Source organism: Ornithorhynchus anatinus, chromosome 1 (genome assembly GCF_004115215.2).
Source record: "Ornithorhynchus anatinus isolate Pmale09 chromosome 1, mOrnAna1.pri.v4, whole genome shotgun sequence".
In the NCBI taxonomy this organism is placed as follows: domain Eukaryota; kingdom Metazoa; phylum Chordata; class Mammalia; order Monotremata; family Ornithorhynchidae; genus Ornithorhynchus; species Ornithorhynchus anatinus.
The window spans coordinates 95,832,104-95,976,282 of record NC_041728.1 but is presented as its reverse complement, the minus strand read 5'-3'; the positions used below and the strand labels follow the sequence as shown (position 1 = coordinate 95,976,282).

Here is a 144,179-nt window from a genome sequence, read left to right as displayed (position 1 = left end):
AATGAAGAACACTGAAATAGGTAGCTCTGTCCCATCGCATTGGCCACCATTCATCCTCAGCCCACAAAATGAATGACTTCTATAAGGTCTCTTAAAAATGACGCCTCCCACTCTTAGAATTCCTAAAAGAGCTTTTTGAGTATTTCTTGTTATTGATGGTATTTGCAGAAGCAATTCTCTGCTGCCTGTGCTGGCTCATCAATTTAGTCTGTGCTTCCAGTCCCTGAGGGATCTAAACTCTGCATCATTTTTCTAGGTTTATAGAGAGGCCACCCCAGATGTCCCAGAATGGCACCAGCGTGGGATGGGGGATGCTTCTCCCCAAACCCCTCTGCCTGTTGCCAGAAATGTCCCTGGAAGATATAACTGCATCACCAAAAGGAGTCATTTTAATGCTCAGGGTCATCGATTTCCCTTTGCGAGACACTTTCTGCTGCCTTTTAAGATGCTATTTCCTTTTATGAATGAGGCACCTACACGGCCTGCTGGAGCTTGATTGATTAAGAAGGCATAGCAGCTGGGAGGCTGTTCGTAAAATTTCCTGAGGCGATTTCTCAATGACTGATACATTCTTTCCCCAGAGTGGCATGGAATCAAACATTTCCTTGGTAGAGGTCCCCTCCAAGGACTTAGGGGGCCTGTTGAGCTCTGCTGATGAAGTGGCATTTATGGCATTTATTAAGCACTTACTATATGCCAAGTACTGTTCTTAGCCCTGGGGTAGATACTAGTTAATCAGGTTGGACACAGTCTCTGTCCCACATGGGGCTCACAGTCTAAGTAAGAGGGAGAACTGATTTTACAGATGAGGAAACTGAGGCACAGGGAAGTGAAGTGAAGGACAGCAGGCAAGTGGCAGAGTTGGAATTAGAACCCAGGTCCTCTGACCCCTAGATCCAAGTTCTTTTTGCTAGGCCACTCTGCTATTGCTGTAAAGGGAAGAGGGGGGAAGGAAAAGAGGAGGTAAGGAGGAGGTTGTGCTACAAGTGTCACTGTTGGCTGGGAGGCCAGAATGCCCTGAGAAGAGATTAGACAGATGGCCTTTCCTTGGAGACAGAGGCCCAGGTGCCTCTCAACATGAAAATGCCTCTCAACATGAAGACTCCCTGCAGAAACAGTTACTTCCTTGTCCATGCTGGATAGCCCCTCATCCACACGTCTCCTTGAAGGAGAAAGATCTGGTCCACTGAGTTCCCATTTCGAAGGTAGACTGTCCACTCACTCTTTCACAAAGCCCTGACCTTCATCCACTTGCCGCACACATGTTGACAAGAGATGATGACCTTCACTAGATCAAGTGGCTTTAGAAACTGGTTCACTGCCGAAGTTGGTCTGGCTTCTCACTCATCTTTACCAAACTATGTCCCTGATGGGGTTGGGCTCATCAGTGACCTCTGGGAGGCTGCAGCAGGAGGCTACATGCTTCCTGATCCTCACAAGATGGTTAGCCCTTGGAACATTCAACATCCCCTCCTGTATGGCCTGAGAAGAAGCCTGGCCTAATGGAAAGAGCATGGATCTCAGTCAGAGGACCTAGATCTAATCCTGGCTCCACCAGTTACCTTTCCATGTGACCTTGGGCAAATCACTAAACTTCTCTATGCCTCAGTTTTCTCATGTATATAATGTGGATTCAATATCTGTTGTCCCTCCAACGTAGACTGTGAGTCCCCCATGGGAAAGGGACTTTGTCTGATCTTATTGCCTTTATATCTACCCAATGCCTAGCATGGTGCTTAGCACATCAAAAGCAATTACTACATATTATTACTATGTCACAATTGAAAGTGCCCAATCAGATAGGCAAAGGAGTTCAGGTTTCACTTAAAAAGTTCCCAAATTAATATTTCAGTAATATATCCCCTACAGAAATGGATACATGAAAAAATACTACCACGTAAGAGAGCGATGCATAATCGAAAATCCCTTCTACATTATGCGTGTGGAATGACAGATCCCTGCTTTGCCAATGATTTTGTTTCTTTCAGCAGCCTTCTAGGTTTTGGACTCTGCCCTTGATCTTATCTTCAGAGAGCCTTTGATGAAGAAGAGCAAATCCTGTCCCAGCAGCAGCCTGCTGGGCTCTTCTGCTGCTTCAGTGGCCCTCCAACCGTCCATTATATGAAACCCAACTTCACTGCATCAATAATTGTGGTATTTGTTACATGCTTACTATGTGCCAGACACTGTACTAAGCCCTGGGGTGGATACAAGCAAAATGGGTTGGACACAGTCCCTGTCCCAAGTTGGGCTCCTAGTCTTAATACACATTTTACCTATGAGGGAACTGAGGCACAGAGAAGTAAAGTGACTTGCCCAGGGTCACACAGTAAACAAGTGGTGGAGGCAGAATTAGAATCTATGACCTTCTGACTCCCAGGCCCGAGCTCTATCCACTATGCCATGCTGCAACCTTAAACTGTATATTGCTTTGCCCTGGCTTGTGGGCGAGTGAGGAGGTGTCCTCTTTCAGATCTCCATATTTTAGTTTCTTGGGTACTTCAGTGGTATTTATTGAGCACTTATTGTGTGCAGAGCACTTTACTAAGTACTCGGAAGAGCACAATATAAAAGAGTATTGTATCTCACTCCCATGCCCTCCCATCTGTCCTGCCAATTAAAGCTGCATTATATAGGTACTGCTGGGGAGCTTACCACATTCTAGACCCTGGTTGTTGATCATCTCATCTTTCATTTATTCATTTGTATTTATTGAGTAATCACTGTGCACAGAGCAGTATACTAACGGCTTGGGAAGTACAATTCAGCAACAAATAGAGACAATCCCTGCCCACAGTGGGCTCACAGTTAAGAATGGGGGAGACAGGCATCAGAACAAGAAATCTTGCCATTTGCTGTTGAATAGGATTTGTAGATGACACTTGTGCAACTGCTCTAGAAGCCATATGAAGAGAAGCAGCATGGCCTAGTGGATAGAGCATGGGCCTGGGAGTCAGAAGGTCCTTGGTTCTAATCCTGGCTCTGTCACATGTCTGCTTTGTGACCTTAGGCAAGTCACTTGACTTCTCTGTGCCTCAGTTACCTCATCTGTAAAATGGGGATTAATCCTGTGAGCCCTAGGAGGGACAGGGATTGTGTCCAACCTGATTACCTTGTATCTACCCTAGCACTTAGTACAGTGCCTGGTACATAGTAAGCATTTAAATACCACACTTATTATCATTATTATTATGTACTGAGTTCCCCAGCTCCCATGCCATATGGGAGATAAAACATCACCGCAACCTTTCTCATAAGCACAACAATCAAACCTTACTTGTAACGATGCTCTAAAATGGCTAGGAGCATGAATGCAGCACTGATTTTCACAGCTACAATTTGCCTGGATAGGACTCAGATGCAGGGTAGTCATATATGAATTAATCTTGGAATGAGAGGACTGCCAAAATCTGAGTCAGTCTCTCCAAAGTTATGCCTGCCTCTTTTTCTTCCATCTTCTATGTAAACTGCAAGCTCTAGACTGTAAGATCTAGACTGGCAGCTCACTGTGGGCAGGGAAAGTGTCTGTTTATTGTTATACTGTACTCTTCCAAGCATTTAATACAGTGTTCTGCACAGAGAAAGTAATCAACAAATATGACTTGACTGACTGTCTCTTAGCTGAGAAGTAGCATGGGCTTGAGAGCACGGGTGTGGGAGTCAGAAGGACCTGGGTTTTAATCCCAGCTCTGCCACTTGTCTGCCATGTTACTTTGGCAAAGTAACTTAACTTTGTGAACCCTTATCTGCAAAATGGGGATTCAACACTTGTTCTCCCTCCTACTTACACTGTGAGCCCCACGTGGGACATGATTATCTTGTATCTGTCCCCAGAACTTAGTATAATGCTTGGCACATAGTAAGTGCCTAACAAATACCACAACTATTATCTGTGCATTGTTGGTTAGTGCAGAATTTGGTGCTGGCATGTGGTTCCATGTTACTGATGAAATTATAAAAATCTTATGGGACACACGAAAGGTTTTCTGAATGCAGGCTTTTTTATATTCATTCATTTGTTCCTTCAATGGTATTTACTGAGTGCTTCCTAGGTGCAAAGCAGTATACTAAGTGCTTGGGAGAATGCAGTACAACAGATATAGCAGACACCCTCCCAGCCCACAACTAGCTTACAGTCTGGGTGGATGGGGGAAAAGAAGGTTAGCTGATGCCTAACCTCAGTTTTCTTCAGACTCGCTCAAGTACAAAGTACAGTTCTCTGCACATAGTAAGTGCTCAATAAATACCACTGACTGACTGTGGTCAGTGCACAGCACTGTAATGATTCTGAGGCAGTTCGTAATCATTACAAGTCTTCACTGTGGAGCTGCCAACAACGTGTTCCAAATGATTATCAAATGTCTTTACCACTCTTACCCAGAAGAAGCTGAATACTGATGATAAATAGTCTCTTTGGTGTCTATTAAAAGACCTCTAGCTTCTTTTTAAATGGTATTTGTTAAGTGCTTACTATGTGCCAGGCATTGTACTAAGCACTGGGGTAGACATGCAAGGTATCTGGGTTGGACACAGTGTCCCTGTCCCACATGAGGCTCACAGTCTTAATCCCCATTTTACAGATGAGGTAACTGAGGTACAGAGAAGTTAAGTGACTTGCCCCAGTTCACACAGAGGCAAGTGGGGAAGCCAGGATTAGAACCCATGTCCTTCTGACTCTCAGGCCTGTGCTCTATCCACTCTGCTTCTCTGTAGTATAAGATTTGAAAGAAATGGCATGTGGAAGCAGTGAATGGGACCACATTGTGGCTCTAAAATAGCCTGGCACGACTGGTTGCCTGTTTGTCTTTGTGGCTGGTGGACCCTTTCCCATGTTTAGGTCTCGGAACCACTAACCAGCACTCTGCTTTAATTTCCCTGGGATGGTGTGAGCCGTTCAAAAAAAGAGTTTCGAGTTGTGTGCATCTTCTCATCCTGCTGGTGCAGAATTAGACAGCAGGAAAACAGCATGTGTTCTGTTCCAGGCACTTCCAAGCCCTGATTTTAATCCCTTTTTCGGATTACGTTACATGTTTTCTCCCTCCTCTCTGTTCTCTGGAGCTCCTGTCTGTTGCTGAAATGGCAGATTGAAACCACTCAAAAGAAATTAACACATTTAACCAAATGCAAAAATAAGGGGTGATGATGCCCAAGGTTTTCTAAAAATGTTCTCTCTAAAAGTTTGGAGATGTGCTAAATGACATTTATTTTAAAGAAGTGCTTTGAGTGCTCGAAAATGCTCCTTGTCTGAGCATCAAGCCACATGGCTTTGAAAGGTATCCAATCAAGAGCTTTGAGAGAGCTTAATTACAGACAATGAAGAAGACTACAAGAAAAAATGATGAAGCTCTTCAATAGCTATTTTTGTTTTGATCTCTCTCTTTTTTTCTCCCCTGTGTTTTCTCTCTTCCATTCATTTTTCCCAGCTCCAAAAGTCACATCTGAATTTCAGTGGGAGCCACCTTGACTTCCCTGGCAAGCTGAACACAACTGTATTTGTGATCTTAAGTGCCTTTAATTCCGTCTCTCCACTAGCTTCCGCAGAGACTGCCCACAGTCTGATGTTGGATACAGAATCCACCCAAAATGTAGAAACATATGGCCAGTTGATACAACTGAAAGCCAGCCCAGAAGTTGGCTTGGTTTTCCATATCTGTGTGGGAAGTTAGTGGGTCTTTTGTCATCTGTTCTGATCTAAAGAAACCCCTCGAGCAGAGCGGACTCAAATTATGTCGTGTCAGTCCTCCTAGGCTGGTGAGAAATCAGCACCAGAGGAGAAGTGGCCAGGCTTTCCCAGAACAGGGAGGATCATAGGAGCCTGACAAGGGCAGCTTGGAGGGACCTGGGATGGTGCAGGGAGCTCCCCGCTTTCTGATCCTCCCTGGTTCATGCCTGGGACTGGGAATCCCAAAGTCTGGGTTGAAGAGGCTGCTCTGCTCCTGGGCTACTGTGACCCTGAGAAAGTTGCTTAACTTCTCTGGGCCTCAGCTTTCTCATCTGTAAAATGGGGATGAGCTAGATTGTGAGCCCCATGGGGAATAAGGACTCTATCCAAACACATAACTTTGTATTTACCTCAGCACCAGCAAAGAGTAGAGCAGTGTGACCTAGTGGAAAGAGCTCGGGCCTGGAGTCAGAAGATGGGGGTTCTAATCCTAGCTCTTCCATATGTCTATTCTGTGACCTTGGGCAAGTCACTTAATTTCTCTGTGCATCAATCCCCTCATCTGCAAAATGGGGATTCACTGCCTGTTCTCCCTCCTAGACTGTTAATCCCATGTAGAACCTGATTATTTTGTATCTACTTGAGCACATAGTACAGTTCTTGGCACATGGTAAGAGCTTAACAAGTACCACAATTATTATTATCATTATTATGATAATGCTTTAGGCATAAGGCAACCCACCCTGCTGGCTCTGTCTCCTCCACTTCAGTAGGCCCAGCCTTACCCTGCCCATCTGCAGGGGAAACTCCAACTGCATTCCAAGGCGGGGTGAGGCCATGCTGCCACCTAGAAGTCCAGTTGGGAATTCCGTGACAAGTAGCTTTTCCCAGCCACTACCTGCTATCGAATGTGATCATTGACTTGGGTTACTGTGTGAGCTCAGGAGCACTAATCAGAGCACACACTAATGCTCTGCAGAACGAGCTGGTCCTGATTCAGCATGCTTGCCACTGCTGCAAAATGAACCAAGATGCCATGGGATTTGGGAAGGAATTATGAAAATAATAATGTTAATAATAATAATAGCAGCATTTGTTAAGGGTTTGCTTTATTCATTCATTCATTTATTCAATAGTATTTATTGAGCGCTTACTATGTGCAGAGCACTGTACTAAGTGCTTAGAATGTACAAATTGGCTTTATGCCAAACATTATATTCAATGCAGGGATTTAGACAAGTTAATGAGGTCAGATACTGTCTCTGTCCCACATGGGTCTCACACTCTGAGTAGGTGGGAGAATAGATGTTGAATTCCCATTTTTCAAATAACAAAACTGAGGCACAGAGAAGTGAAGTGGCTTGCCCAAGATCATATAGCAGGCAAGCAGCGTGGCCTAATGGATAGAGCACAGCCCTTGAAATCAGAGTATCTGGGTTCTAATCCCAGCTCTGCCTCTTGTCTGCCATGTGACGTTAGGCAAGTCACTTCACTTCTCCATGCCTCAGTTACCTCATCTGGAAAATGGGCATTAAGATTGGGAGCCCCATGTGGGACATGGATTCTATCCAACCTGATTACTTTGTATTTACCCCAGCACTTAGTACAGTACATCATAAGCACTTAACAAATACCAGAAAAAAAACAACAGAGTTGGGATTAAGCTCCTAGGTTGTCTGATTCTCAGGTCTAGGCTCTTTTCACTGGGCAGCACTACTTCTTTCTTGAAGAGGCTGGCCTTAAATTGGGACTCTGAGTCTTTGGCTCTCTAGATCCTTTATTTGAATCCAGCCCCGGGTCAATGGGGTCTGGGGATTGTTGTCACTAAATCAGCCAGGAGGATGCCTGAGACTGTTGGACTGTTGGTGAGCATTCAGGCCCTCCCTCTGACTCTCTGACATTTGGTATTATTGCTCTCATAATTGCTCTCGTATTATTTGCTCTCATAATATCTTGACTGGATTATTGTGTCAGCCTCCTCTCGGATCTCCCTTCCTCTTGTCTCTCCCAACTCCAGTCTATTTTTCATTCCGCTGCCTGGATCATCTTCCTACAGAAATGCTCTGGGCATATCACTCCCCTCCTCAAAAACCTCCAGTGATTGCCTATCCCCCTTTGCATGAAACAAAAACTCCTCCTCTTGGCTTCAAAGCTCTCCATCACCTTGCCCCCTCCTACCTCACCTCCCTTCTCTCTTTCTACTGCCCACCCCATACACTCCGCTCCTCTGCCGCTCATCTCCTCACTCTCCCCTGTTCACACCTATCCCACTGTTGATCCCAGGTCCACGTCCTACTGCTGTCCTGGAATGCCGTCCCTCCTCACATCCGCCAAACTAACTCTCTTCCCCTCTTCAAAGCCCTACTGAGAGCTCACCTCCTCCAAGAGACCTTCCCAGACTGAGCCCTCCCTCTGCTCAGTCTGGTTTCCCTCTGCTCCCCTCCTTTTTGCCCTTCCCCCACCCTTGGCTCTTCCCCATTCCCCTCCCCTCAGAACTTTGTTCATTTGTATATATTATTTATTACCCTATTCATTTTATTAATAAGGTGCATATCTCCTTGATTCTATTTATCTTGATAATGTTGTCTTGTTTTTGTTTTGTTCTGTTTTGCTTTGCTGTCTGTCTCCCCTGTTTAGACTGTAAGACAATCATTGGCCAGGGATTGTCTCTATCTGTTGCTGAATTTTACATTCCAAGCACTTAGTACAGTGCTCTGCACATAGTAAGTGCTCAATAAATACTATTGAATGAAAAAAAATACTATTGAATTTGGTTCCTGGGTGCCCTAGAGGAAAGACCACAGGACTGGAAGTCCAAATATCTGGGTTCTAATCCCAGCTCCTTGATGTAGCTCCTGTGTGACCTCAGGCACATTGTTTAATCTTTCTCAATTTCCTCCTCTGTAAAATGGGGATTTAATAACTGTCTTCCCTTCCCATTAAGCTGTGAGCCCCATATGGGAAAGGAGTGGTAGTGTCTGATCTGATTGTATTAGATCTACCCCAGCACTTATTACAGTGGCACATATTCATTCAATCAATAGTATTTATGGAGCATTTACTGTATGCAGAGCATTGTACTAAGCACTTGGAAAGTATAATTCATATAGTAAGTGCTTCACAAATACTATAGTTCTTTTTATTACTGATAAGGAAATGATATGACATAATGATATAATTTCTGTTATACGGAACTCTCCCTAGTGCTTATTACAGTGCTCTACACATAGTAAATGCTCAATATATACCACTGATTGATAGCACAAAATGATGGAACATTGGCTGTATTGTTCTCTCTGGGCACATGAGTCCCACCAAGTCTAGGGAGTGTGGGCAACAGTTGTTAAATACCCTAGAGCAAGAACAGGCCATCAGTAAGTAGTTAGGAGACACTGCAGTGAAAGGGGCTCACGCAGGAAAGATAGAGCACAGTCCTAGGTGTCAGAAGGACTTGGGTTCTAATTCCAGCTTCACCACTTCTTTGCTGTGTGACCTGGGGCAAGTCACTTAACTTCTCTGAGCCTCAGTTACCTCATCTGTAAAATGGGGATTAAGACTGTGAGCCCCATGTGGACAAGGGACTATGTCCAACCTGATTAAGCTTGTGTCTATACCAGTGCTTAGAACAGTGTTTGACACATAGAAGACCTTAGCAAATACCATTATTATTATAATTAGAAGGTGGCGAGAAGTGGACCTCTATGTATCCAAGCATGAGAGAGTAGCCCCCATTGCTGGGAACAGGAGGGGTGGATAGAAGAGCAATAATGATCTTTAGCCTCGTGTCCACAGGTCAATCATCCATCAATTCCAAAGTTCTACATGGTATATTTGAGACAAGAGGAATGTTTCTACAAGATGGAGTGTTCACGTTTGGTCCTTTTCCCTGCTGAGTGTAGTTGTCCTCTGTTTTTGACTCAGTTTTTATGTGTGTGTTTTCTTGAGAATCTTTTCATGTGTGAATTAAGGAATTTTTTCCAAGTGTGCCTGTCTATATTTTCAATGGAATGGTTCTGAATATTTTTTTTCATTGAGTGTCTATACTTGTTTACATGAGCCTGTTCCTCTGGCGATGTCACATGAGTGCATTTTTGTGACATTCTCTGGAATGTTTTCATGTATGATTTCTGTCTATCACTTTTGTGGCCTAGTGGGAAAAGCCTGGGCCTAGGACATCCAGAGACTTGGATTCTAATCCTAGTTCTGCCAATTGCCTGATCTGTGACTTGGGCAAATTGCTTACCTTCTCTGCATCTCAGTTTCCTCATTTGTAAAAATGGAGTTAAGATAACTGTTCTCTTCCTCCCTTAGACCGTGACCCCCAGGTGGGATAGGGACCTTGTCCTGTCTGCTTCTAGTCTCTCTATCCCAACACTAAGTGCAGTGGTTGACACAAAATGAGCATTTAACAAAGACCACAACAGTAAAAAATGGACAGACATATGGGGGTGAACATTTGGTGATTCATGCATTCAGTTGTATTTATTGAGTGCTTACTGTGTGCAGAGCACTGTGCTAAGTGCTCAATGAACCAAGCAGACAGGATGGGCCTGGCCTTAGGCCATCTGTCACCACAGGTGTTTCCCATGGACAGGCTTCATAGGATATGGCTTCAGTGGCTCATTATTGCTGGTCTCCTTCCCTACAAACTAGAAGAATTGAGTCTCCCTCCCCTGTATTCCTTCCACTCTGAACCACAGGCCCTATGGATCATAAATCCACTGCACTCTTTGATAATCCTGCAGAGATTGGGGGTTGGGGGCTATTAATCTTGAAATCAAATCAAACTGCTTTAAGATGCTATGTATATTCCACCCACCCCCTGCTGTGGATTGGAATAATACTGGGAGTGTGTGTAAACCAATCCAATCTGTGGATTCCTTTTTATCTAGGCTCCAGGAGAGTTCGAATACATTGCCTATGCAAGGTCATTCTCTGAGGCTCAGAGAAGAAGCTTTTTGAGATGAGATTTAATCAGCTTGTACAAATGTGAATGATAAAATCAAAGCCCATGAACAATACCTTTGACTTTGTGAGGGTGTAAAGATTGCCTGGTAGTTACCCTCGGCTCCTTGTGGGCAGGGATGTGTCTACCAACCCTGTTTACTGTATTTTCCCAAGCTCTTAGTACAGTGCTCTGCACATATTAAGAGCTGGAAAAATCCTAATGATTGATTGCCTGTTGCTGTTTCCATTTCAGCCTTTTATTGTTGTGATTTTCTGGAAACCTAGTTCTCTGAGTATATTCCTATTTCTGACTACATTAGATGAAACTACTGTGGCTGGTTTCCAACTGGCTACAGTGCAACGTTTGATATTTGCTTGGTTGTGCCTTTCAGTCAGTCAATCAGTCAATAGTATTTATTGAGTGTTTACTGTGGGCAGAACACTGTAGTAAGCACTTGCAAGCTTTTCTTCTATCCACCCTGTTGGTGGTCAGCCCAGTTAGCTCACCGTAGACTAGGTGCTTGAGTATCCTAGTTATGCAACCCCCAGACTGCATCAAACAAAACCTCCTTACCACTGCTTCAAGGAACTCAGTAATAATAATAATAAGTAAGGTCTTTGTCTGGGAGGATCATGAGACGCTCTGAAGCACATTATGGAAAATGGGCATTTCATATCGTTTAATTTCATTAATATAGAACCTTTATGCCGAACAGGAGGATACAATGAGAACAAATTTGGAGAAACAGAATGGTTTCCCATTAGTAAGGGTGCAAGTCAAGGATGCATCTTATCACCTTATCTGTTCATCCTTTATACCAAATACATAATGAGAGAAACCAGACTGGATGAATAATATGTTGGTATTTGTTAAGCTCTTACTATGTGCAGAGAGCACTGTTCTAAGCGCTGGGGGAGATACAGGGTAATCAGGCTGTCCCTCGTGAGGCTCACAGTTTTCATCCCCATTTTACAGATGAGGTAATTGAGGCACAGAGAAGTTAAGTGACTTGCCCATGGTCACACAGCTGACAAGTGGCAGAGCCAGGATTGGAACCCATGACCTCTGACTCCCAAGCCTGTGCTCTTTCCAACGAGCCACGCTGCTTCTCTAAGAAGACAAGATGAAGACAATTGGCGAGTAAAGATTGGAGAAAGGAATATAACCAACCTTCGTTATGCTGATGATTACTACCCTACTGACAGAAAGTGAAGAAGATTTGAAGGGCTTATTATTAAAAGTTAAGGAACAGAGTAAAAAGATAGACCTACATTTAAATGTAATGACAACAAAGATTATCACAACTGGAAGCTTTAACACATTTGTAGTGGATGGAGAGAAGATTAAAATAGTTGACAATTTTTCACTCTTGGGATCGATAATAGTAAAGGAAGTAGTAGTCAAGAAATATGCCAAAAACTAATGTTAGGAAGACTTGCTATGAAGAGTCTGGAAAAAGTCATGAAATGTGCTGATGTAACAATTGCCACAAAAGTACAAATTGTCAATTCTATGGTGTTTCCAGTGTGACAATGTATGGATCCGAGAGTTGGACAGTGAAAAAACAGGATAGAAAGAGCATTCATTCTTTTGAAATGTGGTGTTGGAAAAGGCTTTTGCGAATATCATGGACTGCCCAAAAAGCAAACAAATGGATTTTGGAGCAAACTAAGACAAAGTGGTCTTCGGAAGGCCAAATGACTCGAAAATTAATATATTTTGGACATAGAATCAGGAGGACTAATTCTCTGGAGAAGACACTAATGTTAGGAAAAGTTAGGAAAAGTGTAGAGAAAACATTTAAGATGCTAACCAGCAGATAGAAGGATAGAAACCATAAGAACTATAATGGAAGAACCATTAGCCAGGTTACGGATTATGGCAGAAGACAGGACATTCTGGAGAAAATATATCCATAGAGTTGCTATGAATCGGAAATGACTCGATGGCACTAGATAATAGTAATGTGCCAGACACCACTCTAAGTGCTGTGGTAGATGCAAGGTAATCAGGTTGGACATAGTCCCTGTCCCACATAGGGCTCACTGTCTTAATCCCATTTTAAAGATGAGGGAACTAAAACCTGGAGAAGTTAAGTGACTTACCCAAGGTCACACAGCAGAAAAGGGGTGGAGCTGGGATTAGAACACATGACCTTCTGACTTCCAGGCCTGTGCTCTATCCACTAGACCACACTGCTTCTCAGTCAGCTCTCCCCCTCCTACCTTACTTTGATGATCTACTGCAACCCAGCCCACATACTTCACTCCTCTAATGCCATCCTAGTCATTGTACTTCAATCTTGTCTTTCTCACCATTGACCCTTTGCTCAGATCCTCCCTGTGTCCTGGAACTCCTTCCCTCTACATAACTGGCAGAACACCACAGATTGAAGTGCAAAATTGAAACAGAAGGGAGTGCAAGCTGGAGAAAAGAGTGCTTAATTAAAGATTCTACACATCTTGAAAGTCCTACTAAAGTACACCTCCAAGAGGCCTTCCTTGACTTAACCCTCAATTCCCCCATTTACGCACCCTTCTACAACACCTAAGTACTTGTTGCTGTACCGCTTAATCCCTTTGATTTTCACCTCACCCCCACAGCACTTGTACCCATATCATGGATGCTCTTCTGGAGGCCGAGGAAAGCATCCATGGTACCTGCCAATTTCCCTCCGGCTAACGAGGATAGCCACTCCAGATATATTCTGTGTCTGCTGGACCAGGGATAAAAAATGCTCCTGTGTGCCCTCAGACCCCACCATTGCTTCCGAGAAAAGCACCGTGCTAACTGCCAACCTTCTTCCTGCCACCTAGAAGCAGTATGGTTTAATGGTTAGAACATGGGCCTGGGAGTCAGAAGATAATGTGTTTTAATCCCGACTCCACCACTTGTTGAGTACTGAGCCCTGAATCCTGAGGAGCATGTCATTCTATTCCCCTAGCTACAGAACTCTACTGTTTTGGGTTTTATTTTGTTCATTTGTCTGTGTTATATTGTAAGGTTTCATCATTCCTGTTGGGTCTGTCTCCAGTCTCTTCTCTCCACTTATACTCTTAGATTGTGAGGTGCTATGAAGGACAGTGATCATGTCCAAGTCTCACCTTTATATTCTCTTCCAGTGTCTAGTACAGTGCTCTGCACACAGTAAGCATTTAATACTATTACTACTATTCAAGACTGTAAGCTTGTTTTGGGCAGGAAATGTGTCCATTTATTGTTACATTGTACACTACCAAGAGCTTAGTTCAGTGCTCTGCCCACAGTAAGCACTCAATAAATACAATTGACTGACTGACTGCTATTTCAATGTCTGTTTCCCTTCAAATCTGTAAGCTCCCTGTGGGCAGGGATGGTGTCAATCTACTCCATTGTATGGTATTCATTCATTCATTCAATCATATTTATTGAGCTCTTACTGTGTACAAAGCACTGTACTCTCTTAAGAACTTAGTATTGTGCTCTGCACACACTAAGTACTCAATAAATGCCATCGATTGATTGATTGATCTTCATACCATCCCGTCACTGTGATTTCACAGTTCAGTCATCAGGAAAGAAGAGCTCCGGGATGAGTAATTCCATGATTTTCCATGATGCTTAAGCAGATTGAGTTAATAGTCTCTCAGAGGATCGGAATGATATCATGACACCAGGTTCCCAGTAGCTTGTTGCTCAATCAATCAATCATATTTATTGAGCACTTACTCTGTGTATAGCACTGTACTAAGCATTTGGAGGAATTCAGTGCAACAGAATTAGCAGGCATGTTACCTGTCCATAATGATTTTACAGTCCAGAAGAAGAGATGAACATTAGTATGAATGAGAACTTACAATATATAATTTAAAGATATGCACATAACTGCTGTGGGTTTGGGGATGGGGAGAATATCAAGTGTCCATAGGTCACAGATTGAAGTGCAAAAATGATACAGAAGAGAGTGCAAGCCTGGGAAAAGAGTGCTTAACTGGGGAAGGCCTCTTGGGGAAGGCCTCTTGGGGAAGACGTGACCTTGTTGTTCCCTTGAGCGTGGCTGTGTAGGATAGGTTAAGTGAGAGACCACCTAACACACAACCTCCCTTTACTCCATTGGAGATGAGGACAAATCCTCCAATCCTGATGCAGCCTGAAATACTGATGTGTTCTAATCTTAGGTTCCAGTGATACTTCAGGGCAGCCAAACTTACTTAGCAACTCCGCGTTCCATTGATGCCAAGTGTTTCTGATGAGTCTGCAGACTTGGAGAAGCACCAAAGAATTGTCATCATTAACACTTTTCAGCTTCCTCAGCACTCGGGTTTTTATTTACTTATTTTGACAGTTTTAATATTTGTACGTCTGTCTCTCACATTAAAGTATAAGCTCCTTGTGGACAGGGAATGTGTCACTTAACTATTCTGTACTTCCCAAGTGCCTAGTCAGTCAGATTATCAGACCTTTTGAGCACTTACTATATGCAGAACATTGTACTAAGCATCTGGGAGAGTACAATACGACAGTATAACAGATGCATTCCCTGCCTACAATGAGCTTACAGTCTAGAAGACTGCTTAGTGCAGTGCCCTGCACCAAATGGGTGATCAGTAAATGCTACTACTATCAAATAGCCACACATGGGGATTTCCTGCAGTTACCCTGGTGTACTCTTCCAGGGAAATGAACCATTTGGGCTAGTTGAAAACTGGCTAGGCCACCTCAGGCCCCACGGATGGGACTCCCTCCTGAAATCAAAGTGGTTTCCACAGCCACCCCCGGTAATGTATCCCAGCATCACGTGTCAGAAAAACTCTTCAGATGACATATAAATGACCCCACTTCTTCTTTTGGCTTTGGCTTTGCTGGGCATGGCCTAGTGGAAAGAGCACAGGTCTAGGAGTCAGAGATCCTGGGTTCTATTCCTGGCTTAACTACATGCTTGCTATGTGATCTTGGACAAGTCACTTAACTTCTCAATGCCTCAATTATCTCATCTGTAAAATGGGAATTAAGACTGTGAGCCCTCTGGGGATTAAGGACTGTGTCTAACCCAATCATCTTGTACCTTCCCCAGCACTTAGAATAGTGCTTGGCAAATAATAAGCACTTAAGAATCACCATTATTATTATCAATAACAGTATCTAATGGCATTAAATGCTTACTATGTATCAAGCACTTTACTAAGCTCTGGGGTAGAAAAACCTTAATGAGGTTGGACAAAGCCCATGTCCCATACAGAGCTCACAGTTGAAGTAGAAGGAAGGTCAGGTATTGAATCTCCATTTTACAGATGAGGAAAATGAGGAACAGAGATATTAAGTGACTTGCGCAAGGTTGCACAGAGACACGAGCTGTCAGAGCTGGGATTTGAACCCAGGTTCATTCATTCATTCAGTTGCATTTATTGAGCACTTACTGTGTGCAGAGCACTATACTAAGTGCTTGGGAGAGTACAGTGCAACAATAAATAGATACATTCCCTGCCCACAGTGAGCTTATAGTGTACAGTGAGGAGACAGGCATTAATACAAATACATAAATTATAGTATGTACTTAAGGCTGTGGGGAAGGGAGGACCTCTTGGATGAAATGTGTCTTTAATAAGGCTTTGAAATGGGGGAGAGTGTGAGATTTGAGGAGGGAGAGCATTCCAGGAGAGAGGTAACATGCAGGCGAGGGGTCTGTGGCAAGATAGATAAGTTCGAGGCACAGTAAGAAGGTTAGTATTAGAGGACTGAAGTGTGTGGGCTGGGTTGTAGTAAGAGAGTAGCAAGGTGCAGTAGGAGGGGGCAAGATGATTGAGTGCTTTAAAGCCAATGATGAGGAGTTTATTTTTTGATGCGGAGATGGATGGACAACTACTGAAGTGTTTTTGAGAAGTGAGGGAAACTTATCCTGAATATTTCTCCAGGAAAATGATCCAGGCAGCAGAGTGAAGAATGGGCTGGAGTGGAGAGAGACAGGAGGCTGGGAAATCAGCAAGGAAGCTGATGCAGTAATCCAGACGAGATAGGATGAGTGATTGTATTAATGTGGTAGCAGTCTGGATGGAGAGGAAAGGGCAGATTTTAGCAATGTTAAGAAGGTGGGACTGACAGGATTTAGTGATGGATTGACTATGTAGGTTGAATGAGAGAGAGGAGTCAAGGATAGAACCAAATTTACAGGTTCGTTAGACAGGAAGGATGCTGGGGATGTCTACAGTGATGGGAAAGTCAGAGAGGGGACTGGTTTTTGGTGGGAAGATAAGGAGTTCTGTTTTGGGCATGTTAAGTTCCACCATTACCATCACCATTAAAGAATAGGTGAAAGAAATGACTGTGGAATCGATAATGGCTGGTTCTTCACTGCCAGCAAGATCCTAAACAGAATCCTAAGAATCTCATTGCCACCTTAGGCCATAGAGGACAGTAACATAAATAATTTAGGATTTGGAGGTTTCTCCAGGTAAGAGCCAAAGAGACTGAGTGAGAACTTATAACACCCCTTGTTTTCCACTTTCCACGATGGTGGAAAATTCTATTTCCTCAATTGATGGTTCTGGAAAGACTTGCAGGCACACACAAAAGCCTTAGGCGTGCTTAAGGTGTCCTGAAGGAAATTACAGTGAAACAACCAATTAAAATAGATTAGGTGAGAGGTTCATTACCTAAGGCTACAGAGACATTTAGTGCCTTCTCCCTCATAAAATCTGTCAGATGTCCTGGAATAGATCACCCGGATGGGTTCAAAGAACCTTTTAATCAGTTGTCAATAATCACCAGAACTTCCAATAATCTTCTTCAGGCAGTTGACATTTCTCTGTGCTCTGGGAAAAGACAAAGGCAGGTGAAGAAGAAATGTGTGTTGTGTGTGTGTGTGTGGCGTGTGTGTGTGTGTGAGGGTGTGTGCGTTTGCCCAAAAGATGACCATAAATCTCCTCAGTCTCAAGGAAGTCACTAAGTATGATGAATAAAAAAGGTCAGCTCCATTTTTATTGATGTCTATGGATTGCCCGTCTTTGTGATTTGGAGCATTGCTGGTTTTCTGATAGATTATTTACTTTAAAATTTGGGTTGGAAAATATATGGCGACCATCAGGAATGGACAATTTATGCTTCCCAATTGAATGGCAATAAATAAGAATCCATAGCCTTGATACAGATTCAGAGTTGGTGACATTGAAACGTCCCTGATTTAATCAAGCTTTCCCATGTATGGTGGAGGGGAAGTAATCCAGGACTCTGTGGTCACAGCAAAATGCTGGGGAAACCCTCTGTTCAGGCTTGTAGGGGAGGAGGAGGCCGAGATTGGAAGGGAGGACAAATGAGGGCTGCTGGGTTTTGGGTTTGGTCAGAGTCACAGCCCTAACCTCCTGAAAGACTCCCAAAGAACTCTAACCCTTTGCATTTCCTTTCTGACACAAACCTAAAGGCAAAGTCAGCATACCTTGGACATAACAGAGGTCATAGCTTAAAAAAACCTCTCAGAGACTGACTACCCTTACCTTCCCTTGTCCCTGGCTCCTCGAGAGCAAGACACTGGATTTGTCACCAGAGAAGCACTGAAACTACCTTTCTGTAGTCCAGATCAGGGGTGACCAGCCTTTTCTGGGTGAAGACCCAAAGGCTCAGAACAGTGAATGCAATGGGCACTCGGTCCATTGGCAGGAGGGTGTGGGTTCAGTGTTCTGGGTGCCCAAGGCATTTAGCAAGCAAAGTTAATCCAGACACCCACTACTGGTGGGTTCTAGTGGGTTCTACTGAAGTGGGAATAAAGGGAATTTTCATTTCTTTACCCCAGCACTCCCCTTAACCCATCCCTGGGAAACTCGCTCTTAGTTCTCAATGGAATTACTCAATTGCAAGATGGAGAAGTTGGCAGAATGTGAAATTGTCCAAAGTCATGGCAGGCGATGCTTCCCAATTCTGTTCAAGGATGTTAAAATGTGGGAGAAATTTCCAAGTTTTACTTTGGAAACCAGTTAAAGACATTATTCTTTTTCTTTCTCCAGCTTTTGTTTTTCCTATAAACTCGAAATGGGCAGCGTGGGCTATTGCCTTTCCAAATCCAGGGGATGGATTCCTGGAATAGGTAGGTACACACAGTAGAAGCCAAGTTCCAGTCTATAAGGACTTCCTTTATCAGACAAAATGAAACATGAGTTCCTGCTCATGGAGTAGGGGGTAGGGAGTGGGTGGGGTGTGGGAGGCAAGGGAGAGGATATGATTGAAAAATGAAAGGAAAAAGGCTAGTGGAGAGTATTGAATCCAGTAGCCTGGAGTTTCTGTTTTAGTTGGACAGAGAAGGGAAGCCTTTTGAGCTTGGGGAGGAAGGGAGATGACATATTATGAATGGCATTTTGGAAAAATGATCTGGACAGCCTAGTGTAGGATAGATTGAAAAGGGGAGAGGCTGGAGGCATGGAGACCAAGAGGAAGGCTGTTCTAGCAATCCAGCTGGAAGATGCCAAGGGCTTGGACCAGTTGAGAATAGTAAGAATGGAGAGAAAGGGGTAAATTTGTGAAATACTGTGGAGGAAAAAGCAAAAGGAATTTAAAGACAGAATGAATGGGAGAGGTAAAAGACATAGAGGAGTCAAAGATGACATTTTGTGAGCTATAAGGCAGGGAGGATGGGGAAGTTAAGATGTGGAATGTGGTTAGGAGGGAAGATGAGGAGTCCAGTTTTTGCTATATTGAGACTAATGGGCTGGCAGGTTATCTGGGGGAGATACCTTGGAGACAGGAGGAAATGCAAGATTATAAAGCAGGTGATAAGGCAGAGATGGGGAAAGAGATTTGGTGGTAACTGAGGTCATGTGAATGTAGAGTAGAGAAGTTGGAACAGAGCCTTGTAGGACATTCAGAGTGGAAAGGTGAGGGAGGAAGGAGAGCCAGGAGACAAGACTGAGAAGGAAAGGTGAGGGTGGGAGGAAGAGAACCAGGAGAGACTTGTGTCAGTTTTGCAAAAGTCTGAGAAAGTTTCTAAGAGGAGAGGGTGGCTGTGATAGGCTTATGAGAGGTTGAGAATGAAGACAAAGAATGTTTTAGATTTAGCCAAAAGGCAGACATTACTGTAAACGAATTAATTTGTGGAGGCAGGAGTCAGTTTACTGTGGGAAATGACTTCAACTCCTATTCTAACATGGGCTCTATTTGGGGAGTTGAATTTAGTAAAATAAACAAAATATGATAGTTTTTCTTTCAGAAAAGTAACATGCAAAACAACATGCATCCTAAATCAATCAGTTGCATTTATTGAGCACTGTACTAAGAATTTAGGAGAATAAAATAGAAATAGACATGATTCCTGCCCTCAAGGAGCTGGCTGCCTAGTTGGAGAGACAGACACTAAAGTTACAGATAGGAGAAAGCAACAGAGATTAAAGATATGGTGCTAATTGCTATTGACCTTCTCAGGGTCACACCTGGAGAGTTTCCAGTATTCTACCAGTCTTGACTACGGGAGGGAGAGTCAAGCAGAGGCAGACCCATTCCATTCCTAGCTTGGTCAGTGGTTAGAAAATGGGAGGCAATCTTCTACAAGTCAAGACTCGCCTGTGCTGGGCAGCAGTAGCATGGGAGAGAGTTAAGGGTGGAGATACTAGTTTACTGCATGGAAGGAGGCAATGGTAAACCACTTCCAAATTTTTCCAAGAAAACTCTAAGGATACACTACCAGAACGATTGCAGTTGGAAGTGGGGCTTTCTTGTAGAGATGTGTCCATGCTGTCACTATGGGTCGAAGATGTCTTAATAATGTTGGTATTTGTTAAGCGCTTACTATGTGCCGAGCACTGTTCTAAGCGCTGGGGTAGACATAGGGGAATCAGGTTGTCCCACGTGGGGCTCACAGTCTTCATCCCCATTTTACAGATGAGGGAACTGAGGCACAGAGAAGTTAAGTGACTTGCCCACAGTCACACAGCCGACAAGTGGCAGAGCTGGGATTCGAACTCATGAGCCCTGACTCCAAAGCCCACGCTCTTTCCACTGAGCCACGCTGCTTCTCCAGCGTCTTCTTCTGCTTCTTCTTTGTCTTGACAGCAAAAGACATGGCAAGCTAATTGCTGTTACAGAAGGCTGGGGTGAAAACCCAAATCCTCTAGACTGTAAGCTTGTTGTGGACAGAGAATATGTCTACCAACTCTGTTGCATTATACTTTCCCAAGAGTTTAGTACAATTCTCTGCACACAGTGCTCAATAAATACCATTGATTGATTGCTTATGTGACAGGAGGTGCTCAAGTGGCCATAGGGGAGGAAATAGGGTGGGGAAATGAGAAATTAGTCAATGAAGGCTTCCTGGAGAAGCAGTGATTTCAGAAGGGCTTTGAGGATGGGGATAACAGAGGTCTGCAGGATGTAAAGGGGGAGAGAATTCCATACAGAAAAGGGGTCGGTGGCAAGAGAGATGGGAATGAGGCACAGTGAGTAGGTTGACTTGAGAGGAGTGCAGCAGGCAATCTGGGGGGTAGTGGGAGAGGAGTGAGGGAATGCAGGGAGGTAAATGGAAATATAAACAGCATAAACTCATGGAACCAGAACAAGACAAGCACTTAGTGCAGATGAAATTCCTTCCTGTCTCTCTTCTCCCTCCCCCTCCTCTTCCCCAGCAGGCACTACCAATCAAGAAGGAGGCAAGACTTCAAACAAAAGTCTGGAGGATCTGGGAGGAGCATTCTGGACACACAAGTCATGACACCCTTCTGGAAAAGAGGTGCCACCTCCCCGTTTCCCTACCCACTGCCAGCTGGAGCTTGTGAGTGAATCTGCAGATAAAAATACAAGTAATAACTTGATAAGCCAGCATGCCTGGGCCTGAGGCCAGCATAGATTCTTGGTCCTTCTAGCTAACTTGGTTTTACTGTTTTTATTGCATTGATAGTATCGCCTGTAAATAAGAAGTTGAAGTTCTGAATTAAAGGCTTGGAACGAATTGCAGGTGACTCGCAATGTGCTGTGTCTGCAGGTGGATAGAGATGTGAAACCAGTCACCATCAGTTAAGATAGGATAGGTGCAGTTCAGATAGGATAATAATAAATGTTTTTGTAAAGTGCTTACTATGTGCCAAGTACTGAGGGAGATGATCAGTTATTAGGTATAGCCCTAATTCCACACGGGGCTCACAGTCTCAATAGGAGGAAGGAGAGGTATTGAATCACCATGCCAGAGATGAAGAAACTGAGGCCTAGAGAAGTTAAGTAACTTGTGCAAGGTCATACAGCAGGAGGTGGCAGAGCTAAAATTAGAATCCAGGTCTTTTGACTTCCAGGTCTATCCTCTTAAAACTAGACCATAATGCTTCTCTGACAGCTGCTCCCTCCACCAACACCCCCACCTCTAACCCCCATATAACAGCCTTTCCAAAGGCTTAACTTGGCTCCTCCCACTGACACCCCTAATTTCCACCCTTGTTCTGAACCCAACTTCAGCTAACTAGCAGTGGGCCCTAGAGGATAGAACACGGGCCTGGGAGTCAGAAGGACCTGGGTTCTAATTCCAGTTCTACCACTTGTGTGTTGTGTGATCGTAGACAAATCACTTAACTTCTCTATGCCTCAGTTACCTCATCTGTAAAATAGGAATTAAGACTGTGAGCCCCATGTGAGATATGGACTGTGTCCAAGCTGATTAGCTTGTTTCTACCCCAGAGCTTAGTACAGTGCCTACCACATGTTAAGTGATTAAGCTTACTGTGGGTAGGGAATGTGTCTACCAACTCTGTTATATTCTGCTCTCCCAAACTTAGTACAGTGCTCTGCACAGTATGTGCTCAGTAAATACAATTGATTGATGAACAAATGCCATAAAAAACACACAAAAAGCTCCCAGTGCTGCACTGGATCTGCCCCACTGCCTGCTCATTCCTTCTTGCTCCACCCTCTACCTCCTTCAGGACTATAAATAGCTACTGTATCCTGAGCTGTCCTCTGAGGTGGAGGCGTTTGAAAATGCCGATGATGTGAGATTGCCTCTATGAGTGCTAGTACTGTTGAGAGACAATCTTCATTGTCTCCCTAAGAGGTAAGAAGAGAGGAGAATTATTATTTCCACTTCAGAGCAGGGAGACCACAGTCTATGGAGGTTCAATAACTTTGCCCCAGTCACACAGCTAGGGCAGAACTTAAGTCTCTGACACTCTGCCCTTTCTTTCTCACAAATAGGGCAAAAGCAAAATCACTCACCTTGGAGTTTCCCCTCATATGCTACGATCCCGTGAAATTACAGTGGAAGTGGTTATTTCTGGAAAAAAAAATCCTTATTTTTCTAGTTTTCAGAAAACAGCAAGGGCAGCAAAATCACCCTCTTGTGCAAAATACTAGTTCTCTCTCTGAGAAAATGCCAGAAATCATGCAAATAATTAATGACATGCTTAGATACCAAGTTCTGCACCAGCAACATTTTCTAGATGGGAAAAGCTGTTTAGTTGTTCATTATGTTATAGCTGCACAAGTACATCAAGTGCTTTTGTTCAGCAGGGAAAACAAAACCTTGTTTCATTTCAGGCAGGAAGAAGATCAGCAAGGATGTCTCAGAGAGGGTTAGAGGTAATCAGCACTGTCTTCTGGGATACCTGCCTTGCTTTCAGGGTTCTCCCAGAGTGAAGCCCACTCACATTTTCTTCTTTCTACAGCTTTTGGGAAGGAATCATGTTCACCAACTCTATTATACAAGAATTGTACCTATGACATTGTTTGTCTCTTTCTCTCACTCTCTCTCTCTGTATTTTTTAATGACATTTGTTAAGCACTTACTATGTGCCAGACACTATACTAAGTGCTGGGGTAGATGCAGCTTGCTCAGGTTGGACATAGTCCATGTCCCACGTGGGGCTCACAGCCTTAATCACCATTTTACAGATGAGGTAACTGAGGCACAGAGAAGTTAAATGACTTGTCCAAGGTCACACAACAGGAAAGTGGCAGAGCTGGGTTTAGAATCCAGGGAAGCAGCATGACCCAGTGGTTACATCACGGGCCTGGGAGTGAGAAGGACCTGGGTTTTAATTCACACCCCACCACTTGTCTGCTCTGCTCATAGTAAATGCTTAACAAATACCATAAATGCCCTCTGCAAAAAACCTAGGTCCTCTGATCTTAAGACATATGCTCTTTCCACTAGGCCACACTTCTTTCATGTGTGTGATCTAACTGTCTATCTAACTGTACATAGCGGGAGATTTATCTGTGTGGTGTGTTATATATATGCACACAAATAAGAAATATTATATACATCTCTATGTAGATCTAATTATCTCTAACAATGCCTCATCTCTAACCTCACCATCCCTGACTTACTCTGACTACATCTTTCTTACCTGCCATCTCCTCCACACTTTCTGATCCTCAAATTTGTCTTTAGCTTAGACAAGCCCAGACTATTTCCTTCTTTTTGATGGACTCTCTCTCATCCCTTCTATCCATAGTTGAGAAATTACACAGCCTCAACTCCACCCTCTCCGCTAACCTTAACTCTCTCACCCCCTGTCCCTTCGATGCTCTCGCACCCTCAGCTCTGGATCACTGCCACAATCCAATTATTCGGCTCTTATGACCATAGACCTGAATGTAGCATGTGGAAATTTAGGCTCTGCCACTATAAATTCAGACTGTCAGGCTATAACTCAGCTCTCTGCTCAACCATTCTTCTATTCCTCCCTCATTTCTTCATATACCCATAACCTCCAACAAATTTTACAGACCTACAACTTTCTCCTGAAGCCCCCAACCACCCCCCAACCTTCCTCCTTCCTGATGATGATGAACATCTGCTTAGTTGATAAATCTGTATCCATCAAACTTGAACTTCTCAAAATTTCCCCATCACTCCAACACCTTACTGCTTCTTCTTCCTCCTCTTTATTCCCAGCTGTTTCTTAAGAGTAGGTCTCCCTTCCCTCTTCCCTCCCCTCCTCTCACCTCTCCTCCACCTCTCTTTTCAACCCTCTGAAATTTGGCTTTCAACTTCTTCACTAAGCCAAGACATCACTCTATAAAGTGACCAATGATCTCCTTATAGCCAAGTCCAATAAGGCTTATGTTACATCCTGATCCTCCATGACTTCTCCGCTGCTTTTAATCCCACTGACCACTTCCTCTTTCTGGAAATACTATCAAACCTCAACCGTTTATTCATTGATTCAATTCATTCATTCAATTGTATTTATTGAGCGCTTACTGGGTGCAGAGCACTGTACTAAGTGCTTGGAAAGTAAAATTCAGCAGCAAATAGAGACAATCCCTGCCCAACAATGGGCTCACAGCCTAAAAGGGGCAGACAGACATCAAAACAAGTAAACAGACCTCAATAGCATCAATATAAATAAATAGAATTATAGATATATACTCATCATTAATAAAATAAATAAGATAATAAATATGTACATATATACACAAGTGTGTGGGGGGGGAGGGAGGGTAGAGCAGAGGGAGTGAGTTATGGCAATGGGGAGGAGAGGAGGAGCAGAGGAAAAGGGGGACTTAAACTAGGAAGGCCTCCTGGAAGAGGTGAGCTTTCAGTAGGGCTTCGAAAGAGAAGAAGTGTGCTAGTTTGGTGGATTGGAGGAGGGAGGGCATTCCAGGCCAGAGTTAGGACGTGGGGGTCGACAGAAGGACAGGTGAGAATGAGGCAAAATGAGGAGTTTAACAGCAGAGGAGCAGAGTGTGCGGGCTGGGCTGTAGAAGGAGTGAAGGAAGGTAAGGTAAGAAGGGGCAAGATGATGGAGAGCTTTTGAAGCTAATAGTGAGGAGCTTTTGCTTGATACAGAGGTTCATAGGCAGCCAGATTTTTGAGTGGAGGGGTGACATATTCACAGCGTTTCTGTAGAAAGATGATCCGGGAAGCAGAGTAAAGAACAGACTGAAGTGGGGAGAGGCAGGAAGTTGGGAGATCAGAAAGGATGCTGATGCAGTAATCCAGCTGGAATAGGATGAGTGATTATACTAACAAGGTAGCAATTTACTTGGAGAGGAAAGGGCAGATCTTGTCGATGTTGTGAAGGTGAGACCGGCAGGCTTTGGTGATGGATTGGATATGTGGGTTGAATGAGAGAGCAGAGTCAAGGATAACACCAAGGTTGCAGGCTTGTGAGACAACTCCATTCTTCTTTCTCAATGACCCCTCCCTCTCAGTTTCATTTTCTGGCTCTTTTGCCTCTCCTCCTCTAACTGTGGTGACACCCCAAGGCTCTATTTGATTTTCCTACTCCTCTCATTCTACAGTTTTTAGGGGAGCTCACCCACTCACAAAGCCCCACAGCACTTATGTATGTATTTGTGATTTATTTATTTATTTGTTCAGATTAATGTCTGTCTCCCCCTCATTGTGGGCAGAGAATGTGTCTGTTTATTGTTATATTGTATTCTCCTAAGCGCTTAGTACAGTGCTTTGCACATGATAAGCACTCAGTAAATGCAACTGAATGAATGAAAGACCTATGGTTCATCTCCTTTCTTCCAGGGTGTCTCCACTTGGATGTCCCATTAGCACCTCAACCTTATTATGAGTAGAATGGAACTCCTCACCTTTCCTCCTAAACACATATCCCCTCCTAATTTTCCCATCTCTCTCAGTCTATAACACTAGCATGGCCTAGTGGAAAGACCATGGGCCTTGAAGTCAGAGAACCTGGATTCTAATCCAGGTCCCACCACTTGTCTGCTGTGTCACCTTGGGCGAGTCCCGTATCTTCCCTGTGCCTCAGCTACCTCATCACTAAAATGGGGACTAAGATTGTGAGTCCTATGTGGGACAAGGGACTGTGTCCAACCTGATTACTTCATATCTACCCCAGCACTTAGAATAAGCTCTTAAGCGTTTAACAAATACCTTAAAAAAATGTTAAAAACCTGAACATCCAGGTATCCTAAACTGAAACTGGAATCCTCTTCGATCGCTTCCTGTGCCTTGTGTATGTCTAGGGTCATAGCAAGAGTTCTCCCTGTGTTTTACTCTTCCAGGTACACGGCTCACCACCTCTCACCTCAAGATAGGGGAGAGTCTTGCTCTCCGACCTCCTGGTCTTACTACTTTCCTCCCCAATCCTTCTCTCTGATTCAGCTATGCAATTACACTTCTTTCAGGGAGGGGAACCATGGAGTGGCTCTCCTGGCTTCCTCCTTCCTCTTTTTTAAGGTGTCATAGCAAGTCAATTTATCTGTTCCTCAGTTTACTCATCTGTGAAATGAGACTACAATATTTGTTCTCCCTCCCCCTTTGAGTCCCATACTGGACAGGAACCATGTAGAAACCGTGTAGATTCTGATTACCTTGTATCTACCCCAGTACCTAACATAGAGTTTGGCACATAGTAAGTGCAAACAGACATTATCATAATTATTGTTGTTGTTATTATCATTTTTATTACTATTATGTGGCTGACCAGGCTCCATCCCAAAGCATGCCAGTTTTTGTGCTCACCAACTTGGCCTTGACCCCAGCTGGACTGAGGGAATCACTTCTCTTCAGATAATGCTATTGACATTTGCAGTGTGAAGAAGGAAGGAATCCATAGGTCTCAGTTTCAGGCAGGCAGAAAGGAAACTGGGCTTGAATAATTACGCTCCATTAAATTGGTCTTCTTAAGCCCATTCAGAGAGATAAGGGCCAGGCTAGGTAGAAAATTGGGGTATTCACTTGTTTCAGGGGTCCCTCGCCCTCTGGGGGCTTCCCAGAAAGACATACCTGCTTCCCTCTGCCTGAGTACCAGAGATGCCATTGAAACCACTTGAATGGACCTCACGGAGCAAAGAAAGCCATTTAAATCTGCCGTGACTTTTAGGTCTATGATACTCATAGTCAAGGTTGGCAGGATTGCATTTGCAGTGATTTCAGAGACTTCAGTGATTCCTACCAACATCGGTGACACTTCTGGATTTGGAATGTGGCTCTGAAGAGGTATGTGTCACACCTAGAGTGCTTCCAGAACTCTACCAGTCTCAACTATGAGAGGGAGAGTAAAGCAGAGGCTTGTCCATTCCATTCCATTTCTAGCTTGGGCAGTGACTAGTGAATGGAAGGCAATCTGCTACAAGTCAAAACTCACCTGTGCTGGGCAGCAGCGGCATGGGAGAGAGTTGAGTGTGGAGACTTAAGTTTACTGCGCGGAAGGAAGAAATGGTAAACCACTTCCATATTTTTACCATGACATAAAACCATATTTTTATCATATTTTTCCATACCATAGTGTTGCTATGGGTCGGAGATGACTCAGCGGCATAAGACAAGACAATGAAGTAAACTTGAACAGAGTGGTCAGAAGAAGGACTTCAGAGATGAACTGAAGCAAATCTGGCATACTGGTGGCAGGCTGGGAGACAGTGTCAGAAGACAGGCCAGCCTGGCTTGCAGTAAGCAGAAATGGGGTGTGACTTTCTTGGGGCAGAGGCTTTGGGAAGATAGTAACACCAAGAGAGTGAAACTAAAATAGCACCAGGCAGTGTGGGGAACAGAAGCAGCTGTGCTTTATGAAACAAACTGCACTACACTCAGTAGTCCTACACTTCTCTCCTCAGCCATGCCTGCCAACACTGATAAAAATCTCACCATTAGAGGAGATTCTTCCTCCTATTTATTTATTCATTCATTCAATTCAATAGTAGTTATTGAGCGCTTACTATGTGCAGAGCACTGTACTAAGTGCTTGGAATGAACAAGTCGGCAACAGATAGAGACAGTCCCTGTTAGACTGCGAGCCCCATATAGGACCTGATAATCTTGTATCTGCCCCAGAGCTTAGTAGAGTGTTTGGCCCATAGTAAGTGCTAACAAGTACTACCATTATTTACTTATCAGGAGATTCAATTGAGAGTAGCTATAAGGCAGAAGTACAGTCTCCAGTAGGCTCTACAGATCCTGCTGACCTAGAGGGGCAAATCCAGGGAGGGAGGAAGGCTTAATTTTTCAGGAACAAAAAAAAACCCAAATAGCTAGGAACATTTCTGATCACAGCCCAAGATTCCTGAAAGCATTTTCCCATTGTGGTTTGCTCTGAGTATGACCCCACAACTGAGATGGTAGGGTTATTCCCACAACCTCAGTGGACAGAGTGAGTATGTCACAAGAATAGGGCGGGTATTTAAGGGAGATGTAGGCTTTATTTTCTAATACCAAGGTATGTGAGAATCAGGCCGAATGACTCTCAGTATGACCAATGAGTGACAGTAAACAGTGATGGAGATAGATACAGTGTGGCGGACTTCCTGTTGCTGGACTCCTACGACATGGACAATTCCTAGGCTAAGTGGGTGGAAGGGTGTGAGCTGGATAAATCTGCAGTAGATTTTTATAATAAATAATATTTTGATAATTAACAAACCAAGTAATGACAACAAGATAAGCAGCGTGGCCTAATGGATAGAGCACAGGCCTGGGAGTCAGAAGGACCTGAGTTCTAATCCCAGATCTGCCACTTGTCAGCCGTGTGACCTTGGACAAGTCACTTAACTTCTCTGTGTCTCAGTTAACTCATCTGTAAAATGGGGGACTGTGAGCCCCATGTGTGACATGAACTATGTCTCACCTGATTAACTTGTATCTACCTCAGCACTTAGTACAGTGCTTGGCCCATACTAAGCACTTAACCAATACCAAAAATAAATATAAAAAAACTTAGGATCCTTTGATTCTAAAATGACCACTCCATCCATGGTTGTTCCTGTACAGAAGGTGAGACCATTAGTTGGCTAGATTACTCATTAGTGTTTACTGTGTACCAAACACTGAGATGAACATTGTGGGCAGGAAATGTGGCTGTTCATTGATATAGTGTTTTCTCCCAAGTGCTTAGTAGAGTCCTCTGCACACAGTAAGCTCTCAATAAATACGATTGAATGAATGAATGAATGAAAGCAGATCAGACACAGTCCTTGACCCAAATGGGGCCCATGCTTGGCTTAGTGTCAAGAGCTCGATCTTGGGAGTCAGAAGGTCAGGGGTGCTAATCCCAACCCCGCCACTGGTCTGGTGTGTGACATTGGACAAGCCACTTAACTTCTCTGTGCTTCATTTACCTCATCTGTAAAATGGGGATTAAGACCGTGAGCCCCAAATGGAAGAACCTGGTTACCTTTTATTTATCCCACTGCTTAGAACAGTGCTTGGCACATAGTAAGATCAGCCTGAGGGGAAGTCCTCAACCATTCAAGTGAAATTATTCCAGAGTGGGGCATTGCAGCCTTGGAAAGAACAGGGTATATTGTTTCACACAAGATGTTAGAACCCATGACACAGGGGCAGGACAGATAGGGTCTTTGTGTATCTTGCCTCTGCCTCCTGCTCCTGCCATTCTCCCTCCATCCCTCTAGCCCTCTCCTTCTCCTTGACCCTCCCCCGGCCTGAACTTGTTCCCAGATATCACATCTCACCATTCACCTGAAATCAATGTGCAAAGAAGAATGAGGTCCTCTTATGTCCGTCCCATGAAAACGCCCAGCCACTTGCTCTGGGCCCTGAGGATTCATTCAATCGTATTTATTGAGTGCTTACTATTGCAGAGCACTGTACTAAGTCCTTGGAATGTATAATTCGGCAACAATTTGGCAAGATTCCGTCTTGCAGACCCTCTCTGAAAGGGCCTGAGGAGGACCAGGATGCAGACAGGGTTGAGGATGAGGAGATATGGGATGGAGAAGGTGGAGATTGGATTGGCAGAAGAGGTAGAGTGGGGTTGGGGGAAGCGAACTGGGTCTGGGGGATAGGAATTTGGGATGGAGGATAGGAGGTGAGAGTGGGGCAGAGGAATATGAGGTGGCAGAGGGGGAGAGGAGGTAGGTGTGAGGCTGGGGGATAAGGATGGGGAGTGGGGCTGAGGGATAGAGGAATTTCTGCTTGATTTAGAGATGGATGGGCAGCCATTGGAGGGTTATGAGGAGAAGGGAGACGTGCACAGAACAATTTTTTTAGAAAATGATCCAGACGTTATGGACTGCACCAGGGAGAGGCTGATGCAGTAGCCACTTGTTGGGGTGGTATTCAAAGTTGGAGGTGGTGAGGAGTTGCTGGTGATTAGTCAGTGCTTTCCAACCTCTTTCAGAAGCACCCTGAGGGGCTGGGGGGAAGGGACAGTTGAAACCCCAACCCCTGGGGACTGCATGGAGATTGGGAAGATTAGCCTGACCAGTTAGTAAGGGGTCTCTCACTTCGTCCCCAGGGCAGTCACCACTTCTAGGCCAGCCTGGAATGGGGCCTGGGGCATTAGGCTACTGTTCTGACCACCTTCCTGCCCTGGAGGATGGGCAAGGGGCAAATGGGCAGCAGAGAGGACATTGCTAGGGAGCCTATTCCACCACTCCTCTCTCTCTCTGTCCCCCTCTTCCTCTTCTGTTTCCCAGATCCTTCCTTCCTCCTCTTTCTCTCCCGCCCCCTCAATCAATTAACCAATGGCATTTATTGAATGCTTCCTGTGTGCAGAACACTGTACTAAGTGTTCGAGAGAGTCCAGTGCAATAGAATTGGTAGACATGATTCCTGCCCACAAGGGATCCAGCGGGCAGAACATGGTAAAATAATAGAAATGATATAGTATTGTTAAGCACTTACTCTGTGTCAAGCACCCTTCTGAACGGTGGGTTTAGATACAAGTTAATCAGTGGACACAGTCCCTGTCCCACTTAGGGCTCGCAGTCTTAATCCCCATTTTACAGATGAGGGAACTGAGGCACAGAGAAGTGAAGTGACTTGTTCAAGGTCGCACAGCAGACAAGTGGCAGAGCCAGGGTTGGAACCCATGACCTTCTGGCTCCCAGGCCCGTTCACCGTCCACTATGCCATGCTGCTTCCTACAGTACTGAACACTTGGATTTATAAGCTCCTATGGGAGGGAATGTGTCTCCCAACTCTATTGCAAGGTATTCTCCCAAGTACTCAGTACAGTGCTCTGCACACAGTAAGCGCTCAGTAAGTACCAGCGATTCTTTGGGAGGGTCCAAGAGAGTTGGTATCAACCCGTTCCGTGCTCTCCTTGGCTTGGACCCCCTCACCCTCGGTCCCTTCCCTCAAGCTCCTTGGAGGGAACGCAGTTGGCAGCTGGCTGCAGGGGTCCCTGGAATGGCCGGACTGTCCTGGCACCAGTGTCCGGGATGGGGAGGGAGAGTTGGGGAAAGAACCCTGTTGCTGATCTGCCGCTCCCCTGGCCCACCCATCCCGAGGGTCTTCCCCTTTCCCTTCCCCTCCTCTCCCCATCCCGAGGGTCTCCCCCTTTCCCTTCCCCTCCTCCTCCTCCTCCCCTCCGAGCCGGGGCGGGGGTCCTTGGCTGGGATTGGGGTGCAGGGGGTGGAGCAGGGGCGGGGATGGATGTGGGGTGGGGGCGGAGCCGGGGGCGGCCGTCTGGGTCCGGGGGGAGGGGGCGATTTCGGTCCCCGCGCCCGTCGCGCCCCTTCCTCCCCTTGCCCATCCTGCCCTGGCCGGTCCTGCCTTGGCCCGTCCTGCCTTGGCCCGTCCTGCCCTGGCCCATCCTGCCCTTGCCCATCGTGCCCCGGCCCCCGGGCTCCCAGCGCTGCTGCAGCTCGGCTGCCAGCCACCGGGAGCGCTTGGGGGGCTGCCGGGACCGTTTTCCTGCTTTCCTGATTTTCCCATCTCCCGGACTCCCTACCCCATCTCCCTTCCTCCCTCTCGCTCGGCCCGGCACCGGCTCCAGCACCGGCACCGGCTCCGGCGGCCGGAGATGTCGGCAGCGGACGGAGGTGGGTCCGGGGCTGCGGGGGCCGGGGAGGGCAGCGGGATGGGCTGCGGGGGCCGGAGGGACCAGAGGAGGCAGAGGGGGCTGGGAGACCGCGGAGCCACCAGATTTGTTTCGGGGAAAGGGGCGGGAGGCAGGGCTTCCCCTCCCGTGCTGCCTCTGTCGGGGACGCTCCGAGATGCTCTCTGGGCTGCTCAGAGATGCTCTCCGGGTTGCTTGGAGATGCTCTCTGGGATGCTCGGAGATGGTCTCGGATGTGCTCAGAGATGCTCTCCTGGATGCTTGGAGATGCTCTCCGGGGTACTCGGAGATGCTCTCCGAGGTGCTCGGAAATGCTCTCCGGAGTGCTGGGAGATGGGGGTGTTCGGAGATGCTCTCCGGGGTCCTGGGAGGTGCTTTCCGGGGTGCTGGAAGATGGTCCCCGGGGTGCTGGGAGATGCTTTCCGGGGTGTTCGGAGATATTCTCTGGGCTGCTAGGAGATGCTCTCCGGGGTGCTGGGAGATGTTCTGCGGGGTGCTCAGAGATGCTCTACCGGGGTGCTCGGAGATGCTCTCTGGGGTGCTAGGAGATGGTCTCCGGCGTGTTGGGAGATGGTCTCCGGGATGCTCAGAGATGCTTTCATGCTCTCCGGGGTGATCAGAGATGCTCCCTGGGGTGCTCAGAGATGTTCTTTGGGGTGCTGGGAGATGCTCTCCGGGGTGCTCAGAGATGTTCTCTGGGGTGCTGGGAGATGCTCTCCGGGGTGCTCAGAGATGCTCTCTGGGGTGCTCAGAGATGTTCTCTGGGGTGCTGGGAGATGCTCTCCGGGGTGCTCAGAGATGCTCTCTGGGGTGCTCGGAGATGCTCTCTGCGGTGCTCGGAGATCCTCACTGGGGTGTCAGTAGGGTGCTTAGAGATGTTCTCTGGGGTGTTGGGGGATGGTCTCCGGGGTGTGTGTGTATGCGTGTTTGTGTGTGTTTGCGTGCGTGTGTGTGTTTGGGGTTGGGGAGGTTTGGAAGCTGGATGCCCAGGGCTTGCAGCCCCAGGCTGGAAGCCCTCTCTGCCCTCTCTGCCCCTTCGGGACGCTCCCTCCCGCCGGACCCCCGGGGCCCGCTCGGCCCTCTCCTCCCGCCACCCCATTCCGTCCCTTCGGGCCCCCGGGCCCCCTCCGCCCCCCTCCGCCCCGCCATGGCTGAGAAGAAACTTGTCTGCGTTCCCGTTCGGACGGCAGAGACGGACAGGCGCGGGGAACTAGCGGGGGCGCGGAGGGGGGTGGGGGAGGGGTCCTCGGGCGGGGGGCGGGGGGGCGGGGGGGTTGCCGCTCTATCCGGGGACCCGTCCCCCGCCCCGTCGCCCCGCTGCTGGGAACTCAGTGCTTTCCTTTAAAGCTGCGGGGGGACTGGAGGGGTGGAGCTGGGAGGATTGGTGACTGCGGGGGGCGGGGGGAGGGGGGTGGGGGAGGTCGGTGATCTCGCCCACTGTCCCATCACTTGCGCCCTGCACCACGCGTGAGGAAACACGCTGGAGTCCTGCCCCAGCAACCCCCACCTCCTGCCCCGGACCTCCTCCTTCCCTCCCCCTCCTGCCCCAGGGCCCCTATTCCCCTTCCCCTCCGGCGCCAGGGCCCCTCTTCCCCTCTCCCTCCTGTCCCTGGTCCCCCCCTTCCCCTGCCCCTTCCTACCCACTTCCTCCTCTTCGCCTCCCCCTCCTGCTCCAGGGCCCCTCTTCCCCTCTCTCTCCTGCCCCAGGCCTCCCTCTCTTGCCCCCGCCCCCCTCGCCCTAAACTCCCTCTCTTCTCCCCCTCCCCTCCCCCTCCCTTCCCCCTCACGTCCCAGCCTCCCTCCCCTCCCCCTCCTGCCCCTCCCCTCTCCCTCCTGCCCCTCCCCTCTCCCTCCTGCCCCAAGCTCCCTCCTCCCCCCCCTCCTGCCCCAGCCCTCCCACTCCCTTTCCCCCGTCCATCCCCGGGCCCCGAGGTGACCCTCGTCCCCTTGCGGGTCAGCCGGTGATGTCTCTCCACGAGGAGCAGGGGGTGTGTGGTGGTGGCTGGCAGAGGGTGTGTGGTGATGGCTGGCAGAGGCGTCCAGGAGTTGCGGCGGCTGCCAGAGGGGAGAGAGGCGGGGGCCCGCATGGACGGCGCTCTCCCGGACGGGCGACCAGGACGGGGCCCGCTGGCCCTTAGGGTGGGCTGGGGTGGGGGACCAGCGGTGGGGGACTAGAGAAGCAGCGTGGCTCAGGGGAAAGAGCACGGGCCTTGGAGTCAGAGGTCATGGGTTCGAATCCCGACTCTGCCACTTGTCAGCTGTGTGAATGTGGGCAAGTCACTTAACTTCTCTGTGCCTCAGTTGCCTCATCTGTAAAATGGGGATTAAGACTGTGAGCCCCACCTGGGACAACCAGATTCCCCTGTGTCTACCCCAGCGCTTAGAACAGTGCTCTGCACATAGTAAGCGCTTAACAAATACCAACATTATTATTATTATTATGCCTCCACCTCTTACATTGCCCTGGGGAGGAAGGGCCCTAGTGCGGTGGGGGGAAAGGCTGGGGATGATTTAGGGATTCTTTGGACACGGTGGGGGAGGAGCTGGTTCATTGCAAAAACCGGAGACCGCCCCTCACATCCCCCCATTCCCTTTCCAGCCCCTTCCCCCCACCCTTGCCCCGCGTTCAGGGAAGGAACCCCTTGTTGGGCAGGAATTGACTCTAACTGTTGCCCAATTGTACCTTCCAAGTGCTTATGACAGTGTTCTGCACCCCTTAAGTGCTCAATAAATACAATCGAATGAAAGAAGGAATGAGAATGCAGGGATTGTCCTCGAGGCAGAGTTACCCTCAAGCTGTGAGGAGCGCCTGCCCTTTACATCGCAGATCCCTGCGGACCGGTATTCCTAGACCCAAATGAACCCACGGTAGTGGGTTGACCCTTCCACTGGCCCGTTAGCAGAGGATCCTTGTGGTGGAGGTTAAAAGGGATTGAATATTCAACTGGGAGTCCGGCAGGGCCTTCTTTGAAGTCCAGCGGCAGAGGAGGTCTGACAAGCTGCCGGGGTCCGGGTTGAGTGCTCCGGCTTTGTCTGGCTTCAGGGAAAAAGTCATGAGAAGGCTGGCTATTTGCCTCCCTTCACAAGCATATTTGCCCTGCGAAGTTTGGAAAGAGCATTTGTTCCCCACCAGGATGGTCTGACCCACCTCTGAGCTGCCTGCCAGGCTTGCCTCGAATCATCACTATGGGCTCTGAGGATAAGGTGGGAGCGAAGATGATGTCTTGGGTTATGCTGGGCTTTTGGGAGGTTGTAAGGGGGGATGGCTGCTGACACCTGGCCCTCTGAGCATCACTGGGGTGCAGACCCCGGTGGGCTCAGAGGTCTCGGGTCCCAGGGCCATGATGGTGTCAGTTTCGAAGGAAAATTCAGAGGATGACAAAGCTTCTCATCTCAGAGATGGTTGCTGGGCCTCTAGTCCAGATGGAGCTGACTTCCTGTGCCTCAGCTCTGACACATCCTGGTCTGAAGCGGGGGTTGTGGCCAGGTACCAAGTCAGTCCATCACCATGGTACCCTTTGGCCTAGGAGGGCAAGACTATAGGAGTGCAGGTGGGTTGTAAAGACGGAAGGGTGACGGGGTGGAGGAGAAAGAGGGATGTTCCCATGTCACTATCAGTCCTTCACACATTGTCAGCTGGGTACTGGAGAATGGGAGGGCAGACTGTCGGATCTGTGCTAGCCTTCCTGGGCCCAAGTCCAGAGAAGCCTTCCCCAGGACCAATGCTGCAGAGGCCTGGAGTGGAGAACTTGGTGCCAAAGGGCAAGCTCTTTCTGCCTTATTTGCCAAGTGGACCAGTCTCACTCTCCATAGTTCTACTGTGAGGGAGAGGTGGCATTTGCATTTGGAGAATAGCCAGAAATCCATCCGGCCCCCTTCCAACTTTTTGCTCTCGACCCCTCGGATCCCGCTGTTTTCCACTGGTGAAGACTTAGGCTCGCAACAAACGGGCAGTTACTAAATTGTTGCTGCATGGATTCCAGCCACACGTGCCACCACGATTGAAGTACAACCAAGAGTGCTAGCTCCCCTGACTGTGGTACTCATCCAGAAACCTCAGGCCCCAGACTACGACATCCCGGGCAGACCCTCCCAGAATAATAATCATCATAATAATAATAATTGTGGTATTTGTTATGTGCTTACTATGTGACAGGTACAGTCCTAAACGCTGGGGTAGTTACAAGATAATCATGTTGGACCCTAGCTCTTGCCCACATGGGGTTCACAGTCTTAATCCCCATTTTACAGGTGAGGTATCTGAGGCCCAAGGAAGTTAAGTGATTTGCTCAAGGTCACACCGCAGACAAAGGGTGGAGATGGGATTAGGACCCTAGTCCTTCTGACTCCTGGGTGCATGTTCTATTCATTAGGCCACGCTGCTTCCCCAGAGGCAAAGCTTGAGAGGCCACCCAGAGAGCAGAGAGGGGAATACAGTTGGAGAATGACAGTCCAGCAAAGCCAGAGTGAGTGCTGCTGGGTGGCCCAACCAGGCAACCTTGTTTGCTGCCCCAGACCCTTCCCCCATCCCAGCTGACAATTCTGAGTCTTACTGATGCCAGCATTGATGATTCTAGAACTAGGGCAGATACGAGTTAATCAGGTTGGACAAAGGGCTCGTGGTCTTAATCCCCATTTTACAAATGAAGTGACCGAGGCACAGAGAAGTGAAGTGATTTGCCCAATGTCACCCAGCAGATAAGTAGTCTAGCTGGGATTAGGACCCAGGTCCTTCTGTTCTCTCTCCTATGGTGAGCCCCATGTGCAACAGGGACTGTGTCCAAAATGCTTATGTTTATCAACTCCAGCACCTAGTAATAATTAATAATGATAATAATTATGGTATGTGTTAATCACTTACTATGTGCCAAGCACTGTTCTAAACCCTGGGGTAGATGCAAGGTAAGCAAGTTGTCCCACGTGGGGCACACAGTTTTAATCCTCATTTTACAGATGAGGTAACTGAGGCATGGAGAAGTTAAGTGATTTGCCCACGGTCACACAGCAGACAAGTAGTGGAGCCTGCATTAGAACATACCTCATCTGACTCCCAAGCCCAGCTCTTTCCATTAAGCCATGCTGCTGGTATATTGTTTGGCACATAGTGAGTGCTTAACCAAAACCACAATTGTTTTAATTCTGTCCTGAGTGTCTCACTCTCTGCTGCCCTCCTCTGCTCACAGGTGCCTGAGAAGGAGGGAGATATTCAGTGATGGCCCAGAACTTCCTCCCTCCTCAACCCTTCTCAGATGTGCACGGCCACAGGGAATCCTAGCAAACCTACTAAGACATTGGGTAAAAGAGTGCCACCTCTCAGGAAGGGCCTGGCACTCTGCCCAGGGGGCTCTGACTTTCCACAGACACCCAAGGGGCTTGTCAGCTGTTAAATCAGCTCGGCGCTCTAGAACAAAGGATTATCAACATGCCTGACAAAGTGCCAAGTAGGAATGTGAGACTAGCTCTGGGTCTATTTTAAGAGACTTAAGGCTGGCTAGAGAAGACGATGGTGTTTATTCCCAATAATATAGTGTAATAATAGTCTCAGCGATGTATTCATTCTCAATATATTTGGACAAATTCAATAAGAATATAGATCGAACTGTGTAAAGTAATTTTGGGGGAAAGTGCTCAGATGGATCAAAGCGGTCTTCTGGTCTCAAAAGTTTTCAATTGAAGAAATGTTGCTTAAGGCCCCAGACTATCTCACTAGCGCTTCAGCCCTCTAGATAGTGCGCTCGTAGTGGGTAGGGAATGTATCTGTTTGTTGTTTGTATAGTACTCTCAAGAGTTCTAATCCCGGTTCTGCCTCCGGTCAGCTGGGTGCCTTTGGACAAGTCACTTAACTTCTCGGTGCCTCAGTTACCTCATCTGTAAAATGGGGATTAAGACTGTGAGCCTCACGTGGGGCAACCTGATTACCCTGTATCTACCTCAGCTCTTAGAACAAAGCTCGGCACATAGTAAGCGATTAATAAATACCTACATTATTATTATTATTACAGTGTTTTGCACACAGTCAACATTCAGTGAATACAACTGAAGGAACTGAATGAATGAGCACTGAGACCTCTAGTCCTTGGAACCTGTAGTTCCTGGAATTTACTCATGGGCAGTGCTGAAAGTAAAACAAAATATTCTCAGTAAAATACCCTGGTACTTATGAATTTACCTACACCCTTCTTAACACTCATTTTTGTATTCCTACTTAATTTATTAATTTTGACTGCCCAGTTGTAAGTATTTTTATGTTGTCTCCATAATAGTAATGATGATAATAGTAATGAGCAGTGCTATGCACATAGTAAGAGCTTAACAAATATCATCATTATTATTAATGATAATTTGAAATTTAGGCACTTACTATAAGCTGAGCACTGCACTAAGCCCTGAGTTACACGGAGCCAAGATAATCAGGTCAGACAGTTCCATGAGGGACAGGGACTGTGGTCTATCTGATTATCTTGTAATCAGTCTATGTGGTAGAAAAACAAGTATCAAGCCCCCATTTTACAGATGAGGAAACTGAGGCAAATTGAAGTTAAGTGATTTGCCCACGGTCTCACAGCAGGTGAGTAGCAGAACAGGGATTAGAGTATAACCTTCATGGTGGGCGGGGGATTCAATTCAATTCAATCGAATTTATTGAGTATTTACTGTGTGCAAAGCACTATATTAAGCACTTATATGTCACTGCTTTATTCTGTACTTCTCAAGTGTCTGGTACATTGCACTGCTCCAAATGAGTGCTCAATAATCAATCAATCAGCCAATCAATGGTATTCATTCATTTATTCATTCAATCATATTTATTGAGCACTTATTGTGTGCAGAGCACTGTACTAAGCACTTGGAAAGTACAATTCAACAACAGATAGAGACAATCTCTACCCAACAACAGGCTCACAGTCTGGAAGGAGTAGATAGACAACTAAACAAAACAAGTAGACCAGCATCAATAGCATCAAAATAGATAAATAGAATTATAGATTTATGCACATCATTAATAAAATAAATAGAATCATAAATATGTACAAATATACACAAAAATTGACACAATCAGGTCTGAGCTCCCCAAAGTTACCCCTCCCCCTCGGCCTCCCCCCTCCAACCGTCTCCCCTACTTTCCCATCCTTCCTTGCAGTATCCTCAGAGGAGATCTCCTCCCTCCTCACAAGTGCCAACCCCTCCACCTGTGCCTCAACCCCCATTCCCGCTCACCTTATAAAAACCATCACCCCTGCCCTCCTCCCCTCCTTAACTTCTATCTTTAACCACTCACTCTCCAATGATTTCCTCCTCTCTGCCTTCAAACATACCCACGTCTCCCCCTCCTAAAAAAACCCTTTCTCGACCCCACTTTTCCTTCCAGTTATCGCCCTATCTCCCTACTACCCTTCCTTTCCAAGATCCTAGAACGAGTCGTCTACACTCGCTGCTTAGAATTCCTTAACTCCCATTCTCTCCTGGACCCCCTCCGATCTGGCTTCTGTCCCCTCCACTCTACCGAGACTGCTCTCTCTAAGGTCACCCATGACCTCCTTCTTGCCAAATCCAATGGCTCCTACTCTATTCTAATCCTCCTTGACCTCTCAGCTGCCTTTGACACTGTCGACCATCCCCTTCTCCTCCATACCTTATCTCACCTTGACTTCACGGACTCTGTCTTCTCCTGGTTCTCCTATTATCTCTCTGGCCGGTGATTCTTGGTCTCCTTCACAGGCTCCTCCTCCCCCTCCCATCCTCTAACTGTTGGAGTTCCTCAAGGGTCAGTTCTTGGCCCTCTTCTGTTCTCCATCTACGCTCACTCTCTCGGTGAACTCATCTGCTCTCACAACTTCAACTATCATCTCTATGCAGATGACAGACAGATCTACATCTCTGCCCTCTCCCTCTCCCTTCAGGCTCGCATCTCCAGCTGCCTCCAGGACGTTTCTACCTGGATGTCTGCTGCCACTTAAAACTCAACATGACCAAAACTGAGCTCCTCATCTTCCCTCCCAAGCCTGGTCCTCTCCCTGACTTCCCTATCACCGTGGATGGTACGACCATCCTTCCTGTCTCTCAGGCCAGCAACCTCGGTGTCATCTTTGACTCGGCTCTCTCATTCACCCCACACATCCAATCCGTTACCAAAACCTGCCAGTCTCACCTTTATAATATCACCAAGATCCACCCTTTCCTCTCCACCCAAATGGCTATCTTGCTGGTACAGGCTCTCATAATATCCCGTCTGGATTATTGTGTCAGCCTTCTCTCTGATCTCCCTTCCTCCTCTCTCTCCCCACTTCAGTCCATTCTTCACTCCACTGCCCGGCTCATCTTCCTGCAGAAACGGTCTGGGCATGTCACTCCTCTTCTTAAAAACCTCCAGTGGTTGCCTATCAACGTCCGCTCAAAACAAAAACTCCTCACTCTAGGCTTCACGGCTCTCCATCACCTTGCCCCTTCCTACCTCTTCTCCCTTCTCTCTTTCTACGCCCACCTTGCACACTCCGCTCCTCTGCCACCCACCTCCTCACCGTCCCCCGTTCTTGTCTGTCCCACTGACGACCCCTGGGCCATGTCCTCCCGCGGTCCTGGAATGCCCTCCCTCCTCACCTCCGCCAAACTAATTATCTTCCCCTCTTCAAATCCCTACTTAAAGCTCAACTCCTCCAAGAGGCCTTCCCAGACTGAGCTCCCCTTTTCCCTCTGCTCCCTCTACCCCCCCTTCACCTCTCCGCAGCTAAACCCTCTTCTCCCCCCTTTCCCTCTGCTCCTCCCCCTCTCCCGTCCCATCCCCTCAGCACTGTACTCATCTGCTCAACTGTATATATCTTAATTACCCTATTTATTTTGTTAATGAGATATACATCACCTTTATTCTATTTATTTGCTATTGTTTTAATGAGATGTTCTTCCCCTTGATTCTATTTATTGCCATTGTTCTTGTCTGTCTGTCTCCCCCGATTAGACTGTAAGCCCGTCAAAGGGCAGGGACTGTCTCTATCTGTTACCAATTTGTACATTCCAAGTGCTTAGTACAGTGCTCTGCACATAGTAAGTGCTCAATAAATACTATTGAATGAATGAATGAAGTGCTGTGAGGCGGGGAAGGGTGCAGAGCAGAGGGAGGGAGTAGGGGTGATGGGAAGGGGAGGAGGAGTGAGGGCTTAATGTGTGCAGAGCACTGCACTAAATTTTTAGGAGAGTTCAGCACAATAGAATTGGTAGACAAGTTCCCTGCCCACAACAAGCTTTGTTACTACTATCATTACTCTTCCTTCTCCTCCTCTTGAGGCAAGAAGGATTTCAGGGGCTGAGGGAGAGGGGTGGCAGTGGTGAGAGCCATGGTGATGGCGAGCTTTTGGGGTCCATGTAAAGGGTGCCTGGAGCCACAAGAAGGGTGGCCAGCCAGCTACTGATGGAGACATTAGGTGACATGCAGTCCAGCACCCTGGGGGAGGGGCCGGGGGAAGAATAGGAGAGGAGGGGATGCAGCTGAAGGTAAAAAACGAGACAGCCTACATCAGGGGCTGGGGGTAGGACCAAGGGGGGGCCCTTCCCTGACCCAGCTCCCATGGGCTAAGGGCCAAATTCAGTCAGAATTTAAGAACTGCATACAACTCCCATAGCCCGAGCTCTTCCTGTGCACCTTGTGATGCTCAGACTACCAGGACATTTGGTGTCCCCTTGCTAGGTCACCCCAGGGATTATCACCCTCCAAGATCAGAGCATGTCACACCCAGAAATGGCACTGCTGACATTGCTTCATGACACTGCTGTATTCTTGGAAACTGCATGGTCGAGAGCTGGAATTTACTTGGCTTGCTTAAGTCCGGCAGGGAGGGAGGGTCCCTGACTGGGAGTGTGATAACCCAATGCTTCCTCTTCCCCTCAGGAGAGGACGGGGGGTTTTCATTAGAATGTGACACACGCCAGTGGTTCCTTCAGACTTAGACTTGGTAAGGTGAGTGGCTCAAGGAGTTCAGAAACATCCCATCAGTGACCTCAAGGCCAGTGGGACCTGGGGGCTTGAACTCTTGGAAGACAGAGAAGAGTCGGCCAGGATGGCAGAAGGGCAAAGAGATCCCTATTCCCTCCAGATGATCTAGGGCACTCCTGTTTGGGTCTGGCTCGTAGCTAATGGGTTTGCCTTTCTGAGTCCCCTGATATGGGTTTGCCTTTGACACTGTCGACCATCCCCTTCTTCTCCACACTTTATCTCACCTTGGCATCACGGACTCCGTCCTCTCCTGGTTCTCCTCTTATCTCTCTGGCCAGTCATTCTCGGTCTCCTTCGCGGGCTCCTCCTTACCCTCCCATCCACTAACTGTAGGGGTACCTCAAGGGTCAGTTTTTGGCCCTCTTCTCTTCTCCATCTATACTCACTCCCTTAGTAAACTCATTTGCTCCCACTGCTTCAACTATCATCTCTACATCTCCTCCCCTGCTGTCTCCTCCTCCCTCCAGGCTCGTATCTCCTCCTGCCTCCAGGACATCTCCACCTGGATGTCTGCCCGCCACCTAAAACTCAACATGTCTAAAACTGAGCTCCTTATCTTCCCTCCCAAACCCTGTCCTCTCGCTGACTTCCCTGTCACTGTGGATGGCACGACCATCCTTCCCGTCTCACAAGCCCACAAACTTGGTGTCATCCTTGAATCAGCTCTCTCATTCACCCCACACATCCAATCTGTCACCAACAACTGCCGGTCTCACCTTTACAATATCACCAAGTTCCTCCCTTTCCTCTCTATCCAAAGGGCTATCGTGCTGATACAATAATGTCCCATAATAACCCAGCTGGATTACTGTGTCAGCCTCCTCTCGGATGTCCCTTCCTCCTGTCTCTCCCCACTCCAGTCTATTCTTCATTCCACTGCCTGGATCATCTTCCCACAGAAACGCTCTGGGCATATCACTTCCCTCCTCAAAAACCTCCAGTGGTTGCCTATCGACCTCCTCATGAAACAAAAACTGCTCACTCTTGGCTTCAAGGCTCTCCATCACCTTGCCCCCTGCTACCTCCCCTCCCTTCTCTCTTTCTACTGCCCACCCCATACACTCCGGTTCTCTGCCACTCACCTCCTCACTGTCCCCCGTTCACAGTTATCCCACCGTTGACCCCTGGCCCACGTCCTACCACTGTCCTGGAATGCCCTCCCTCCTCACATCCGCCAAACTAACTCTCTTCCCCTCTTCAAAGCCCTACTGAGAGCTCACCACCTCCAAGAGGCCTTCCCATATTGAGCACCCCTTTCCCTCTGCTCCCCCTCCACTCCCATCCCCTCCCACCCTCTGCTCTTACCCTTTTCCCTCCCCTCAGCACTGTGCTCATTTGTATATATCATTTATTATTCTATTTATTTTGTTATTGAGGTGTACATCCCCTTGATTCTATTTATCTTGATGATGTTGTCTTGCTTTTGTTTTGTTCTGTTTTGCTTTGCTGTCTCCCCCATTTAAACTGTGAGCCCATCACTGGGCAGGGATTGTCTCTATCTGTTGCCAAATTGTTCATTCCAAGTGCTTAGTACAGTGATCTGCACATAGTAAGCACTCAAAAATACTATTGGATGAATGAATGAATGGTAGTGGTGGAGGTGATGAAAGAGGGCTTTGGGGGGTTGAGGTAGAGAACTTGGGCCTTGGGTCACAGTAGCCTTCTTTTAGCTCCATGTGGACACTGCCAAGAGCCGAGGACCCTGTCTGGGAGCCGATGGGTGTGGGCCAAGAGGTGCATTTGAGGAGGTACGTGTTTGTTTTAGTTTAAATCTTGGGGTGAGGAGTGTCTGGTTTGGGATGTTAGGAAGGGCATCTTACAGAGGTTAAGTTCATGCCTCTGGTAGTTTCTCCATTCACATGTCTTGAAACCAAATGCCAAGACAAACTCCTCCCTGCCCTTCTCCAACACATTACCTTTCTGGCTCTCTTCCTTTCTCTCTGACTCTCAGCCTCATTCACTGACTACTCTTCATCCCTCCTTTCTTCTATGCAAGTTTCTATTCTGGGCTCCTCACTCTGCTGGCTTATACACATTCCTCAGGGGAACTCATTATCTCCTGTGATTTCAGTTACCACCTCTATGAGGATCACTTGAAATCCCCTTCACTAGCCCAGACCTCTCGTGCTAGCCAATCTCCCATTTCCTCTTGCCCCTGGCCCACGTCCTCCCACTGTCCTGGAATGCCCCCCCCCCACCTCCGCCAAACTAACTCTCTTCCCCTCTTCAAAGCCTTACTGAAAGCTCACCTCCTCCAAGAGGCCTTCCCAGATTGAGCTTCCCTTTTCCCTCTGCTGCCTCTCTGCCCCCCTTCACTTCCTCTCAGCTAAGCCTCCCTTTCCCCCCTTTCCTTCTGCTCCTCCCCCTCTCCCTTCCCCTTCCCTCAGCACTGTGCTCATCTGCTCATTTGTATATATTTTTATTACCCTATTTATTTTGTTAATAAGATGTACATCCCCTTGATTCTATTTATTGCTATTGTTTTTGTCTGTCTCCCCCGATTAGACTGTAAGCCCGTCAATGGGCAGGGATTGTCTCTATCTGTTGCCGAATTGTACATTTCAAGCACTTAGTACAGTGCTCTGCACATAGTGAGAGCTAAATAAATACTATTGAATGAATGAATGAATGAATCTCCATGGGGAGGTCCCACTGGCACCTTACCCTGAGCTTGTCTAAATTAAAATGATTTTACCTCCTATAACTACTCCTCCTTCTCACTTTCACATCACAGTCAACATTTTCAAGGCCCTGTCTGAGAAGCTTGCAATTTCAATGTCATTTTTTACTCCTCTCCTTCCTTTACCTTCCACATTTGGTCTGTTTCCATGTCCCGCTGGTTCTTTCTCTATAATATTTCGTTGTCCACCTCTTCCTTTCCACCTCATGGCCACCACCTGATGTAACACTGTCCTTGCTAGTCTTCCTCACTCCCCTTCAATTTATACTAGGTACAAAGACTCAATCAATTAATCAAGAGTACTAACTGATCATCCTCCTGTGGGCCTAGCACTATACTAAGCACTTGGGAGAGTACATAAGAATTAGTAGACACGGTCCCTTCTCTCAAGGAATTTAACATCTAGCTAAAAGATATCACAGTGGGAAGGAAATGGTAAGATTATAAAAATGAGCATGAAAGCAATCTTGTCCTCTTCTTTAAGAAACCATTTGGATCCCATCACTTCCCTCCTCAGAAACCATCAGGGACTCTCTATATATTCCCATACTATGTAAACCCTCTTAACTGTTGGTTTCAAACCTCTTCTCCAGCTATTTCTCTCTTACTCCTCTGCCTTCTTCTGTTCTATACCCCAGTTCATATTCTTTGCCTCTCTCAAGCTATCCTCTTAACTGCCTCTTTTTCTTGCCTCCCCTGCCTCCAGCTCCTTGCTTATGCCTTTCCTCTCTTCCCAAAATTTGCAACTTCACCAAACCACACCTCTTTTCTCTTTCAAAACCCTAGTAAAAAGTTGACTCCTTGAGGTTAAATTAACTTTTAAGCCCTTTACCTTTCTAGTCATTCATTCATTTATTGCTATCTATCTTGTCTATTATTTCTCTTTATTTTCTTTTAAGTATTGTATATTTATCCATTTAACTCACACCAGAAAAGAGGGACTGTGTCTTTTACATAATCTACTTCTACTTTTAGTTTCCCAAGTATGTAGTACAGTGTTCTGCACAAAGGAGTTGTTTAAGCAATCAATCATATCTATAAGCACAGCACTGTACTAAATGCTGGAAACTAATTCATAGATGGGAATTAGACACAGTCTCTGGCACTCAAGGGGCTCACAATCCAAGAATGTATGGAGGAGCAGAGACTAGAGACAAACCCAGAGGAGCAATGAAACAATAAAACACTAAAACATAAACTAAAACATAAAAGACAAGGAAAAATACACAGAAATAAAAACAAAAATTGGCAGGGTTTTGTGGCTAAAGGAGAAACTTTCAGGCTCCTTGTGGCTCTGGTTCCAAGGCACAAATGAAACCACAGAGACCACTACAGCGGGCTCCAGTCTTTCCTGGGTTTTGTGGAAACTTCATGCTGGGAGTGTTTTTTCTCTTTCCTGAAAGGGTGGAGGAAGGCAGGATGGGATAGAGTCTCCTTTATGGCACATAGTTAGCACTTGACAAATACCACAATTAGAGAGGAATGAAGAGGGAGAATGGGGATGTAGTGGGAGAAAGTGGGAAAGTAGGAGGGAGAGAGCTGATGGACTGCCTTCAAGTAAACAGTCAGGAGTTTCTGCTTAAGGTGGAGAAGAATGGGCAACCATTAAATGATTTTGAGAAGTGGGGAAATGTATACAGAATAGCATTTTAGAAAAGCTATCTAGGCGGCAGAGTGAACTATGGACAATCCCCAGGGAGGAAGAATAGCTGGCTGGCTGGTTCTAGGGTAGGGGGATGGGGGCATTGCAGAGCACCACAGTATGTATTTGGGAGTGTCCAGTGGGGTTAGCAGATATGCTCCAAGCTCTCAAGAAGCATATGATCTAATGGTCAAAAAAAATTAAAATAATTCATAGATAAGAGGAAGGAGAAGTGGACATATAAATGAATCAATGCTTTCACTTTGTGGTGATATTTGTTCAATGCTTATTATGTATCAAACACTATTGTAAATGTTGAAGTAATAGGGTTTGCAGGGGAAGCAATGCTACCTAGTAGAAAGAGCAGGGGTCCCAGAGTCAGAGGAACTGGTTTCTCTCACTTCACTTTACTTTTCAGTTCCTCAGTTCTCACTTCTCAGTTTCCTCATTTGCAAAATGGGAATTTAATACCTCTTATTCCTTCTATTTAGACTGTTAGCCCCATGTGGTAACTGATATTCTTGTATCTACCCAGTGCATAGTATAGTGCTTGGCACATAATAAATACTTAGTAAATAATATTATAATTATCATTAAAAGATGTGCTTTGGAGAGTTGTGACAAGTACATTTTTGGTGTAGAAGGGTTGAAGTAGTAAAAAAATAAATGAAATTATGCCACTCTTTAAGCACTTACTATGTGTCAAGCAGTGTTCTAAACACTGGGGTGGATACAAGCATATTGGATTGGACACAGTCCCTTTCCCACAAAAGGCTTACAGTATTTATCCCCATTTTGCAGATGAGGTAACTGAGGCATAGAGAAGTGAAGTGACTTGCTTAAGGTCAAACAGACAAGTGTCAGATCGGGATTAGAACTCATGACCTACTGACTCCCAAGCCCATGCTCTATCCATTATAACTCAGGGGGAGATAAATGAATCAGACAAGGCTTCCTGGAGGAGATGTCATTTCAGAAGGGCTTTAAGGATGGGGAGAGATGTGATCTGGCAAATTGGAAGAGGGAAATGAGTTTCATAGAGGGGGAAGGGCAGGAGCAAGAGGTCAGAGGTGGGAGATATGAGAACAATGCCCAGTAAACTACCTAGAGACTGTCAGTGCTTAGTACAGTGCCTGGCAGATAGTAAGCACTTAACAAATATCAGAATGATAGATAAATGAAAAGAGAGAGTTGGGATGTAGTGGGAGAAGAGGGTGGTTAAGTAGGAGGGAGAGAGTTGATTGCCTCAAAGTCAATGTTCTGGAATTTCTGCTTAAGGTGAAGGGGAATGGGCAACAATTAAAGGATTTTGAGGAATGGGGAAACGTGTACAAAACAGCATTTTAGAAAAGTGATGGGGACAGAAGAGTGAACTATGTGTGGTTGCGAGAAAGGGAGGAAGCCCTAACATCCAATAAGAAGGCTGATGCAGTAGACCAGCCGGGATATTATAAATTCTGGTCCAGTGTGGTAGTCCAGTTCGATGGAGAAGAATGAGCAGATCCTGGAAATACTGCAGAGGAAAAATTACAGAATGTGGTGACAAACTCAAAGTGAAGATTGCCAGAGAAGGAGTCAAAAACTGTGCCAAGTTTGAGGACTTCAGAGATAGGCAGGATGGTGTTGTTATAATAATATTAATGATAATAATGGTATTTGTTAAATGCTTACTTTGTGTTGGGCACTGTACTAAGCGGTGGGTGGATTCACACAAATGGAGAAGGACACAGTCCCTGTCTCTCATGGAGTTCACATTCTTAATCCCCATTTTACAGATGAGGTAACTGAGGCAAAGAGAAGTGAAGTGACTTGCCCAAGGTCACACAGCAGACAAGTGACAGAGCCGGGATTAGAACCCATGACCTTCTGACTCCCAGGGCTGTGCTCTATCGACTGTGCTAGGCTGCTTCCCAACCGTGCTTATCAACTGTGATGGAAAAGTTAGATGGAGCAGAGAGGATTTGGGAGAGAAAGATGAGGAGTTCAATTTTGGAAGTATCAAGCTTGAGGTACAGGTGGACAAGAAGAAATGGAAGATTGCAGAGAAGGTGAGACGCCAAGGCTAGCAAGGTAGATTTGGGAATCATCTGCATTGCGGCGGGGGAGGTGGTTGTTGAAGCCATGGGAATGGCTGAGGTTTCGACTAAGCCCTCATTTCCCTTTGATCTATACCCTTTATTCACTCCATCCTCAGCTCCACAGTACTTATGTACACAGCTTTAATTAATTTATTTATATTAATGTTTGTCTCCCCTTTTAGATTGTGAACTTCTTGTAGGCAGGGAATGTGTCTATCTACTCTGTTACATTGTACTCGCTCAAAGATTTAGTACAGTGGTAAGTGATCAATAAATATGGTTGATGGATTGATTGCTGGGGATCCCAAAGGAGTGAGTGTAAAGGGAGAAGAGAAAGTGACCCAGAACTCAGTCTCAAGGGGCAGCCAGTTATCATGAGGGAACGAGAGGTAGAGGAAGAGCTGGGGAAAGACACTGAGGAAGAAGAGACTGAGAGAAAAGAAGAAAACAGAGAATGACACAAAGTTTAGATGAGGTTTCCAGTAGAAGGGAGTGGGCCACTGTGTTACCTGGAGCTGAGAGGAAGAGGAGGATTAAGCTTAGAAAAAGTCTGAAATTTGGGAAGAAGATGGTCATTATAGACTCTGGAGAGAACAGTCCCAGGAGATGGTGCAATGTGATCTAGATAAGTTTTCTTAGCATAGGGGAGATGTAAGCAGAAGGTAAAGAGCCATCAGAAAATTAGAGGTTGAAGATAGTGTTCAGAAAGAGAAGAGTGGGCACAAGTATTTAGAAAAGGTGAAGTTGATTGGGGGCTGAGGCATGGGGAAAGGGAGTGGATTTTAAGTACAGGCTGGAGATCTCCAGATTGAGAGATGGCTGGGAAAGATGAGAGGGGATGTGGGGGAGGAAGGGAGTTGCTGAGGTGAGAGGAATACTGTTGTCTGTCTCCCCATTCTAGACTGTGAGCCCGTTGTTGGGTAGGGATTGTCTCTATCTGTTACCGAATTGTACTTTCCAAGTGCTTAGTACAGTGCTCTGCACACAATAAGCGCTCAATAAATACGATTGAATGAATGAATGGTCTGAGGGGAGTTCATGCCTGATAGCCTAGTAGCTGGCCAAGTCATCAGGGGCAAGAAAGAGGGGAGGTCGTGGGGTAGGGTACTGGGGACTTAAGGAGTGAGTTGAAGATCTGGAACAGTCAGTGAGGTCATTGGGCACAGGATTCAATGAGGGAGGAGAGTCAATCAATTGTACTTTTTGAGTGCTTACTCTTGTGCAGAGCACTGCAATAAGTGCTTGGGAGAGTACTAAATAACGGAGTTAAAATAGGGTTGGCAAGCCAGGACATTCTGTTGATGTTTAGCCTAGTGGAAAGTTCACGGGCCTAGGAGTCACAAGTCTGCCCCTTGCCCTCTGTGTGACCTCGGACAAGCCACTTAACTTCTCTGTGCCTCAGTTTCCTCATCTGTGAAACAGGGATTCAGTACCTGTTCTCCCTCCTACTCAGAATCTGAGCCCCATGTGGCACCTGATTCCCATGTACTTATGCCTGTATTTTGTACGGTGCTTGGCATATAATAAGTGCTTAACAAATACCCCAATTGTTATCATTAATAATTAATACTGTTGTTATTATTATTATTCTCCAACTGCACCTCATTTCTTGGTCTCTCCAAGAGTAAAGCTGCCCTAAGAGCTCCTTGGACCAAGGTCTTGCTGTTGCCCTCTTCCTCCTACTTACCCACCCTCTTCTCCCTCTACTTACCCCAGTGCACAGCTCCTCTGGAATGAGATGCTGTTTAACATTTCACTGGGGGGAACCCTCCCTAAGTGAGCCTAGGAGGGCCTGCCCTGCTGGCAGCTCTGACTGCAATGCAGCAACTTCCGAGAGGTCTCTCCAGGGATGGTGGCATGGGGAGTGGGGCCAATCTTGACTCAGGCCCACGTGATGCTACAAAACCAGGCTGTGGGAGAGACAAAGCCTCCCAGAACAGACAATACTGCAGGGTTTGAGCATTGCTTCCAGAATGCCTTCCACAGGACAGCCTGTACCACTTAATCTGTCCTCTCGGAGAGATACATGGAGCCATTGGCCCTGGTGGAATTTGGCGGTGGGGTTCCAGAGAGACGAGATGATTCCTGTGTGGTGCCAGCCCTTTTGATGCAGAGGGGAGGGAACGGGAGAGGAGAACGGTGTTAGAAGAGGAAAAGGGGTGCAGGGTGGGAGAACAGGAGATAGGTGAGGAGCAAAGGAAGAAGACTTTATCATGTCATCCTGTCACTGTGTGGGGGTCTGACTGGCATTCTTCTGGCTGGGTATTGGAGGCACGTTACTGGGGCAAGATGAGGTCACAGAGCTCCGTGTAGGCAGGTGGTGGCCAACTGAAGGCTGCTGGTGGCCACCTGAAGGCCATTAGCCTCCCCATTCAGACAGGAAGACTGTGCTCACTTCTCTGCTCTGGGTGAAAGTGGAGAGGACTGGTGGCCACAGAGAGGCCCCCAGGGGAGTCACAGATAGAGCCAGACATAGGAGACCACATTCCTGGATGTTCAAGGGGATGGAGCAAAATTTCCAGTCGGGGAAGGGACACTGATAGAGTTTAGGAGAGAGAAAAACAGAAGAAACAGAAACAGAGAGGTAGACAAGCAGAGAAAGACCCAGCAGGGTGGTCAATACATATATCACATGTGACATATGCAGTCAACAGACAGAGCACATGTGCACACACCAACTTCGCACAATACATGTATGGCTTATACCTTGTTTACAAAATCATACAATTTGCACCCAGAGCACAAACACCCTCTCCCCAAACACCCCCAAAACACAGGTACACACAGTCGCTGGAGGAGATCTGCAACTGCAGCAGGAGCCATGCAAGAAATGGATGGTGGCAGTAGAGAAGGAATGTAGGGGCGGGGTGAGTCACTCCCTCTTTCCCTGCTTCCCACTACTGCTGCTGCTGCTGCTGATGTTTCCAGGACCCTGCTGAGGGGTTTTCCAGGCTGTGCCGTGTTTGGGGGTAGCTCAAATTTACCTCTGTAGCAGTCATTCCTGGAGTCATACAGTGATTCTCCTTTCCTCTCCTCCTCTTTTTCCTCCTCCTCATGCTCCTCCTTCCCTTCCTCTTCATCCTCTTCCTCCTTCTCCTTTGCCTCCTCCTTCTCTTCCTTCTCTTTCCCCTCTTCCTCCTCATCCTCTTCCTTCCCGTCCTCCTCTTCATCCTCCTCCTTCTTGCCCTCCTTGTCCTCCTCCTTCCCATTCCTTCCCTTCCTCCCCCTCCTCCTTCTCTTCCTCCTTTCTCTCATCTTCCTCCTCCTCTCTTCCTCTTTCCCCTCCTCTTCAATCATTTGTATTTACTGAGTACTTACAATGTACAGAACACTGGACTAAAGTGTTTGGGAAATACCAGTACAATACAGTTGGTAGACATACATCTGCCATCATTGTTCTTACAGACTGGTTGGGGAGACAGAAATTAAAATTAATTGCAGATAGGGAAATGGCAAAGTATAAGGATATGTACATAAGTGCTGTGGGGCTTGGAGGTGGGATTTCAAAGTGCTTAAAAGGTACAGATCCAAGTGCATAGGTGATGCAGAAGGAAAAGTGAAGAGGGTGGGGAAATGAAGCGTTCGTAAAGGAAGGCCTCTGGGAGAAGATATGATTTCAGTAGGGATTTGAAGATGGTAAGAGTGGTAGTCTGTCGAGTATAATAATAATAATAATGATAGCATTTGTTAAGTGCTTACTATGTGCCAAGCACTGTTCTAACTGCTGGGGGAGATACAAGGTAATTAGGTTGTCCCACGTGGGGCTCACAGTCTTCATCCCCATTTTACAGATGAGGAAACTGAGGCACAGAGAAGTGAAGTGACTTGCCCAAGGTCATACAGCTGACAAGCAGCGGAGCTGGGATTAGAACCCATGACCTCTGACTCCCAAGCTCGAGGTCTTTCCACTAAGCCACACTGCTTCTCTATGAAGTATGAAGTATGAGTTTGAAGGTGGAGAGAGTTCTAGTCCAGATGGTCATCGGCAAAACAGAGGAGATCAAGTTAGAATGAATAGCTCGGCATTTAGAGGAGTGAAGTAAGTAAACTGGGTTGTAGTAGATTAGCCAGGTAGGAGAAGAAGAGCTGATTGAGTGCTTTAAAGCAAATGGTAAGGAGTTTCTGTTTCATGTGAAGATGGATGGGCAACAATTGGAGGTTTTGGAGGAATGGGCAGATATGTACAGAACAGTGTTTTAGAAAAATAATCCTTGCAGCGAAGTGAACTATGGCCCAGAGTGGGGAAAGACTTGAGTCAGGGAGTTCAAGCAAGGAGTCTGACGCAGTAGTAGAGGTGGGAAATAATAAATGCTTGGATCAACTCAATTTGTTTGTATGCACCCCAGCAATTAGTTCAGTGCTTGGCACATAGTAAGTGCTTATTAAATAGTGTATTATTATCAGATTGTTAAAAACTTGGTTATGCACTACCAAAATGATTGCAGATGGAGGTGGGGCATTCTGGGATAGATGTGCCCATGGAGTGCTATGGTTTGGAGATGACTCGACAGCATAAGACAAAACAAGAACAGTTTGGTTGGAGAGGAAGGGGCAGATTCCTGAACTACTGTGAAGGCAGAGCTAACAGCCTTTGGTGTCAGGCCATATATGTGGGTTGAATGAGTAATGAGTTGAGGATGAAAATACTATTGAATGAATGAATAATGCCAAGGTTATGATCTTGTGAGGCAGGGAGGATGGTGGTGTTTTCTACAATGATGGGAAGACCTGGGGAAGGACAGTGTTTATATGTGGGTTGAATGAATAATGACTTGAGAATAATGCCAAGGTTATGGCTTGTGAGGCAGGGAGGATGGTGGTGTTTTCTACAGTGATGGGAAGGCCTGGGGAAGGACAGTGTTTAAAGATGGACAGGGTGGGAAGATGAAATTCTGTTTTGGACATGTTAAATTTTAGGTGTAAGGGGGATATCCAAATAGAGATGTCCTGAAGAAGGGAGGAAAGGTGGGACTACCAAGAAGGATAGAAAGGTGGGGACTGGAAAGTTAGAATTAAGAATCATCTGCATAGAGGTGGTAGTTGAAGCCATTGGAGCGAATGAGATCTCCTAGGGAGTGGGTGTAGAAGAAAACTAGAAGGGGACCCAGAATTGAAACTTGAGGTACTCCTACAGATAGTGGGTGGGAGACAGAGGAGGAGCCTGTGAAAGAGACTGAGAACGAATGGCCAGAGAGATAGGAGAACGAGGATAGGACGGTGTCAGTGAAGCCAAGGTTAGATAGTGTTACCGGGAGAAGGGGATAGGCGACAGTGTCAAAGGCAGCTGAGAAGTTGAAGAGGAATTGGATGAAGTAAAGGCTGGTGGATTTAGCAAGAAGGTCACTGCTGACCTTAGAGAGGGCAGTTTTCATGGAGTGGAGGGGCAGAATTCAGATTGCAGGGGGTCAAAGAGATAATTAGAGGAGAAGAAGTGGAAGCAATAGGTTTAGACAGTTTGCTCAAGGAGATTTGAAAGGAATGATTTGAGGTAATTGGAAGGAGCTGCTGAGTCAAGGGAGGGGTTTTTTTTAGGAGCAGGGATAAATGAGCATTTTTGAAAGCAGTGGGGAAGGAGCCATTGGAGATTGAACAGTTGAAGATGGCAGTTAGAGAGGAAATCAGGGAGAGGGGAAGTGTTTCAATAAGCTGCAAAGGGATGGGGTTTGAGATGCAGGGAGAGGGAGTAGATATTAAGAGAATTTGAGAGATGTCCCCTTGAGGTACTGCTAGGAAGAATGGGAGAGTCAAAGGGTGGGACCATTGACTGGGGCTAGAGATGTCGAGGAAGATTTTAGTAGGGTTTTGCCTGGTGATTTCAATTTTAGTGATATAATAGGTGGCAAGATAATTGGGGTAACGGGAGAAGCGTTGGACTCCTTTTTCTTACTCCTTCCTCCCCTACCCTTTCTCCTCATCTCTATTTTTTTAATGGTATTTGTTGTGCTTGTCAAGAGCTTATTAATGTTTGTCAAGCATTCTTCTCAGTGCTAGATGCAGCTCCTCTCCCATGTTGGAGACACAGTTTGAGTAGGAAGGAGAACAGTTGTTGAATCCACATTTGGTAGTTGAGGAAACTGAGGCACAGAGAAGTGAAGTAACTTGTCCAAGGTCACAGAGGGGACAAATAGAAGAGCTGGAGTTAGAACCCAGGTCATCTGACTCCCAGGTCTGTGCATTTTCCACTAGGTCACATTGCTCCCTTTCTTCCTCCTCCTGATCTTGTATTACATTATTTGAGATTGTATTCAGCTATATCTTTATACCATTTTATTTCACCCTTCAGCAGCTGTTTGTGTATCCTGCAGCCAACCATTCTCTTGGCCCACTTCAGTAGTGGTGAGCTGGCCCCTTTCCAGAGCTTTTCTGGGGGTACCTTTTATTTGTGGAGCAGTCTCTGTCTCCACCCCTGGGACAAGAAGTAGCATAGCCCAGTGAGAAGTAGTATGGCATAGTGGATAAAGCACAGGCCTGGGAGTCAGAAGGACCTGGGTTCTAATCCCAGCTCTGCTACTTGCCAGCTGCATGACCTAGGGCCAGTCACTTAACTTCCCTGTGCCTCAGTCACCTCATTTATAAAATGGGGATTAAAAGTATGAGCCCCATGTGGAACAGAGACTGTGTCCAACCTGATTAATTTGTATCTACCCCCCAGCACTTAGTATAGTGCCTGGCACATAATAAGCACCCAACAAATACCACTAAAAAAAACCCCAAACAAAAAAACTCTTGTTAGTTCACCTGTAACTGGCCATGTGCCTTGGTCACTGGATTATTGTGACCAATAATATTGTGACCTCCCTCCTCACGTCCACCAAACTAACTCTCTTCCCCTCTTCAAAGCTCTACTGAGGGCTCACCTCCTCCAAGAGGTCTTCCCAAACTGAGCCACCACTTTCCCTCTGCTCCCCCTCCTCTCCCCTCCCCACCCCACTCTCTGCTCCTCTCCCTTCCCTTCCCCTCAACACTGTGCTCATTTGTATATATTATTGATTACCCTATTTATTTTGTTAATGAGGTGTACATCCCCTTGATTCTATTTATAGTGATAATGTTGTCTTGTTTTTGTTTTGTTCTGTTTTGCTTTGCTGTCTGTTTCTCCCGATTAGACTGTGAGCCCGTCATTGGGCAGGGATTGTCTCTATCTGTTGCCGAATTGTACATTTCAAGCGCTTAGTACAGTGCTCTGCACATAGTAAGCACTCAATAAATAGTATTGAATGAATGAATGAATGAATGAAAAGTCACTGCGAAACAGAAATCAGTCCAGTTGGTCCGTCCCATACCAAGAGCCTGTGGAGAGGCTGGCAGGATGTCCTGGCTATGTGGATGAGAGGCCTCTGGTGGCTGAATCATTTAGATGACCCCGCCTCTACCTCTCTGATGTGGTTACCTGGGTGTGCTCCCCTTTGCCAATTCCCAGTCACACCTTCAAGCCAGCTATGTTGGGCTACCCACTTGGAAATACCATTGGGAGATCTCATTGGAGAATTCAGGTAAAGATTTGTTAAGTCCTTATTATGTGTCAAGCACTGGGTTAGTCAGGTTGGATACCATCCCTTTCCCAAAAGAGGTTCACAGTCTAAGTAAGAGGGAGAACAGGTATTGAATCCCCATTATTTAGATGAGGAAGCTGAGGCACCAAGAAGTTAAGTAACCGACCAGAGGTCAATCAGCAATGTGGTCTCTTGGATAGAGCATAGGCCTAGGACTCAGAAGGATCTGGGTTCTAATCCTGGCTCTATCACATGTCTGTGTGACCTTGGTAAATTCATTTAACTTCTCGGTGTCTCAGTTACCTCATCTGTAAAATGGGAATTAATATTGTGAGCTCCTTGTGGAACATGGACTGTGTCCAAGCTGATTATCTTGTATCTACCCCAGTGCTTAGTACAAAGCTTGACACATAGTAAGCACTTAACAAATACCATATAAAAAAAAACACAGTAGAGAAGCTGGGTTTAGAACTCAAGTCGTCTGACTCCCAGGCCTGTGTTCTTACCACTAGTTAAGGCTGCTTTCCATTCAAAGCATTGCCTGGCTTCTTAGACTCAGGGACCAGGGCCTGCAGATGCTGGCAGAGACCAGACTGCAGGGACTTCTTTCCCTCCTGAACCCATTGTTCTCCCCTCTCCCTCCCCTCCTTCTCTTGTTTCAATCCTGCAGCCGCCACTGATGGCACTAGGAAGCTCAAAACGTGCCTCTCCAGAGGAATAGTCAAGTATCCTTCTCTCTGAGATTCTGGCCCTTCCTGAGTAGAGTCTAGTGGAAAGAGCACAGAACTGGCAGTCAGGGACCTGAGTTCTAATCCTTCCTCAGCCACTTGCTTACTAAGTTGGCAAGTCACTTAATTTCTCTGTGCCTCAGTTTCTTCATTATTAAAATGGGGATTCTCCTCTCTCTTAGGCTGGAAGTCCCATATGGGGCAGGGATTGTGTCTGATATGATTTTCTTGTATCTATGGTAGTGGTTAACATAATGCTTGGCATGTAATAAGCACATAATTTATACCATCATTATTGCTATTAAGAACATTCCCTAACTTTTCCATCACATTATATCTAAACTGTGTTAATGAAAACACACATTATAGCAGAACTGACCGTATTTGCCTATCCACCAGTTTGGGGGAGGTATCTGAGAAGAATACAGCCCTCTAGGGACCCCAGAAGGACTATGACAGCATCATCTCAGTATGACTCTTAAAGCCCCCTGGGGAGGCCCTCCTTACTCTTCACTCTTGAAATGGGCAAACCTAATGGGTTATTCTGGAAATCCCCTATGTCAATTGGTTCCTATTATACTAATAATAATTTTGCTACTTGTTAAGCGCTTACTATGTGCCAAACACTGTTCTAAGCTCTGGGGTAGATGCAAGGTAATCAGGTTATCCCACGTGGTGCTCACAATCTTAATCCCCATTTTACAGTTGAGGAAACTGAGGTACAGAGAAGTTGTGACATGCCCAAAATTACATAGCTGACAAGGTTTATTGGTATCAGTGTCACATTGTCAGTCACCTCCTCAGAAAAAGTGAAGGTCTGACAGATCATTTTTCTAAAAAAAGTTCAGTCTGTTTCCCCACTCCTCAAGAATCCTCAGTGGTTGCCCAGCCACCTCCTCATCAAACAGAAACTTCTTTCCATCGGCTTCAAAGCACTCAATTCCCTTGTTCCCTCCTTTCTTTCCTTCCTGCTCTCCTACTACAACCCTGCCCATACACGTAGCACCTCTCACGCCAACCTACTCCCTTGGTGAATTCATTCGCTCCCACGACTTCCACTATCATCTCTACGCAGATGACACCCAAATCTACGTCTCCTCTCCTGTTCTTTCTCTCTCTCTCATATCTCCTCCTGCCTTCAGGACATCCACCTGGATGTCCACCCACCACCTAAAACTCAACATGCCCAAAACTAAGCTCCTTATCTTCCCTCTCAAACCCTGCCCTTTCCCTGACTTTTCCATCACTGTGGACAGTACTACCCATCCTTCCTGTTTCACAAGCCCGCAGCCTTGGTGTCATCCTTGAGACGGCTCTCTCTTTCGGTACACACATCCAATCCGTCACCAAAACCTGCTGGTCTCACCTTCACAGAATTGCCAAGATCTGCCTTTTCCTCTCCATCCAACCTCTACCTTGCTCATAATAATATCCCGACTGGAAATTATAATATATATATAATATCCGACTGGATTATTGCATCAGCACCCTTTCTGATCTCCCATCCTCCTGTCTCTCCCCGTTTCAGTCTATACTTCACTCCGCTGCCCGGATTATCTTTCTACAGAAGCGCTCTGGGCATGTCACTCCCCTCCTCAAAAACCTCCAGTGCTTGTCTATCAACCTTCACATGAAGCAAAAACTCTTCACTCGCTTTCAAAGCTCTCCATCACCTAGCCCCTCCCCCTACCTCACCTCCCTTCTCTCCTTCTACAGCCCACCTCATACACTCCACTCTTCTGCCACTATCCTCCTCACTGTGCTTCATTCTCACCTGTTCCACTGTCGACCTCTGGCCCACATCCTACCACTGACCTGGAATGCCCTCCCACCTCACTTCTGCCAAATTAACTCTCTTCCCCTCTTCAAAGCTCTACTGAGAGGTCACCTCCTTTAGGAGGCCTTTCCAGACTCAGCTCTCCCCATCCCCCCTACTCCCTCCCTCTGCTCCCTTCCCCTCCCCACAGCACTTGTGTATATTTGTATATATTTATTATTCTATTTTATTAATGATGTGTATATATCTATGATTCTATTTATCTATTTTGATGGTATTGATGCTTGTCTACTTGTTTTGTTTTGCTATCTCCCCCTTTTAGACTGTGAGCCCGTTGTTGGGCAGGGACACTCTCTGTTACCAAATTGTACATTCCAAGCACTTAATACAGTGCTCTGCACACAGTAAGCGCTCAGTAAATACAATTGAATGAATGTACCTCAATCTCATCTATCTCCCTGCTGGCCTTTCACCCATGTGCCACCTCTGATTTGGAAGGCCCTCCCTCTTCATATCCTTCTGACAATTACTCCCCCCACCTTCAAAGCCTCATTGAAGGCACATCTCCTCCAAGTGGCCTTCCCTGACTAAGCCCTCATTTCCTCTTCTTCCACTCCCTTCTGCATCACCAGCTCCACAGCGCTTATGTGCCTATCCATAATTTATTTATATATTAATGCCTGTCTCCCCTCTAGACTGTAAGCTCGTTGTGGGTGGGGAATGTGTCTGTTATATTGTTGAGTTATACTCTCCCAAGTGCTTAGTATGGTGCTCTGCACAGAGTAAGGTCTTAATAAATATGATCGATTTATTGATTGATCGAATGACAGACTAGCTTGCAGTAGGAATTATGTTCAGATCTGCCTTCTCAAAGCAGCCCTTCTGGGCTAGCCAAAGGGTAGGTTGGTAGCAAACCTCAGGCCAAGCAATCATTGAGTGAAGAGGTTTTCCTAGAGTCTGTGATTCATGCCCATCCACCACCCACGGGCCTTCACCAGGTCTCAAAGTAGCATCATCGCTGGCATGGAATAAACCAAGCCTGAAACCGGTTGGAGGAATACATTAGCTCAGTTAAACTGAGGAATTCAGAATTGAAATCTGACTCATTTTCTCATCAGCCAGTCCTCCGATGCACAATTCCAGTTACAGCTTGGTGGATTTATCAGGCTGCGCTAACCTTGTGATAGACTAATGTCCAGGATGCAGTATGGGAGTCTATTGCTTTGATTAACTGGATGGTGGCCAGGTGCTCCAGTGAGATTATGTTTTCACATAGGAGTGTTTGGTGGGGAGAAAACAGGGCTGGGGACTTAAGGGTGAGTGAGTGTCCCATTCCCCATTCCCTCTCCCACCAAAAAAAAAAAATACTAAAAGGATACCTTTTCTGGTTGAATTCATATCTGGTTATCTACCACTAAACCTGGATATGGTCTTTTCCAACATGACATTTGTTTTTGTGTTCAGCTTACACATGTTGTGACAAGACATACTTAGGAGTTGCTATTGCCCCTCCCTCCCCCCTGCCCCCGAGTATTTGGCTGCTTTGAGCGAGCTGCACTTGGGGGTAGGAATGAAAAGTCCAGTGTGGGTCCAATCCTCTATTCCATGGTCCTAGCACAGATTCACAATGATAATAATAATAATAATTTTTAAAATGGTATTTGTTAAGCACTGACCATGTTCCAAGCACTGTACTAAGCCCTGGGGTAGATGCAAGAATATCAGGTCAAACAGACAGTCCCTGTCCCAGGGGGTGCTTGCAGTCTAAGTAGCAGGGAAAACAGGGGTCTAAGAAGTTTGTTTGGGAGTAATGATACAAAGTATAATTATGGTACTTGGTAAGGGCTTGGTATGTGCCAAGCACTGTCCTAAGTGCTGGGGTAGATAAAAGCAAATCGAGTTTGACATAGTTCCTATCATTCATTCATTTATTCATTCAATCATATTTAAGTGCATATTGTGTGCAGAACACTGTAGTAAAAGCTTGGGAAAGAACAATACAACAATAACAGTGACAATCTCTGCCCACAACAAGCTCACAGTCTAGAGTGGGAGAGACAGATATCAATACAAATAAATGAAATTATAGATATAGACATAAGTGCTATGGGGCTGGGAACCGGGGTGGGGAGAGCCAAAGGAGCAAGTCAGGGTGATGCAGAAGAGAGTAGGAATTGAGGAAAATCACTCACAGTCTAAGGAAAAGAGAGGGGCAAAGAGTGAAGAGGGTGAGTTGAGATTGAGATGTAAAGGGCGAGGAGAGTGACCCATTGCCTAAGCAATGCCCACTTGTCTGATCTGCCTCCTGTGGTGGCCTCTCAACTGGTCATTAATAAGTGCATCATTAGAGACTGGGCTTCACTGGGTCTTTCAGTCATTTCGTCTGCCCCCCAGACTGGTGAGTGACCCTTTCAAGTCACCACTTAATAACTGCTCAGGAAACCTGTTGTACAAAGTGCTTGGGAGAGTACAGTACAGCAGCAGAGTTGGTAGATAGGTTCCATGCCCACAAGGAGCTCATAATCTAGAGAAGTGTGCATAAAAAAACTATCTTTCTGTGAGAAGCAGCATGGCCTAGTGGAAAGAACCTGGTCCTGGGAGTCAGACGACCTGGGTTCTAATCCCAGCTGTGTCACATGCCTGCTGGGTGACCTTGGGCAGGTAACTTATTGTCTCTGTGCCTCAGTTTCCTCCTTTGTAACATCAGGATTCATTACCTGCTCTCTCTCTCTCTATGACTGTTAGCCTCATGTGGGACAGGGACTATGTTCAACCTCAATCCAATGGCATTTATTGAATGCTTACTGTTTGCAGAGAACTTTACTAAGCCCTTGGGAAAGTTCAATATGATAGAGTTAGTAGACATGATCTAATTATCTTTTACTTACATCAGTGCTTAGAACAGTGCTTGGTGCCTAGTAAGCACTTAACGAATATCAGAATTATTATTATTAATAGAAGTAAATGACATAATCCTTCAAGGAGAATCTAGTTGAAGAGTGGGGGTAATAGGCGTAAATTGGAGAATAGATCATGCAAGAGCAAGAGAAGAGCTGTAAATATCTGACCCATGGGAATAATTATATGATGTTTATACACGAATCGTGAAGAGGCTGAAAGATAGCATGATGAGGGAGCAATATGAGGGAGTATTTTCAAGTTCTGGAAGGATGTAGTTTGGCAGATCGGAGTGGGGAGTGTGTTTCAGGGAAGGGAAAGGCAAGAGAAATAATAGATCATGGGTATGAGACCCAGGGGGAAGTTAGCCAGAGGATTTTCTGGGGAAGAGGAAAGAACGTGAGTTGGGAAATAAAGGATCAAAGAGAGCAAACCCCTCACCTGAGCAATGCCCACCAGGCTGGTCTGCCTGTTGTGGTGGTCTCCCAAATGGTCGTTGCTAAGTGCATTGTTGGAAATTGGGCTTCACTAGGTCTTTGTATCAATTTAGTCTGCCCTCCAGATTGGCAGGTGGCCCTTTCAGGACCCGACTCAGTAGCTGCTCAGGAAACCTGTTCTCAAATATTTCCCTCCCAGTTCAGCCCAGTGGAGATGTCTGTTCTAAGACATTATTATCATTATTATTATTATTATCATTATCATTTTTATGTTCAGCTCCTTATGGGCAGGGAACCTGCCTACCAATTCTATTATATTGTACTATCCCAAGGACTGAGTACAATGTTCGGCACACAGTAAGCACTCCACAAATGCAATCAATATATTGATTATTCAATGCTGGTAACTTTATCTGCCTTGGGATGTTTAATGTGGTTTGTAGTTTGTTGGTGCTGAAACCATTCAAAAAGCTGTATATGCCTCTGACTCATAGTCATATAGAAGATCAAACTTTGTCAACCAAAGCTCTATGGTCTTTACATTTGGCTTGAAGCTTGAGAACCATGATTATGATATTTATTAAACACCTGCTACATGTCAAGCACTGACCCAGTACTCTAATGGCTGTCTTTACTCTCCTGGTTGCCTTCTTATCACTCTGGCTGACCAATCAATCAATCCTATGTATTGAGTGCTTATGTACAGAACACTGAACTAAATGCTTGGGACAGTACAAGACAATGGAGTTGGCAGACTTGTTTCCCACCAGTCTGTTTCAGGTAACATTTCTTCTGCCTCTTGCCCTCTAAACTGCAGATGCCCCTCAGGCTCTCTCCTGAATCCCCTTATCTTCTCCCTTCACAGTAAATCAGTTGGGGAGCTTATCTTCTCCAACACCTTCAATTACCACCTCTATGCAGATAATTCCTAAATCTATCCCCCTAGCCATGTCCTCTGTCCTTGTCTGCAATCTTAGATTTCCTACTGCCTCTAGAACCTCTGCTTTGGAATGTCTCTCTGGCCTCTCCAGCTCAATATGTGCAAGTTTTTCTCTGGAAACCTTTTCTCCACCTAAATTTTCCATCATATTTGACAACATTCTATCCTCTCTTAAAACTCAGGAATCCCATATAATGGATGGAACATCTACTCTGATTCTGCCCACAGAAGGACAGAAATTGTTGTGGCCTGCATGGTAAGGGAGTAAAAGCTACGAGCTTCCCAGTCTGTCCCTGGGTATTTCCAATTAGCTAATGCCACAGGCAAGAATTCCTTCATAGGAGGGAACCAACTCAGGTGAGGAAGAATGTTCTTCAGGGTCCTTTGGAGAAACATGTGGACAATCTGAGACTATAAGGACAGTTTGATTCTATGGGGACCACCTGAGTCTTCAGGAGTCATCAGTATCTATAAGGACAGGCTCAATCTCCAGGAGCAGACCCAGTCTATAGGGATGGGCTCGGCCTGGAGGGACAGTCTGAACAAGCCAGATCAGTGGCTAGAATTTACCACCAAGTTCGGCTTTCCATTTTCCTTTTAATCTTCCCTTTGGGCTGAGAATAAGTTGGAAAAAAGGTCCGCTCCAAGGGGAAGTGGCTGGTGGACATGTTGGGAGGATCACAGCATGGAAGGTGGCCAAAGATGAACCTTGCTTTCACATTGGTTTGAAGAAGAAAATAATAATAATGATAATAATTGTGGTATTTGTTAAGCTCTTATTATATGCCAAACACTGTACTAAGCACTGAGGGGGATACAAGCTAATCAGGTTGGACACAGTCTATATCCCCATTTTACAGATGAGGTAACTGAGGCATAGTGAAGTAAAACAACTTGCTCAAGGCCAAATAGCAGAAAAGAGGTGGAGCTGGGATTAGAACCCATGACCTTCTGACTCAGGCCCGTGCTCTATCCAATACACCAAGCTGCTTCCCTAGTGGGCATCGGGCAGGGATGTGGTGGCCACTGCTTCCTAGAGCTTTATTTATAGGTAGGACACTTTCACTATGAACACAACCTGAGTCCATGATCACTTAGCTGGTGGATTTATTGTGCTTGTTTTGTTTTAAGAAAGAAATTCCCAAATCCAGCGTTATGGATCTTACCTATTTGCTCATACTTTGCTCCCGGGAAAAGACTCAAAGCCCGGAAAGATTGCTATTGACGTGGAGATCTCCACCTCTGCAAATATACCCACAGGACCACGGCGACTGGCTAGCCCAAGATCTTCAGAGTTGGCAAAGTCTGCCCCGTACAAACTCCCATTTCAAACCAGTAATCAAGTTTTAAACCTCGACCTGCAGCTTGAGTTGTTTATTATCAGTATTGTTATTATTATATTATTACTACTAATAATAAATGTGTTATATTTTTAAGTGCTTTACTATGTATCAGACACTGTTCTAATGGATGGCAGTAGATACAAGTTAATTAAGATGGACATAGTTCCTGTCCCACATGGGGTTTACAGTCTCAGTAGAGAAGCAGTTTGGCCGATTGATAATGCAAGGGCCTGGGAGTCAAAAGAACCTGGGTTCTAATCCCAGCTCTGCTACTTGTTTGCTGTGTGACCTTGGACAAGTTACTTCACTTATCCGAACATCAATTACCTCATCTGTAAAATGGGGATTAAGACTGTGAGACCCTTGTGGTACCGGGACTGCGTCCAACTTGATTATCTTGTATCTACCACTGACCGGTTCTTAGACCAGTGCCTGGCACACAGTAAGCACTTAACAAATGTCATAAAAAAAAAGAAGGGAAAACAGGTATTGATTGCCCATTTTACAGTTGAGGAAAATTAGGCCCGGAGAAGTTAAGTGACTTGCTCAGGGTCACCCACCAGGTAAGTGGCCGAGCTGGGATTAGAACCCAGGTCCTCTAACTCCCAGGCCAATGCTCTTTCCACTAGGCCATGCTGCTTCTTAATGTTTTCTCATTATTTCTCCAACCTTGTGGAAGTAGAGGATTTCAAACAATGCACTGCACACAGTGAGCTCTCAATAAACATCACTGATGCATCAATTGCACATATGAGATTTTTTGGGGTGAATTTTCCCTTTTCCTTTTAAAACTGGAGAAGGAGGAAGAGGTTGTTCTCTAGAATTGGTGGATGGTTGTCATATCCTCCTTTGCTACAGTCGCTCCCCTGACCCCCAGATGCTCATGTTTCTTTCTCGGGGGCTACCAACAAGGCCCTGGCTGCCAGGTTGTGGTGTCCAGTCTGGGGTCTTAAGTGTCTGAAGTTTTTCCATGTGCTGGTTTGTTGTGCCCCAGAGCAGGGGAGCATACTGCAGAATTCCTCACTGTGAATCAGACAGATTGTTCCTGTCCTTTAGTGGCCCACGTCAGGGCCAGATGCGGAAGCTCCTTGAAACAGTAGCAGTGCTTCCTAGTGCCTAGCCTCCTTCCTCATTTTAGCATTTTTTGTCCTTAGGCCGAGGGGAGCCATTAGTCCCACGTGACCTGCGCTGTCAAGTTGCCAGTTAATAGCACTGCAGGGGAAAAGGAACACCATGGATGGTTTAATTGAACAGAGCGGTGCCCTAATGCACAGTAAAATCAGCGAAGCTGGGAAAAGGAACGGCTTAATTAATACCAGAAACTTAATGGCGGAAAAGAGGGATGGCCTGGTGCCTGTTTTCCCCACCCCTTCCTACCCGAGCCACGCGCTAGGGTCCAGCGCCGCCCCTAGCCAGCCGGACGGCGGCCGAAGTGATTTGGTGCAACAGCTCCTGGACCCCAACGCCCTGCCCCAGACTGTGGAGTCCCACTACCGCCCCAACATCATCCTGTACTCGGAGACTGTGCTGCGGGCCTGGGGGGATGGTGGGGCCTCGGACTGCTGCGAGACCACCTTCATCGAAGACCGCTCCCCCGCCAAAGATGGTCTGGACTACCCTGACGGGAAGTTCCTCGACCTCTCGGCCGATGACATCAAGATCCACACCCTCTCCTATGACGTGGAAGAGGAGGAGGACTTCCAGGAGCTGGAGGTCAGCTGGCCGGGGTGTGGAGGGGGCCCATCTCTTGGGGCTGTATGGGTTGGGAGGGGATGGTGGTGGCAGGTTGGGATTTGGAAAGGAAGGAGGCTGGGTCATTTGGGAAGGGGTTGTGGTGTGTCCTCTCCTGGGGACCTCGCTTTAATCTCCTGAAGCACCAATGGGTTTGACTGTCCCAGGAAGTATAACTGAGGTGGGATTTTCTTACCCAGAAGGCCACTCTTGGCTTCAAGGATGTGACCTCCTGGCTTCCCCCACTCTTCCTCTGCAGCCTGCCCTCAGGGAGAATTAATAATAATAATAATAATGATATTGTTATCATTATTGTACTTGTCAAGCACTTACTATGTGCCAAGCACTGTTCTAAGCACTTTGCTAGATACAAATTAATCAGGTTAAACACAGTCCAACTTTTAGACTGTGAATTTATTGTGTGCAGAACTGTTTCTGTTGTTACACTGTACTCTCCCAAGCACTTAATAAAGTGTTTTGTGCAGAGTAAGCACTAAATAAATACGATCGAATGAATAAATGAACTTTTAATCCCTATTTTATAAATGAGGAAACTGAAGCACAGAGAAGTGAATTGGTTTGCCTAAGGTCATATAACAGACATGTGAAGGAGCCAGGAATAGAATCCGGGTCCTTCTGACTCCTAGGCCTGTGTTCTAGGAGCATCCACAGAGTGGCCCCTTCCTGCCGCTGTGGGGTTCCTCCTAGAATAGAGTGGACATGCTGGGGGAGGTCATGCTTGTCTATACATTTTTCAGGGGAGGCCAAATGTAGTCTCAGACTGAGAAGTCCAAAGTGAGGTCTTTATTATTCCCTCCCCTTCCGTGCAGCCTCATCATCAAACTGGTCTTGGTCACCAACCCCCTGAACTCTAGCTCAACAGTTCCTGGGTAATGGGTGCATCACTCCTGTTCTCTACTTGCTGAAATGCCACATTCTGCTCTGGAAGCCAGGGTACATACTCACACACGCTAATGAACACAGGTCATCATGTCCACGGGTATCTCACCCCACAGACACACTCATCTGCATGTGTACCTGAGCCCATCTGAGCTCATAGATACTTAACCTTCACATGTACGTGCTCACACACATTTGTGCCCATGCAATCAATCAGTCAGTGAAATTTACTGATGCTTACTGTGTGCGGAGCACTTGCGAGAGTCCAACAGTTGGCTGTCATGTTCTCTGCCCACAAGAAGCTCATGGTCCGGGGAGGAGCTTGTAGCCTAGGGGCATGGAGCTAGGGATAATAATAATGGTAATTATTTTGGTATTTGTTAAGCGCTTATGTGCCAGGTACTCTAATGAGCACTGGGATAGATTCAAGACAATTGGATTGGACACCATCCCTGTCCCACCGAGGGCTCAAAGTCTTAATCCCCATCTGAGGTGCAGAAAAGTTAAGTGATTTGCCCAAGGTTAGACAGGGGGCATGTGGCGAAGCTGGGATTAGAGCCCATGTCCTTCCGACTCCCAGGCCTTGCTCTATTCACTAGGCCAAGGAGGGAGGTCCAGAGTGGGCAGAGAGGCCCAAGTTGGTGCAGTTATGGGGAGAGAGGCCCAGAGAACACACAGCCCCTCTTACTTAGACTGTGAGCCTCATGTGGGACAGGGACTCTGTCCAACCTGATCATCTTCTATCTACTCTAATGGTTAATACTACTACTACTACTACTACTACTACTACTACTAATAATAATAATGATGATGGTATTTGTTAAGCACATACTATGTGCCCAGCATGTTTTAAGAGATGGGATAGATACAGGGTAATCAGGTTGTCTCACATGAGGCTCACAATCTTCAACCCCATTTTACAGATGAGGTAACTGAGGCACAGAAAAGGTAAGTGACTTGCCCAGAGTCACACAGCAGACAAGTGGCAGAGCTGGGACTACAGCCTACAACCTCTGACTCCCAAGCCCGGGCTCTGGACACTAAGCCACGCTGCTTCTAATACAGTAATAATAATAATAATAATGATAATAATAATGTTGGTATTTGTTAAGCACTTACTATGTGCAGAGCACTGTCCTAAGCACTGGGGTAGATACAGGGTAATCAGGTTGTCCCACGTGAGCCTCACAGTCTTCATCCCCATTTTACAGATGAGGTAACTGAGGAACAGAGAAGCTAAGTGACTTGCTCACAGTCACACAGCTGACAAGGGGCAGATCCGGGATTCGAACCCATGACCTCTGACTCCCAAGCCCAGGCTCTTTCCACTGAGCCACGCTGCTTCCCATAGTATGTGCTTAACAAATGCAGTGATGAAGTACGTTCACACTATCATGTCCTCAGACACCTAATCCACAAGTTCACACCTGCTCACTTGCACATAGGCACACCTGTGCCAATACTGTTATGTGCAAGGATGTCTAATTCACACTCACACCTGCTCACCCACACACATGCATGTGCACACTTGTGCTCCTATCACCATGCCCTTGAACACCTGATGCATGCCCACACACAATTGGCTAGTAGTCATCTGGCTGATCCAAGGGAGGTGCCAACCAGTGGCTGTTTGGAGGGATAAACTGGGCTGTGACAATGGAAGATAAATTATTGTCTAATGATCCTCGAGGGGAGACAGCAGGGAGAAGAGGGCTGGTAGAATTCAAAGGGTAAAACCCCCATTAAAAATGGACTCTGCCTTTACTCTTCATCAAATGCATAGATTTCAGGGTATGTTTGGTAGTCCATAAGACAATCTCACCAGCATGGAGGGATGGAAGGAGGGTGAGGGAGGGGATCTGCCACTCTGCCCCCTGATCTGCTGGGAAAACTGACTTTGAAGTTTGCATTGCTCCATAGCTGTCTGCTCCTGTGGAGAAACAAATGAAACCCCCATGGTTTCTCTGTGTTCCCCGGACTTTATAAAACCAACCATTTTTTTGTTGAACAACTGTGTCCCTGTGCCAATTTCCTCCTCCTGGTCAGAAGCTGGGAACAGACTCCACTTTGACTAGGCAAGGGCTGTGGGAAGGGGAGAGGTTTACGATGCTGTGGACGTGGATCGCTTCCTCCACCCACCTTCCCTTGCCAGGGTTGGGGATGGTGGGGGTTGGCGGAGATGACAGTGTTTAGTGCAGTGCTCAGCACATATTAAGTGCTCAATAAATACCATCGATTGATTGATTGCTCATTTGGCTTGGGTACTGTAGCACCCAGAGGATCTTGGTAGTTGTGGGGAGGTCAGGGTCTCTGCACCTGATGGGACTGGGAGGATCTTCAGAAAGCTGACCCCCGAACCTGGAGTAGGACTAGATTCTGCCTCTCCCTCTGGACTTGACTTGACTTGACTATAATAATAATGATAATGTTGGTATTTGTTAAGTGCTTACTATGTGCAGAGCACTGTTCTAAGCACTGGGGTAGATACAGGGTAATCAGGTTGTCCCACGTGAGGCTCACAGTTAATGCCCATTTTACAGATGAGGTAACTGAGGCACAGAGAAGTTAAGTGATTTGCCCACAGTCACACAGCTGACAAATGGCAGAGCCGGGGGTCGAACCCATGACCTCTGACTCTGAAGCCCAGGCTCTTTTCCACTGAGCCATAAGAACCATCGTAGACCATTTCTTTTTGTTTTGTTGTTTTAATGGTATTTGTTATGCACTTACTATGTGCCAGGAACTGTACTAAGTGCTGGGATAGATACTCCCTTCTAGACTGTGAGCCCATTTTGGACAGGGATTGTCTCTATTTGTTGCTGAATTGTACATTCTAAGTGCTTAGTACAGTGCTCAGTAAATACAATTGAATGAATGAATACAAGATAATAGGGTTGGACACGGGGCTCACAGGCTTAATCCCCATTTTAGAGATGAGGTCACTGAGGGACAGAAAAGTTAAGTTAAGGTTTTGTACATAAATACTGTGCTTTTAAGTAAATTAATTGGTAATAATACTATTACTGTCATTATCACTATTTATTGAGTGCCTACTGAATGCAAAACACTGGGCTAGTGGGGAATACAACAGGAGGAAGAGAAATGATTACTCCCTCCCTGAAGTTTAGAAGCTTGTGGAGGAGATATTCCCTAAAAATATTTCTATTACCAGCGTAAATTGTATAAAAAAGTAGTCAACTAATCAAACAGTCAATAATGTATATACAGATATTGATATTCCCTTCCCCTCTCAGGGTTGCAACTGGAGAGTTTCCAGTTCTCTACCAGTCTCCACTATGGGAGGGAGAGTCAAGCAGAGACATTTCCACTCCTAGCTTGGGCAGTGGCTAGCGAGTGGAAGGCAATCTGTTACAAGTCAAAACTCACCTGTGCTGGGCAACAGTGACATGGGGGAGGGTGGACTGTGTGGAAGGAGGCAATGGTAAACAACTTCCAAATTTTTACCAAGAAAACTCTAAGGATACACTACCAGAAGGATTGTAGATGGAGGTGGGGTGTTCTGGGACAGATGTCTCCATGGCATTGCTATGGCTTGGAGACAACTCGACGGCATAAGACAAGATACTCCCTGGCTGGTAAGGAGGTGATATGACCTTTCTAGGACTGTGGAGCTGCCTCAGGAGAAGCTTATTAGGAGGACTTTAAAGGGGGAAGGTTGGGGAGGAGGTGGTCTGGGGATTGTTTGGGGAAGAAACTGACAGTAGGGAAAAAGATGTAGGTATTAGGTGATAGATGGATGAGTCGAGAATGAGGGTGAGAAGAGTGAACCATCCAGGACAGATGAGGATTTATTCCACAACCTCTGTGAATAGACATTCCATTGCCGGGCTTGGTATCTGTAGTAGTATATCATCACCCTGAGATGCAGGAAGTTTTTCTTACGTCCAACTTGTGTCTCATGTTTTAACTTCAGTCTAGAAACTTCCTATTTCAAACTTGCTTGGTCAGCGAGCACCCACTATAGACTGGAACAGGGATAAAGTTTCCCCTCAGCCTGTCATTCATTTACTCAATCACATTTATTGAGCACTTACTGTGTACAAAGCACTGTTTTAAACACTTGGGAGAGTACAATACAATGCAGTACAAGCTTTCTCTTGTGTAGTCTACTCATCTAAGTCCTTCTAACCCAACAATCAATTGAACATCAATTAGTAGAGATATTTACTGAGCCCCTCAGCATAAAGCAGTGTACTAAGTTCTTGGCACAGCAGAAACAAAAACAAAACTCTTAAACTCCTTTGCTGCTCTCCTTTGCTTACTCTGAGCCTCATGTGGGACATGGACTGTATCTGACCTGATTATTTTGTGTCTACTCTAATGCTTATTGCAGTGCTTGGAGCATAGTAGTCATTTAGCAAATAGCACTATTACTATCATTATTATTATTAACTTCTTCTTTTCATGACTCCTGCCATGGAGAGCAGTTTGACTAATCTCCCTTTTGGGAGTTTGCCTAGTGAGTATTGACAATGGTATTTATTATTCTTTTTTTATGGTATTTGTTAAGGGCTTACTATGTGCCAGACACTCTACTAAGCCTTGAGGTAGGTGCAAACTACTCAAGTTGCTGTCCCCCATGAGGTTCATAGTCTTAATCTCCCTTTTAAAGTTCAGGTGACTGAGACCCAGAGAAGCTAACTAACTTGCCCAGGGTCACAGACCAGACAAGTGAATTAGTCCTTCTGACTCCTAGGGCTGTGCCCTATCCAGCAGGAAACACTGTTTCTCATTTATTGAGTGCTAATTGTCTGCAGAGCACTCTACTAAGAGCTTGAAAGAGTATAATAGAATAGAGTTAGTAAACCCATTTGGGGCCCACCTAAGGAGATTCCAGATGTTGACTTCACTAATGGACTTAGGACAAACTGTTGTGAGAGACCTTTATTCATTCATTAATTCACTCACTCATTCATTCATTCATTGATATATATTGACTGCTTACTGTGTGCAGAGCACTGTAATAAGCACTTGGGAGAGTACAAAAAGCAATAAACAAACACATTCTCTGCCCACAATGAACTTACAGTCTGGAAGTCGAGCTTAGATCAGTCATGGAGCCACAGTTCCAGCCTGTAGGCTCCTGACTCCTGTCTCACTTCCTTCATAAGGGAATTTAGATGAACAAATTAGTCAGGGATCTATTGGCAGGCCTGAAAGGAGAGAACTAGACTGAATCTCATCAATAGTAACAGACTGAGTTTTCCAGCAGCAACAGAATAAAGCAACTGAATTAAAATGAGTAATGAAAAGGCCCGGAGATAAAAGAAAAACAATGGGAAGAAATCCTGAAGTTCTAGAAAAAGAAATGTCTAAAAGAATCATTGTGGAAGGGAGTTTGCCCGATAGCCAGCTGGAATACAAAATGCAGCAAAAGGAAAGCAGATGTTGCAGATGGAAATCCATGGCTCAGTTGGGATCGGAAGGTTGGCTGGGGAAAGATTCAAACTCCAGGGATATAGGCCACCATCCCAAAAAAATGGAAGCCAGGTTTGATCAATTTCCATTTTGGCCCTGAAGTAGCCCCTGGGTTGATTTCCTGACGGAGCCTGGATCTCACCTCATCCAGGCAGACCGAACAAAACTCAACATGTCTCAGATCTCTGGACTGTAAGCTCATTTTCTGGACTGTAAACTTGTCCTCTGGACTGTAGGCTCGTTGTAGGGAGGGAATGTTTCTGTTTATTGTCTGGGGAAGCAGCGTGGCATAGTGGAGAGAGCACAGACCTGGGAGTCGGAAGGTCATGCACTCTAATTCTGTCTCTGCCACTTGTATGCTGTGTAGCCTTGGGCTAGTCATTTAAGTTCTCTATGCCTCAGTTATCTCATCTGTAAAATGAGGATTAAGACTGTTATCCCCACACGGATAGGGACTATGGCCAAACCTGATTTACTTGTGTCTATCCCAGTATAGTGCCTGGTACACAGTAAGCACTTAACAAATGCCATTATTATTATAATTATTACTGTTATATTGTACTCTCCCAAGTGCTTAGTATATCATAGTATATACATATTATATATACTTAGTGCTCTGCACATAGTAAGCACTCAATAAAATATGACTGGCTGACTGACTGAGGCTGCCCAACTGGAGAATCCCCTTCATCCCTGGTCCCTTTTCCTTTTATCTGGGCCCCATTTAGGTTGAAGATGCTCCATTACCACTGGAGAAACAGCCCTGACTTTGATGAACGGAGAACAAGCTCCAGTAGTGATGAGAACCTGTCAGCTTGGTTCTTCCCTGTCTTGTGTCTGGTTTTGAATTCTCATCACTCTTCCTCTTTCAAAGTCATTTTGCAATCAGTCAGTCAAGAGTCATAGGTATTAAACAGTTACAGTGCGCAGAGCACTCTAATGAGATCTTTCTGGGTACAGAACCCTGTAATGGGGCACCACCGGGCACAGACTGTTGGACTAGACACTTAGGAAAATATAGTAGGATATGATTCATTAATTCAGTCAATCATTTGTACATATTTATTATTCTATTTATCTTATTAATGATGTGTACATATCTATAATTCTGTTTATCTATTTTGTTGCTATTGATTGATTCATTCATTCAGTAGTATTTATTGAGCGCTTACTATGTGCAAAGCACTGTACTAAGCACTTGGAATGTACAAAACGGTAACAGATAGAGACAGTCCCTGCCCTTTGACGGGCTTACAGTCTAATCATTGATTGATGCCTGTCTACTTGTTTTGTTTTGTTGTCTGTCTCCTCCTTCTAAACTGTGAGCCCGTTGTTGGATAGGGATTTTCTCTATCTGTTGCTGAATTGTACTTTCCAAGCACTTAGTACAGTGTTCTGCATACAGTAAGCACTCAATAAATATGATTAAATGAATGAATTTTTTGAGAACTTACTGTGCAAAGCACTGAACTAAGTGCTTGGGAGAATACATTACAACAATAAACAGACACATTCCCTACCCACAACAAGCTTACACTATGGTTTTTGATTATAGATAGCTCAGTGCCCTGTTTCCCCAGGGTTAACCCAGACTGGACAGGCCTCTTATCCTGATCTGAAAAGTCTAGTTGTAGGAGCAGTGGGACCCTGGAGCTTTACCATTTCAGGACACCTGCTACAATTGTTAGGTGGCACAAATTATTTATGTGGACAAGTGCTGACTACTGGCTAAGAGCTGCTCAGGAGCAGTGTCAAGCTGCTTTGAAGCACTAGAGATTATTCAGAGACTCGCGGAATGGATGTGTGTGTGTGTGTGTGTGTACGCAGTGCCAAGCACTTAGTACAATGCTTTGCACACAGTAAGTGCTCAATAAATGCAATTGAAATACAATTGAATGTGTGTCTGTGTGTGCACTTTTTATAATTATGTTGGTTAGCTCTTACTATATGTCAAGCACTGTTCTAAGTTCTGGGGTTGATACAAATTAATCAGATCACAGTCTCTTTCCCACATGAGGCACACTGTCTCAGTTGAGGGGAGAACAGGCAATGAATCTCTGTTTTGCAGACAAGGAAATAGAGGGCCAGAGATGTTAAGTGATTTTCCCAAGGTCACACAATCGGCAGGTGGCTGACCCAAGATGATAATTTAAGTCTTGTCAAGCACTTTTTAAATTCTGAGGTAGATGCAAGTTAGTCATGTTGGAGACAGTCCCTGTCCCACGTGGGGATCACAGTCTAAATAAGAGGGAGAACAGGTATTGAATCCCTACTTTATAGATGAGGCAACTGAGGCCCAGAGAAGTGAAGTGATTGGCCCAAGGCCATACAACAAGTATGCAGCAAAGCTGGGATTAGAACCCAGGTCCTTTGACTCCCAGGCCTGTGCTCTTTCCTCTGGGCCATGCTGCTTTATCACATGCTGTATTCATGGGGAAAGAGGCTGAGGCAAAAAGAGCAGTGTGTCCCAGACAGCAGACTCTGTCCTTACTGATCAGACACCACAGGCCCTTGAGAGCCCTTGTCCCAACACCCATAGAACCTATTCCAGAGTGGAGGGACTTGTCTGATCAGACAGGGTAGTGAAATCATTCTTAGTTCCTTCAATATGCAGCTCTCCATGGAAAACTTTGAACCATTTTTAGAGTGAGTTAATGTACTTCCACCTAAAATTGTGTTTTACCTGGATGTAATTGTGGTTTTCCTGGCAATGATTGGGTTTCCCTGACTGAAATTGTATTTCTAATGCTGTGATTGGGTTGTTCTGAAGGGGATTGGGTTTCTCTGACTGGGATTGGGTTTCCCTGGTTGTGACTGGATTTTCTCTGTCTGTGACGGTGCTTTCCTGAGTGATGGTCAGGTACTGGATCGATTGGTTGATTTTCTAGAGGTACCCCCAGCTTCCTCCTTCAGGGAGGTTGAGCTAAGGTAGGAGTAGATGTACGTGGGTAGGAACCGAGACCCTTTACAAATGTCCAGTCAGGTCTGGACAAAGTAGAGACATAGGGGCTACTACAGACAGTGCAGTGAGATCATTCTTCATTCATTCATTCATTCAATAGTATTTATTGAGAGCTTACTATGTGCAGAGCACTGTGCTAAGCACTTGGAATATACAATTTGGCAACAGATAGAGACAATCCCTTCTCAATAGCAGGCTCACAGTCAAAAAGGGGGAGACAGCAATGTGAAATAGAACAAAACAAAACAAGACAACATCATCAAGATAAATGGAATCAAGGTGATATACACCTCATTAACAAAATAAATAGGGTAATAAATAATATATACAAATGAGCACAGTGCTGAGGGGAGGGGAAGGGAGAAGAGCAGAGTGTTGGGGGGGAGAGGAGGGTAGGAGGAGCAGAAGGAAAGGAGAGCTCAGTCTGGGAAGGCCTCCTGGAGGAGGTGAGCTCTCAGTAGGGCTTTGAAAAGGTGAAGAGAGTTGGTTTGGCGGATATGAGGAGAGAGGGCATTCCAGGACAGTTAGGATGTGGGCTGGGGTCGACAGTGGGACAGGTGCAAATGGGGGACCTTGAGCAGGTGAGTGGCAGAGGAACGGAGCGTTCAGTGTGGGCAGTAGAAAGAGAGAAGGGAGGTGAGGTAGGAGGGAGCAAGGTGACAGAAAGCTTTGAAGCCAAGAGTGAGGAGTTTTTGTTTCATGTGAAGGTTGATGGGCAACCACTGGAAGTTTTTGAGGAGGGGAGTGACATGCCCAGAGCATTTCTGTAGGAACATGATCCGGGCAGCAGAGTGAAGAATAGACTGGAGCGGGGAGAGACAAGAGAAAGGGAGATCAGAGAGAGACTGACACAATAATCCAGTCAGGATATTACGAGAGCTTCTTGATTCTTTCACTGTGCGGCTCTCCATGGAAAACTTAGAACCACTTTTAGAAGAAGTTAAAATACTTCCACCAAAATTGTTTTTTCCCGAGCTGAAACTGTGGTTTTTCTGGCAATGACCGGGAGCGTTAAAGATGAAGATCAACTTTAGAACATAACAATAGCCAAAACAATAACAAATAAATTGGGGTATTTGTTAAGTACTTATTGGGTGTCAGGCACTGCTCTAAGCTCTGAGGATGATATAAGACAAATCGGGTTGGACACAGTCCCTATCCCTCTTAGGGCCCAGAGTCTTAAATCCTCATTTTCCATGAGGCCCAGAGAATTGAACTGAATTGCCTAGGATCATACAGCAGACAAGTGGCAGAGATGGGATTAGAACACAGGTCCTTTTTACTCCCAGGCCTGTGCTCTATCCACTAGGCAACACTGCTTGAGAAGGGCCCCCCTGGCCAGTTCCATGGCCCACCCAGCCCAGTATTTTTTCTTTGATTAGGCCACCAGGATGCTTGAAGGAACTCTTAGACAGTTGCCCTTCTGGATTGAAAATCAATTAATCAATCAAAGGTATTTATTGAGCACTAATTATGGGCAGAACACTGTACTAAGCACTTGGGAAAGCACAATACAATAAAGTTGGTAGACACAATACCTCCCTACAAGGAGCTTACAGTCTGTTGTATTTTCCCAAGTCAGTCAGTCAGTCAGTCATATCTACTGAGCACCTCCTGTGTCCCGGCACTGTGTAATAAGCTCTTGGTAGAGTACATTGTAACAATAAAACAGATACATTCCCTGCCCACAATGAGCTGACAGTCTAGAGGGGGAGACAGTGGAGCTATGATACACCCTGAGTAGGCTCTCAATAAAATCCACTGAGAAGTGGCACCATTTATAGTTGGTTAAGTCTTCATTTATCTTTCCTGGTTTTGGCCCCACTCCTTGTAGGGCTGATCTCCAGGAAAAGCTGAACATGAATCAGCAATGTTCTTTAGAGATGAAGCCAAGAACACTGTTCTGTGACCCTCTCAATCTTTGAACTCTCAGGAACCACAGAGAGCTTGGCTCTTCACCAATGTTCAAGGAGTGGGTGGTAATGGGTTTTCCAGGGGTCTTGATTAAGGCACTCTAGGGTTCTTCTTTCTCTGTAGCCAGGTGGTTATGCCAAGGATAGCCAGAGCACTGGGAAGGCTACCACGGGTTTCAGAAGACTGTAGGGTCGAACTGGAGCTCTCAAGTTGAGGTGGATATAGAAATCCCGGTTGGGAGGTTTGTTAAAATATTATTTCACTCTCAGTGTCTGGGGCCTGTTTGCTGATCCCTGAATGGAGTTTGTAAGGGCCCCTGTAACTTGGGCAGAGAATGGGTCCCAGCCTCTCTTCCCCCACACCTCTGCATCCTCCCATGCAACCCTGCACCCTGAACCCCAAGTGCTTAGCACAGTGCTTTGCACACAGTAAGCTCTCAGTAAATATAATTGACTGACCAGCCCCTCAGTGTGCACTCTGCACTTTTGTCTCTGCCCACTGCAACAGCAGACTGATCTATCTATCAGTGATCAGAGGGTCCATTACCCCACTGAAATGCAGCTGGACATTTTATCAGATGGAAATAAGATTCTGAACCAAAAAAAGACTTGGCACCCTGAGGACAGCAAGGAGCAGTCATTGAAAATGAGAAAAACAAAGTTTAGTGGGTTTTGTGTTCTTCTCTAAAGGGTATCTGTTTCATGCTTACTGTGTTCTAGGCACTGTAATAGCCTTGGGGTAGACACAAGCTAATCAGGTTGGACACAGTCTATGTCCCACATGGAGCTCACAAGTCTTAAACTCCATTTTACAGATGAGGTGACTGAGGCAGAGACAAGTGAAGTGACTTGACTAAGCTCACCCAGAAGCCAAGTTGCAGAGTCAGAATTAGAACCCAGGTCCTTCTGACTACCAGGTCTATGTATATCCACTAGGCTTGCTAGGGCACACCGGAGATTTTGGCATGTCAGAGTGCAGGCCTAGACCAGAGATTTGGGGTTGGGGGAAAACAAGGAGACCACATCAGTTTCTCTAATGAAATATCCTCTCCAAGCACATAGTCCGGGACTTCCCTTCTAACCAGTGCTTGCCATGGCGACATTCCAATTATGGGCATATTTAATTCCTCAGGGCAATTTTATCCAATAAACTATAAGCTCCTGGGGAAGGGAACATGTCTACCAACTCTATTGTATTATTCTCTGCCAGGCACTTTGTATAGTGCTCTGCACAAGGTAACTCTTCAATAAAATGCCACTGAATGATTTGCTCAGACATGTGTCAGAACCCAAATAAATTTTTCCCTTGGGCCAGCTGGGACTCAGATCCATCACCTTAGTAAAATTGAACCACCACTGAGACCACGTGCCATTTGGCAAGGTGAATCGAGGCCATTCATCCCCTTCTGCAGCAGTGGAGGTGCAGATGAGACTGCCAACTCCTCCTCCCCATTACCCCGCACACTACCCTCATATCCAAAGGACAGGGACAACAGGGACGAAGAGGGGAAGTTGGCTGGCTATTGAAGGCTGACTATCTTGTAGTATCTATGAGCATGGGTCTGCCTTCATCTCTCTGTGCTTTAAGCTAAACTTCCATGCCTCAAGTCTGGGGTATCTCTCCCCCGACCCATCGCCCATGTCCTGCCTCTGGTCTAGGACTCCCTACTGCTTCATAACTGCCAGATGATCACTCTTCCCACCTTCAAAGTCTTATGAAAATCACATCTTCTCCAAGAGGCCTCCTGCAACTAAGGTCTCAATCAATCAATCACATTTATTGAGCACTTTCTGTGTGCAGAGCACTGAATTAAGTGCTTGGGAGAGCACAGTATAACAGAGTTGTTAGATAGGGAACACGTCCCTGGCCGCAAGGAGTCTAGAAAGGGAGACAGATGTTAATATAAATAAATGAGTTAAGGATATGTACATAAGTGCTGAGAGGGTGTTAATGGAGGGTGCAAATCCAAGTGCAAGTGTGACACAGAAGTGAGAGGGAGCAGAGGAAATGAGGGCTTAGTCAGGGAAGGCCTCTTGGAGGAGATGTGCCTTCAATAAGGCTTTGAAGGTGGGGAGAGTGATCATCTGTCATAAATAAAGAGTAAGGGTGGTCCAGGCCAGAGGCAGGATGTGCACAGATGGTGGTGGTGAAATAGAGGAGATTGAGGTATAGTGAGTAGGTTAGCATTAGAGCAGTGAAATGTATAGGTTTAGCTGAAGTAGGAAAGTAGGAGAGGGCAAGATGAATGGGCACTTTAAAGCCAATGGTAAGAAGTTTCTATTTGATGCAGAGGTAGATGGGAAGCCACTAGAGGTTTTTGGAGATTGGGAAAACATGGATTGAATGGTTTTGTGGAAAAATGATCTGGGAAGCATAGTGAAACATTGATTGGAATGGGAAGAGACCCGAGGCAGGGAGGTCAGCAAGAATGCTGATACAATAATCGAGGTGGGATAGGATAAGTGTTTGAATTAACATGATAGCAGTTTGGATGGAGATCAAAGGAGGATTTTAGTGAAGTTGTGAAGGTAGAACTGACAGGAATTAATGACAGATTGATTATGTGAGTTGAAGAGAAATATGAGTCAAGGATAACACTAAGGTTATGGGCTTGTGAGACAGGAAGGATGGTGGTGTTGTCTACAGTTATGAAAAGAGTCAGGGGAAGGACAGGGTTTGGGTGGGAAGATAAGGAGTTCTATTTTGGATATGTTAACTTTGAGGGGGGAATCCAAGTAGCGATGTTCTGAAGGGAGGAGGAAATATGAGACTGCAGAGAAGGAGAGATATGAAGGCTGGAGATGTAGATTTGGGAATCATCCATCTAGAGATAGTAGTTGAAGCCATGGGAGAAAATGAGTTCTCCAAGGCAATAAGTGTAGATGGAAAATAGAAGGGGACTTAGAACTGAACCTTAAGAGACTCCCACAGTTAGTGGGTGGGAGACAGAGGAGATGCCCATGAAAGAGACTAAGAATGAGTGACCAGAGGGATAGGAGAAGAACCAGAAGAGAACATTTGCAGTGGAGCCAAAGTTGGATAATTCTTTCAGGAGAAAGGGGTGGTGAACAGTACCACAAGCGGCTGAGAGCTTGTGGAGGATTAGGATGTAGTAGAGGCTGCTGGATTTGGCAAGAAGGAGATAATCTTGACCTTTGAGAAGGCCCTTACTGTGGAGTGAAGGGGAAGCCAGATTGGAGGTGGTTTGGGAAAGAATTGGAGGGGAGGAAGTGAAAACAGTGGGTGTAGACAACTCATTTAAGGAGTTTGGAGTGGAATGGTAGGAGGGAGATGGTATTTATTGAGTACTAACTGTGTGCAGAGCACTGTACTAAGTGCTTGGAAAGTAAAATTTGGCAATAGTAAATATTGGCAATTTGGCAATAGAAAGTACAATCCCTACCCAACAACAGGCTCACAGTCTAAACGAGGGAGACAGACAACAAAACAAAACAAGTAGACATGCATCAATAGCATCGAAATAGATAAATAGAATTATAGATATATAAACATCATTAATAAAATAAATAGAATAATAAATATAAACAAATATACACACTGCTGTGGGGCGGGGAAGGGGGTAGAGAAAAGGGAGGGAGTAAGGGTGATGGGGAGGGTAGGAAGAAAGGAGGAAAAGGGAAGATCAGTCTGGGAAGGCCTGAAGGAGGTGAGCTCTCAGTAGGGCTTTGAATGGGGGAAGAGAGCTAGTTCGGCGGATGTGAGGAGGGAGGCCATTCCAGACCAGAAAAAATATGGAATGCTTCACAAATTTGTGTGTCATTCCCTCTTTACCCCACCCTTAGCCCCACAGCATTTATGTACATATAATGATATCTGTCTCTCCCTTTAGACTGTAAGCTCACTGTAGGCAGAGAACGTGTCTTCCAAGTTTGTTGTGTTGTACTCTCCCAAACACTTAGTACAGTACTCTGCACACAGTAAGCACACAATAAATATGATTGATTGAGTGTCTGAAGCGGGTTGTGGACTTGCGTCAGGTCCTTGCCCCCACAATCCAAACAGATCAGCTTTCTCTGCCTGCCACAAGGGCAGTTACTGCTTCCCTGGGACTCAGAATTGTGATACTACACATCTAATGGAGCTCAGAGTGCAACACAAGTTGCAAATACATTGCCGTAACGAGGCACACTTTTCCCATGCACATTATGCAGAATGGAGCATCAGTTGCACATCAGTCTTTTCACCACATCCACCCACAAGAAAATGCTCTTGTTTCTGACTATGACAGATGGCTCTGTATATAGGTGTGTGTGTGTGTTTGTGCATGCATTCACTCATCAGGAACCTTCCTTGGAAAAAAATTGATAAGCGCTCCCAACGAGATAGAATACCCAATTGAAATGGAAAATGAATTATTCATAAGTTCAGTGGAAAGTTAGACTCAAATTTCATTTTTCCAGTTATGTTTGAATAAATACGATTGCCCTAAAATAGGATCAAGCAAGAGGAAACCTACATGACACTCAGTCCCCACAGGAATGCCCCCAATCTAAACTTTGCTCTGCAAAAGCTGCATGTTTCAAGATAGGAATGGAGAGCTGTCCTGGGGAAAGGACTGGGGCTGAAGAGCTAATAGGGAGAAATTCTCAGAATGAGAAGCAGTGTGTCCTTGTGGAATGAGCATGGAACTGGGAGTCAGAGGACCTGGGTTCTAATCCCACTGTGCCACTTGTTTGCTATGTCACCCTGGACAAATCACTTAACTTCTCCATGCCTCAGTTACCTCATCTGTAAAAAGGTGATTAAGATTGAGTCCCATGTATAACATGGACTCTGTTCAACCTACTTATCTCTTATCTACCCCAGGGCTTAGTATAGGGCCTGGCACAAAGTAAGCTTTTAGCAAACATTAAAAAAGTTGCCTTCCTTTCACCTTTTCTTCATGTCATTTTCACACCTGAAAGAAGGCTATGTTACATGGATACAAGATGCTGAGTTTCTGGAGTGGTCTTCGGTCATCACCAGTGTGATCAAGGAGAACTAGGGACCTTTATTCCCACACTCCCCGTACTGCTGATTGGATTATATTTCTCTTGTTCTGTTGGACTGTCTTCTCCCGTGTCTGAATTGATTTCCGTGTAATTATCCCAGCACTTAGAACAGAGCTGTGTTCATTATAAAAGCTTTAGAATGTCAGGAATTATAACAAAGATGGTAATAATCATGTCTTGGTCACATGTATGAAGAACAGCCTTTAGTTTTTGCAGATGAGGCTATTGAGAGTGAGAGTTGGGATTTATTAAACCCTTACTATGTGTCAAGCACCGTGCTCAGCTGTGGGATAGATTCAAGATAAGCAAACTGGATACGGTCCCTAACCCACATGGAGCTCACAGCCCAAGAGGAAAGAGAACAGATATTAATGCCTTATTGTAAAGATGATTAAAGTGAGGTACAGACAAGTTAAAGGCTTGCCCAAAGTCACACAGCTGGTAAGTGCCAGAGCCAGGAATAGAATCTGGGTCACCCGACTGCCAAGACTATGCTATTTCCACTAGGCCATTCGGCAGGTGGCCTGAGCCCTTTCAGTATTTTTGGTACTGAGTGCCACCCAAAAAGACAGAAAGTAAGCCCGGGCTGACATGTCCCCCAATTTTGTTACATCTCCCTCTGAGTCGCATGAGTAGGAGAAGAAGGAGGAAGTTGGCATTTAGCTCAGAAGGAAATGTGTGACTTAGGGCAAGTCACTTAACTCCTCAGTGCCTCGGTTCCCTCATTTATACTAAGCCCTGTACTAAGAGCTTAGTACAGTACTCTGCCCACAGTAAGTGCTCAATAAATAATTATAATAATAATGATGATTGTATGTGTTAAGCGCTTATTATGTGCCAAGCACTATTCAAAGAGCTGGGGGAGATACAAGGTAATTAGGCTGCCCCATGTGGGCCTCACAGTCTTAATCCCCATTTTACAGATGAGATAACTAAGGCCCAGAGAAGTTAAGAGACTTGCCCATAGACACACAGCTGATTAGTGGTGGAGCCGGCATTAGAACCCATGACCTCTGACTCCCAAGCCAGGCTCTTTCCACTAAGCCATGCTGAATGAATCCTTAAAATAGGAATTAAATATTGATTCTCTTTTCCTCTTAGACTGTGAATCCCATGTAGGACAGGGACTGTGCCCAACCTGCTTTATTGTATCTATCTCAGGGTCAGCATCCATCCTCTCTCCACCTTGGCTCCTGACAATGAACCTTTTGATGGTACCCATATTCACAGGAAATTGGGAGGGGAACATCGTGGCTAAGGAGTGAGGCTGGGAGCAAGGTGTGGCGGTGGTGAGAGGGCAGTCCCTCTGTGGTTCAGGAGTGAGGCAGGGAGCTGGTTTGTTGGGGGGAGGGGCAGGCTGGGCCGGGCAGGCTTTGGTCAAGGTGACCTCAGACAGACTTTGGCCAAAAGGCATATGTGATATCAACACAGCATGGCTCATGTCCGCCATAGCACAGGTGATGTCACACAACATATCTCATCTGGTGTCTGGTGTCTGTAACCCATGAGGATGGCCAAGGTCCTCTGAGCTGCAAATGGGAGCTGAGCAGAGCTTGGCCAGAGGAGGCAAGTGCCAAATTTCACCCCTTGCCTGACCCTGGGCAGAACCCCTGTGGTAGGGTGGCCCAAGCCATGCACGCCCTCCCCTGAGTGAACGGTGGCCCCTACTAATCTTGCGATGCCCTCATCTAGCACCAGTTGCCTGGGGGGCCCTGGTCAAGCGACTTTAGAAAGCCCCAACTGTCCCCACCACCTAGAATGAGTTCTCACCTGGGCTTCGCTTCCCTATGATGCTGGACATTTGCTTCCGGAACTCTGGTTGTGGGCCTTGAGCTCAGAACACTAGCCTGCAGGGATGAAACTGACCACAAAAGCTTTGTCCATCTTCAACCTCATGTTAGTAACACTCCAGAAGAAAATTCCTCACACGGTTTGAAAATTTCCTATTTTCTGTTGGATAAAAAGGCAGCCCTGCATGGCTTAGTGGCAGAGCATGGGCCTGGGAGTCAGAAAGACCTGGGTTCTAATCCCAGCACTGCCACGTGTCTTCTGTGTGATTTTGGAAAGTCACTTCATTTCTCTGGGCCTCAGTTACCTCATCTAGAAAATGGGGATTAAGACTATGAGCCCTTTATAGGACAGGGAATGTGTCCAGTGCAATTATCTCATATCTACCACAGAGTTGAGTATAGTGCCTCACACATAGTAAGTGCTTAACAAATATCACAATTATTATTATTGTTATTTGGGGAAGATGATGGAATCTTTCCCACTCTGTATTTGATCTCCAGATCTTCCTGCCTTTCACAAATACACATGGGAGTAATCCAAGTTTAGGGATTTTCCCTCTCCCCACCCCACCCCATGCCCAGAGGTCATTCAGAATACTGTCAGTCAGAGGGCAATGCCTCTGTGCTTAAGCATCCGAGCATGTGGGCACTCACTTCAATCCCTCTCTCTCCAGCTCCATTCCATAGCACTTATGCACATATCTCTAAACTATGTTGCTTCCCTCTGCCTTTTTACTTGTTTTGCTATCTGTCTCCCCTGACTGGACTGTGATCGTCTTGAAGGCAGGGATCATGTCTGCTGGCTATGTTGTATCCTCTCATATGGTTGATGCAGTGCTCTGCAGAGTGACCACTCAATAAGTAGCATTGATTGAATATTAGCCCTCTGAGATGCAGGGACCACATCTAATTTCCATCTAATTTCTCACCCAGTGCTTAGTCCAGTGCTCTGCATACAGTAAATACTTAATAAATCCTATTAACACTAATACTACCAATAATAGTATTTATTAAGCACTTAATGAAAATGTTAAAAATACACAGGAGGAGTTAGATATGGTTCCTGTCCCCCGAGGGGTTCACAATATGAGATATCAGTGGGGAGGAAGGACTGGAGACAGACACATTAGGAACAATGCTGAAAGAATAGCACATGATGCAGACAAAGACACAAAATAAAGACAAGATCAGTAGAGTGCTGAGGCTAGAGGAACAGAATTCTAGGCACTTCAGAAATCAGAGTTCAAGTCACACTCACAGCCATAGAAACCACTACAGCATGACCAGCCTTTCTGGCGTTTTGTGGAGGCCTCGTGCTGTGAATGTTTTTCTCTCCTCTGGACTGACAGAAGGCAGGACAGGATGGAGTGTCTTGGGTGGCTCGGAGGAGAGTTGGGGCTCATTCGTGGGAAGTGGTGCACCTGGTTATTGAGTCGGGGGGACCCCAAGAGCATATAGCAGCAGCTTTTAGCAGCAGCTTAGGTCAGAAAGAGCATGCTGGGAACAGGGAACCTTGGTAGTAGGAGGAAAGGCGGAGGTTGCCATGGTACTTTTCTCGGTGGCGATGGACGAGTCCAAGAGTGAACAGGAGCAGCTTTAATACCTGGCCCGACATGCACAGAGCATGTATGGAGCAGGGACTCTCAATAATGGGAGGGAATGCGGCGGTTACCCTCGACGGGATGCTTTTCTCAGGAGCAGTGGAGGGGTCTGATTGCACAGAGAGCTGCTTTTTCCCTGACCCACTGTGTACAAAGCATGCTGGGAGCAAGGACCCTCAATGGTGGGAAGGAAATCAATGGTTACCATGCATGGGATGTGTTATTAGGGGGCAATGGAGGGGTCCAAGAGCACACAAGAGCTGGTTTTATCCCCAACCCGGCAAGCACAGAGCATGTCCAGAACAGGGACCCTTGGTGGTGGGAGGGAAGGCAGTGGTTACTGAGTGCCTGGTCATCTCCTACTGCTGCACTATCTCCTCCCTCACCAACTCTGAAATCCCTCTCTCTGACCATAACCTTCTCACCTGCCTCATCTCTCACACTCCCTCCCCCTGCAAATCTTCGCTACTGCCCCACAGAGACCTCCGCTCTCTCGATCCCATCCGTCTTTCCAATAGCATCTCTCCTCACCTTGCCGCCCTGTCCTCTCTTCCCACTCTCGACGATCAGGTCTCCGCTCTCAACTCCACCCTCTCTACTCATCTCGACTCTCTCGCCCCCCTTTCCGTCCGCCGCTCTCGCTCCACTAACCCACAGCCCTGGATCACCTCCTCTGTCCGCCTCCTACGCTCCTATGCTCGAGCTGCTGAGTGCTGCTGGCGAAAGTCCCAGCACCAAGCCGACCTCACACACTTCAAATTTATCCTTTCCTGCCTTAACTCTGCCCTCTCCTCTGCCAGGCAAAACTTCTTCTCCTCCCTCATCGACACCCATGCCTGTCACCCCCGCCGATTGTTCCGGACCTTTAACTCTCTCCTTAGGCCCCCTGTTCCTCCCCCACCCTCATCTCTCACCCCCAGTGATCTGGCCACCTATTTCCTCACGAAAATCAACACAATCAGGTCTGAGCTCCCCAAAGTCACCCCTCCGCCTCTCCCCTCCCCCCCACCAACCCTCTCCCCTACTTTCCCATCCTTCCCTGCAGTATCCTCAGAGGAGATCTCCTCCGTCCTCGCAAGTGCCACCCCGTCCACCTGCGCCTCGGACCCCATTCCCTCTCACCTTCTTAAAACCATCGCCCCTGCCCTCCTACCTTCCTTAACTTCTATTTTTAACCACTCAATCTCCAATGGCTCCTTCCCCACTGCCTTCAAACATGCCCACGTCTCCCCCATCCTAAAAAAACCCGCTCTTGACCCCACTTCCCCCTCCAGTTATCGCCCTATCTCCCTACTACCCTTCCTTTCCAAAATCCTAGAACGAGTCATCTACAATCGATGCTTAGAATTCCTTAACTCCCATTCTCTCCTAGACCCCCTCCAATCTGGCTTCCGTCCCCTCCACTCTACCGAGACTGCTCTCTCTAAGGCCACCCATGACCTCCTTCTTGCCAAATCCAATGGCTCCTACTCCATTCTAATCCTCCTTGACCTCTCTGCTGCCTTTGACACTGTCGACCATCCCCTCCTCCTCCATACCTTATCTCACCTTGGCTTCACGGACTCTGTCCTCTCCTGGTTCTCCTCTTACCTCTCTGGCCGGTCATTCTCGGTCTCCTTCGCCGGAGCCTCCTCCCCCTCCCATCCTTTAACTGTTGGAGTTCCTCAAGGGTCAGTTCTTGGCCCTCTTCTGTTCTCCATTTACACTCACTCCCTCGGTGAACTCATCCGCTCTCACGGCTTTGACTACCATCTCTACGCAGATGACACGCAGATCTACATCTCCGCCCCTGTCCTCTCCCCCTCCCTTCAGGCTCGCATCTCCTCCTGCCTCCAGGACGTCTCCACGTGGATGTCGGCCCGCCACCTAAAACTCAACATGAGCAAGACTGAGCTCCTCATCTTCCCTCCCAAACCCGGTCCTCTCCCAGACTTCTCTATCACCGTGGATGGCACGACCTTCCTTCCCGTCTCTCAGGCCTGCAATCTCGGTGTCATCCTTGACTCGTCTCTCTCGTTCACCCCACACATCCTATCCGTTACCAAGACCTGCCGGTTTCACCTCTACAATATTGCCAAGATCCGCCCTTTCCTCTCCACCCAAACGGCTACCTTACTGCTACAGGCTCTCGTTATATCCTGGCTAGACTACTGTGTCAGCCTTCTCTCTGACCTCCCTTCCTCCTCTCTCGCCCCGCTCCAGTCTATTCTTCACTCCGCTGCCCGGCTCATCTTCCTGCAGAAACGATCTGGGCATGTCACTCCCCTTCTTAAACAACTCCAGTGGTTGCCTATCAACCTCCGCTCCAAACAAAAACTCCTCACTCTAGGCTTCAAGGCTCTCCATCACCTTGCCCCTTCCTACCTCTCCTCCCTTCTCTCTTTCTACCGCCCACCCCGCACGCTCCGCTCCTCTGCTGCCCACCTCCTCACCGTCCCCCGTTCTCTCCTATCCCGCCGTCGACCCCTGGGCCACGTCCTCCCGCGGTCCTGAAACGCCCTCCCTCCTCACCTCCGCCAAACTGATTCTCTTCCCCTCTTCAAAACCCTACTTAAAACTCACTTCCTCCAAGAGGCCTTCCCAGACTGAGCTCTTCTTCTCCCTCTACTCCCTCTGCCACCCCCCCTTTACCTCTCCGCAGCTAAACCCTCTTTTTCCCCTTTTCCCTCTGCTCCTCCACCTCTCCCTTCCCATCCCCACAGCACCGTACTCGTCCGCTCAACTGTATATATTTCCATTACCCTATTTATTTTATTAATGAATTGTACATCGCCTTGATTCTATTTAGTTGCCATTGTTTTTACGAGATGTTCTTCCCCTTGACTCTATTTATTGCCATTGTTCTTGTCTGTCCATCTCCCCCGATTAGACTGTAAGCCCGTCAAACAGCAAGGACTGTCTCTATCTGTTGCCGACTTGTTCATCCCAAGCGCTTAGTACAGTGCTCTGCACATAGTAAGCGCTCAATAAAAACTATTGAATGAATGAATGAATGAATGAATATGTAAAAAAAAAAAGGAATTGTGGTATTTTGGTATTTGTTAAGTACTTTGTGCTAGGCACTGTACTAGGTTGGCTACAAGCAAATTAGGTTGGACAAAGTCCCTGTCCCATGTAGGGCTTACAATCTTGACCCCCAATTTACAGATAACTGAGGCACAAAGAAGTGAAGTGACTTGTCCAGGATCACACAGTGGACAAGAGGTGGAGCTGGGATTAGAACCCATGAATTTCCGACTCCCAGGCTGGTGCTCTATCCACTATATCGTGCTTTATAGAAAGTACTTAACAAAAACCTCTATTATTATGCCAATCAATCAATCAATAGCATTAATTGGCATTTACTCTAAGCCAAGCACTGTACTGTAAGCTTGTGTGGGAAGGGAACGTGTCTGTTTATTGTTATAGTATACTCTCCCAAGTGATTAGTACAGTTCTCTGCACACAGTAAGCACTCAATGAATTTGACTGAATGAATGAATACTAAGCCCTTAAGGGAAAACATTAGAGTGAGTAGATATGGTTGTTGCCCTCAAAGAACAGGAAATGAAGTGGTTGATACAGCCACTAAAATAGATTGATTCCAGGTTGGGGGAAGCAAGAGAGTTAGAAGATTTGTACATCTGGCATCAGACAAAACCTCTGCCTTTGGCCCAAGTTGTTGACTGACTAACTAACCACAGCCTCTTGTCTCTCTCCCCTTTCCCCTCCAACACTTTACTATTCCAGAGCGACTATTCGAGTGACACAGAGAGTGAAGACAATTTCCTCATGATGCCTCCACGGGACCACCTCGGGCTCAGCGTCTTTTCCATGCTCTGCTGCTTCTGGCCGCTGGGAATTGCTGCCTTTTATCTGTCCCACGAGGTAAAGTGGAAGGAATACGGCTTCTCTCATTCCTCTGGCTTGAGTGATTTGGGCATCAGAGCTGAAAGTGTCCAGGGATGTTGGGGGTATGCATGAGCCAGAGTTGTGGGGGCCCAAGGCATGGGAAGAGCAGATGGGTAAGCGAAGGAGAGGTGCTGTCCCCGGCTAGGGTACTTTGCTTTAGCTCTGTGCATTTTGCAATTTTTTTATGGTATTTGCTAAGCACTTACTATGGAAGCGTGGCTCAGTGGAAAGAGCCTGGGCTTCGGAGTCAGAGGTCATGAGTTCGACTCCCGGCTCTGCCAGTTGTCAGCTGTGTGACTGTGGGCGAGTCACTTAACTTCTCTGTGCCTCAGTTACCTCATCTGTAAAATGGGGATTAAGACTGTGAGCCCCACATGGGACAACCTGATTCCCCTGTGTCTACCCCAGCGCTTAGAACAGTGCTTGGCACAAAGTAAGCGCTTAACAAATACCAACATTATTATTATTATTACCAGGCACTGTCCCAAGTGTTGGACACTATACTAAGCACTGATTCTCCTGATAGCTATCCATGCCATGTAGCTGTGGTGCGAGTTGCTCCCCTTTAGATATCCTGACTGGTGATTAGCACAGTCAAAGAAATGTGGGGTTCACTGACCTTTATTCACCCATCTCAGTCACCAGGTGCATTTTTGGTGTTTATGTCGGCTAGAACTAAATTGGATATCTACCGTCCGCGAGTGGGAAAGTGTCATTCACTCAGCAAGTGCTCAATGAATGTCGATAGTCAACAACTGAAGAGTACCCATTTTTAACACACTACAGCTATGAACCACTAGGGAGGGATTGCACCTAACCCCTCTAGACTGTAAACTTGTTGTGGGCAAGAAATGTGACACACTGTTGTATTGTACTCTCCCAAGCATTTAGTACAGTGCCCTGAACACAGTAAGCACTTAATAAGTACGATAGATTGATTGATCGACTGATTGATCCAAAAGAGAATCCACTCCTGTCTCCTGGTTGTGATTTAGGCCCACAAAAAGGACATGTATCTGGACTCCATGAACTTCTGGGCCTCTCCCCTTCCTACCAGATCTCTGCCAGCCTTTGTTCTTACAGTGTTTCAGTCATCTCGACATCATCTAGATGATACTGCACACCACGCACTGGTTGCCTGCTGAAATGTAGCTAGACTGGTATGCTTCCCATCCTCCTAGCCTGATGATGGAGGAAGTTGAGACCTCCCCAGATCCCAAAGCCCCTCCTCCTCCCCGAAAGCTGCCCAGGGCCTCTAGCCCTGGTTTCCTGGACCTGTGATCCTGAGGAACATTTTCCTCAGAGAGCAACAGTTCCAGGGCTCATTTATAGCAACAAGCTGCATCCATCCAAAATAGAAGGAGCAAGGATGGGTGGGGAAAGAGGGGCTGCTTGCTGTGTTTGAAAAACTGAAGCCTAGTGGGTTCCATGCTGCTGGAAGCGTAAAGGAAATATTTCTTCTCTGCTCACTGTTTCTCTTCTTGGAAATGGCCCTTTCTGCTTCCTGCTTCCTCAGTCGGTTCAGGTAGGGGGAAGCAGGGAGGTTTACTGCATCAGTGATTAGCATTTTGTATGGTATTTGGTAATAATAATAGTGGAATTTGTTAAGTGCTTACTATGTGACAGACACTGTTCTAAGAGCTGGAGTAGATCCAAGCTAATCAGTTTGGACTGGGGCTTAAAGTTTTAATTCTCAGTTTACAGATGATGTAACTGAGACCCAGAGAAATTAAGTGACTTGCTCAAGGTAACACAGCAGACAAGTGGTGGAACCAGGACTAATAATAATAATAATGTTGGTATTTGTTAAGCACTTACTATGTGCAGAGCACTGTTCTAAGTGCTGGGGTAGATACAGGGTAATCAGGTTGTCCCACATGAGGCTCACAGTTAATCCCCATTTTCCAGATGAGGGAACTGAGGCACAGAGAAGTTAAGTGACTTGCCCACAGTCACACAGATGACAAGTGGCAGAGCTGGGATTCAAACCCAGGTCCTCCGACTCCCAAGCCCGGGCTCTTTCCACTGAGTCTGTTGACTCCCAGGTCTGTGCTGCATTTATCCAGTAGGCCATGTTGCATTTTATTATGCGGTGTAGCCTAGTGAATAGAAGATGGGCTGGGGAGTCAGAAGGACCTGGGTTCTAATGCAGTTTTGCCAATTGCTTGCTGTGTGACCTGGGGCAAGTCACTTCATTCCTCTGTGCTCCAGTTACCTCATCTGAAAAATGGGGATTTAAACTGTGAGCCCTATGTGGGACAGGGACTGTGTCCAACCCCATTATCTTGTATTTCCTTCCCAGACTTTAATACAGTGCCTGGCATGTAGTAAACACTTTACAAACACCACAATTATTATTATTCTTATTATTAAACACTTACTGGAGGCAGAGGACTGTACTGTTTTACTTGGGAAAGTGCAATAGAAGAAGGTGACAGTCAATTAATAAATGGAGAAGCAGTATAGTGTAGTTGATAGAGGATGGTCCTGGAAGTCAGAAGGTCATAGGTTCTAATCCCAGATCCACTACTTGTCTGCTGTGTGACCTTGGGCAAATCACTTCACTTCTCCAGGCCTCAGTTACCTCATCTGTAAATGGGAATTGAGACTGTGAGCCCCACATGGGCCAGGGACTGTATCCAATCCAATTAGCTCATATCCTCTTCAGTGCTTAGTATGGTGCCTGGCATGCAGCAAGTGCTTAAAAAATACCATCTTTATTAATCAATCAATTAAAAGGGTTTATTGAGCACTTCCTGTATGCCTAGATCTGTACCAGGTGCTTGGGAGAGAACAATACAGTAGACTTGTAACTGTTCTCCCGGCCCATAGGAGTTCACATTTTAGAGGAAGAAGTTTATATTCATGCATTCATTCAATAGTATTTATTGAGCTCTTACTATGTGCAGAGCACTGTACTAAGCGCTTGGAATGTATAATTCAGCAACAGATAGAGGCAGTCCCTGCCCTTTGACAGGCTTACAGTCTAATCGGGGGAGACAGACAGACAAAAACAATAGCAATAAATAGAATCAAGGGGATGTACATCTCATTAACAAAATAAATAGGATAATAAAAATACAAACAAATGAGCAGATGAGCATAGTGCTGAGGGGAGGGGAAGGGAGAGGGGGAGGAGCAGAGGGAAAGGGGGGGAAAATGGGGCTTAGCTGAGGGGAGGTGAAGGGGAGGCAGAGAGGGAGCAGAGAGAAAAGGGGAAGCTCAGTCTGGGAAGGCCTCTTGGAGGAGGTGAGCTCTCAGTAGGGCTTTGAAGAGGGGAAGAGAGTTAGTTTGGTGGAGGTGAGAGGGAGGGCATTCCAGGACAGCGGGAGCATGTGGGCCAGGGGTCAACAGCAGGATAGGCGTGATTGGGGGACAGTGAGGAGGGGAGTGGCAGAGGAGCGGAACCTACGGGGTGGGCAGTAGAAAGAGAGAAGGGAGGAGAGGTAAGAGGGGGCAAGGTGATGGAGAGCCTTGAAGCCTAGAGTGAGGAGTTTTAGTTTTGTGCAGAGGTTGATAGGCAGCCACTGGAGGTTTTTAAGAAGGGGAGTGACATGCCCAGTGTGTTTCTGCAGGAAGATGAGCCGGGCAGCGGAATGAAGAATAGACTGGAGCAGGGAGAGACAGGAGGAAGGAAGATCAGAGAGAAGGCTGACACAATAATCCAGCCGGGATATTATAAGAGCCCGTACCAGTAAAATAGCCGTTTGGGTGGAGAGGAAAGGGCGGACCTTGGTGATATTATAAAGGTGAGACCGGCAGTTGTTGGTGACGGATTGGATGTGTGGGGTGAATGAGAGAGCTGAGTCAAGGATGTCACCAAGGTTGCGGGCTGAGAGACGGGAAGGATGGTCGTACCATCCACAGTGATAGGGAAGTCAGGAAGAGGACAGGGCTTGGGAGGGAAGATAAGAAGCTCAGTTTTGGACATGTTGAGTTTTAGGTGGTGGGCAGACATCCAGGTAGAGACGTCCTGGAAGCAGGAGGAGATACAAGCCTGCAGGGAGGGGGAGAGGACAGGGGCAGAGATGTAGATTTGAGTGTCATCTGCATAGAGATGATAGTTGAAGCCGTGAGAGTGAATGAGTTCACCAAGGGAGTGAGGGTAGATGGAGAACAGAAGAGGGCCAAGAACTGACCCTTGAGGAACTCCTACAGTTAGAGGATGGGAGGGGGAGGAGGAGCCTGTGAAGGAGACCGAGAATCAACGGCCAGAAAGATAAGAGAACCAAGAGAGGACGGAGTCTGTGAAGCCAAGGTGAGATAAGGTGTGCAGGAGAAGGCCAAAGTACTTGAGCTTGTTTACCTCTGTCTGTTTCTACTATTAGAATGGAAGTGGCTTGTAGGCAGGGAATGTTTTTTATCCTTCTGCTGTACAATCCAGACAAATAGTAGAGTACTTAGTATTTGATAGGCACTCAATGACACCCAAAAATAAATACAAATATGATACAAATATAGTCACCAATGAATTTTATCACTATTATGACTACTACTTACTTTGAGATGGTCAACAGTGAAAATGATCATCTTAGAATGATCAAGGAAAATAAAAGTATAGTATTTTTTAAGCATTTACTATGCACTAAGAACTGTGTTAGGTGCTGAGGTGGATATCAGAATAGTTAGATTGAACTAATAGTGAGATGATCATCTTGGAATGATCAAGGAAAGTAAAAGTATGGTATTTTCTAAGCACTTACTAGGTGCTAAGAACTGTGTTAGATGCTGGGGTGGATATCAGATAGATTGGACACTAAAGTGGCCCTGCCCAGGTCTAACAACCTAAGAGGGCTGTGGGACTTAAATTCCCACAGATCCCATGTGCCCTGTTCCCAGAGTCCCCCTCAAAAACTAAGGGTACATTGATATGGGAGGGGAGACCAGACCCCTGCGCCCTTTAGGGGATTTTGAGGGCCACGATGACTTGCTCTAGGAATATGGGCCAGTGAGCTCAGTCCCCAGAACCAGTGGCTGTCAGGCACAGTCAGGAAAGGGAAAAAGTTAAGGAATATAAATACCTCTCCCTAACCTCTATCCCTCCTGCTCCTTCCCCCTATCAGATGGCTCCTCAGGTGCAGTTACTTCCAAGGGGAAAGTTCTGTATAGACTGTGTCTCATGATGCACTGATGGTACTCTGGGAACTGAGGGATGATTAATTAGTGCTCATTAACGTGGTTCTAAGGGCTCTGGGTAGACACTATGTGGAGTCTCCCTCTCCAACAACACACAGACATCCAGAGACACAAACACACATGCACACACACAAAGCGGAGAAGAGCCTTGCCCTCAAGAAACACTCATTAGTAGCAGGCTGAAAAGCAGTTCTGGGGCTCCCTCACCCCTGGACAAGGTTTTCCAATGGACAGGGCCTGACCCACCTTTCCTCTTCTCCTACTCACTTCTGCATTGTCCTGACTTCCTCCTTTTATTCATCCCCCCTCCAAGCCCCACAACATTTGTGTATTTATCTTTATTTATATTTAATGTCTGTCTCCTGAAAGCTCATTGTAGGCAGGGAATGTGTCTTTTTATTGTTACACTGTACTCTTCCATGTGCCTAGTATAGTGCTTTGCACACAGTAAGCCTCAATAAATATGATTGAATAAATGAATGAATGGCAACATTCATTTCTTCAGCATCCCACTGGAGCCAGTCTGGCTTAGAGCTGGTGCATTTCATGATGTGGCTGTAGATGTTCATGATCAATCAATCAATCAGTGGTATGTACTGAGTGCTTGTGGTATGCAGAGTACTAAGCACTTGGCAAAATACAATACTGTAGGGTTGATTGAGATGGTCCTTGCCCACAAGGAGCTTACAGTCTGTGGGAGGAGATCAATGTTAAAATTAGTTACAGTTAGAAGGAAAACTAGAGCATAATGACACCACACACACACACACACACACACACACACACATAAATATATGTACTCTTTCATATATAATAATAGTGATGGCATTTCTTAAGCACTTACTATGTGCCAAGCACTGTTTTAAACACACACATATATGCATATATATATATACACATATATATATATATATATAAACACACATATATATACAAATATATATATGCACACATATGTAAATATATATACTTATGTATACACACATAAGCGCTGTGAGGTTGGGGTGAGTATCAAACTGGTGAAGAGTTACACAGACAAGTGCATAGTCAGTCACAGAGGGTAGAGTGGATAGGGAAAATAAGCGGTTTAGCCTTGGCAGGCCTCTTGGAGGAGATTTGATTTTAAGAGGGTTCTGATGGGGGAGGACGACTGTTGGACCATCAGATATGAAGAGGGAGGGAGTTCCAGCATTGAGAAGCAGTGTGGCTCAATGGAAAGAGCACGGGCTTGGGAGTCAGAGGTCATGAGTTAGAATCCCGGCTCTGCCACTTGTCAGCTGTGTGACTGTGGGCAAGTCACTTAACTTCTCTGGGCCTCAGTTACCTCATCTGTCAAATGGGGATTAACTGTGAGCCCTACATGGGACAACCTGATTACCCTGTATCTACCCCAGTGCTTAGAACAGTGCTTGGCACATAGTAAGCTCTTTACAAATACCAATTTTTTTTTCTCCAGGCATGAGGGAGGATGTGAGCAAGGGATCAGTGATGGGATAAACAAGACTAGGGTGGTGGTAGACAAACGGGTGTCAGAGGAGTGGGTAGAAGTGCAGCGAGGTAGGGTACGAGGGAAAGAACTAATTGCACGTCTTAATGTCATTGAAAAAGAGTTTCTGTTTGATGCAGAGTTGGATGGGCAACCATTGGAGTTTTTGAGGAGTAAGGAGATACAGACTGAATGGTTTTTCAGAAAAATGATCTGGGTGGCAGAGTGAAGTATGTACTGGAGAGGCAAGGAGATCACTGAGGAACCTGTTTCAGTAGTCGAGGTGGAATAGGATAAATGCTTGGATCAACATGGGAGCAGTTTGGAGGGAAAGGGAAGGGTGGATTCTGGAGATGTTGCGAAGGTAGAATTGACAAGATTCTGTGATGGATTGAATGTGGGGCTTGAATGAGAGAGATGAGTCTCGTTTAATGCCAAGATTATGAGCTCGTGAGATAGGGATGATGTTGGTGTTGTCTACGGTGACAGAAAAATCAGAGGGAGGACAGGTTTTGGGTGGGAAGATGAGATCTGTTTTGGACATATTAAGTTTGAGTTGTCAGTGTGGGCCAAGTAAAGATGTCCTGAGGCAGGAGGAAATACAAGATGTGATATTCAGCTCTCGCCTAATCTCTTGGGATTTTTATTAGTATTATTTTGGTGGTATTTGTTAAGCATGTTCTATGGGCCAAGCATTGTGGTAGATACAAAATACCCAGAACAGACCCAGACCCTGTCCCACACAGAGTTCATGGCCTAAGGGGTGGCAGAACAGATCTATAATGAGAAGTAGTGTGGTCTAGTGGAAGGAGTAGGGGAGTAGGGGGAGTCAGAGGATTTGGGTTATAATCCCAGCCCCACCACTTACCTGCTGAGTGACCTTTAGTAAGACATTTGACTTGTCTCTCCCTCTGTTTCCTCATCTGTAAAATAGAGGGTCAATACATGTAAAATGGAGATTCAATATAGGAACAGCATGGCCAAGAAGAAAGTGCATGGGTCTGGGAGTCAGAGGACCTGAGTTCTAATCCTAGCTATTGTAATTGTCTGCTGTGTAACCTTGGGCAAGTCACTTAAGTTCTCTGTGCCTCAGTTCCCTCATCTGCAAATTGGGGATTCAATACCTACTGTCCCTCTTACCTAGATTGTGAGCCTCATGTGGAATCTGATTATCTTGTCTCTACCAGTGCTTAATACAGTGCTTGGCACATAATAAGCACTTTAAAGATATAATTATTATTAATATTAATATTACCTCTTCTCCTCTTATTTAGACTGTGAGCCCCTAGTGCGAGGGACACTGTGTCTAATTTGAGCCTTGTATCTACCCTGACACTTGGCACATTGTAAGCACGCAACAAGTATTATTTTATTATTATTTAATCTTCATTTTACAGATGAAGAAATTGATTCACAGAAAAGGTAAGTGACTTGCCCTAGGTCACAAAGTAGGCAAGTGGTGGAGTCAGGATGAGCACCCAGGTCCCTTGTCTCCCAGTCCTGTGTTCTTTTCACTAATCAATCAATTGCATTTATTGATCATTCACTGTGGACAGAGCACTGCATTAAGTGCTTAGGAGAGTACAATATAACAATATAACAGACATCTTCACCAAACCACATCTATGGGTCTGAGTGATCTGGTCTTACAGAGGTATCTTAGAAAGCATTCAACAATGCAGTCAGTTGCATTAATCAGAAGCATGGGATAGGGCATGGGACTACCGTCAGAAGGTCATGGGTTCTAATTCTCCCCCTCCACTTGTCTGCTGTGTGGCCTTGAGCAAATCACTTCCCTTCTATGAGCCTCAGTTACCACATCTGTACAATGAGGATTGAGACTGTAAGCCCCACATAGAACAGGGACCATGGCCAACACCATTTGCTTGTATCCATCCTAGCGCTTAGTACAGTGTCTGACATGTAGAAAGTGCTTAACAAATTACCTTAATTATTATTATTATTATTAAAGGCAGGTAGATAGGGAAGGCAGGGTGGCCATCAGTGAACCAGCAGAAGGAATGCTGCCATATGTGTGCCCTTCCCTCAGGCATGTGCCCTTCCACCAAATATGTGCCCATCTGGCAGGCATGTGTTGGACTGAGATTCATTACCTTCCTCTGCTGGGTCACAGCGGGAAATTCTCTCCTGTCCTACAGGTGCCCAAAATCTCATTTCTAGAGATTTCAACATAACTAGACATGGACTTCAGACACAGTGTGGTACTGATTTGAGAGAGAGAGAGAGAGAGGTCTATTTTTGTTCTTCGTTCTGTTTTTGTCACCTAAGAATGAGTCTATTTTAAAGGAGAGCTACACTAACATATTTTTCGGATAAAGACCAGATCAAAAATAGGAGCATTCCCATGGTGTAAGTGGATAGAGCATGGCCCTGAGAGTCAGAAGGTCTTGAGTTCTAATTCTGGCTCTGCCACCTGTCTGCGGTGTGACCTTGGGCAAGTCACTTCACTTCTCTGTGTTTCAATTCCCTCATCTGTAAAATGGGGATTGAGACTATGAGCCCCACATGGGACAGGGACTGTGAACAACCCGATTTGCTTGTATCCACCATAGCAATTAGTACTGCATCTGGCACAGCATGTAACAAATACCATTATTATTATTATAAGTCTCTGCCCACAAAGATCATCGAGCGCAGCCATATTCAGTGCTAGGAATCAATCAAAGTGATATTTATTGAGCACTTTCTTGTGTGCAGAGCACTGTACTGAGCACTTGGGGGAGTACAACACAGCAGAGTTGGTAGACCCTTTCCCTGCCCTCAACAAGCTTACAATCTAGATGGCCTGAAAAGGGTCTGAAACTGTTATGCCAGGTGCGAAGGGCAGGGATGCACAACTTTAGAAATCTAATGTTTGTGTTGCCAGCCCTGCCTGTGCCTGAACGTTTGCACTGGTTCTCTGGGAAAGCTGAGAAATATATTGTAGTACAAAGATAGTATATGTTGAGTGTTTGCTCAGTGCAAAGTACTGTACTAAGCTCCTGGGAGAGTACACTGTGATTGAGTTCATAGACACGATCCCCGCACTCAAGGATAATTACTCCCTCCTACCTTACTTCTATGATTTCCTACTACAACCCAGTCCTTGCACTTCATTCCTCTAAGGTCACCCTAATCACTGTACTACAATCTTGTCTATCTCACTGTCAACACCTCGTCCACATCCTGCCTCTGGTCTGGAACTCCCTACCCCTTCTTACCTGACGGACAATCATTCTCCACACCTTCATAACCTCATAAAAAGTACAACTCCTCCAAGTAGCCTTCCATGACTAAGCCCTCATTTCCTCTTCTCCCCCTCCCTTCTGTGTCACTCTTGCACTTGGATTTTTACCCTTTATTCACCCACCCTCAAGCCCACAACACTTATGCACATGTTTGCAATGTATTTATTTATATGAATGTTTGTCTTCCCATCTGGATTGTAAACTCCGTTTGGGCAGAAACTGTCTACCAACACTATTTTATTGTACTCTTGCAATTATTTAGTACAGTGCCCTGCACAGTGTAAGCACTCAATAAATATGATTGATTGATTGAATGATTGAAGGAGTTTACAATCTGATGGAGATACTTACAAAGTAGTGGAGACATGGAAAACAGGGAAGGCGTGTTAGAAGGTTTCTGGAAGCCTGAGGAGCCCTTGGGAATGAAAAACTCACTCTTCAGTCCTTCCAAGTAGGCAATGCTTCCTTTGCAATGGTGGTGGACTACCCAAGCCCCCAGACCTCAGACTGGGTGTGAGCCAGGTCCCTCTGAAGCAGAACCTCAGTGCTTCTAAGCCATGGAGATGAGGTCCCAGGTACCCCCTGCCCACCTTTTTTTTAAAAAATGGTATTTGTTAAGCAGCTACTATGTGCCAGGCATGTACTAAGCTCTGGGGTAGATACAAGATAATCAGGTTGCCAGTCCATGTCCCATTTGGGGCTTGCAGTCTTAATACCCAGAATATAGATGAGGTAACTCAGCACAGAGAAGTGAAGTGACCTGCCCAAGGTCATACAGTAGAGCTGGGATTAGAACCCAGGTCCTCTGACTCCCAGACCTGTGCTCTTTCCATTAGGTAACACTGCTTCTCGATGATGCCCATGGCCTGTTAGGTTGGAAGAATTTCCCAGTGAATAGGAAGCAGATTCTGACACCGCTTCCAGATCCTTTGTCATGTCCTCCAATATGACGGCATAGAATAGTTTGGACAGGACCTCACTTAACATGGGGCCGTTCTGCTCTCAAATGGTGATGGGGGTAGAATCAGATGAGATACCTTCAACTCTGGCTCCACCGACCAATCCTTTATGGTGAACCTCTCAGCTTTGCTGAATGCACTTAGCAGTTGCCAGAACTCCAGTCTGTGGATAGTGAAAGTCTACAGAGACAGTGCAGTTGCTCCCTATCTTTTTCTCTGCAACTACCATGCTGCAAAGATCTTAACTGCTGTACTAAAGGCACATTATAATTTAGGTAATGTGTGGATAGCTATGTTATTTAGTTGCTTATCCACAGGAACTCCAGTTAGAATCTTGCCTGGAGTAGAAAGCAGAGAGATTCCTCCTTAGCTCCCACTCTCAGCTCTCTTCTTTTTTTATTAGAAGGTGGTAATTGCATTGGAATCTTTGAAATCTTGTGGCATCATTTCAGTGTTCCATTTGTTGAGGAAAAGCTCTACAGTTTACATACCCCTCACTGCTTGACAATTTCAGCAGCAATGTCATAAGATTTGGGTATTTTACCCTTTTTCAGTGCTTTGACTACAGAAGTTACTTTCTACAGGAGTCAGAGCCAAGGTTTTGGCTTCTTGGAGTATTGAGCACTTACTATGTGCAGAGCACTGGGAGATTATAATATAACAGAGTTGGCAGACTCATTCCCTGTCAACAGTGACCCTGGGAGAGCTGTGTTGTCAGAAGAGCACTCTTTCCCATAGCGAAGGTGGTTCTGCCTGAGCTCTTCAGTTGTGGGAAGCAGCACATCTTAGTGGACTGAGCATAGGCATGGGAATCAGAAGGACCTGGGTTCTAATTCCATGTCTGCCACTTTTAGGCTGTGTGACCTTGAGCAAGTCACTTCTCTCCTCTGTGCCTCAAGAAGCTCATCTGTAAAATGGGGATTAAGACTATGTGGGACAGGGACTATGTCCAATCTGATTATTTCATAACTACCCCAGCACTTAGAACTGTGCTTGACACAAAGAAAGTGCCTAACAAATACCATCATCATCATTATTATTATTATTACTGTTATTGTAGTGTGAATGGGGCTATTCAGCACTGTGGGCACTGAGTAGCTGTCCTTAGAAGATGCCCAGTCTCTCCTGGATCCCATCAGCTTTGACATCCCACTCCTGCTGACCCATGGTAGATGCATTGCCAATTCCAAGTTTTCTGAGAAGTAATAAACCAGGTACCATTCAGATGGATAAATCTGTAAGCCTTAGGAATGTCAGCCAGACCCATCTGAGCTGAGCCTTGAACTGTTATCAGAAGCACAGGCTGGCCAGAGCGAGCAGCTGAGAAGGCATCTGAGGATCATGAGTTGAAGAGGGTCATGGTCAGTGTCTCAGCTACAGAAAATCACCCCAGAACCAACAATCACTCAGGACCAAAGTTCTGAGCTGAATCTCCTTTCCCTGCTTCTTATTTTTGCTCAGGAAATACTCTAGCAGAACCCAAACCTTTTTCAAACTCATTTGAAAATGCAAGTGTGGGTGTTTTCAAATTACCTTGCTGATTCCAGCACTTTAGGAATTCTGGGAGCAAAAACAGTTTTGCCTAGGGTAGCCAAGCTAGACCAGATATAGAAACTGCTTTTTTTCCATTCAAATTTCTCTTGCTTCGGTTGAATCTCCTACTTTAATTTTCTAAACCTTATCAAGGAATACAGTAAATCAGGTCAAGTTGGGATCGTCTAGTGTATCAGAAGGCAGCTTTAGACAGAGTTGAGCCATTTCATGGTGGTGAGTGTGGATGTCAAGTGTACTTTTTAGCAGCATGTGATTCGGCCTTGAGTCCAAGGATCAGGGTAATGTAGTTCCTGTATGATGGGATCCAAGATCCCATTAACCTTTCAGGGAATAAAGTGCTTCTGCATTCAGTTTTCTCAGCCCCAGGAGGGCAGAGCCTCTCTGAATTTTCACTTTCCAAAATTATCGATGTGTAGCCTTTTCAGGGTTCCCTCACTGTCTGCTTCACACTATCTGTTTGTGGGACTGGGACTCTGCCTCTGATCACAGAAGCAGTGTGGCCAAGTAGAAAGAACCTGGGATTGAGAGTCAGAGGATGTGGGTTCTAATCCACACTCTCACATTTCTGCTGTGTTATCTCGGGCAAGTCGCTTAACTTCTCTGTTCTTCAGATACCTCATCTGTAAAATAGGGATTAAATCCTATTTTTTCCTCCTTACACTGGAAGCCACATGTGAGACAGGGACTGTGTACAGCTTAATTAACTTGTATCTGCCCCAGCTTTTAGAACAGTGATTGGCATATAATAAGCACTTAACAAGTACCATTATTATTACCATTGTTATCATCATTACCATAATTATTATTATCACACACCCACTTGAGCTGCCAGCAGAGCTCAGGGAGAGAAGGACTAGATTGTATTCCAGAACCTCTTGGCTTCATTCACTCCCTAGCTTCCTGAGGCTGCCTGGTAACTTCCACCCAACACCTTCTCTGCCTTTCTTCCCACCTGCTCATATCTTCAAGAGAGGCTTATGGAGAATCATTCATCATGTGAATGGTTGGGACCATAGTGGTTCCTTTTCATTTGGATCAATCAATCAGTCATATGTACTTATTGAGCACTTATTGTGTACAGAGCATTGTACTAAGCACTTGGGAGAGTACAATTTAAAAATAATAATAATAATAATGTTGGTATTTGTTAAGCGCTTACTATGTGCCGAGCACTGTTCTAAGCGCTGGGGTAGACATAGGGGAATCAGGTTGTCCCTCGTGGGGCTCACAGTCTTAATCCCCATTTTACAGATGAGGGAACTGAGGCACAGAGAAGTTAAGTGACTTGCCCACAGTCACACAGCCGACAAGTGGCAGAGCTGGGATTCGAACTCATGAGCCCTGACTCCAAAGCTCATGCTCTTTCCACTGAGCCACGCTGGAGAAGCGGCGTGGCTCAGTGGGAAGAGCCTGGGCTTCGGAGTCAGAGGTCATGAGTTCGACTCCCGGCTCTGCCACTTGTCAGCTGTGTGACTGTGGGCAAGTCACTTCACTTCTCTGTGCCTCAGTTCCCTCATCTGTAAAATAGGGATTAAAAGTGCGTGAGCCCCACGTGGGACAACCTGATGACCCTGTATCTCCCCCAGCACTTAGAACAGTGCTCGGCACCTAGTAAGCACTTAACAAATACCAAAAATAAACAAACACAATCCCTGTCCACAATGAGCTTACAGTCTAGAGGGGTAGACAGGCATTAATATAAATACAAAAATTACAGATATGTTTTTAAGTGGTGTGGGGCTAGAGGGGGGATGAATAAATGGAGCAATTCAGGGTGATGCAGAAAAGAGAAGGAGAAGAGGAAAGGAGGGCTTGGAAGGAAAACAAGAACTCAGACTGGACCGCCGAGCATATAGTAAGCACTCACTAAATGCAATCAATTGATTGCCAATTTATCTAGATACTTGGGCCCCAGAGTGTTTGGGGTACTGAATTACCCAAATAATAATTTGCAAGGAGAGACGCAGCTGAAGATTGGGTCTATGCCAGGAGACAAATTGCAGTAGTATGTGTGGATGAGAGAAGCAGCATGGCTTAGCGGAAAGAGCATGGCTTGGGAGACAGAGGTCATGGGTTCCAATCCCAGCTCTGCCCCTTAGCTGTGTGACTTTGGGCAAGTCATTTAACTTCTCTGTGCCTCATTTACCTCATCTGTAAAATGGGGATTAAGACTGTGAACCCCATGTGGGACAAACTGATTACCTTGTATCTACACCAGCACTTAGAACAGTGCTTGGCACATAGTAAGCGCTTAACAAATATCATTATTATTATTATTTAACCTGTTTTCAATATGGGAAAAACAACTGCTTCCTAATAGAGATGGCACTGACTTCACCATCTCCTTTCTCCAAGGATTTTGCCCGAATGAAACACTCATTTAGGTAGAGTCAAGATCATCCAGGTTTTGAGAAGGATCTGTTTGGTCAAAGCTAGGTGGAAAAGATCTGAGTGAGAACTATCCAACCAGTCCCCTGCCCTACCCTATTGCAGATCATAATAACAATGATAATAACAATAATAATGATAATGGCATTTGTTAAGCACTTACTATGTGCCAGCCACTGTACTAAATGCTGGGGTAGATAAAAGCAAATCAGGTTGGGCACTGTCCCTGTCCCACGTGGGGATCACAGTCTCAGTCCCCATTTTACAGATGAGAGAACTGAGGCACCAAGAAGTGAAGTGACTTGCCCAAGTTCATACAACAGATAAGTGGCAGAGCTGGGATTAGAAACCATGACCTTCTGACTCCCTGGCCCAGCTCTATCCTCTATGCCATGCTGCTTCTCCACCCTCTGACTCAGCCTTTATTTTCTTCACCACTTATGGTATTTAATATTATTAAGTTCTTACTATGTTTCAAACAATAGGGTTGATACCAAATAGCAAAATTATCAAATTAATCGTAGTCTCTGTCCCACATGGGGCTCACAGTCTAATAAGTAGAGCAGATAGCTTATCCCTGTTTTACAGATGAAGATACCTAGAGTCAGAGAGGTTATGTGACTTTCCAAGGTCACACAGTAGTCTAGGGGCAGGGATAGAATTGGAACCCAGGTCCTCTGACTTGCAGCCCCATACTCTTTCCACTGGAAGCTCCTGCTACTCAAAACCTCCTTGTCCCTAGCCCTGCTCTGTAGTGCCCTCTCCCTTCCCCTGTACTCCCAATGCGGGAAGCCCTCAACCCCTTCTCTACAAAGCTTTATTCAGATCACATCTTCTCCAAGAGGCCTTCCCTGATTAAGCCCTCTTTTCCCCATCTCTCTCTCCCTTCTGCGTCATCTATGTAGTTGGATGTGTGCACTCTGGACATTTGATATTCACCCCTCCCCCGACCCCACAGCAGTTATGGACATATATTTAAGTTATCTATTATAAATTACTTATTTCTTCATTTTAATCTCTCTCCCCCACTAGACTGTAAACTCATTATGGGCAGGAAATGTGTCTGCAAATTCTTTTGTATCATATTCTCCCAAGCACTTAGTATAGTGCTGTGTACATCGTAAGCACTCAATAAATTCCAATGTTTGTTAGATTGATTCCCTTCATAGGCTAATCGAACCTCTTTATGTCAGGGACTCATTGCCAATAATCTTGTGTGGCATCAGCAGGGCTGACATGCCTATTTGAAGATGATATCCCCGGCTGTAGCTTGACCAGGTTTAGGAGCCACCTGTCCAGCCTGGTCTTGGGAAGCTCTGAGACTCAGAAACATTCTGAGACCTGTGGATTTCCCACTTAGGTGAACAGGAGCCCAGGTCCCACAGTTGACCCTCCCGAGCCATGGAACTTGGTGGGCGAAAACTCCTTCTAATCAAACCTCTTGTTTCATTAGCTTCTTACCTTCCTCCAGTCTCCTGAAACTGGGGAAGGACACTCCATATTAAGGGCGTACCTGACTACAGCTGAGGAGGGTAATGTGTTCGCAGTAATAAAACTAATGGAATCTTTTATTGGCTCTGAAAATAGCTGCAGTGACCTTTTCTCCCTGGAAGTCTCTCTCTCTCTCTCTCTCCCAGCTTTCACTTCTGGCACCAAGGACCCCTGTTCCCAATTTCTAAACTCTTTGAGAAGGGAAATTGGAGGAGTATTTTCAGTGGAGAGCATTGGTTGGGTGGGGGAACAGAAGCTGGGGTCATTTTACTTGGCCTGGATAATTAGTTGCTGCTTGTGATTGATTTATTACTCAACTAGAGTGTTTATTTTGTCCTCTTTGTTTCCATGAGGGTTTCACTAGTAAGGAAGGGAAGGAAGAGGTAGTGTACTGTTCCCAGATCCTAGTAGACATTCTATCTACCAACCTACAAAGGTCTCTAGCTTGCCTTGCCTTAATAAGAATTGCAGGGTGATCCCTTGATGGAACTGTCTCTCCTTTCTCTCCCCGGGAATAATGTCTTTTACAAGAGAGGGGCATTGTATACATTCCCTTTTTCTGCATAGCTCTTCTAGTAATAATAGTTGTGGTGACTGTTAAGTGCTTACTTTGTACCAAGCATTGTATTAAGTTCTGGGATGGATACAATTCAATCAGACACAGTCCCTGACCCACACGGGGCTCAAAGTCCATTGGGTAGAGTGAACTGATATTTAATATTCATTTTACAGATGAGGAAACTGAGACACAGAAAAATTAAGTGACTTGCCCAAGGTCATACATCTGGCAAGTGGTGGAGCTGTGATTAGTGCCCAGGTTTCCCGATTTCTTATCCTGTGCTCTTTCCCTTGGGTCACTCTGCTTCACTGAAAGCAGTTGGATCAGCACGAAATGATTTAATCCTGGGGGAAATATCAAAAGGTCATTATTAGTATTTTATTGTTGCCTGTGAGATTTGCTAAATGCTTACCCTGCATCAATTCCTTTGATTAACTCTATAAAAATAGGAAATGGAAAGTTCCTACCCCATGAGGTGTACACAATCTTAGATAGAGAAAGGCTGATACATGGAAATAAGAGAAAAAAATTAGTCTCCCATCAAGTTCTGAATTCAGCAGTTCAAGAGAACAGCACTCCAACATGAATGAAGAAGTGATATTTGGATAGGGCAGTCAATCAGTCAATCAGTCATGTTTATTGAGTGCTTACTGTGCACAGAGCACTCTACTAAATACTTGGGAGAGTACAATATAACAGAATCAGTAGATATGCTCTTGGTCCACAAGGACCTTATAGTCTAGAGGGGGAAACAGATGTTAATATAAATTAAAAAATTATGGATATATACATAAGTCCTGTGGGGTTGAGGGTGGACTGAATAAAGGATACAAATCCAAATGCAAGGGTGATGCAGAAGAGAAGTGGGAGAAAGGGAAATGAGTACTGTAGTCGGGGAAGGCCTCTTTCATAAGGCTTTGAAGGTGAGGAGAATGATCATGGCTCATGTATTAAAGGTGAGGGAGTTTCAGGAGAGAGACAGGATGTAGGCGAGGGGTTGGTGGTGAGATAGATGAGATAGAGGTTAAGTTAGTAGGTTGGGATTAGAGGAGCGAAGTGTGCAGTTTGGGTTGTAGTATGAAATCAGAAGTAAGATAGAAGTGGGTAAAGTGATTGCGTGCTTTAATGGCAATGATAAGGAGTTTCTCTATGATGTGGATATGATTGAGCAACCACTGGAGTCACTTGAGTTGGGAAATATGGACTGAATGGTTTGTAGAAAAATGATCTGGGCGAGAGACTGATGTATGGACTGAAATGGTGAGAGACAGGAGGCAGGGAGGTCAGCAAGGAGGCTGATGCAGTAATTAAAGTGGGATAGGATAAATGCTTGGCTTAACATGGTAGCAGTTTTGATGGAAAAGAAAAGGTAGATTTTAGCAATTTTGTGAAAGTTGAATAATCAGGATTTGTTGTTAGATTGAATATGTGGCTTGAATGAGAGAGATAAGTAGAGGATAATGTCAAGGTTATGGTGTTGCGAGACAGGGAGGATGGTGGTGCTGTCTACAATGATGAGAAAATCAAGGGGAGGACAGAGTTTGGGTGGGAAGATGAGCAGTTCTGTTTGGACAGGTTACTTTTGAGGTGTCGGTGCAACATCCAAATAGAGATATCCTGAAGGCAGGTGGAAATGTGAAACTGCCTAGAAGGAGAAAGATCTGGGTTGGAGGTATAGATTTGGGAATCATCTAACTGCATAGAGATGGTAGTTGAAGCCATGGGAGCGAATGAGTTCTCCAAGGGAATGGGAGTAGTTGGAGAATAGAAGGGGACCCAGAAGTGATCCTTGAGGGTCCCTATAGGTAGGGGGTGGGAGACAGAGGAGAAGCCTTGGCTCCTGAGCCAATCCTTGGGCTCCTCCCCACTCTAGACAGCTGCAGACTCTGGGAACAAGCAGCCCCAACTTTTCTAACATATTAAAGATCAGGAAGGAGACTCTTCCACTGCTGTTGACAACTGTAAGCCTATTGAGGGCAGGGATCGTGTCTACCAACTCTGCTGTAGTATACCCAGCCCGTCTCTGGGCAGGAATTGTCTCTATTTGTTGCCAAATTGTACATTCCAAACACTTAGTACAGTGCTCTGCACATAGTAAAAGCTCAATAAATACCATTGAATGAATGAATACCCTCCCAAGAGCTTAGGACAGAGCTCTGCACTCTGTAAACACTTAATAAATGCTGTTGATTCATCATTTGATTTGTTACAATTCAATAGAGTTGGTTAGACATCATCCCTGCTTTCAAGGACCTTACAGTCTGGTGTGATAGACTGTGTTAAGATAAATTACAGTCGGGGGGGAGGCATAGTATAACATTCACCTAAGTGCTATGGGTATATAGGCAAGGTTATTATCAAAGTAAGCTCTCAATAACAGTAATAGCATTTATTAAGCCCTTATTGTGGACACAGCATACCAAGTGCTGTGAGAGACTAGACAGATGGGAATTAGATATGGTCCCTGGCCTCCTGGGGCCTCACAATCTAAGATTCTAACTGGGGATATGGGATTGGAGACAGATGTATCAGGAGTGATGGAACATTGGAACACAACATGAACAAATAGACAAAATTGGCTCAAAGTCTCTGGAGGAGTCTGAGAGGGTATTGATGAAGCAGCATGTTGTAGTGGATAGAGCAGGGACCTAGGAGTCAGAAGGTCCTGGGTTCTACTCCCGGCTCTGCCACTTGTCTGGTATGTGACCTTGGACAAGTCATTTCACTGCTCTATGCCGCAGCTGCCTCATCTGTAAAATGGGGATTGAGAGTGTGAACCTCACGTGGCACAACAGACTGTGTCTAACCAATTTGCTTGTATCCACCCCAGTGCTTAGTACAGTGCCTGGCACATAGTAAGTGCTTAACAAATACCATAATTATTATTATTAGAAAGATGCCAGGCGAAGGGACCCTGGGTGGTGGGAGAGAAGGTGGCGTTCACCACTAATTGATTGATTGATGTGCAGTCTCAGACATTGGGCAGGTGTGGGGACCCCAGAGCCCTATCCCACCCCAGTAGGCAGAGCTCAGAGGGGTGCTCTTGGATGAAAAGGGGTTGAGAAGCTAAATCCTGAGTGTGGTCGCTATGCTTGGAGGTAGCATAGCCTCTTTTTGCAGTCTCATCTCTCCCCACTCAGCGCCCTCCACAGACAGCCCTGCCTTGCACCAGTGGCCCGCAGTCAGTAACTGACCACACTGGGGACCCCCTGGCCAACTTAGTATTTTGGGCTTTTTTTAAAGTTTTTGTTAAGTGCCTATTATGTGCCAGGCACTGTTCTAAGCCCTGGAAGTTAATAAGGTTGGACACAGTCCCTGTCCCATTTAAGGCTCACAGTCTTATTCCCCATTTTAGAGATGAGGTAACTGAGGCAAGGAGAAGTGAAATGATTTTCCCAAGGTCACACAGCAGACAAGTGGAGGAGCTGAGGTCAGAACCCAGGTCCTTCTGACTTCCAGGCCTGTGCTCTATCCACTAGGTCACTCTGCTTCTCAATTAATTAAACTTCTGGGTTCAGATTGAATTCCCAGCCGTTTAGCAGGGGATTTAGAACTCTGTGTATAAACAAGGGTTTTGTGTAATGTGACCTCCTAGTAATGAGGCTCCCCTGCAGATTTATCAAATGCTTATTAGAATGTATAACAATCCTGACAAAAGGTTGCCTAATTAAGATGGAAGGGAGGAGTGTCTTGTGAATCTTTAATCAGGAAAGTAAAGAGTATTATCTTGGAAAGATTTAATTATAGCATTAAATATTCAAATAGATTTGCTGCAGTTAAAAATGAGGATATTCACTTACAGATTGGAAGCCCCACTTGTTTGTCAAAATGAGCAGCGTCTGCCACAAGAAAAACAGGTTCAGCTTCAAGAAGCCCCTCTGCCCAATTCATAATGAAATATTTTCTGAGTTGACCTTGCCAGCTTTCACCCCTAGAAAAAGGAGGGAATTTGACTCAGTAACCAAGACCTCATTTTCCCTACTCAGTCTCCTTTCTGGGTCACCTATGGACTTGGATCTGTAGCCCTTAAGCACTTGATATTCTCCCCACCCCCAGCCCCAAAGCACTTGTGTGCTCATCCTTGTATGCTTCTATTTCCCCATTCTGTAATTTATTTTAATATCTATTTTCTCCCAGCCTGTAACCTCCTTGTAAATAGGAAATGTGTCTACCAACTCTGTGGCCCAGTGGAAAGAACACAGGCTTCGGAGTCAGAAGGACTTGGGTTCTAATCCTGGCTCCTACTTGTCTTGCTGCTTGGACAAGTCACTTCATTTTTCTGTGCCTCAGTTACCTCATCTGTAAAATGGGGATTAAGACTGTGAGACCCATGAGGGACAGGGACTGCATCGAACCTGATTACCTTGTATCTACCCCAGTGTGTAGACGAGTGCTTGGCACAGAGTAAGTGCTTAACAAATACCACAATTATTATTACCATTACTCTCCCAAGCACTTAGTACAGGGCTTTACACAAAATAAGAACTCAAGTAATATGATTTATTGATTGATTTGAAAGGTCTAACTTGTAGAATTGGTCTCAACAGTCTCTTGTTCAGTGGGTCATTTGCTCAAGATAAGTCAAAAATGCCTCAAAGTTTCTATTTCACCAGATGCACATCCAGACCAAGTCTGGCTCACCTCCTGGGATGGGAAAGTTGATGTTTGCTTCAAGTGGAAGGAGAGGGTTTTTTAATTTAATGGTATTTTCTAAGTGCTTACTATGTGACAGGCACTGTACTAAGCAATGGGGAAGATACAAGTTTTGATTACCCTGTATCTACCTAGTGCTTAGAACAGTGCTCTGCACATAGTAAGCCCTTAACAAATACCAACATTATTATTATTATCAAGTTGGACACAGAACCTGACCCACATGGGGCTCATAGACTTAATCCTCAATTAACAGATGAAGTAACCAAGGGATAAAGGAAGTGAAGTGACTTGACCAAGGTCACACAGTACACAAGTAGCAGAGTTAGGATTATTCATTCATTCATTCATTCAATAGTATTTATTGAGCGCTTACTATGTGCAGAGCACTGTACTAAGCGCTTGGGATGAACAAGTCGGCAACAGATAGAGACAGTCCCTGCCGTTTGACGGGCTTACAGTGTAATCGGGGGAGACGGACAGACAAGAACCATGGCACTAAACAGCGTCAAGGGGAAGAACATCTCGTAAAAACAATGGCAACTAAATAGAGTCAAGGCGATGTACAATTCATTAACAAGAACTGAGGTTCTTCTGACTCCCAGGCCCGTGGTCTATCCACTAGGCCATGCTCATGGGAGCTCAGAGTGAGTACTACTCCCTCTACCGCCGCCCACCCCCTTCACTTCTCCGTGGCTCAGTGGAAAGAGCACGGGCTTTGGAGTCAGGGCTCATGAGTTCGAATGCCAGCTCTGCCACTTGTCGGCTGTGTGACTGTGGGCAAGTCACTTAACTTCTCTGGGCCTCAGTTCCCTCATATGTAAAATGGGGATTAAGACTGTGAGCCCCACGTGGGACAACCTGATTCCCCTATGTCTACCCCAGCGCTTAGAACAGTGCTCGGCACATAGTAAGCGCTTAACAAATACCAACATTATTATTATTATTATTCTCCACAGCTTAATTCTCTTTTCCCCCCATTTCTCTCTGCTCCTCCCCCTCTCCCTTCCCATCCCCTCAGCACTGTACTCGCCAGCTCAAGTGTATATATTTTCATTACCCTATTTATTTTGTTAATGAAATGTACATCGCCTTGATTCTATTTAGTTGCCATTGTTTTTGCGAGATGTTCTTCCCCTTGACTCTATTTATTGCCATTGTTCTTGTCTGTCTGTCTCCCCCAATTAGACCGTAAGCCCATCAAAGGGCAGGGACTTTCTCTATCTGTTGCCGACTTGTTCATTCCAAGCGCTTAGTACAGTGCTCTGCACATAGTAAGCGCTCAATAAATATTATTGAATGAGTGGCTGCCTGTTCTGAGTGTTGGGCACTTTTCTTCTGGTTTTCTGCTTCCAACATTTGACTTCCTATATGTGGAGGACTCTTGGACCCCTCTCAGCAGCACTAGTAGGACAAGAGTTGAACAATAGGAACCAGGGCAAGAAGCTATCAGCCCTTTAAGGCAATCCATCAACTCTCTCTTTCTTTTATCCCTTCTCTCCTCCCACTATGCCCCAACTCACACTCTTTGATTCTCTTAAGCCAACCTACTAACTGTGCCTCATTCTCACCTCTCCCACCTCCTTCCTACCTCTTCACATCTACCAGTCCACAACTCTCCCCACTTTCAAAGCACTTCTAAAATATCCACATCCTCCAGGAGGTACTGTTGGCTGGTTTTCTTCTTCCAGTAATATCCTCCCATTTTATTATGTCACCTCCAAGCCCCCAGAGCACTCCTATCTCTCTGACTGCTCCTTCTCAGTCTCTTTCCTAGCTGCTCCTCTGCCTCCCATCCTTTAAGTGTGGGAATCCCTCAGAGGTCTGTTCTGGGTGCCCTTCTATTCTCCATCTACATCCACTCCCTTGGAGAACTCATTCACTTCCACAGCTCCAGCTACCATCACTATAGGGATGATGCCCAAATCTATCTTTCCAGCCCTGATCTCTCTACTTCTCTGCTGTCTTGCATTTCCTCCTGCCTTTTGGACATCTCTACTTGCATGTCCCACCAATGCCTCGAACTTAATATGTCCAAAACAGAACTCTGCATCTTCCCACTCAATCCCAGGCCTTCTTCTGATTTTTCTATCACTGTAGACAATACCATCCTTCCTCTCTCACAATCCTGTTACCTTGGTATTATCCTTGACTCATCCCTCTCATTCAACCCACATATTGAATCTGTCATGGAGTCCTGTTGGTTCTACCTTTACACCTTTTGTAGAACCCACCTTTTCCTCTGCATCCAAGTGGCTATTAAGCCTAGCCAAGCATTTATCATTTCCCACCTTGTCTACTGCATCAGCCTCCTACTTGACCTCCCTGCCATCAGTCTCTCCACTCCAATACATATTAATTCTGCTGCCAATATCATTTACTGAAAAACCATTCAGCCTTTATCTCCCCACTCCTCCAAAATCTCCAATGGTTGTCGAACCCCCTTCACATCAAAAAGAAACTTCTTATCGTTGGCTTTAAAGCCTTTAATCAGCCCTCCCCTTCTTTCCTTACCTCACCAATTTCCTACTACAACCTCGCCCACAAACTTCACTCCTCTAACACCAACCTACTCTCTGTACCTTGATCTCATCTACCTCACTGCTGACTCATTGCCCACATCCTCCCTCAGATCTGTAACTTCCTCCCCTTTCATGTGCAACCCACTGTCACTCTTCCTCCTTTGAAACCTTCCCTGATTAAACCCTCATTTCGCCAAACTGCTCTCCCCTCTGCGTCCCTTATGCATTTGAATGTGTATGGGAGGGTGTTGAGGACCCAAGAGCTTCGATGAACACAGAAGTACTAAAGTGGCAGTTTGAGGAGAAATAGAGTGGGAAGATAAGGGTTTAAACAGTGGAAAGAGTGGTGACTTCAGAAGGGCTTTGAAGATGGGTAGGGCACTGGACTCCAGGTATGAATGGGCAGGAAGGTCTAGACAGAAGGGAGGGTTGAGCAAGAAATGATGACCTCTTCCTTTCCTTTCTCCTCTTCCTCCTCTTCCTTTCTTTTCTCCTTTTTCTCCTCCTCTTTCTCTTCTTCTTCTTCTTCCTTTTCCTCTTCCTCCTCTTCCTCCCCTCATCTTCCTCCTTCTCTTCCTCTTCCTCTGCCTTCTCTTCCTCCTCTTCCTTCTCCTCCTCCTTTTCTTCCTCCTCCTTCTCCCCTCCTCCTTAGCACAAGAGCCATGGAGCCACCTTCGTCATTGGCAAGTCAGCCCAACCAGGCGACAATCACCATTTTCAGCTTGCCAAAAGCAGACGTCAGGGTAAATTTCTTTTGGTAACAAGGGATGTGACAGGGCCTTAACGCAGGTCCAGTTCTGCCCTCTACCCTGTGCATGCGGTGAGCTGCCAGGTGCAGTGGGCATTGTGCCTAAGGCCAGGTAGTTGGAATTGGCAGCCTGGTTCCTCAGTGCAGCTTGATGAAGCTCCCAAGGAGGGCCACTCCACTTCCCCAAAGATGTATGCAGAACTCTTCCCCTGGGCATCTTCAAACTCTCCACTTGACTAAGCTTACTGACTGAGGGTTAGGGGAGAGGAAATTCTCTTGGCTGTATAAGAGCTGCAAGACCTTGGACTCCCTGCTGAGAGAGACTTCCCAGAGGTCCAAGTTATCCATTAAAGCTCTCTAGCCCACCTGAAGGCTAACTAGTGCCCTGAGGACTCTTAGGAAGGAAAAGAAATAACTCCTGGGGACTTCAAAGAATGCCTGCAGGTACTAGTGGAAAAAGCCTGGGCCTGGGATTCAGAGGCCTGGCTTCTAATCTTGCATCTGCCATATGACCTTGGACAAGTCACTTAAGTTCTCTATGCCTCAGTTACCTCACCTATAAAATGGGGATTAAATCCTACTCCCTTCTACTTAGACTCTGAGTCCCATGTGGGACGGGGACTGGGTCCAACCTGATTAACTTGTATCTACCCTAGTACTTAGAACAGTGATTGGTGCTGAGAATAGTGCTGAGCACATAATAGGAGCTTACCAAGTACCAGGTGTGTGTGTGCATGTGTGTGTGTGTGTGTGTGTGTGTGTGTGTGTCTTGAAAGACTTTCCAGAGCCTCCCCTTTAAGGTGGTTTGGCTTGAGACTCAACTAACCTGGTCTGTTAACTAACTGTGAGTAGATACTCTATTTAACTGGCATTGTTGGAAAAATGAGGAGATGGGACTTGGAAAGACTGCTTGGTTTTCACCACCTTCTCTCCTCAATGAATCTGGGTCATGGCTGTAGGTCCAAGAGTAAACGAGTAAACGTGCTCGAATAATCGGGTCTCTGTTGGTGACTTTCTAGGCCTCTCTCAACTGCTGCGGGCTGGAGTGGGGGCAGCCACTCTGGGAATGGAAGAATGAAGGACCCAGTGGGAGAGATGAGAGGAAAGAGATGATATGAGGAAATTCAACAGAATGAAAGAAATGGATGATAGCATCTGTCATCCTGTTATGCTCTCAAAAATCCCTGTTGTTTAGTGGGAAGCAGAGAAGTCAGAAACAAAATGGGCCAGATTCAGGGGTCTTGGAAGGAGTGGTTTTCCCTTTGGGTCTTTATGGGTTTGGCCATGTTGATACTTTCCAATACAATAATATTAGTGGTATTGATATGTAGTAAGCACTGTACTAAACCCTGGGGTAGATACAAGATGATCAGGTTGGATGCAATTCCTGTCCCTCATTGGGCTCCCAGTCTAACTAGGAAGGAAAAGAGGTATCGAATCCCTGTTTTATAGATGCGGAAATTGAGGCACAGAGAGGTGCAGTGATTTGTTCAAGACCACATAGCAAGCAAGTGTCAGAGCTGGGATTAGAATCTAGGTCTTTCCACTACACCAAACTGCTTCAAAAGTCCTTTTAAAAGACAGAAATGTTCTGTAGAAGAGCTAGTGTCCCCTCATATCCCAAACCCAACATCATACCGCTTGACAAAGGCCAAGTTCTACTGTTTTCAGTGCTTAGTTCAACAGTTAATCCTGTCTTGGACCTGAGTCCACGGTTTGTGTAAAGGAAAGGAAAAGGTTCTGTCCTTGTTACATAGTGTAATTGGGTTTGAAAGTAGTGCTGGAACAGAAAAGAATCCCTAGGGACATGACATCTGACTTTTAGCCCTTTTATAGCATTAGGCCAATGAGTAGTGTCACACGGACATAAATGAATCAAGGAGAATAGGAGTGGAAATCACAGTAGGATTTATCTTGTCTGCAGGATCCTCTTGGGCCTTGAAGACTGGGGTTCCCCCTCCCTCTTGCCCACTCTCCTATTTTGAAATTCATCCCATCAGTCAAGCATATTTATTGAGCGTTTACTGTGTGAGAAACAGACCTAGTGGATAGAGTCTGGGCCTGGGATATTTTAAGGACCTGTGTTCTAATCAAGCTCAGACACTTATCTGCTGGGATGTTGGACAAGTCACTTTTCTTCTCTGTGCCTGTTACCTCACCTGCAAAGTGGGAATTAGCTTCACATGGGACAGGGACTGTGTCCAAACCAATTTACTTGTATCCATACCAGCGCTTAGTACAGTGCCTGATTCATAGGTGTTTAACAAATGCTGCAATTATTATTAGAGCACTGAACTAAACAATTGGGAGAGTATAATAGACCAGAGTTGGTAGATACGTTTCCTTCCCTCAAGGTGCTTACAGTCTACAGTATAATTTACATTCTCCAGGCCCATATCAGGATGATCAGAAGCATTCTGATTGAGACCTGAGAATCAGAGGACCTGGACTCTCCACCCACCCAAACCAGTCCAGTGGCATCCATCTAAGATGTTAGTCATCAATTGATAAGCAGCATGGCTTAGTGGAAAGAACATGGGCTTGGGAGTAAGAGGTCATGGGTTTGAATCCCAGCTCTGCCACTTGTCAGCTGTGTGACTTTGGGAAAGTCATTTTGCTTCTCTATGCCTCAGTTACCTCATCTGTAATATTGGGGCTAAGTCTGTGAGCCCCACATGGGACAACCTGATAATCTTGTATATACCCCAGGCCTTAGAACAATGCTTGGCACATAGCAAGCACTTAACAAATACCATTGTTATTATTATTATTATTATTATTATTATTGATAAAGTGATGATGGCATTGATGGTTTAACTGAACCACTCAAATTTTCTACTGTTGAAACTCTTTCATCTGTTGTTATTTTGACATTTCAAGTTTTGCATCATCTTACCTGTAAGCTATTCTCTGTGTCAGTCAGTCATTTGTATTTATTAAGCACTTACTGTGTGCAAAGAACTACACTAAATGTTTGTGGGAGAACAAAATAACAATAAACAGACACATTCCCTGCCCACAGTGACCTTACAATCTAGATGGGGAGACAGACATTAATAAATGAATACATTTTTCTCTGTCTGCCCTCCTCCAAGGCACACAATTAAAATAACAACCCCACATTCTTCCAGGGCCCAGTTCAGTGATTCCCACAATGTAGGCACAAAAAATGGTAGTAATAGTAATGAAGTGATTATGATGATGATGATAACAGTGATGATAGCAGTGGTAATGGTGATGGCAGGGAAATGAAGGTGATGGTGAATTAGGCAATCAGTTGTTGATATTTATTGAGTGCTGCTGTGTGCAGTGACCTGTACTAAGCTCTGGGCAGAGTGCAGTGCAACAGAGTTGGTAGAACCAATTTCTGCCTTCCAGGAGTTTATAGTCTAGTGATTTTGGTGAGGATAATGGTCATAATAGCGGCAGGAAGAACAGTGACATGGTGAAGAGGATAAGGATCATAGCACCAACTTTTCATTTTGAGGATAGAGGCAAAAAATGGGTGGGGTGATAGGAGGGAGCAAATAGGGTGTAGTTTGGGAGGGGGTAGTCTACTTCAAAGAGTTAATGGGTCAAGAAGTCTCAATTCAAGGTTTTGGGGGCCCTCCTGGGGACTTTTCTGGTCTTATTTGGGACCTGGAACAAGTGAGACTGTGAGTCCAGCCCAAAATGTTGTCAGGGGGAAACAAGACATTTGTCTGCACAGATGGAAACTTGGGGAGTCAGTAATCACCATCTCTCCTCTGGAGTTGCTTTGTGTGATAATAATGGGGTTGATGATCCTGGTGGTGCAATGGTGAGAATAATGACGGTGACAATGGGGAATAGTTATGGTGATGATGGGAAGAACAATAAAAGTAGTGATTGTGGTGAGCCCGCAACAAGCTGCCTTATTAATGATTGTTTGTGATCGCAGGAACAAGGAAGAGACTTTGCAAAGGCACTCAAGCTCTCTTTATTTGAGACAGATTACTGTGGGCCTGTGGGGGTGGAGCATGGAGGGAGGCCTGGCTTTCTCTCCCTGTTATACTCAGTAACGGGCCTGGACCAATCAATGAGTGCTAAGTAGAGCCACAGCTGCTACACCTAAATTAGATGAAAGATGCTCGTTTTGAATAGCAAAAGGGCACGTAGAGGTATGCAGAGATAAGAAGCACTGGAAGAAAGGGCTCCTTTGACCACAGCCTGATATTGGGTCCTTAATGGAGTGATTGAGTGAATGAATGTATGTATGTATGTGTCACTCCCTTGCACGTTGCTAAAACGAAGTAAAAAACTTTCCACAAGTAACCTTAGTTATCAGAGTTGTGGATTGAACTCTACTACATGTCCCTGAGGCACCCCCAGTTCAGTAAAATCCTGGTTGGTATGAACCGGGGGGCTTGTGACAGTGATTGGGAGAATGAGTGGCAATAGGGAAAACAGTAAGAGTGATGTTGGGGAGAATAATGATGGTGATGAGGGTGTTGCTATTTCAAGATGGTGGGAGATTCAACCTGCAAAGTCACATGCTCCTCGGGTTGATGAGAAATTATTAGTTCTATAAAAGACTGTGGCACTTTAGTTCTTAACAGTCACTTAATAACATCTTTAAAGATAGCCGCCGGTGAAGTGTTGACTGTAATGAGCCAGGTATCTGAAAGAAAGAAGTCGTGTCTTCGCCGAAGATGTGAACTTCCTGCTCATTCACTCCATGAATATGGATGTGAGAAGCTGGGGGTATGCCACTTCACCATCTCTACCCTAGGTCTTATACTAATAATAATTTGGTATTTATTAAGTGTTTACTATGTGCAGAGCACTGTTCTAAGCGCTGGGGTAGATTCTGGGTAATCAGGTTGCCCCACGTGAGGCTCACAGTCTTAATCCCCATTTTACAGATGAGGTAACTGAGGCACCAAGAAATCCTCTTCCTCTACCCCAAGGCCAAGCCACCAGGCCCTTGGTCAACACCAGGGTAGTCCTGAGGCTCTTTCTCCCAAAATACGTCCCTGAAGGAATTAGAAAAAAATCAAATCATTTAAAGCATTTTCAGTTTTGCAGTATTACCTCCTGTTTGTTTGATGCCTAATTTAATATAACAATGGTGGAAATCTGTAGGAGATTGGTGCCAGCAGAGAACAACACTTAACTCATAAAGGTAACACAGTCTAGCGGGAAGAGCATGATCCCGGGAGTCAGAGGATTTGGGTTCTAGTCCTGGCTCCACCAGTAGCATTCTGTGTAACCTTGGGCAAGTCACTTAACTTCTCTGACTTGTGCCACAGTTTTCTCATTTGGGGAAGCAACGTGGCTCAGTGGAAAGAGCCTGGGCTTCGGAGTCAGAGGTCATGGGTTCGACTCCCGGATCTGCCACTTGTCAGCTGTGTGACTGTGGGTGAGTCATTTAACTTCTCTGGGCCTCAGTGACCTCATCTGTAAAATGGGGATTAAAACTGTGAGCCCCACGTGGGACAATCCGATCACCCTATATCCCCCCAGCGCTTAGAACAGTGCTTTGCTCATAGTAAGCACTTAACAAATACCACCATTATAAAAAGGAATTCAATATCTGTCTTCCTTGCCACTTAGTCTGGGAGCCTCATTTGAACAAAGACTATGTCTGATGTGATTTTTTTTGCATCCAACCCAGCATTTAGTATGGTGCTTGGTGCAAAGTAATCCTTTAATTTACTATTATCAATCATATTTACCGAGTGCTTACTGTGTGCAGAGCATTGTACTAAGTGCTTGGGAGAGCACAGGATAACAATATATAACAGACACATTCCTTGCCTACAAGAGAGAGTTCACATTGCAACAACTCAGGATGCTCAAGAACACAGATCAGCTGTATTTTTTTTTTTATGGTATAGGTTAAGTACTTTCTATGTGCCAGGCACTGTAATGAGCCAAGTTAATCAGGCTGGACACAGTCCCTGTCCCACACAATAATAATAATGATGATGGTATTTAAGTGCTTACTATGTGCCAAGCATTGTTCTAAGCACTGGGGTAGATGCAAGGTAATCAGGTTGTCCCACGTGGGGCTCACAGTCTTAATCCCCATTTTACACATGAGATAACTGAGGCATAGAGAAGTTGTGACTTGGCCAGAGTAACACAGCTTACAAGTGGCAGAGCGGAGTTTAAAACCCACAACCTCTGACTCCCAAGCCTGTGCTCTTTCAACTAAGCCATGCTACTTTTGACGTGTGGCTCACAGTCTTAATCCCCATTTTCCAGATGAGGGAACTGAGGTACAGAGAAGTTAAGTGACTTATCCAAGGTCAAAGAGCAGATAAGTGGTAGAGCCAGGATTAGAACGTGGGTCCTCTGACTCCCAAGCCCATGCTCTTTCCACTAGGTCATGCTTTAACTTGGGGATGACGTGAAGGTGGATATAGAGAATGGGCTGCCTAGCCAGCCAGTGGGGACAACTGGGTATAGAGCAACAATTTTGGGACAAGAGGGCACTAGGCACCCAGACCAAAGCTGAGAGATGATGATGGTATTTGTTAAGCTCTTACTATGTGCCAAGCACTGTTCTAAGCAATGTGATAGATGCAAGGTAATCAGGCTGTCCCACGTGGGGCTCAGAGTCTTAATCCCCATTTTACAGATGAGGTAACTGAGGCACAGAGAAGTTAAGTGACTTGCCCAAAGTCACACAGCTGCCAAGTGGCAGAGCAGGGATTAGAACCCACGACCTCTGACTCCCAAGCCCCTGCTCTTTCCACTAAGACACGCTGCTTCTCATTTCCCCAGCAAAGGTTTTGTTTCAAGAGAAAGAGAGAAAGCAACACAATGAACTGTGCTTAAGTGCAGAAACCCTGGGCAACCAAATGGAAAATACATGACTGAATCATCTTGGAATGAAAGCAGGGTCTTCTGGGTCATCAGAAAGATCTGGGTGATTCTGGCCTAACAGGCAGTTTCTGAGAGGGCACCCCAACTCAATCAGATGGTGATCCACCGTCATATTGATTAGTTCCTTCCAGTGCAAGCTCCCCCACCCCCCAGCCCTCTCCCCTCTTACTGAGGGCTGGGGCAGAGTGCTCAATAAATACGATTTAATGAATGAATGAATTTGTATGTGTTGAAACAGACACTGATCCTGGCTAAGAGAGACCTCATATTCTATAAAGAGAGAGAAAGAGGAGAAGGAGAGAGATCGAGGGACAGAATGATAGACAGGAGAGACACAGGGAGACAGAGAAGAGAGAATAAAAGAAGAGAAGAAAGAAAGGAGGGCTAGAGGGAGGGGGCAGAATCAGATTGAAGCATGGTGCAGTGGATAGAGCACAGGTCTGGGAGTCAGAAGATCAAAGGTTATGTCCATTGGGTTAAGTCCCCTTCTCTCCTCCCCAATGATACCTCCATATTCCAGTCACAGGGAAACTATGTGGCTTAGTGGAAAGAGTTCAGGAGTGGGAGTCAGAGGAACTGAGTTCTAATCCTAAATACACCACATGTCTGCTGTGTGACCTCGAGGCAGTCACTTAACTATTCTGTGCCTCAGTTCCCTCATCTGTAATAGGGGGTTTGAATACCTATTCTCCCTCCCTTTTAGATTTTGAGTCCTGTGCGGCACAGGGCTTGTCTCAACTGACTATCCTGTATCTACTCCTGCTCTTAGTACAGTACTTGGCATATAGTAGGTGTTAACAAGCACTATAATGATTAGTAATTATTATTTTATTTTATTAGTGATGTGTACATATCTATAATTCTATTTATCTATTTTGATGCTAATGATGCCTGTCTTCTTGTTTTGTTGTTTGTCTCCCCCTTCTAGACTGTGAGCCCATTGTTGGGTAGAGATCATGTCTATCCACTGCCAAATTTTACTCTCCAAGAGCTTGAATAAATGCTCTAAATATGATTGAATGAATGAATGAATTATTATTAAGGGGTACAGACATACACTTTTGCCTCCTCTGTCCCCTTTATCAGTCACTAAACGTATTTGTTACTGTGTACTTGGGTGAGTACAATCAATCAAATAATTGTGTTTATTGAGCACTTACTCTGTGCAAAGCTCTGTTGGTAGACATTTTCCCTGCTCACAATGACCTTACAATTTAGAGGGGGAAACAAACATTTACATAATTAAATAAATTACACATATAATGATGTTGGTATTTGTTAAGCACTTTCATTCATTCATTCATTCAATAGTATTTATTGAGCGCTTACTATGTGCAGAGCACTGTACTGACATGAACAAGTCGGCAACAGATAGAGACAGTCCCTGCCGTTTGACGGGCTTACAGTCTAATCAGGGGAGACGGACAGACAAGAACAATGGCACTAAACAGCGTCAAGGGGAAGAACATCTCGTAAAAACAATGGCAACTAAATAGAATCAAGGCGATGTACAATTCATTAACAAAATAAATAGGGTAACGAAAATATATACAGTTGAGCGGACGGGTACAGTGCTGTGGGGATGGGAAGGGAGAGGTGGAGGAGCAGAGGGAAAAGGGGAAAATGAGGCTTTAGCTGCGGAGAGGTAAAGGGGTGATGGCAGAGGGAGTAGAGGGGGAAGAGGAGCTCAGTCTGGGAAGGCCTCTTGGAGGAGGTGAGTTTTAAGTAAGGTTTTGAAGAGGGAAAGAGAATCAGTTTGGCGGAGGTGAGGAGGGAGGGCGTTCCAGGATCGCGGGAGGACGTGACCCAGGGGTCGACGGCGGGATAGGCGAGACCGAGGGACGGCGAGGAGGTGGGCGGCAGAGGAGCGGAGCGTGCGGGGTGGGCGGTAGAAAGAGAGAAGGGAGGAGAGGTAGGAAGGGGCAAGGTGATGGAGAGCCTTGAAGCCTAGAGTGAGGAGTTTTTGTTTGGAGCGGAGGTCGATAGGCAACCACTGGAGTTGTTTAAGAAGGGGAGTGACATGCCCAGATCGTTTCTGCAGGAAGATGAGCCGGGCAGCGGAGTGAAGAATAGACCGGAGCGGGGCGAGAGAGGAGGAAGGGAGGTCAGAGAGAAGGCTGACACAGTAGTCTAGCCGGGATATAACGAGAGCCCGTAATAGTAAGGTAGCCGTTTGGGTGGAGAGGAAAGGGCGGATCTTGGCGATATTGTAGAGGTGAAACCGGCAGGTCTTGGTAACGGATAGGATGTGTGGGGTGAACGAGAGGGACGAGTCAAGGATGACACCGAGATTGCGGGCCTGCGGGACGGGAAGGATGGTCGTGCCATCCACGGTGATGGAGAAGTCTGGGAGCGGACCGGGCTTGGGAGGGAAGATGAGGAGCTCAGTCTTGCTCATGTTGAGTTTTAGGTGGCGGGCCGACATCCAGGTGGAGATGTCCCGGAGGCAGGAGGAGATGCGAGCCTGAAGGGAGGGGGAGAGGACAGGGGCGGAGATGTAGATCTGCGTGTCATCTGCGTAGAGATGGTAGTCAAAGCCGTGAGAGCGGATGAGTTCACCGAGGGAGTGAGTGTAAATGGAGAACAGAAGAGGGCCAAGAACTGACCCTTGAGGAACTCCAACAGTTAAAGGATGGGAGGGGGAGGAGGCTCCAGCGTAGGAGACCGAGAATGATCGGCCAGAGAGGTAAGAGGAGAACCAGGAGAGGACAGAGTCCGTGAAGCCAAGGTGAGATAAGGTATGGAGGAGGAGGGGATGGTCGACAGTGTCAAAGGCAGCAGAGAGGTCAAGGAGGATCAGAATGGAGTAGGAGCCATTGGATGTGGCAAGAAGGAGGTCATGGGTGACCTTAGAGAGAGCAGTCTCGGTAGAGTGGAGGGGACGGAAGCCAGATTGGAGGGGGTCTAGGAGAGAATGGGAGTTAAGGAATTCTAGGCATCGATTGTAGACGACTCGTTCTAAGATTTTGGAAAGGAAGGGTAGTAGGGAGATAGGACGATAACTGGAGGGGGAAGTGGGGTCAAGAGCGGGTTTTTTTAGGATGGGGGAGACGTGGGCGTGTTTGAAGGCAGAGGGGAAGGAGCCCTTGGAGATAGAGTGGTTAAAAATAGAAGTTAAGGAAGGGAGGAGGGCAGGGGCGATGGTTTTAAGAAGGTGAGAGGGAATGGGGTCCGAGGCGCAGGTGGAGGGGGTGGCACTTGCGAGGAGGGAGGAGATCTCCTCTGAGGATACTGCAGGGAAGGATGGGAAAGTAGGGGAGGGGGTTGTTGGGGGGGAGGGGAGAGGTGGAGGGGTGACTTTGGGGAGCTCAGACCTGATCGTGTTGATTTTCGTGAGGAAATAGGTGGCCAGATCATTAGGGGTGAGAGATGGGGGAGGGGGAGGAACAGGGGGCCTAAGGAGAGAGTTAAAGGTCCGGAACAATCGGCGGGGGTGACGGGCATGGGTGTCGATGAGGGAGGAGAAGAAGCTTTGCCTGGCGGAGGAGAGGGCAGAGTTAAGGCAGGAAAGGATAAATTTGAAGTGAGTGAGGTCGGCTTGGTGCTTACTATGTGCAGAGCACTGTTCTAAGCGCTGGAGTAGATACAGGCTAATCAGGTTGTCCCACATGAGGCTCACAGTCTTAATCCCCATTTTACAGATAAGGTAACTGAGGCACCAAGAAGTGAAGTGACTTGCCCACAGTCACACAGCTGACACTGGCAGAGCCGGTATTTGAACCCGTGACCTCTGACTCCCAAGTCCAGGCTCTTTCCACTGAGTCACGCTGCTTCTCTAATAAGTGCTGTGGAGCTGAGGGAGGGGTGAATAAATGGTGCATTCGTTCATTCAATCATTTATTGAGCACTTACTGTGTGAAAGCATATACTAAATGCTTGTGAGAGTACCCAAGTGCAAAGATGATGCAGGAGGAAGTGGGAGAAGAGGAAAGTCAGGGAAGGCTTCTTGGAGGAGATACGTTTTTAATAAGGCTTTGAAGGAGGGGAGAGTATTAGTCCATCATATATGATAGGGAGGGCATTCCAGGCCAGCGGCAGGAAGTGGGCGCGAGGTCATCAGTGAGATAAATGAGATCAAGGTACAGTGAGAAGAGTCGGTTGGCATTAGAGGAGAGAAATGTGTGGGCTGTGTTGTAGTAGGAAATCAGGGAGGTAAAGTAGGCGGGGGCCAGGTGATAGAGTGCCTTAAAGCCTATGGTAAGGAGTTCCCCTTGACCTCTTCTCTATTCCCTGGAGTAGCTTGTATTCATTCATTCAGTTGTGCGCAGAGATCTGTACTAAGCCACTGGAAAGTACAATTCAGCAACAAACAGAGACAATCCCTGCCCCAAAACAGGCTCACTGTCTAGAAGGGGGGAGACAGAAATCAAAACAAGTAAGAATTATAGATATGTAAACATCATTTATAAAAGAAATATAATAATAAATATTTGTGTATGTATATGCACAAGTGCTGTGGGGTGGAGAGGGAGTAGAGCAGAGAGAGCGAGTCAGGGTGATGGGGAGGGGAGGAGTAGAGGAAAAGGGGAGCTTAGTTTGTATCTACTCCAGCAATTAGTACAGTGCTGGGCACATAGTAAGTAATACCGCAATTATTATTATTATTATTATTCATGGCATGGATGCTATGGTAACTACCAGTTGAACAGAGACCAGTCTGTAGTCCAGTCAACTCTTCCCATTCTCCTCAAACCAGGGACGGCCATGGAGGCAAGGGGCATTGGAGGGATGTTTCAGCATCCCTGCCTCAGTGGGAACACAATTGGCAGAAAGGAGACTGCAAGTGTCAAACCTGGGAGGTCTACAGTCAGGTTCACTCATATTTATATTCTTCACATCCCAGGAAAGAGGCTCAGCCATCATTCTCCATGGGGGGACTCCCCCATTGTCTCTGCGCCTGTGTGTGGTTGTTTGCATGAGGCTGTTGGAGCTCAGGTGTGCATATGGGGGGTGAAGGTGAGTGAGTCGATGAGGGGGACACGGATTGTGTAGTTGAGACTGAGGTTGTGGGAAGAATGGGTGGCTGGGTGGAGGAGTAGGTGATTGTGGGTGGGTGTCCTGTGGGTGTGGGCGAGGGCGAAGCAATGGGGGTGGTTTGCAGAGGGTGCCCCTCTGTGTCTGTGAAAGTGCTTGTGGCTCAGCACCTTAGTAGCTCTTGTGGGTGCCGGCATCTCAGGGGGCGTGGTATCAAGGTGGTTGTGTCTGACTCCAGCTAGGCAGCCTCTCATTTTTCTAACTGGCCACTGCATCAACATAAATGCAAGAGTGTGGCCTAGTGGAAAGAGCACAGACCTGGGAGTCAGAGAGCCTTGATTCCGATCCCAGTTCTGTCACATGTCAGCTGTGTGACCTTGGGCAAGTCACTTAACTTCTCTGCACCTCAGTTTCCTCATCTGCAAAATGGGATTCAATGACCATTCTCCCTCCTACTTAGACTGTGAGTCCCTTGTGGGACTTGATTATCTTATATCAGTCCCAGCACTTAGTATGGTACTTGGCACATAATAAGAGCTTAATATATAATAATAATAGTGATTATTATTATTACCATCATTATTATATGTCCTCTTCTCTCAGAAGCCAGATTTACTAATAATAATTATGGTATTTGTTAAATGCTCACTATGTGCCAAGCTCTGTTCTAAGCGTTGAGGTAGATATAAAGTAATAAGGTTGTCTCACATGGGGCTCACAATCTTCATCCCAGTTTTACAGATGAGGTAACTGAGGCACAGAGAAATTAATTGGCTTGCCATAGGTCACTTAGAAGACAAGTAGTAGAACCGGGATTAGAACCCACACCCTCTGACTCCCAAGCCCGTGCCCTTTCCATTAAGCCACACTGCTTTTCTAAAGCCCCCCCTTACCATTCTGTGCATCTAAAACAGCAGCATCTCAATAAACTGGTGTTTGACAGATGCTATTTCATTAGAAATCCTAATAGAGATGTCAGTAGAGTAATTTCACTTTCTTTTCTAATCAGAGAAGCCTAGGTACCAGCAAATAAGAGGAAGCATCTGAGAATATGTGGGTGATGTGGGTGACATATGTGGCTGGATAGATTAAAATTCATTTGCCGGAGATGAAACGTGGTCCTAAAATAAGCCTATATTCTTGGGAATCTACCTGGTTTGAAGGCACATTGCTCTGCACGGTACAATGTAGGCACAAAGTTTCTTTAGAAAAGGAAAAGCAAAGTTTCATCTTTAACCACAACGCTTTCCTGGTCCAACACAGGGATGTGGGTAGCCAGACTTGACCCACAGGACTGTTCAACTGTTGTTTGGGGACAGACCGGCCTCCTTAGTGTGGGATTGAGATCAATCAATAAATGGTATTTATTGACCGCTTACTGTGTGCACAGCACTGTACTAAATGCTTGGGAGAGCACAACCCAACAATATAACAGGCTTATTCCTGAGATCTCAGAAGGCTGCAAGGTTAGCAGTTAATTAAGGAAGGCTAATTAGTAGGTGAATCACTCATTCTCCCACTGAAGGACAGGGATTAGGGCAGTTTCACTCATCCTCCAATTGAGGGACAGGAATTAGGGCAGTTTCCAAAATTTTCTAGGAAATTTCCAGGACAGAAGGAAAGCGGGAACAGCAAAACAAGATTGAAGAAGCTTCAGGGCCCAAAAGAGAGCAAATGGTTGAACATAAGGCCAAGTGAAATTAATTGAGTGACTTTATTTTTAGGAAAACCTTTGTAGGGCAAAACAGGTTTTCCTGTCCACTTCAATCTGTAACTTTTGGACATTTGATATTCTCCCCAATCCCAACCCTACAGCACTTATGTACATATATTTAAATTAAATGCTATACATTTCTCATTTATTCATATTACTACGTCTCCCCCTCAAGACTGTAAATTCGTTATGGGCAGGGAACGTGTCTGCTAATTCTGTTATATTGTGCTCTTCCAAGTGCTTAGTATAGTGCTCTGCACATAGTAATCACTCAATAAATACCATTGATTGATTCCTGATGCCTCATGGTATTATGAGGGACAGTGTTGGTATCTTATTCCCACTTGTATACTCTTTCTCTGCGTTTAGCACAGTAGTCACCACATAGTAAGTGCATAAATACTATTACTACTATGACATGATGGGCAGCATGGCCTAATGGGAAAAGCATGGGCCTGGGAGGCAGAGGACCTGGATTCTAACCCTGGCTCCACTACTTGTTGACTATGTGACCTTGGGAAAGCCACTTAATCAATAAATGGTATTTATTGAGCCTTTACTAGATGGTGAGCCCTGTTTCGGAGAGGGACTGTTTTTGACTTGATTACCTTGTCTCTTCTTCAGTGCTTAGAATAAAGTACAACACATAGTAAGCACTTAACAAATAGCGCTATTATTATTTTTATTAGTAGTGTTCTTGAAACCCACCATATTATTAAAAAATTGCATTGTGTTGACCATTGATTTAATGATAAATGAGGGGAGGTTAGTTTGAAAATTAAAATAGTGGCTGGTTTCTGTCACATCAGCTGAAATTCACAAAGGTTGGGGAAAACAAAAACAAAAAGCAGCTTATTTCAAGGATTCCACATTGCCTGACTATACTCTGACACTTGTCTAGTTCCTTTACAGGACACACAGGGAACCAATTTGCAGCAGCTCAAAGTTCAGTTTCCATAAACTGATAGTACAGTGTTACAGTCTGTTTCCTGTGCAATTCTCATGAGTTCATAAGTGTTCGACTCCCGGCTCTGCCACTTGTCAGCTGTGTGACTGTGGGCAAGTCACAACTTCTCTGTGCCTCAGTTACCTCATCTGTAAAATGGGGATTAACTGTGAGCCTCATGTGGGACAACCCGATTACTCTGTATCTCCCCCAGTGCTTAGCACAGTGCTCTGCACATAGTAAGCGCTTAATAAATGCCAACATTAAGTGTTGCAGAAGTATCTTTTGATTCTTCTTGAAACAAGCCTTTTGAAAGTAGGCAGACCTGCTAAGCGGCTGACAACCAATTCACAGCTGCATTTCAACACTGCATTCCCATGGGTTCCTGCCATTGAGTCTTAGTCAAACTGCACTCTAAGATATTGTACTCTGGCCGGAATAATAATAATAATGGTACTTGTTAAGTGCTTACTATGTGCCAAGCCCTGTTCTAAGCACTGGGGTAGATACAAGTTAATTAGATTGGACACAATCCCTGTCCCACATGGGGCTCAAACTCTTAATCTCCATTTTACAGGTGAGGTAACTGAGGCCCACAGAAATTAAGTGAATTGCCCAAGGTCACACAGCAGACATGTGGTAGATCCTGGATTAGACCCAAGTCCTTTTGACTTCCAGGCCCGTTCTCTGGACTGTTGATTTATCAATCAATTGATGGTATTCATTGAGCACTTACTTTGTGTAGAATGCTCTACTAAGCACTTGGGAGAGTACAACACAACAGAATTAGTAGGCATGTTCTATGCCCATAACAAGCTTAGAGTCTAGTAGGATGTATTGATGGGCATTGTGGTATGATGGAGCAAGCATAGGATTGGGAGCCGGGAGACATGGGTTCTAGTCCCAGCTTGCCATTTGCCTGCTCAGTGATCTTGGGCAGATCACTTAGCTGCTCCGGATCTCAGTTTCCTCATATGTAAAATGGGAATGCAATAGATTGTAATTGTGGAACTGAGACTGTGCTTAATTTCATTAAGATCACATCTCCTCCAAGAGGCCTTCCCTGATATGAAAAGCCCTCTTTTCTCTGATTCCCTCTCTCTCCTGCATCGCCTATGCTCTTGGATCTCTGGGCTTTGGACATCTGGTGTTTGCCACTCCCTCAGCCTCACAGCACTTTACGTACATGTCTATAAATTACATATTATAAATCATTTATTCATATTGTTTGTCTCCTCCTCTCTTGTCTATAAACTCTTAGTGGAAAGGGAATGAGTCTACCAACTCTGTTGTATTGTACCCTCCTGAATGTTTAGTACGGTGCTCTGCAAATAGTAAGTGCTCAATAAATACCACTGATTGATTAACACATAGTAAGTACTCAGTAAATGGCCTAATTACATGGACAGAGTCTGTATTATTAGTGAGGAAAAGAAAGCAGAGAAAAGGCCTGAGATCTCTGTCTAGGGACCTAAATCCATAAAGAGCCCCATGATTCAGATTTTTTTTAAATGATAATTTTAAGCACTTACTATGTGCCAGAACTGTACTAAACTCTGGGCTAGATACAAGCTAATCAAGTTGGACACAGTCCATGTCCTACATGTGGCTCAGAGACTTAGTCCCCATTTTACAGGTGAGGAAACTGAGACACAGAGAAGTTCAATGACTTTCCCAAGGTTCATTCATTCATTCAATAGTATTTATTGAGCACCTACTATGTGCAGAGCACTGTACTAAGCGCTTGGAATGTACAAATCAGTACAGATAGAGACAGTTCCTGCCCTTTGACGGGCTTACAGTCTAATCGGGGGAGACAGACAAGAACAATGTCAATAAATAGAATCAAGGGGAAGAACATCTCATTAAAACAATAGCAAATAAATAGAATCAGGGTGAAGTACATCTCATTAACAAAATAAATAGGGTAACCATAAATAGGGTAATAGGTCACACAGCAGACAAGAAGCAGAGCTGAGATTAGAACCCAGCTCCTTCTGACTCCCGGACCTGTGATCTATCCACTAGGCCGTGTGGTTTCTCTAATTGATTAATTAATCAGATTGACTAACTGATTGATGCAGCCCAGGATTCTCTTTCTCTCTCCAACAGGGGCCTGGGTCAATCGGAAGAACTCAGTTCCATTGGTCCTCGTGATTGTTGTCGTACCACTTAACTTCTCTGGTCTTTCCTCAGAATCTCCCAGCACTAATCCTCCATCTATGAAACCATCCCCACTCTTCAAGAGCCTAGTGCTACAGTCACCCTCCGAGTCACCCTTTGAAACATCGAAAAGAGTCAGGGGGACCCAGAGGGGAAGAGACCTCTGAAACTCTGGTTGTCTCTAACTTTCCCTGCTCACTGATGAGACTCTCTTCCTCTCTTCTGTCACTCCACAGACCAACAAAGCTGTGGCCAAGGGAGACTTTCACCAAGCCAGCTCCAGCTCCAGGAGGGCGCTCTTTCTGGCTGTGCTGTCCATCACCATCGGCACGGGCATCTACGTGGGAGTGGCTGTGGCGCTGATCGCCTATCTCTCCAAGAATAACCACTTATGAGCCTGCAGAGGGAGGGCGGGAGGGGGGATGGACTTGGGTTCTGCTCAGCAATGAGGAGGCCGAGGACCAAACTGCCTGGAAGGGAGAGTTCTGGCTGGGCTGTGGAGGAGGCGAGGATGACCAACTGGTATGGCCTTGTGCATCACAGATCACAAAGGACCACCACAAGGCTGTCCAGCTTCCTATCCACCCCTGCCTCCCCACTTTCTCTCTCTCTCTCTCTCCTTTTTTTATCTTTGTCTCTCTCTGACTCTCTGTCTCTTTCTCTCCTTCCCTAACTCTCCACGTTTTCTGTCTCATTTGGAAACTCTGCCTCTGCCTCTCCTAGTACTCATTTTCCTTATCACTCTGTTTCTGTTTCTAGCTCAGTGTCTCTCTCTCTCCCCCTCTAAATCTCTCTCTTTCTCTTCTGTCTCTATCTCTGTCTCTCACTAGATCTCTCTATCTTTGTCTATTTCTCAGACTTTCTCTGTTGGTCTCTTTTTATCTCTCTCCTCCATCTCTCTCTCCCTCCACTGTACCTGTCTCTCTTTCCCAGCTGTCTCTTTCTCTCTTCACCATCTCTCTCTCTCTCATTCTCTGTCTCTGCTTTTAAAATGCTTTTCACTCTGCTGCATTACACAGAGCTAGATGAGCTCATCTTTTTCCAACTCTGGAAAGCCCAGGCAAGGTGGCTGCCAACTTGTTTTTCAGCTGGCTGCCTCGTGGTCATTACCATTTGCCTCATGCCCCTGACAGGAGCTAAACTCCAGGGTGTAGGACAGTGAGAGTTGGACACCAGGGCTATGCTGATTGTGGCCAGATCTGGAACAGCCCAAGCCCCTGGTTCCTGGAGAAAATGGAGATGGAGACCATTTTCTTCTCTTCTCTTGCCTCAGCCCCACAAAGGTGGGTGGCGCTAGGGGTCTTCCCTAACTAAAACCATCCTCGAAGCAGGGGGGTGAGGCCCTCTCTACACCACCACTGGGACCCGACATACATCACTCTTGGCTTCTGCTCCTGGGCTGCTTGGAATGGGCTCAGCCCTGTCCATCCCTGGAGGAGATGGAGGGATGCCAGGGATAGGCTCAGCAGCTATATGGCTCAGCTATACCCTTGAGCCTGGGACCACAGAAGGGCTCATGAAAACACAGCATGGCCACTCCAGGAATCCTGCCAAGGCCAGGCCCACACCAGTCCAGTCTGGCACAGCATGGCCCGACCCAGCCCAGCCCGGCCCAGCTCAGCTGAGGGGAGCGAGTGGAAACGCCATGTGTGTAGTGACCTTGTGATTGCTGAGCGCAGATGTGGTGCCATGTGCACACAGGTTTGTCACTCTCCTAGATCAGCAATGTAACTAGTTTCCCGTACCAAGCGAGCACCTGCCTCTCTTTGGAACTGAACGAATAGCTGATTTTCCTTTCCTAATTTCTTCACGTGGCAATCATTGCTTCGAGCTGCTTTGTTTATCAGATAAATGCTGAGAAACTGATAATCACAGGGACATTCGAATATGGTTTCATGTCTATTTTACCAGTGCAATTTATTTAACAAAAATACCTTTTAGGATGGTTGGTTTTAGGTTCTTTTTGTGGGTTGATTTGAAGCATTTTTTTAAAGGACAACACATTTCAAAATATTTTTCTGCTCACTCTACAGTTTATTAAAAGACATAACGTTCAGCTGCTCTGAGAACTGTTGTGGTTTTTCTCAAGAATTAGGATTCTTAATTTAGTAACAGCATCAACTTCATCCTTGTTCTTAACTTCATTTCCCTTGTCAGCATCGTCAACATCAGCGTCATCCCCATCCTACTTATCAGTATCCTCCCATCCCCATCCTCCCTGTCATTATCCTCCTCATCTCCACCCTCCTAATTCCCATCCTTCCTATCCCTAGCCTTCTCATTCCCCTCTTCCTCACCCCCATTTTCCCCTTCCTCCCCATTCTCCAAGTCACTAATGAATCTTATTGAGGTCAGCCTCCCCTCCCCACCAGAGTGGACTCTAAGGTCAGGGTTCCTCTGGCCTGTGTTCTTGTCTCTTCTTCAAAGTGTTCACATTCATTGTCAGTTTTTCTTGAAAGGGAAACCAGGAGAATTCATTCTAAGGAGTCCCCATAGCATGCAGAGTGCATCCCCCAGGCATGGCTCCCACCTTCTGGGTAACTGTAAATTCAGAAAAGACCCATTTACGTTCTAGTTGGGGAAAGAAATGAGGGTCAGTGGTGCCTCTCTGGGTATTCTTGTGGCCTAGAACTGACACCCTGCCCTGAGTCCTTCCAACCCAACTAGTAATAATAATAATAATGTTGTTATTTGTTAAGTGCTTACTATGTGCAGAGCACTGTTCTAAACGCTGGGGTAGATACAGGGTAATCATGTTGTCTCACGTGAGGCTCACAGTCTTCATCCCCATTTTACAGATGAGGTAACTGAGTCACAGAGAAGTTAAATGACTTGCCCCCAGTCGCACAGCTGACAGGTGGCAGAGCCGGGATTCAAACCCATGACCTCTGACTCCCAAGCCCGTGCTCTTTCCACTGAGCCACATTGCTTCTCGTTGAGAGAGTCATGATCAGAATGACCAGAAATGTTTTAGGAGAGTGAGGTGGTTTGTCCTTTTTCAGGCCTGTCCTCCCAGATCAGTTGCCTTTGCCTTTGGTACCTGCTGGCCACAGCAAGACAATCCCTAAGGACCCACATGATTGGGGGTTTGGGGGTTAGAGCCTGGGCTGGGTCAGAGGTCATCACCATCCAGGGAGTGAGCAGGGAAGGGCTAGAGAGGGTCATCTCTCTCAGTTCCCTAAAACCAAATCTTTCTTCTCCTCCTAAAGTCACCCACTCCAGGAAGCCTTCCCTGGCTTATTCCCCCATTTCTGCTTGTGGATTGTCTGCCTGTTTCTTTATTGACTGTTGCCCATGTCAAATATTTATATATGTCCTTTCACTCTCTGCCCTGTTGTATCACCCCTTGCCTCTCTCCTAAGACTGTAAGCTCCCAGGAGTAGGGACTGCATCTTTTTCAGCCTGTTCTGCAATCTCCTTCCACACTGCTCATCTCAGAAAAGGCTGAGCCACTCCTGCTGATATCCAGAGAACAGTACAGTTCCAAACATCTAGAAAATTGACAATGCTGATGATCTGCTCAAATGAACAATCCAAGGAAGCAGAAGAGGCATACAGTGACTGAGAGGGAACTTCCCCTCGGCTCTGGGGTCCCTGTGAGCAGGTGGGTTGTTCTGTTGTCATCAGCATTGGTCCCCAGGGCCAGCTTTGGCATCAACTGAGGTTGTAGGGGCCTGTGGGGTAGGATAGAGAGCTGTCAAAGCCTGCTGGACTCTAAAACTCACTAAGACATGTCAGATCACGATTTTGAGCTCCAGAGCAGCATTGCTGATCTGTGTGTCCAGCAGCGAAAGTTTGTTTTTAGGGTCGGGGCAGGGGCAGGAATAATTTCCAATTTTTTAAATGATATTTATTAAGTGCTTACTATGTGCCAAACACTGTTTGGGATATCTACCTCTGGGGTAGGTACAAATTAATCACGTAGGACACAGTCCCTGTCTGACATGGGGCTCACAGTCTAAGGAGGAGGGAGAAAAGGTATTGTCATACAGTTGAAGAAACTGAAGCACATCAATCAATCAATCACATTTACTGAGGACTTACTGTGTGCAGAGCACATACTAAGTGCTTGGGAGAGTACGATACAACAGAGTTTGTAGACACATTACCTGCCCATAACGAGCTCATGTAAAAGTTAAGAGACTTGCCAAAGGTCACACAGCAAACAATTGGCAGAGCTGGGATTAGATCCCAGGTCCTTCTGACTCCTAGGGCTGTGCTCTCTCCACTAGGCCATGCTGCTTCTCCAAAGGTTCTTTGAACCTGATAAAAATCCATGGTACCTCCATGGCCACCCCAGAAACCCAGCCCTAACACAAAGGATCTTAACACACAGGGAGGAGCTCAACCAGAGCCAAATGCCTAAATACCAAAGATATTCATGCACTAATTTGCATAAAAACTTTTATAATTATACAAGCAGGTTTTCCCAGATATCTAGACAAAGTTTGGCGTGTGTATACTGAGGTATACATAGGTAGCAACATAGCCTAGTGGATAGTGCATGGTCCTGGGAAGCAGAACACCTGAATTATAATCCCAGCTTCACTATTTGTCTATTGTGTGACTTTGAGCAAGTAATTTTGCTTCTCTGTACTTTAGTGTTCTCAACTGTAGAATGGGGATTCAATATCTGTTATCCCTCCTACTTAGACTGTGAGTCCTATGTGAGGCAAGGACTGTATCTGACCTAATTATTTTATATCTATTCTAGTTCTTAGTACAGTGCTCAGTATATACTAAGTGCTTAATGAAGTTATGCTATTATTGTTAACAAGGTTACTGGAGTCTTTGCCAGTCTGTAGGAAAATGAAGGGAGAAAAAGAGGGTGAAGGACATGGAGAGAGAGAGAAGGAAAAGGGTATTGAAAGACCACAGGAGAGGGAGATAGAGAGGGAAAGAGGGAGAAGGAAGAAAAAGAGGGTGAAGATGAGAGAGAGAGAGATCCCTCTCTGGAATTTATAAACTTAGCCCATCTTGCTGACTAGCTCTGATGAATTAATTAACTCCCAGAAGACTTCAGGCAGTATAGGCCTTTGTCTTCTGGGGAAAGTAGTTTCCAGATAGCAGGTGCTGCCAGGATATGTTTCCTAGTGTTTTTTTGTTTTTTTGTTTGTTTATTTGCTTTTAATGGTATTTGTTAAGTTCTTACTATGTTCCAGGTCCTGTACTATGTGCTTGGGTAGGGTTGGGCACAGTCCCAATCCCACACAGGGCTCACAGTCTTAATCCCCATTTTACAGATAAGGAAACTGGGATGCAGAGAAGTTGAGTGACTTTTTTTCTTCATGGTATTTGTTAAGCACTTACTATGTGCCAGGCACTGTACTAAGTGCTGGGGTAGATACTAGCTAGTCAGATTGGACACAGTCCATGTCCCACAGAGGTGGTAAAAGAGGCAAGAAGTTGAATGACTTTTTCTGATGTATTTGCTATGCATTTACTATGTGCCAGGGTTTACTAAGTGCTGGGATAGATACAAGATAATAAGGTTGGACAGTCCATGTCCCACATGGGGCTCACAGTCTTAATGCCCATTTTACAGATAGGGGAATTTAGGCACAGAGAAGTGAAGTGACTTGCCAAAGATCACATAGCAGACAAGTGGCGGGGCTGGAATTAGGGCCCAGGTCCTCCGATTCCCAGACCCCTGCTCTTTCTACTAGGCCATGTCACTTCCTTAGTTACCCTTCAGTTCCTCGGCCACAATTTCCTCCTCCTGTAAAGCCTGATCACTGCCACAGTGTTCCACCTGTCTTTTTCCTCCATCCCTCAGTGAGTGTTGGATGGGCAGGGGCAGAGAGGAGCATGGCCTAGTGGATGGGAGTCACAAGGACCTATGTTCTAATCCTAGCTCTGCCAATATCTGCTGTATGACTTTGTGCAAGTCACTTCACTTCTCTGCATCTAAATTCCTCATTCTGTAAAATGAGCATTAAGACTGTGAGCTCCAAGAGGGACAGTATCCAATCTGATTAATTTATTTCTACCCCAGCACAGTGTTTGGCACATAGTAAGTGCTTAACAAATTACTATTAAAAAAACCCAAAAAACTACCAGCTTCTGATGGGGAATAAGCTTGCAGCTCTGCAGTTGTGGTTGACAGGAAACTTCTGGCCTGGCAAGGAAATGAACGTCAGGTATGACTGGCATGCTGAGATCTATGTTCATGATGGTACTAATTCTACTCCCCTCCCAGACCCAATCCTCTGATTAGAGAAAAATTGGTTCCTTATTATCTTTCCTTCCTCCCCGCAGCCCCCCTGCCCATCCTGCTGAGGCAGAAGGTTATGGGTTCTAATTTCAACTCTGCCACTTGTCTGCTGTGTGACCTTGGGCAAATCATTTCACTTCCCTGGGCCTCAGTTCCCTCGTGGCTCAGTGGAAAGAGCATGGGCTTTGGAGTCAGAGGTCGTGGGTTCGAATCCCGGATCTGCCACTTGTCAGCTGGGTGACTGTGGGCAAGTCACTTCACTTCTGTGTGCCTCAGTTACCTCATCTGGAAAATGGGGATTAAAACTGTGAGCCCCACGTGGGACAACCTGATTCCCTTGTGTCTACCCCAGTGCTTAGAACAGTGCTCTGCACATAGTAAGCGCTTAACAAATACCAACATTAAAATGGGGATTAAGACCGTGAACCTTGTGTGGGACAGGGTGTCTAACCCAATTATCTTGTACCTACCTCAGTGCTTAGAACAGTGCCTGGCACATAGTAAGCACTAACAAATATGATTATAATTATTATTATATAGGCCCTAACTCTTAAACCGAACCATTACGCCAATACCTATCCCTTAACCTCAACCTATTACCAAATCCTAATCCTTAACCCCCCCCCAGAACCAACCACCAGCTCAACGCCAACCTTTATACCAACCCCTAGCCCCATCTTAGACTCAATACCTAATCTTTACCCCAACCCTGATCCCAACTCCTAACACTTTTTTATGGTATCTGTTAAATGCTTATGATGTTCCAGGCACTGAACTAAGCTGGGGCAGGTAGAAGGTATTCAGATTGGGCAAGGTCCATGTCCCACATGGGGCTCACAGCTTTATCCCCATATTACAGATGAGTCAACTGAGGCACAGAGAAGTTAAGGACTTGCCCAAGGTCGCACAGCAAACAAGTGGCAGAGTCAGGATTAGAACTCAGGTCCTCCGACCCAGTCCATGCTCTTCCCACTAGGCTATGCTGCTTCTAACCTTAAACCCTCCCTAGACCTAGCCCCTTACTCTAACCCTAGTTCTAGATCCAGTGGCAAACCACTTCCCAAATCTATGCTAACCCTTACCCAATCCCTAACCTAGTTCCACATTTCCAACCCCTAATCCTAATCCTTTATCCCAATCCTAATTCCAACCGTCACCCCAAACCTGATCTTAATTCTAATTAGCTCTTTCAGTTATTGAGACTGGTAAGAGATTACTTTTGATCTTTTGAAACCTAGACAATTAGAAAATCCAACAAGTAGTCACTAAGAGTTTGGATTAAGCCATGTTGTCAGCCCCCTGAAAAGCTTTTCTACTCTCCTGATTTTGTAAAAAACAGGTCAGATGATTATATAACTGTTCAGTCATGAACTCCCCTACTATAATTGTTTTACTTCTGGGAGAAAAAAAATCCACCACTCTTTAAAGTCTTTCAAATCTAACATTGTGTTTCAGAGATTTTTTTTTTATTTCCCTTGGCACGGGATATGAATTTTTTCTGTTGATCCTTATCTCTTTGACTGTATACCATTATGAGTTCTCAGTCTTAGATATCTGAGAGTTCAAATCAGGTTGTCCCTTTGTTAGATTAGTATTCCTGGGCATACATATACTGCATTTGTCAACAGCAAGAAAGAGTCCTTAATTTCTGAAATCTGATTGCTGTTGGGGACCAGGTTCTGAAGAGAGATGGCCAGATATTGGCATTGGTATTCCTGGAGCCACGGGACTTGTCAGAGATTCTTCCGATCCACTTGACCCCCTCCAGGATGTATTGTAGCTTGAGCAAGCAGCATGGCATAGTGGATAGAGCAGAGTCCTGGGACTCAGAAGGACCTGGGTTCTGATCCCAGCTCTGCCCCGTGTTTGCTGTGTGACCTTGGGCAAGTCACTTCACTTCTCTGGACCTTAGTTATCTCCTCTGTAAAATGGTGATTAACACTGTGAGCCCCATGCCTGATAGGGACTGTGTCCAACCTGATTAGCTTGTATCTACCCTAGTGCTTAAAAGAGTACTTAACAAGTACCATATTATTAAGTAACAATGACCCAGATAGAGTGGAGCCATTAATTTGCCACTTTTCTCAATTGGCCACCAGGAGTGCCTCATGGGAATCTGGCCAGCATGGATGCTTTGCTGGCCTGGGAACTCAGCATCCTGGCTAAGTGGCCACCACGTTGCCATCACACCACTGGCTGCAATAATAATAATAATAATAATGGTATTTGTTAGGCGCTTACTATGTGCAAAGCACTGTTCTAAGCTCTGGAGAGGATACAAGGTGTTCAGGTTGTCCCACGTGGGACTCCGAGTCTTAATTCCCATTTTACAGATGAAGTAACTGAGGCACAGAGAAGTTAAGTGACTTGCCCAAAGTCACACAGCTGACAAGCAGGGGAGCCGGAATTAGAACCCATGACCTCTGACTCCCAAGTCAGAGCTCTTTCCACTGAGTCACGCTGCTTCTATAATGTCTGTCATCCCAGAAGGCACCAACATATTCTCTCAGTGGGGACAGGGCATGTCCAGGAATCCAGTCTCATGCCAGGGCAGGGTGATGGGGGTAGGAAAAAGGGGAGGAAATATGCCAGCTAAAGAATTGACTGTGATTGAAAATAGCTGCTCACTGAGTGCATGCTGCTGGCTGGGAATATGTCTATCAACTTTGTTATAGTATACTCTCCCAAATGCTTCGTACAATGCTCTGTGCACAATAGGTGCTTAAGAGATATGATTGATTAAATGATTGATTGATAGACGGTCACCAGAACTTTGAAAATATGGCCATTTTGGCTCCAAAGGAAAGAGAGGAGTCTCTTGTTCATTCACTCATTCTTTCAATCATATTCACTGAGCACTTATTTTGGCAAGAGCACTGTATTAAGCTCTTGGGACAGTACAATACAACAATAAACAGACATGTTCCTTACTCTTCAGGGGTGTGGCTGTCCCTTAAGTGTGGCATAGAATGAGGGATGGAAGCTGAACCTCTTTCCCCCACTTGGGGTTGAATTGTGTTGGCAGCTTGACATTAAAGTTCGTGAGCTCCTGGGAAACCACTGCCCAAATCAATGCAGTAAGTGAATGAAACCATTCTCATTTCATTAGGATTATTCTCTGGGGTTTCCATGCAGGGTTGCTTTTGTTTTCTTTATGGTATTTGTTAAATGCTTAATGCTGACTATGTACCTGGCAAGCGCTTAGTACAGTGCTCTGCACACAGTATCTGCTCAATAAATATGATTAAATGAATGAATGAATACTAAGTTCTGGGGTAGATACAATCTAGTCAATCAATCAAACATATTTACTGAGCTCTTACTGTGTGTAGAGCACTGTGCTAAACACTTGGAAGAGTACAATACAACAGGGTTGGTAGTCACATGCATGCCCACAATGAGCTCACAGTCTATAGGATGAGCTCAATCAGATTGGACTCAGTCCCTATCTCACATGGGGGTCCCAATCTTAATCCCCAGTTCACAGATGAGGTTACTGAGGCACAGAGAAGTGAAGTAACTTGCCTAATATCACACAGCAGACAAGTGGTGGAGCTGGGATTAGAATACAAGTCCTCCTAACTCCCAGGCCAGTACTTTTATCACTGCTTCCTAAGAAGGAAGATTTCCTTCCAGAAAGTTGCCATCCTCTCAAAATGTTTCTTTTCTCTCAGAAATATCTTTCCTCCTTGAATGGTCCAGTGGAATAGCCCGGGCCAGGGAATCAGAGGAACTGGGCCTAGTGTATAAAGCATGGGTCTGGGAGTCAGAAGGACCTGAGTTCTAATCCCAGCTCCACCACTTGTCTGCTGTGTGACCTTGGGCAAGTCACTTCACTGTGACTGTGCCCTGTGTGGGACAGGGACTGCATCCAAACCAATTATTTTTTTCTACCTCAGTCCTTAAAGCAGTGCCTGGCACATAGTAAGGACTTAACAAATGGCATAGTTATCGTTATTATTATTATTAATAACAATCATCCTAGTGCCATTATTTTCCACCTATTTTGGGGCAACTCATTTAAGTTCTCTGTACCTCAGCTCATCTGAAAAATGGGGATAAAATACTTGATCTCCCACCTTCTTAGACTATGAGCCCCATATGGAACTGCGATGGTATCTGACTTGATTATAGTGAATCTACACCAGTACTTTATACATTGCTTGACATAAGGTAAGTAGTAGTAATAATAATGACAATAATAATAATATTTACTAAGCACTTGTTATGTGTCAAGCACTGTACTAAGCGCTGGTGTAGATGCAAGCTAATCGAGTCCCACATGGGTCACACAGGAAAGTCCCACTTGGCTCACAGTCAATAGAGTACAGTTATTGACTTCCCATTCTATAGATGAGGGAATTGAGGCACTGAGAAGTTAAGTGACTTGCCCAAGGTCACACTGTAGGTGTGTGGCAGAGCCAGAATTAGATCCTAGGTCCTCTGCCTCCAGACCCATGCTCTTTTTACTAGTCCATTCTGCTTTGGTGAAGATATTACATTATTACTAATATTTATCATTGCCATTATTATTATTATCATCTTCAGTATTATGTCTCTTTCCTTTCTGAAGGTGTCCTTTCTTCCAGAATGTTTCTTTTTTTCATGAATGTCTCTTTCCTTCTAAAATGCATAACCTAGAGAAAAGTGCATTGGTCTGGGAGTCAGAGGACCTGAGTTCTAAACCCAATGCCACAGCTTGCCCGACATGTGACCTTAGGCAAGTCATTTAATCTCTCTGTACCTCAGTTTCCTCTTTTGTATAATGGAGATTAAAGTACCTGTTCTTCCTACCTCTTTCACTGGGATTCCCCTGGGGGGCAGGGCCTGTGTTTTATCTGCTTATCCCGTACCTACCCCAACACTTAGAACAGTGCTTGGTCCATTGTAAGTTAACACATATCACAATCATTATTATCATTTTAATTAGAATGTCTCCTTTCTTCCTTAATTTCTATTTTCTCCCAGAGCATCTCTTTGCTACTAGAACATTTCTTTCTTCTCAGAAAGTCTCTTTGGCAGTCAATCAGATTTATTGAGCACTTACTATGTGCACAGCACTGTACTAAGCACTTGGGAGAGTACAGTATATTGATAAAACAGACTCAGTTCCTGCTTACAATGAGCTTATAGTTTAGTGGGGAAGACAGACATCAATATAGACAAATAAAATTACAGATATGTACATAAATGGTATGGGGCTGGGAGTGTGAATGAATAAAGGGGGCAAGTCAGGGTGAAGCAGAAGGGAGTGAAAGAAAAGGAAAGGTGGGGCTTAGGGAAAGCCTCTTGGAGGAGATGTGCTTTCAGTAAGACTTTGAAGGTGGGGAATGTAAATTGTCAGATCTGAAGAGGGAAGGTGTTCTAGGCCAGCGGCAGGACTTGGGCAATAATTCGACAGTGATTGTCCCAGAACATCTCTTTCCAACTAGAACATACCTCTCCTTTCTATCTCCTTCTGTGCAGCAGTATGGAGCCATGAAGACCATGTCACCATCTTTTCAGGATGAGCTGGTGTGGCCTTTGAGCCCCTATGGGCCCAGATCTTTGGCTGCTGTCTCACCTCTGAAGGACAGCTCCTGCTATAGTCCTCCACCATTTGCACCCAGGGTGACCTGTCTGATGATCCTTCACCATCTCCAGTCAATTTTCTTTCTCATGTCTTGGACTTCTTCCTTTTCAGGCCCCATTTGTCTCCCCTTCCTCCTCCTCCCCTTCCTTCTCCTCCTCTCCCTTCTCCTTTTCCTCCTCTTCTTCCTCCTCTTCTCCCTCCCTCTCCTCCCTCCTCTTTTCCCTTCTCCTTCTCTTCCCTCCTCCTCTCCCTCCTCCTTCTCCTCCTCTTCCTCCTCCTCTTCTCCCTCCCTCTCCTTTCCTTCCTTCTCCTCTTCCTCCTCTGCTTCCTCTTCCTTTGCTTCCTTCTCCTTCTCCCCCCTTTTGTCTCCCTCCTCCTCCTCCCCCAACTCCTCCTCCTCTTCCTTTTTCTTCTCCTCTTCTCCCTTCTCCTCCTCCTCCACCTGCTTCTAAAGATGTCCTGTAAGCTTTCAGCTCTGGCTCTAAGTGGCTGTGGACCACCCAGATCATGAAATACCAGGCATATGAGCCTGGATAGTCCCTCCACCAGCACTCTATCTCAGCTGGAACTTTGAATTCAGGTTCATCCTTCAGAGACTGGCATCCAGTTCTATCTGCCAGATCTGTCCTTAGCCACTCTCCTCCCAAAATGTCAGGGTGGTTCCATAGGTGCCCACTGAAAATGTGGGCTGGGAGCCCAGCATGGCTGCTCCCCTCCCTGCCTCTACCTGGCTCCCTCTACCCAAGCCTGGCAGCCCACCTGGCTCATTGTGCAGGGAACAGAGGCAGATAGAAATTTACCATGCATAATGGGAATTCTCTGATTGCAGAAGTGCAAGCTGGGCTTCAGCTGCAGGTGTGGGCTGAGGCAGGGGCTGCCACCTCTTCTTCTGGACTGCTGGGAGGGGCAGAGTCAGGTTCCCCTGGAGCCATGCCTGGCTGCCCCAGCTTACCTTCCTAAGGAGCTCTGAGGACCCACCTCCGCTATACAGGCCAACCTGGGACCACTTGGACAATGAGAAGTGAGCTGGAAAAAATAACCAAAAGTAACTCTGTCTCTGGTCACGGTGAGTGCCCATCACTGACTTCCTCCTCCCCAAGTTGTGATTGACAGTTGAGTAACAAAAGTATGCAGAGAATGGGAAAATCCTGGAGGGCACCACTTCCAAAGACTTTTCCCATCAGGTATGGCCTTCATTGAGCACTTGCTGTGGACCGACACTGTGCTAGGCACCAACGAGGGTAGGTACAAGCTAATTAGACTGGACACAATCCCTGGCCTACATTTCTTTTTTTATGGTATTTCTTAAGCATTTACTATGTGCCAGACACTGTACTAAGCATTGGGGTAGAAACAAGCTAATCAGATAAGGCACATTCCCTGTCCCACACTGAGCTCATGGTCTTAATCACCATTTTACAATTGAGATAATTGAAACACAGAAAAGTTAAGTGACTAGCAGATAAGTGGCAGAGCTGGGATTAAAA

General features: G+C 45.8%; 1 protein-coding gene and 2 non-coding genes across 3 annotated transcripts; all 3 read left to right on the top strand.

The window, feature by feature from the left end:
- The first annotated feature begins 19,981 nt into the window (after positions 1-19,981).
- Positions 19,982-20,119, top strand: LOC114815901. Its single transcript, XR_003763699.1, has one exon. It is a non-coding gene; the product is annotated as a small nucleolar RNA SNORA7 (small nucleolar RNA).
- Positions 20,120-31,915: 11,796 nt separating this feature from the next.
- Positions 31,916-131,682, top strand: SYNDIG1 (synapse differentiation inducing 1). The gene is made up of 4 exons (XM_029068217.1): positions 31,916-32,255; positions 65,428-65,986; positions 89,352-89,489; positions 131,143-131,682. Exons 2-4 carry the CDS (start codon positions 65,507-65,509, stop codon positions 131,299-131,301), a joined length of 777 nt encoding a protein of 258 aa, XP_028924050.1. The 5' UTR covers positions 31,916-32,255; positions 65,428-65,506; the 3' UTR covers positions 131,302-131,682.
- On the top strand, positions 70,149-70,281 carry LOC114816164. The gene has a single exon (XR_003763938.1). It is a non-coding gene; the product is annotated as a small nucleolar RNA SNORA7 (small nucleolar RNA).
- Positions 131,683-144,179: the final 12,497 nt, after the last annotated feature.

What these genes read in the sequence shown, in the direction of transcription:
- SYNDIG1 (XM_029068217.1), top strand. Translation starts at nt 65,507, where the DNA reads ATGGATGGTTTAATTGAACAGAGCGGTGCCCTAATGCACAGTAAAATC. An exon ending in AGGACTTCCAGGAGCTGGAG is followed by an intron (nt 65,987 to 89,351) that starts GTCAGCTGGCCG and finishes TTACTATTCCAG; the next exon opens with AGCGACTATTCGAGTGACAC. An exon ending in CCTTTTATCTGTCCCACGAG is followed by an intron (nt 89,490 to 131,142) that starts GTAAAGTGGAAG and finishes GTCACTCCACAG; the next exon opens with ACCAACAAAGCTGTGGCCAA.